This window comes from Panthera pardus, unplaced genomic scaffold, assembly GCF_024362965.1.
Source record: "Panthera pardus isolate Hobbes unplaced genomic scaffold, ASM2436296v1 HiC_scaffold_10, whole genome shotgun sequence".
Lineage (NCBI taxonomy): Eukaryota > Metazoa > Chordata > Mammalia > Carnivora > Felidae > Panthera > Panthera pardus.
The window spans coordinates 2,732,359-2,865,303 of NW_026526655.1; the positions used below are offsets into that span (position 1 = coordinate 2,732,359).

The 132,945-nt window shown below is 52.1% G+C and overlaps 2 protein-coding genes and 1 long non-coding RNA gene across 10 annotated transcripts; all 3 read right to left on the reverse strand.

Annotated features, from left to right (window-relative positions):
- Nucleotides 1–16,256: 16,256 nt before the first annotated feature.
- On the reverse strand, nucleotides 16,257–32,659 carry ASB1 (ankyrin repeat and SOCS box containing 1). Of its 2 annotated transcripts, none has more exons than XM_019445357.2 (5): nucleotides 32,489–32,659; nucleotides 28,459–28,600; nucleotides 25,926–26,228; nucleotides 17,891–18,276; nucleotides 16,257–16,625 (listed from the first exon to the last, which is right to left on the reverse strand). In XM_019445357.2, exons 1-5 carry the CDS (start codon nucleotides 32,535–32,537, stop codon nucleotides 16,498–16,500), a joined length of 1,008 nt encoding a protein of 335 aa, XP_019300902.1. In that variant the 5' UTR covers nucleotides 32,538–32,659; the 3' UTR covers nucleotides 16,257–16,497. The 2 variants fall into 2 exon arrangements, with proteins under 2 accessions (XP_019300902.1, XP_019300903.1); XM_019445358.2 differs by having other exon boundaries at nucleotides 25,926–26,311; nucleotides 28,459–28,605; nucleotides 32,489–32,654.
- Nucleotides 32,660–53,820: 21,161 nt separating this feature from the next.
- On the reverse strand, nucleotides 53,821–115,215 carry TRAF3IP1 (TRAF3 interacting protein 1). 7 transcript variants are annotated; one of them, XM_019445360.2, is made up of 18 exons: nucleotides 114,948–115,215; nucleotides 112,123–112,191; nucleotides 111,588–111,749; nucleotides 109,700–109,843; nucleotides 109,181–109,597; nucleotides 106,654–106,725; nucleotides 105,677–105,752; nucleotides 102,990–103,091; nucleotides 101,443–101,538; nucleotides 98,138–98,239; nucleotides 95,948–95,968; nucleotides 95,001–95,061; nucleotides 94,259–94,342; nucleotides 93,036–93,159; nucleotides 92,799–92,835; nucleotides 88,070–88,146; nucleotides 56,998–57,221; nucleotides 53,821–55,469 (listed from the first exon to the last, which is right to left on the reverse strand). In XM_019445360.2, exons 1-18 carry the CDS (start codon nucleotides 115,068–115,070, stop codon nucleotides 55,304–55,306), a joined length of 2,157 nt encoding a protein of 718 aa, XP_019300905.2. In that variant the 5' UTR covers nucleotides 115,071–115,215; the 3' UTR covers nucleotides 53,821–55,303. The 7 variants fall into 7 exon arrangements, with proteins under 7 accessions (XP_019300905.2, XP_019300904.2, XP_019300906.2 ...); XM_019445359.2 differs by having other exon boundaries at nucleotides 95,001–95,064; XM_019445361.2 differs by lacking the exon at nucleotides 102,990–103,091 and having other exon boundaries at nucleotides 95,001–95,064.
- Nucleotides 94,500–94,992, reverse strand: LOC128777221 (uncharacterized). The gene is made up of 2 exons (XR_008422394.1): nucleotides 94,874–94,992; nucleotides 94,500–94,622 (listed from the first exon to the last, which is right to left on the reverse strand). It is a non-coding gene; the product is annotated as an uncharacterized LOC128777221 (long non-coding RNA).
- Nucleotides 115,216–132,945: the final 17,730 nt, after the last annotated feature.

Consider the following 132,945-nt stretch of genomic DNA (forward strand, 5'->3'; position numbering starts at 1 on the left):
CCCAGCGACGAGGTATCAGGGGTTACCTGCTAAGGCAGGTTTTATTTGAAATAAAACTCCAAATACCCAAAATGTTCAGGATACAACCAAAAATCACTCACCATTCCAAGAAACAGAAAACTCTCAACTTGAATGAGAAAAGATGGTCAGCAGATGCCAACACCAAGCTGACACGCACAGGAAGTACCCGGCAAGGATTCTGAAGCAGCCATCATAATAATGCTTCAACAAGCAATTACAAACACACTGGAAATCAATGAAAAAACAGAAGCCTCAGCAAAGAAACAGAAGATGTGGAGAAGCTAATGCACATTTTATAACTGAAAAAATACCGTAACCAATGTTTTTTTTAAAAAACTCACTGGAAGGCTCCCCGGCAGAGCAGAGAAGGCAGAGGAGAGACTTGTAAACTGGAACAGCAGAAATTTCCAGTCTGAACATCACAGGAAAAGCAGGCTGGCAACAAAAATCCACAGAGTCTCAGGGACCTGTGGGGATGATGACGTGAGATCTGACACTCATGTCATCAGAATCCTGGGGAGAGGGAGACACACACACATACACACACAGAGACAAGAAGCGAAGCAAACGCCAGGAAGAGTAAAACGTAAAGACATCTGCACCGAGACATGTCATAAGACTCCTCGAAGCTAAGGACAAAGAAAACACCTTGAAAGGAACAAGAGAAAAACATCTTTTTATTTATTTATTTATTTATTTATTTATTTATTTATTTATTTATTATTGAAGTAATCTTTACACCCCAACGTGGGGCTCGAACTCACGACCCCAAGGTCAAGAGTCGCAGGCTCTTCCACCTGAGCCAGCCAAGTGCCCCCAGAAACATCGTACCTATATAAGAAAAGCAATTTAAATGACATGATTTGTCATCAAAAACCACGGAGACCAGAATGATGAGGCACAGTATTTGCCAAGTGCTGAAAGAAAAGAACCAGGCTGAGCCAGACTCCGGGGCCGCTCAGTTCCTTCTGTGAAACCGGCAAGGTCAGAGCCAGCCCGGCCTCACTACCCCTGCCACCCACTGAGCCTCCCAAGTGAGGCCCATTTTACCAGAAATCAAGCACAAGCATACACGTTGACCTGTTGAGGATTTTCTGTATTTATGTTGTCAAATAACAAGTTCTGCTTTCAACGTTCTGATTCTTATGCTATTTATTTATTTGTTTTTCTCGTGAATTGCCTCAGTGCACCCAACACGAAGCCCTACATTTGTCACCATTGCCAGAGTGCTCGTCATAGGTTTTCTCCGAGTACCCTGTGCCACAGCAGGGACACCTGCTTCCATTCCCAGTTGCCAAGCTTTTTTTAAAACACCTTTTCTACATCTACTAATACAATCATATGATCTCACCCCTTAATTTGTAAATATCAGATATATAATTTATTGTATAATGTAAACATTATTAAGGAAGGCCAAAACACAAACACACCCCCCAAAATGTGTACTGCCTCAAAAATGAGAAGTTTAGGGGCGTCTGGGGGACTCAGTCGCTTAGGCATCCAACTTCAGGTCATGATCTCGCGGTTCCAGAGTTCGAGCCCCGCGACAGGCTCTGTGCTGACAGCTCGGCCGGCTTTGGATTCTGTGTCTCCTCTCTCTGCCCCTCCCCCACTTGTTCTCTCTCTCTCTCTCTCTCTCTCTCTCTCTCTCTCTCTCTCTCTCTCTCTCAAGTATATAAACATTAACAGCAATTAGAAGTGTCACTTATGTAACAACCCCAGGTGGAGGTTCCTGATTGGCAGGAAGCACCCCCCCCCCCACTCCCGCGCTTGGCTATACTCTCCCCTCCCCGCCCCTTCCCGCCCCCAGCCCTCTGCTGTCCCCGCGGAGCCTGCCTCCGTCTGCGTCCAGGGAGCAGGCGCCTGGGGAGGGAGCCTGCAGGAGCCCCAGCCCGGGGACTGCGTTCCACTGGCCTCGGCCGCGCGCCTCCCTGAAACGAGTCGGTACTAACTCGGTCCTACGAAACAGGAGCACGGACTCTGGCGCAGAGCCAGCGGCTGCGGATACAAACCCAAGGGGGGCTTAACGCATCCTACTTTCTACGTCGCTGAGCCAGCTCGCCGGATTTCCTTTCGGATCTCGCCTCTGTGCCTGAGCTAGGCCAGGGTGCCTTTTCCCTCCCGCATCTGCTGGGTTCTGTCATCAAGGCCATGCGAACTTCGCAAAACGAGTTTAGTCGTGCAAGGGTTGTGCAAACGCACTGCCTCCCTCCCATCAGCTCGAACTCCCTTTCGCAGCCTGCCTCCGAGACCGCGGCGTCTCTCCGGCGCCGGCGGCCGCCGAGCCAGGCTCTGCCGGTAGAGGGAGCTGGAGGGACGCTGGAGGAGGGCTTGCCTTCCTCCCTGCTCCCCGGGCCCCGGCTGGAGTCGGCGCACCCGGGGAAGCCCGCCTCCCGGGAGGGTCGGGACACCCGAGACGGCTTCCCCGAGGACAGGTCAGCGGCACCCACCGCAGGCAGCTTCCTGCAGCTTCTGCAGGTGGCCCAGCCACCTTCTGGAGAGTTCAACGACACCCCCACGGAGGGCTTGCCAGCCGCGCCCCAGCAGGCTCCTCGGCAAGTCTGGTGGTACCTCCCTTCCCCAGGGGCAGTTTCCAGGTGATCGGTGTAGACCTCCCGAAGGTGGGGGCGAGGGGAGCGGGACCGGGAAGGCGGGGTCTAGCTCCTGCTTGCTCGGAGTTCTTGCCCACCAGTCTTCCCCAACAAACATGGACCGACTCCGGTCCAGATCAAGCCAACACACTCCTCTGCAGTCGGCTGAGCTGAACCAGCACCATCTCCAACAAGGTCTCGATCCCCACGCCTGAGGGAGGGAGTCCTCCCCTCCACATTCTTCCTTCCTCGTTACTCTCCCTCAGGGTATTCCTTGGAATCCTCTGGCACCTCCACATAGTAGTTAGATCCCCGGAAACAGTCACTATTCTTCACATCACACCTGCTTCGTTCAGATTGTGGTGTGGTTACTCTGGACTGGACTGGACCCTGACGGACACAACACTGGTACCGGGAGTTTCCCAAGGGATAGACGTGCATGGGCGGGGCCTGGGGATTAATTTGTACTCTTAATCTTAGATATACGTGGTTGAACTCACTACCTGTGGGAAATGCGATGCTAGTAACCCATGGCATGCACTGGTATAAGACAAAAGTGTAGATATAAAATATAATTTATAAAATGTATGATTATTTGATGGCAAAAAAAAATAAAATCAATCTTTTCATTAAGAGTAGTTTGTATTTGTTTTTAATTTTTTTAAGTTTATTTTTGAGAGAGAGAGACAGAGGATGAGCAGGGGAGGGGCAGAGAGAGAGGGAGACACAGAACCCGAAGCAGGCTCCAAGCTGTCAGCACAAAGCCCGACGCAGGGCTCGAACTCACAGACTGAGAGACCATGACCTGAGCCGAAGGCCAACGCTCAACTGACTGAGCCACCTAGGCATCTAAGAGTAGCTTGTGTTTTTTTAACAGTTAATCAAGCTCTGGCCTTCGGCTGATTGGAATTCTGACCAAAGCAAGTGCCTTGGAGCCCCAGTGGTTGCTGAATTTGTTGTTTTATGGAAGTAATGACGACTACAGAAACTTGATGTGGGACCGCCTCTTGAGTGCATGAGTGCTCACACAGAGAAGGTGACAAGTCATGGTGAGACCCAGAGAATTTCAAGGACAGCTGTAAAGGAAGCTTTCTCCTTGTAGTCACAGGGCTGATATTTCCCTTTCTCAAGGGAAAGCCAGGACACTGACTGGGAGAGGATCCCGAAACTCGGAGAGGGGACATCTGGTCAGACCCAGATGCAACTGCCCATCATAAACCCTGAGTCACTCTGTGCCTCTCTTATCAGTAGTAAGTTTGCCCCACGGTGTCTTAGAAGATTAATCTTCCTTTGCTTGAAAATCCTGTGACGACCTTGCCAAGGAAAAGGGATGCCTGGAAAGGGGATACTCATTCACCACAATACCCTCTGTTGCCACCAGACCCATAACTAGCCCCAAAGTGCAGAGCGCTTCAGAGGGACACGCGGGTCCACACTATGCCCCAGGAAGAACGGCTTGCACACCGAGGAAACAAGTAAGACTTTGCTAGTATGTATCAGCAGAAATATGGGGAACATGTGTGGATTCTAAGGGTGTCAGAACAAAGCGGATGGAATATAACACCAGGTCAGACCAAATTTATTGATGATGGTAAAGTCACTAGAGTCCAGATTTAAGGTTCTCACTTGGGCAGTGGGAGGTGGCTCTAAGAGCGTATTTGGTTGCTTAAACTGAAACCTAAACTCAAAAACGGCCTCCATTTAACAAGGTGATAGGAATGTCAGACTGGATTTATCGTGTGAGACCTGCACCTTTATCTCCTAACTACACACTTCAAGAAGGCCCAGGAGATACTCCCTTCACGAGGGCACTAAGAAATACATTCGTGAGAGGAGCACCCGCATCCTTGAAAAGCTCTGGGATTACTCTCCTTGGCAGGTAGGTGTGGTGGAGGGGATACTGCCACTGGGATGGGCTGATGGCTCACTTCAGCGGGGGTGATGGGATCTGGAGGAGCAGAGGCCACACGGCAGGACTTGACCGCCAAAGGCAGGGGGCTGCATCTGCCACGAAGGACGGCAGGTATGTAGCAGTCAGCAGAATGCCACAGTCCACAGGGATCTCTGACAGTGGTTAACTGAACGCGGTGCCTCTAGAAAAGAATACTGATGATAAGACATGGCAAAAAAAAAAACCAAAACACTTTAGATCCAGTAGCCCAAAACCTGACTTGGGTCTCATCTGTGGGTCGTGACTGCCTCTCAGCCAGTCCCTAGAACTAATTCAGTGTACAGGCCTCCAGCCCCTGGCTGAAGGGGAGGCTGGGTCCCCGGAAGAACACTGCCACCCGGCCTCAAGTACACCACCTGGATCCAAGCCTCCCCAAATCCATTCTCCACTTGTCAATAGAGGGCGCTGGGGGGGGGGGGGGGTCCTGCGAGGAGGAAGGGGCTTCTCTTCAAAGTTGCATTGCACTTCCTTCCTCCCTACGCCCAGGCACTGGGCAGGTACGAGACACGCTGGTTTCAGCAGCACCCAGCAGCTTCGCGGCGTTCCCAGGGAGCCCGGCCTGCCCCGGCTAGCTTCCCACCAAGTTCCATCTCGCCCCCTACACTTAGGCGGCTGCCCAGCAAATTTCTCTGGCACTCCAGCAGGTGGACCAGCCAGTGGCCTTCTCTGCCCTAGAGTGGGAGGCAACCACTACAGACCCCCCCTTCCCCTCCCCCACGATCTAAAAGTAAGGCATTCCTATGCAGCCTCCGGTAAGCCAGAACACCACAAAGCAAAGAAACTATGGCCATTCATTTATATGGAAAATTTGAGGGTTCCCAGACCCCAAAATCACCTTTTAGACTTTTCTGATTACCTCAGGACACAGCTCGCTAACAGATGCACAAAATAAATCGAGACACAACACAGATGCTCACACAGTTCAAAGCTACGGTCTCCTGGTGCTGAGATGCCGAGCGCGGGTTCCTGGGGAAGGAGCTTAGCGGGGCCGCCCTCACCGCTCGGGGTACGCGCTGCCTCCGTGATGGCTCACTGCACGATGGATGCTCAACACTACTTTTGCTTTTCACCTTTTTCACAGAAGTGAAAACGCCCTTCGGATTTCTTTCAGTCAGCAAAAATAGGCACTAATACGGGTCTATGGTAAAAGTGAAGAGGTGCTGATGCGAACTTTCAAAACGTGGAAGATACTTGTAGATGTGGACGGTGAGCATAGGTAGAGGAGATCCAGGCCTGAAGATCCTGAGAATTTCTGCACACTCTCCTCTGGCGAAGCTACAGTTACCAGAGCATCCAGAAATGCCCATTTGCAAGGGCACATCCCTCCTATCTGGGCCAGTCTTCCCCACTCCCTATTACACCTGGTGTTTCTGCACTAATTATGGCTCCTACATCGCCCCTACACGCCCCACAGTCAAGGACACCTGCCTCCTAGGTTCTGGACTTCAGGGGTCATGGCTCCTAGGTAGATCGTGGGAAGCTTTCTTCCCAGCTCAGCAGTGCTGGGAAATGTGGGGCATGCCCTGGGTACAACAGACCAAACTCAGGCCGCCTGAGATGCAGTGCTGGGGACTGGGGGACGGGCAGCCACACCAACCACCTCTTCAGGGTGACCTCCAGACCCCAAAATAATCCTGACATCCAGGCCACAGCACTGAGCCCACAAAGCCCTTCAGTCATTCCCCGAAGGTCTTGGGGGGCAATGCAAATCAAGCCAAAAGCGGACTGAGAGTTCTTCCCTGTCATCAACTCTTCCTCACCACGCATCCCCTCAATGCTGCAGACCCCAATTCTGCGCTCAACCCACCCCACAGTCAACAGAAACCCCCAGACCAAAAAAAGGTGGCTTAAACAATAAGGCTTTTATTTCCACACCCAGCAGATTAATGGGAGGAAGGCAGTTCCTTGGGAAGTTTGATCTGGAAGCTGGACGAAGCCAACAAAGAGCCCTATGAGGCCAATAATATCTCTGAAAAAAAGGTAAACGATCCCTATAAGCCACAAAACGAGCCCAGCTGAGGTCCTCCTCGCCAGAGCTGAGACACACATAGACCCTAACTAGTCAAGCAGAGAATAAAGTCCACCGGTGGCCTCAGGCTGCTTCTGAGTGTCCCCAGGGACTGGGAAGAGCAGTGAGATGAGTCCCTCCCAGCTGGCAGAGCTGGTGACGGGGCTTCTGTCGCAGGCACTGAGAAAGAACTTTGGCTGGGGTCCCCGCAGGTCAGAAAGTGATCGAAGCTTGGAAGAGCCTCCCACACACCTGGCACTCATTAGGAATATAGCCAGCGTGGGTGTGTAACCCTACGACGTTCAACTTCCGCCGATTGCATCCTCTCGGAGGCTATTCTCAGAGGTTCTCTCCTGCGCATTGGGTCATGCTCGACAAGGAGAACACATTCCCTGCACACTTAAAGCCTTTCTCCAGTGTGCTGCTGAACGAGGTAAGGCCCTTGGCTGAAGGTTGTCTCACACTGGCTGGCTACGCTCAGAAGGCCTTTGTGGAGACTTTTCTGGTGCTGAATGAGGAAGACTCTGGTGCAAGGCCTTCGTCCCCCTCTGCATTCATAAGGTCTTCCTCGAGTGTGAATTTGCTAGAGGTGAAGGCGGCCGGATCTGCAGCTTAACGCTTTCTCACACTAGTCATCCTTCCAAAGCTCTTGTGCAGCACAAATGTGGCCTTGGCAGAAGGTTTTCCCACATCCGCTGCACTCCTAACAGCTTTCTAGGCTGGGAACTGCCCAGCGCTGCATTATAGCAATTCATTCGGCGCCTTCAGAGGCAGTCTCTCCGGGGGCGAACATCCTGATGCTGGCTGCGTGAGCTCAGCTGTGGTAAGACGCCAGCACTACGGGGCTTCGGGGACCATTCTCTCGCGCACCTTCCCCGGATGCGGCCTTCCCACACTGGCTGCGCCCACGAGGCTGTTCTCCAGTGGGAACCGTGCTGCTGGCTGCGGGCGGCCCGCTCGCGTCTGCTGTGCCTTCCCGAGGGAAAGGCGGCCCCAGCCGCCCCGCTCCTGCGTGGAAGCCGGCGCGGACGGGGACGGTCCTCCCCGGCCCCCGGACTCGGCGGCCCCTCCGCAGGCTCTCTCCCCGCGGCTGCTTCGGAGCTGGTTCACGTGGAGGCCGAAGCCTCGCTCGCACGCCTCCGCACACGCAAGGTTCTGCCCGCGGCCACGCCTCGCCCGGACCCGCCCGGCCGCCCCGCCCCGAAGACACTGACAAAACACCCCGCCCGAGGGAGCCGGCCCCGTCGCATCACCGCGCGGCGGGCTCCCAGCCTCGTCCGGAGGGGCGGGGGGTGGGAGGTGGTCCCACTCCTCCCGGGGCCGGCACCGGGCCACGTCCGCGGGCAGCGGGTCCTGAAAGCTCCCGCCCCGCCCGCTCGCCCTCTCCGCGACGGCTCACCGGCACCGCGAGACCCCGCCCGACCGCCGAGAGTTCGGCACCAGAGGCCCCGCCCCCTCCTAGTCCGCGAGCACGGGAACACCCTCCCGGCTTTTCACTGGCCCGACGCTGTGTGACGTCACCAAAATGGGCGCCGGGAAATGACATTTCCACACGGGGCGGGGCTTCGCGTCCTCTTAAAGCAGACGCGCCAAGACTTATGGGGCAGGTGCTCCAATGACACTTCCTGCAGAGCGGTGGAGGCTGTGGTTACTGTCCGAGCACCTCCGCAGAAAGTTCTATTTTTCCAGAAATTTGTCCATGTTCTCTAAATTTTCACATTTCTTATCACAAAGTCGTTGATGATATCCGTATTAATGGATAGCAACATTATCTGTAACACTGCCCTTTTTAATAGGGATTTGTATGCCTTTTTGTCTTGACTAGCCTTTCCGAAGGTGTGTATATTTTACTTAGAAAGAAGCATATTTTGGCTTGGTTGCTGCCCTCTCGTTTTTGTTTTTTAATGAATTTCTGCTATTTCTTACTTTCCCCCCCTTCTCTCTCTGGGTTCATTTGGCTGTTACTTTCTTACCTCATACTATCAGCCTTTCTTTTAGGCTTCACCCCTCCACCTCTCCCCACAGAAAATGAGGATCGTATGTACAGCTTTCACTCACACACACTTCCCCACCCTCTGACCCTCTTCAGAGCTTTATGGCTGTATGGTTCAAACTCAGTGTTGATCCTATTAGGACCATGTCAATACTAACCCCTGCTGAGTCAGCTAGTATTACCGGGGTAACTTTTTCTTTCCCACCCACCCTTTTCTTTTCCTTGGAGTATGTCCCTTGGTTTCCTAGGAACTTGTCAATAACTGAATCCCAACTCCTGTACAAGTACGTTCAGAGGCGAGAAGCAGTCTTAATAACTAAGACATCTCTGGGGCTCGCTCACATCTAATCGAGACTGGATGCCTTCTCTTCTGACGTACAGCCGCCATCCTGGAAGCTTTCACTGTGCCAGCTTCCACCTTGCGCCTTGGCGTTGGGTCCGTTTCCTGTATACCGTGGTTTCTCCTTTCTTGGTTTACTTCATTTTGGAGGAGTAGTACATTAACTAGTGGTTTCTGCGGTGTATGTGAGACATAAATTTTTAAAGAAACTAAATCTTTAGCTTGACTTTTAAGCTAGCTCAAAATATTCCCTCCAGAATTATGAAAGTCAAGGTCCACATTCCTCTACGGTCCCATGTGGCAACTGAGGACCATGCAGTTATTTTGATACCTGATACTTCGTACGTGTCCTGTTGATTCTCTCCAAAAGCTGTAGCATCTTTTCTCTCCGGTATGGACATTTCAGTGATGTCCTGGCAAGAGTCTTCCGTTGTGTTAACACCACATTGGCTCTTGTAATCTGGAAAATTTGGCCTTTGTTCTCAGAATGCTCTTGATCTGTTGGAATCCACTGCAAGACACGTGACCATTTCTTTGCTCACATTCAGTACTGGTATGTTAGGTCTTTGTCAAAAACATACCTGCATATGAATTAAAACATAAAGACGAGGGGCACCTGGGTGGCTCAGTCGGTTAAATGTTTGATTTCGGCTCAGGTCACGATCTCACGGTTCCAGGGTTCAAGCCCCGCATCAGGCTCTCTGCTGTCAGCGCAGAGCCTGCTTCAGATCCTCTGTCCCCCCCTCTCTCTGCCCTTCCCCCACTTGCACTCTCTCTCAAAAATAAATAAACATTAAAAAAAACAAACAGAAAGACGAATTTATTGCAGGGCTTCCGGCCTGCAAACCAGGTAACTCAAGGCTCCAAAAGCAATCAGTTCCAAGTTGCTTACAGACTAAAGGACACTTACAAAAGTTGTTTTGCTTTTTCAGCTGATTGGTTACCTAGTGGTCTACTTTCTTATTTGGATCAGGGTAGTGGAGTCGGGGAGTTGGGGGGGGGGGGAGGGGAGAAGTCCAGAAAGAGAGTGAACAGACCCGGCGTTTGGGGGCTGGCTGGTGTCCTCTGCTGACTTCTAACAAGAGCTTTCAATTCCCGTAAGGTTAAGTTTCCTTTACGCGCCTGCGCTGATGGTGTACATTTTGTCCCTGACATAAGTGACTCCATTTTAGTCCGGTTCTACACCATCAGGCTGGTGAGATTCCCCAAGAAGTCTCTTTCTGCTCTGCTGCTGCCTACAGGATAGGAGCCCTTTTACCCAGCTGCAGACCTTACACACCGAAGGCTGAATGCGGCACACCTCCCTTCAGGGCCCACTGGGCTGGGGCAGGCACAAGCATCCCACCGTGTGTAGTGGGGGGTCCTGGCGATCCCGTGACCTGGCTCTCCGCCGGTCCTCACACTCTCACCCTCTTTCACGGCCACTTCTAAGGTCCCTGGAACTGCCGACTCCAGAGCCTTTGGGAGCTTGGCAGTAAAGTCAGATTCTCAGATACGCTCCCTTCTTACAAGGTCGTTTTCTCAGATGTGTCTGTATTAGTTACCATTCATGTATTTTCTTGAGGTTCCAAAATTTTGTTGCCATTCAGTCATCTTAAGGGATTTATACTTTTTTTAAAAAAGTGAAATTTCCTATCATTTTAACAGAATTTCAGAAAGGAGTTCTGGCAAACAGCCACACCTACCATACAGGAGACTGGAAAATGAAGACTATTCTTGGAATTTAAGTGTCCAGCTAAAACTGTGGGTTCTATTATCACAGATAAAAAATGGACAGTGAAGGAAAACTAGCAATTCTGCCACACAAACTGAGCTGGTTTTGAGACAGAGACAAGCCACCTTTTCAGTAGAGCAGGAGGGGTGTGGGGGGGGGGGTGGCTGGGGGTGAGGGGGTCGGGGTGAAGAATGAAGAAAATATCTGAAATCACACACACAGAGAACGTGCTAGAGCATCACTGAGATATGAATAAATGTCTTTATTTAGTTCATCCATTCCTGGGTTCATCCCTCCCGCTGTCAAAATAAGTCACGTATAACAAGGGCCCAGAGACCATGGTTTTTCCCACAGTTCTCCAGCACCTCCCCCCTGCAGAGCACTGTAGGGATGTCACCTTACTTGAAAGCCATGGGTTTCAAACACTTTAGGGGCACGGTCTCTTCAAACTGGAAACCCCACTAAGTAAAACAGGTTCCATCCAGCAGTATAAGCCTGTGCCACACTCTGGGAGCCTCCCTACAACACAGCAAGATCCTTCAGGGCAGCTCCCAAAAGTCCCTCCTTCCATATTGTTAGAAACTTTCCAGAGAGAAACTTTCCCGAAATGTGTATTCAAAGATTTCACAAGACCCATTTCTACCCATTGAGATAAACAGTCCCCCAAATTAAGGCATGGGCAGGGTGAATTAAAGGGTAATAAAGCATTTCTTAAAGTTACAACAACGTATCGAAGACGTTCATCACACTTAGAGAAACTCGTCACCAGGCACAAGGGCAGGCACAGTCACGGTCCCCGCTGCTGCGGGGGACACTCATTCATCACCAAAGCGGAAGGGAGAAGCAGGCCACGGTGAACACACCCTGCAGCACGCCTCCGGGCACACTGGCCCCCTGCCTGTCACACTCTTGTGCCCAACACCCAACAAGCACCGGGAGCCGTGCAAACGGAGCCGAGCAGGGACGCTGCTGTGGTGTCGTACGTACGGGAAAGCTGTGTGCACACCCACCATACTCCAAATGCATTTGTGCACACCTGGAAGCAAAACAACTTAAAAAAAAAAGATCCCCACGTATTCCAGACACTGAGCAATTACGTGTTAAGGCAACAGAAGTCACCCCTTCTCCCTGCCTCACTCCCCCATCTGATTGTCTGTCCAGAACTTATAGTACATGTCGTGTACGTCACTACCCTCCACTTCAAAACCCGCATGTCCCTCCGTGGACACGATCCCACAAACCATTAATGAGTGCACATCAGTTACTCTACTCCACACCAAGGGGGTCAGGCTGGGGGTGGAGGGGAGGATTAATGAGTAAGCCAGAGACAAAGAGGTCACACGGCCAAATGAGGCACTCCCAGCGAGCAGACACAAGCCGGAAGGGAATCCAGACCCCTCAGCACTGGTCGCTGAGTGCCCGGCAGGCACAAGACCCACCACTAGCGTCGTCACCAACATTCAGCCGTGCCACAGGCCCCCAGGGCCGGAGGTAAGGGCAGTCGTCGCTGAGAAGGCCCGAGAAGGCCTCGCGAAACTTCCCGGGGGTGCTTCTCACAGACCCAGGAAAAGGCCAGAGGCCTATCACCACAGGGAGCTTCCGTCACTGCCAGGACGTAAGCACGCACTTCCTAACGCCGCACGTGGTGATGGTGAGATCAGCGGGCAGCAGAAATGCTGTGATGCCCTCCCGTCAACAACGTATAGGCTGTTTGAAGAGTCCGAGAGGAACTTCTCATCACCATGTAAACACACACCATAGCTAGACTGCGGTTCCCTGACTTTGAGACCTAAGAGACTGGCAAACTTAGAAAGAAATTCTGGGGCTTGACAAAGAGCAGCCAATATATTATAACCAAGAGCATTTTAAAAAATAAAAATATTGCCTTCTATTATCTCCTTGATTACATAAAAGTACATTTTATCACCCAAATCAGGAAGGTCATTATCTCAGAATAAAATATCCTTTAGGTCGAATAAACTTGACTTTGTACGTTATTTAACACATGTCCTTATCCTTGTGACCTGCCCAGAGCCCCCTGTGCCAAGGCCTACGCTGTGGGCTCCCACGACCTTCGTTGCCCCATGGGACACAAAGGACAAGCCCGATCCCCAAGGTCACAGACTCTTCAGCACCATCATCACCTCTAACGCATATCCGCTGAGAAGAAGGACAAAAGTCACAGAGAGAGTTTACAGTCACAGGGACCGCTCACGCACAAAGTGCCGTCACACGCTCTCCCACGCGTCCTCACGAAGTCCCGTGGGAAGGCACAGTCGACCGGCTGCCAGTGTGAGAGCACAGCCTCCACGTCACCTGGGACCTGCCCGGGCCACACGGCAGGGAGCGGAAAAGCACAAAGCGCGTCTCTCTCAGGCCGACCTCCCTTTGCTCAGGCCCACGCTCGCGGCACGGCACGTTCCTCTCCTCCTTCTGCCCCAACCTGTATTTACAGAACCAATTTGTGGGAGAGGGAAAAAAGAAAATAGGACGGCACTTAAGCCTGAAAACGGAAACACACTCAACATGAGGAAACTGCTAACTGTCCTCTCTTTTCAAAATCACCTGACAGGTGAGTGTTGACGGAACCTTAGCAAAGATCAAAACAGAACATCAAAAGCCAAGCATCGCTGCCTTAATCCCTTTCCGTGAGCAAGGCAGGGCATAAATAAATAAATACATAAATAACATAAATAACATGAAAAGGCACGGCTGGGCGTGACATCGGTGGCTTTGGGAAATGTACTCAAAATCCCCACCCAGGATGCCAGAGCTGAGTTCTCAGATATCGACGCTGCCCCGGACCCTAATCCCTGCCCATCTGTCCACAGCAGCCAAGGCCCCTTGTGTGGGGACAGTAAGGACACTCCTGGGACCAGGCTGGCGGGACACCAGCTCCTTCCCATTGGTTCGCTGTGCCCCTCCCTGGGGACGACTCTGGGCCCAGCCAGGCAGCAGCCTCATCACCACATTTCCTTGCTACCCCGGACTCGGGTGCCCCATGCCACAGAAACGCGATTTTATGAAGTGTTCTGACAGTTACTCTCTCTTCTCCAGGATCCTATCCTTGCCAACAAAAGGAAAGGAGGCTTTAGTACAGTGTCACTCAAAACAGGTAAGAATGACCTTAAGCAACTATCCCTGTTTTCAGATTTGTGTTTGGCAGCAGAAGTTTCAAACTAGAGGCTGAACCTCAAAGTTGCTAGGATTCCGAAACAATCAGCAGAGTCTGGCTGATCAGACCTGTCCTCCTCAGAGGAAATGCTGAGGCCCCAGTCCCCTGCAGACTGCCCTGGGGCACAGCGACATTCTAGGGGCAGAGTGGGAGACACCCCCGCCACCCCACCCCACCCCCCACCCCCGACTCATGCTACCTCCCTGGCCAGGTCTGGGTGAGGCCCAACTATGAGGATCAACTCAGTCCATTCCTTTTAGAAAGACCCTGGGAAAATGGTTCCACCCCCCAGAAACCAGCCCTGCACCTGCTCCACTGGGCAATGGACGCTGACAACACTCTGTGCTGGGCCCCTGGCTCCGTGCAGCCTGAAGGTTGCGCCTACAGGTGCGAGACCTCTGCACTGGCCGCATGCCCAGGTGCTGCTTTCCAGAAGGTCCGAGAACACAGCTACCCTCCTACCCTGGGCAGGGCTGGAGAGGCCCTGCCCCTCACAGGCCTCCGCAGAAAGCACCCAGCGGGGCAGACCCCGTGCGTGCCCCGAGTCCGGACGCAACTCACCCAGAGAACCCGGGCCGCAAGGGGACCCAGAGCCGGAAGAGCTGAGAAGTGAGGTGAACTACCACCTACTCCGGACTCCTCTCTCAGGCCTACCAAGGTGACCAGCCACGGCTTTCACACCTCCAGTGACACGCTGCCCCTACCAGCATCCAGTCCACCCACGGGGCGCTCAAGCTCCCCTGTGCCCAGGCAGAGCCCTACCTCCCCGAGGGCCTGGCACAGCCCGTGGGCCTGCTCCCACCCCGAGTGCACAAGGAGCACCCCCAACCCTTCTCAGCGGAAACCCTGGCAGCGCTCGGCCGTGGCTCTAATGGCGCTGGTCCCCAGCTACCCGCACCCGCAGCTCCCGGCTCGGCACGCGCCAGCCATCCAGGGTCCCAGGTCTTTGGTGGCGGCACACAAGCCCAATCTCGGGCTCGGACAGCCATCCCACACGGACACCACGCACGGCCAGAGCTTGTGACAGGATCACTTCAGCCGCATAAAGCCTCCAGTGACTGCGTCTCCCCTCTGAACCATCCAGCGACTCCTCTGCCCTCAGACCTGACGCAGGCACCCGCAGGTCACGGCACGGCTTTCCGGTGGAGCCGTCCACCGCACACAAGGCGGGGCTTAGAATTCTCTCCCCGACCTCATACGACAATGACCGACACCGCCTGTCTGCTGGGCTACGACATACAACGCTGTTAGTCATTAAATAAACCTGTATCATTCATCAGTGCAACTGTTACAAACAAGGTATCTCTTCTTACAGAATATCTACATGCAGATTGGCAATCTGCCCATTTCTAAAGCCTTCTAAAGGTTAGAGTCGCCACGATTCCACACAATGGTCCTCGGAGGCTTCAAAGTGCCACATGTGGTTTCTCCAGAAGCAGCATCTCCTGGAGGGGCTCTGCAAGGGCAGCCGGTGGCCCGGCCCGCCCCACCCCTGTGGACACAGCCGAGCCGCACAGCCCAGGTGGGAGTGAGCCCTGCCCACAACCGCAGCCTTGGGGATGGTGACCCGGCTCATGTCACCTCCCGGCACCCCAGCAGGCCGGCGGAGGCCCTCTGACCTCACCGCTATCCCCGTCCTCGGGTTCTAGGAGCAATGACCAAGACATTCGGTCCCCAACGGTGAAGACCAATCAACCAAACGCCGCATGTTTTGTCCTCTGGACACCAAGCAACTGAGACTATGGAACCACCCGGAGGATGACCGAGTCTCCCCGGCCTGGTGCGCGCAAGGACTAGGAGGCAGCGCCGCGGGGACTCCCTCGTCGGAACTGGCAGTGAATGCTGTTGGAGCGGTCCTTGGTCCGAGTGTAGGCAGTCAGTTTACTGGCTACTTCTTCGGTGTGCGCCTCCCAAGATCAATCCCCGTCGGGAAGCTCCTCAAAGAGAAGCCGCGAGACCCGGTGGCACAGTGCCGGGCACGGTCAGTATCAGGACAGGGGCAGCGCTGCGGAAAGTACCTCTTTAGATGGTGAGCAAACGCAGCACTGAGACAACACAGCCGATCCGTGAGGCCAGGGGACCCTCGTGCAGTGAGGACAATTAACGGAGGACACCGCCACCACGAGAAGACAACGCTCCAGTGGCAAGGAAGGGCCGTGTGTAGACAGGTGCCACAGGCCACCCCGGGGGGCAGGGAAAACAACCCAGCACGTCCATGAACTGCGTTCCAGAGCTCTACTTTTCCACCAAACTCTCCTTGCCTTTAGGCATTAGAAGGCTTGAATCAAACAACTGAATGGAGAAGTACAAACATCGGCAGAAGTACAGTTCTGGAAAGTGCTAGCCGTCCTCCCTGCCGGAGCTAGCTATCCGCAGGCCTCCGACCTCAGCCCGTCCTTGCACACGCGGCACGGCCCATTTCGTTAATATGCGACTGTGAGAATCCAAAACAGAGATACTGAGGAAGAGCGAAATTAGGTTTTGTATGAACTTTTCAGCCGACAATGACCCAAGGACTGTCCGGTGCCCCAAGCACCCGAGATGGAGTTACAAGCCGTGGGAACAAGGCCGTTTCTGCTTTACCAACAGCCAAATGGGACTTGGTCAGAGGACAGGGGGTGGTTGGTTCACAGGGGCAGGACCCGGGGTCCGCTTTCACCGCAGTCACCTTCCTCTTCGCGCAGTCGACCGCTGCATCTGAGCTCTACTCGTAGAGCAGAAACTTTTTGATGGGGTCCGGCAGAGGCAGCGAGGGAATCAGATGGAGTCGGTATTTGCCAAGAGCTCTTCTCACAGCCACCCGGCACAGGTGCAGCAAGGTCCTGGGGACACCTGGAACGCCATGGGAGAGAGGGACGGAGAGGGAGGGAGGTTAATTCCTCTCCTAAGCCTGAAGACAGAAGGCTGGCTGCGACTGACAGAACGCACTGACGCTCACTGCCAACCACCCAGCTTCACGGGGGACAGGGCAGTCCCTGGCGAGGAAGGTTTTGTCACCTGCTCCTCCCCCGCCTGCCCAAGGGGCGAGAGCTTCGTTCCCCGGGGCCCCTGCTCACCGTGACGGCCCCTCCTTGACCGCGTTTCGTTTCCTAGGGAGAAACAAGGGCAGACTACACAAGGCCCCGCCAGGTGTCAGCAAGTGACCCACACGCGCTCAGTCAGCCTCCGTGCTCGGTCATGTCCAGAAACTCCAAGGGGGCCAGGACACACAGGCCAAGTAGTACGTGAGGCGTGCGGGCCCACAATGCTGCTCTGGGACAGGAGAGCCCAGCCACGGCTGTGCCCCGTGGAGCGGGCAGGACGCAGGAGGCTCCACTCCCCCAGGGCGGCTCCCGCTGGCCACCCACCAACTCTTCCGGGGAAGCCCCGGCAGGAGCGGGTTCTAATGACAGCCTTCGGAAACCCCAACGACAAAAACACAACAAACCAAAGTTCTGTGAGAGGTAAGGGTGGGGGCAAAGGTATTCAACCCAGATGCCCTCGAGACCCAGGCGAGAATGAGGCCGGGCGCGGGCAGGTCGCAGAGGGCACGCAGCAGCCTGCAGAGGCGCACAAGGTCAATTTCTGAGTCCCAGAGATGGACTCTGGCAACAAGACCAAGCCCCGGATCAACTGCAAACAACCTATCGATTTGTTAATTCGTTAGCAAAACCGTTCTTCCGAAACAAGCGCACGATGGGCTTTATCCTAACAAAAATCAGAGGTACCACACAATAAAAACAACATATTTGTGTGGAAGCGAAGAAGGGAGTGAGGACCCCTGGAGGAGGCAGGGCCGGCAGTCTGGTGTCAGGCCAACATTTAAAAACCGTGTGTCAGGGAGAGAACTGGGGGGCCACAGAGCAGAGCAAAGGGGCAAAGAGCACATAATTTCAGGCACTCTGAGAACACGCGCTTCCACGGATGTCTTTGTATCGACTCCTGGTGTCTAGGACTTTGAGAAGCAAAGACCCGTCTGGAAGCACTCGCGAAAATTCCTAGCCGTAACTGAAGACTCTGACTAAGTGCTCAGTTGGAGGCTTTTTTCGTCCCTGCCACTCGACTCCTTCAACCGACCCAAACAGCCTGCGAGTCAGAACGGAAGTCGGGCCACTTACTTCTGGCCTCTTTAAAGACCTGCAGTGCCTCGGGGTCCACCTTCCTTCTGCCTCTCGACTCCGGGCCCAAGGAGTCCCACGTCACCAGGCTCAGGTTGGCTCCAAACTCCACGAGCAGGCTCACGAAGGCGGCCTCGCAGCCGTGGCGCAGGACGGCGTCCATGACGCAGCCGGGGGAGCCCCTGTAGAAGCCCTGCGTGTTGACGGGGCCATTGCAGTTGAAGTCGGGGTTCGCCCCCGCCTGGAGAAGCAGCTTGAAGCACTGGAGGTTGTGGTAGGCCGCGCTGATGTACAAGGGGCAGACCACCAGGGAGGTGAGGCGCCGCGAGAAAGGGGGCCGGATGTCAGGAGTCAGGTGGTGGTTGACATCAACGTCAGCCCCGTACCTGCAGGGGAGGCACAGGGACAGTCAGACCCGGGTCGGCAGCTTCCCACGGCACCCTCGGGAGACAGCCCGACCTCCGTGAGCACCGGGGGGCTGCACAGGAGCCTCCGCAGATCACAAGGGTCTCGTGACTTCCAGCAAAGGTAAGACAGCGGTTAAGAACTTGGAATCCACTCACGCAAGAAATTTACAAGGGAACTCTCTAAACCCTCTGAAGAGCCAACAATCCCACAGCTATTTCAGCTACTTCAAAGCAAAGAAAAAAAAGGAAAAACTCCAAAGTCATCTGATGAAATTGGCCAAACAATCCCAAAACCCGACAAAGGCCCCACCACAAACTACCAACCGATTTCAATTGTGAATATCAATTTAACAACCCTCAATAAAATGTTAGCAAAGAGAATCCAAAAGTATATTAAAAAAGCAACGTACCATGACCTCATGAGGATTATTCCAAGAATGCAAGGGTAGTTCCAGTATTAGAAATTCCATTAACACAGTCCATCATATTCACAGAACTAAGGGGGAAATCACGATTATCTCTACAGGTGGGGAAAAAAACTTGAAGGCATGTGACAAAACTCAACACTAATGCAGGTTCGTAAATACTCAATAAAATTAAGAAGTGGTAGACATTTCCTTCTCCAGATAAGACCCAGATGTCGCAGTCTCACCTAATGGGGGGCAAACAGGGGCGGCTCTCCTCCTGGAGCCCACTCTCCTGCCTACCATCAGTCAGGCATTTTAAATAAAAGTATTAGTGCAACCAGACAAGAGAAAGCAATTAGCCAATTAAGATTAGAAAGAAAAGGAAAAACCTTCCCTATTTTCAGAAGGTATGATTATGTCTGGAAAGTCCTGAATAATTAATAAAAATACAATAAGCAAGGAGAGAATTTATTAAGTACGTTAATAAAGCTATAAAACCAATAGCCTTCATCTATACAAACAAAAACAAGTTCAAAAGCAAAACAGAAAAGACCTCATTTATGACAGCAAAATTAAAGTGAGATATCTAAGCATAAACCTAACGGTACGTGTCTAAAATGTGCATGAAGGAAGTTATAAAATACTACTGAAGGCATCACACAAGTAGCTCTCAGAAATGGAAACACCCACCACCGTTGCCTTGGCGAGGAAGGGTCTACATTAAGAGGTCAATTTTCCCTAAGTTTATTACATAAATGAAAATCCCATTCGAGAACTAAGTAAGTTCATTATAAATATAAACAAATAATAGTAACATCCCTGGAGTTATAGAAGTTGATTATAAAGGTCATTTGGAAGATCAAATAAGGAAAGATGTAAAAGCAAAGGTTTTTAACATGAAAATTAAAGAAAAACTTTTACATAGAAAAAAAAAAACCAGCATAAGCAAAGTAAAGCAGTATGTACAAAATTAGGGGAATGTTGCAAAGGATTAATATCCTTAATATATAAAGAGCTAATAAACGGAAAAGATCAACTGCTCTATTGGAAATGAGCTAGAGAGGCTTAGCCATGTAAAAGGATGCTCAGCCTCACTCATAACACAAATGCAAATTAAAACTACCTTTACACCTGAAATTAATACAACATTATGTCAACTATAGTTTAAAAAAAGAAAAACTAGGGGTGCCCGGGTGGCACAGTCGGTTAACTATCCGACTCCTGATCTTGGCTCAGGTCATGATCTCACGGTTTGTGAGTTCAAGCCCCACGTCGGACTCCGTGCTGATGGTGTGGAACCTGCTTGAGATTCTGTCTCTCCTTCTCTCTGCCCCTCCCCAGCTTGTGCTCACTCTCTCTCAAAGTAAATAAAAGAAACTTTAAAAATTTAAAAAAAAAAGAAAACAAGAGAAACTACCCTGAGATACCACTTCTCACCTATCAGACGGGGATAAACCCAAAACTTTATTGACCAGGCTCTAAAGAAGCAAGCAGTCTCGTTCAGTTCTGGCAGCAATACAAAATGGAACCGTCCCTACAGCAGGAAATTTGGCAACAGCTGGCAAAGTTACGTATGCATTTACCCTCTGACCCATCCATCACACTCTTGGAGTCTATTCCCAAGATACATCTGCACAATTCTGAAAAGAAGCATGCACACAATTCATTGAAACATCATCCACAATGGCTGAAGGCAGGAAACAACGCGCAGGTCCCTCAACAGGAGACCGGCTGAATACACTGTGCTCCGCCCGCATAAAGCCATGCTGTACCACAATGAAAAGGCGTGAGGACTGTCGCTAAAGACTGCTCTGGAATGACCTCCAGAATACGTTTCACAAGTGAGAAAGGCAGGACAAAGTGCGTAGTATGCTACTGTTTATCTGGGGGAAAGCGGTTGCAACATGTACGTGTATGACACTCCTAGACACATCCACGCTAGGCTTACAACTTAACAAGGGGGAATAAACCATAAAAGTTTTTAAATGGTCATCTACAGGGGAGTCGAAGGAGACCAGCATAGAAGTTGCTAGACTTTTTAAATATACTTTGTTTTATAGATTTGACTTTGGAACCAGCTAAATCTATGTCGTGAAACAAATTAAATAGAAAGCAATCCCCAAAAATTAAAAGCAAAAGAAACCACTTTAACCCAACTGTGTAGCCACCTGGTGCCATCACGTCCTGCCTGCAGGGTGGCTCCTCTCTGCAAAACAACCAGACGATCCAGACCACTCCCAGCATCAGATTCACCTAGAAGAACCCAAGACAGGAAGCACAGCTTGCCAGTAGGACAGCTTCATGCAACACCCCCCGCTCCCAGATGGGCATGCTCACGGCGGTCCCTGAGCTAACCCTATGGCTGTCCGCGAGCTCTTCTCTTCTGAGGCCCGGTGACAGCCCAGACGTGAGGAAATGCATCTCTCACGGGACGGGTGCATGGGCGGCCAGACCTAGAAGCCTCAATCTTCAGCAGGGCCCATCTCTAAACCATTCTACAAAGGCAGAGTCTTCAGGGTCCCCACAAGGGACCTGCCCTGGTCACTGCGCTCAGGGAAGTCCAAATACACACCTTACTGTCAGGATTTGGAGTTCCCCCAGCCCAAGTGCAAACTACCAACCCAGGTCACTTTAAGCAGAGGCCACTGATTAAAGCACAAAGGGTGGCCTGGCTCAGGTTATCAGTGTCCTGGCAAAGCTTAGAGGAGGTCTGCTAAAAAACACTGCCTGGCACAGGGTGTCAGAGCCCACGTGGGGTGAGGAGGCATGTGTGGGAGGGGGCAGCAACATTAAGACATCGGTTATAGATGGAGGGACTGGCAAAATAAATAAATATGTTAAGGATAAGTGGAACCAGGCTTCTGTCGCAAAAGCCAATAATAAATCTGGAAAGGGAGAAAAGTAAGATGACCCCTGTGGTACCAGATTGGATTAGAAGTATTGGGGTGAACTCAACTGTGACTGTATTTAGAGACAGAAATACAGATAGAAATGTGTATATGTATGGGGCACCTGGGTGGCTCAGTCGGTTAAGCTTCCGACTTCAGCTCAGGTCACGATCTCACGGTGAGTGTGAGCCCCGCATCGGGCTCTATGCTGACAGCTCAGAGCCTAGAGCCTGCTTTGGATTCTGTGTCTCCCTCTCTCTCTACCCCTCCTCTGCTCTGCTCAGTCTATCTCTGTCTCTCAAAAATGAATAAATGTTAAAAATAAAAATAAAATTAAAATAAAATAAAATAAAATATAAAAAATAAAATAAAATAAAAAATAAAATAAAATAAAATATAAAAAATAAAATAAAATAAAATAAAATAAAATAATAAAAATAAAATAAAATAAAATAGAAAAGAAAAGAAAAGAAAAGAAAAGAAAAGAAAAGAAAAGAAACGAAACGTGTATAAGTAACCTTAGCTCTGTCCAGTCCAAGAGCCCGAAAAGAACAGCCCATAAGCAATAAACACTCCCAGTAACCAGATCTTGGCTTCTAAACACCATTCTCCACTAAAAAGAAGCCAGGACTCCTTGGAGAAATCTCTAATCCCAGAGCTAAGACAGGCACAGTACTAGATGAGCTTAGAATATATTGTTATAGGAGAAAGTAAGGAATTGTTCAAAGGATGTTGGGGGACAGGTCATAAGGACAAAGCTGGGTTCCAGTTTGACAGGGCTCCCTGTAGCCAAATTTAAGACAATCTGAGCATCAAAATAATAAAGTAAGGGATTATTACTCACTGGGAAACCACAGGTCTAAGACAAATAAATGAATACAGTAAAAATCTGATAAGAAATAGGATAAACACGTGTTTCATGGTACCCCTCCACAAAACACTTACTAATTAAATAATTACAGAGGGGAAAAAGAATAGCTTTACAGTGGAGAAACGTGACAGACACCACCTTAATCAAAAGATCCAAGCGAACTCCAGCGGTAACGGGACAAGTGCCATCGGGTGCAACCTGACAGGGTGTGACGAGAAGAGCCCAGCCTCACCCCTGTGAGATTCCCGCCCAGCACGCACTCCCCGGCTCCCAGCGGAGTCAGCACCTGCCTCCCTGAGCTTCCCCCACACAGCCCTGCAATGCCACACGGGCTCTATCAGCACGTGTCACTGAAAATAGGGAATCGTGGAAAGCGGTGACGACGGGCCAGCGAGCAGGGGTCTAGGGCACGGGCAACAGCATCGTTCTCCACGGTCGGCCAGCAGTTGTGTTCTACCACCCGTCTCTTAAGCACTGTTCTGAGTGTCCGAAGGGACTCCTCCCTGAAACCGACACTTCTGCTCTCAGGCAGCACGGGCCTAAGGAAGAGGAAGGAGGGGCACACAGGCCGATGTGCTCACAAGACCATCCGCTGCCCCACGGATGCCACGTAGCATCGTCAGACACCACAAACGCAGACATCGCCTATCCTCTTAGACCACGGAAACATCCTAAAACACATACCAAACCAAGCAGAGACTGGTGTTTCGTTTCACACACTCAATCAATTAAGAAAAAGAGAGCTCGATTTTACACAGTGATTTTTTTTTCCCTCCTTTTCTTGGGGATAGGTGTTCCAAACTGTTTGTAATTTTGGGCAATAGGACAATCTGGTATTAGCTGAGCTACGGGAGAGACAGCCCCTCATAAAAACATACTGGATAAGATCCAGTTCATTTTAATCCTGAATATTTTCCAAAATTCCCCTCCTGCTTTTAATATTCTGGCAAGGCTCCACCGGGACAACTCAGTGAATCAGTATAACTTTTGCACATATAGAAACACCACTCCTTACCTTTTTTAAAAAAAAAAAAAAAAACCATCAGCAACATATATCAAGGGAATTTAAAAGCAACAAAATGGAATTTACTTGCAGAGAAACAGCAAATTACAACGTGACAGCAAAGGGCCCCGCATATAAGGGACGATGACTCAAGGCAGGAGCTGACACTGTATGTAGATTGTATTACTTGTTCAGTAACTGAACCACCCCGTCCCTATTTTCCAAGTCAATAAGTCAATTGCCTGGTAATTCAGAGAAAACTTTTTAGTATATGCTCTTGGTACCTCAGTGTAAAAGTAACGTCCTAGGCTCCAGTGAGGGAAGGAGAGGTCTACTAACAGTAACACTTTCTCAAACAGAGCATCTGTGTGTGGACTTCTGAAGGACGAGCCTGCAGCTAACCCAAAGCAGGTATGCATCGTGAACTGACTGAGATGCCTTCAAGGATTTCTGGAACCAAGATGAAATTTCACCGACCGATCCTACTCACGAATACTTCCAAATTAATGACTAACATTCTCCAAGATGCAAAGACAGGGGACTGAGGTGGCTTAGATCATCAAGCTAAAAATCCTTAAAAAGAAGGCAAAAAGCATCACAGCTTTATCACCTTCTAGCAAAACCCATATTACCCTCATTTGTCTCTCCAAAAGCCAATTCCTTGGTCACTTAAAAAAATTTTTTTTTGATGGAGTAAATATATTGTCAGTACCTGGTTCAAAACCCACATTCTGCACTGGGCATGGGGGACGGCAGACCTCCTGCTCCTCAGAACCACCCCCACTGGGGCCTGGCACGATGGGACCCTTATAATCCTTTCCACACTGCAAACTGGCTACCTCAACTACACTCTGTCCAACCGCAGAACAAAATGCCTCCAGAGCAAGGCACGGAAAAAGGCACCTCGGTAGAAAGAAGTCACTGGAGGCAGAATATGAAAACGTAATCTTGTTCAGATTTTTAAAAAGGTAACTATTAGTACAATTAAAATAAGACCAAAAATAAGTTAATTAAGCAAGTAAGTAAGCAAAAGTAAGTAAGTAAATAAGACCATAAACCATGTAAAGTAACAGAAAGCGGGGCGCCTGGGTGGCTCAGTTGGCTAAGTATCCGACTTCAGCTCAGGTCATGATCTTGTGGTTTGTGGGTTCAAGCCCCGCATCGGGCTCTGTGCTGACAGCTCAGAGCCTAGAACCTGCTTCAGATTCTGTGTCTCCCTCTCTCCCTCTCTCTCTGCCCCTCCCCTGCTCACTTTCTCCGTCGTTCTCCCTCTCAAAAATAAAATTTAAAATAAAATTTTAAAAATGTTAAGTAAAATAAAATACAGAGAAAGCAAAGAAAATACAGATCATGGAACATGATACAAACTAAGGAGCAGCTAAAAAACGAAAAGACAGACACAGACCTGACATCAACTATGGCAATAATGTTAACTCTATTAAAAAAACAAAGAATCCCATACATGCAAAGAAGAAAGGTGAGCACCCAAAGAACCACTTAAACCCAGAGTAAAACTAAATGGCAGAATGCTATATAAATGAGCCTTCAGTGAAACCTATAGTTACCTTTGGTTTCGATAATGTGCATACAACCCACAGGCAAGAACTTCTAGGGGCTCAATTAGCATCAAAACATAGGAAGCAAAAAATACTAGAAATAAAAGGGGACACTGACAAATCACAACAGTGATTAAAGACCAACAGACTTCTCTAAACTTGTGGCAGATCCAATGGCTAAAAATGTAAAAAAAGAGAGAGAGAGAGAGAGAGAGAGAGAGAAAGAGAAAAAAAGAAAAAAGAAAAAAGAGGGGCCATGAGACACAATTGAGGCTACCATACTGTACTACGCAAATAGAACACCCACGGTCATGTACTTTGTTCGAGCAACCACAACAATGTAGTTCGACATTAAAAAAATAATAAACTCAAAAGAATCCCCCAAATGCAAATTACACACTCTACATTACCTGTGCACAATACTATACAATTGGTTCATAAAAATTTGTATTCAACCCTTCTCCTCCATGGCCATAAGAACAAAGAGAAGAGCGACTTCAAAAATTTCCAATTTCAAAATGAGGAAAAAGCTTAGCAGATATGACCGAAGCTATAGGCAAAGACAAATTAATAATCTTGCAAGTTTACACTTCAAGAAAAAAAAAAATAATCATTCGATTGCAAAAGTTTGGGGAAAAATAAAGTAAGGCAAATGGGAAAAAATTAAAACAAATTAACCAGTAAGCACAAAAATAAGACAACTGATAGAGCTAAGAAGGAGCTGTTTAGAAAGACCTACAAGAGACAAATCTTTCAACAAGCCTAACGTGAGACAGAGAGGGGCAAATACAGACAACAAGGAATGAGAACACGGCCACAGGAACTAGCAGCCACGGCCCCCCCCCCCCCCCCCTCGCAGGGACCCGTGCGGGACAAGGGTGGCCGGGCCTCCGCAGTACTGACCTGATGAGGGCCTTCAGAATGTCAGCCCTGCCCACCCGCGAGGCGTGGTAGACTGGGGTGCTGCGGTGGTGCCGGCTTCCGTTGGGGTCGGCGCCGGCTTCCAGGAGGATCTGGGCGCTCTCCAGGTGCCCGTTCACCACAGCCACGTACAGGGCGGTCTGTCCCTTTACATCCACGAGGTCCACCTCGGCCCCTTTCCGGATAAGGAAGTCCACACAGTTGCCGTGGCCGGCGGTGGCCGCGATCCTCAGCGGTGTGCAGGGCAGCCAGCCGCAGCACCACACAGACTTCTCGTTGATGCGGCTAAGAAAGAACATAGGGGAGCCAGGCTGTGAGGGGCAGCCTGGAAAACTGACGAGCCGCTCGGCTTCCTCTCTTACTGGCACCTACATGAAACAGACAGCAGGAGGGCAACCTCTTCAGACGGACACTCCTGTGCTTTAAGAATGCCCCCACGTGCGTTGTTTTATGAAATGCTGGATCCGTGCACGTGGCAGAGCAGATCTGAAGGGCCCGTTCCACGGCAGAGGAAACTGAGGCACAGGCAGACAGATGGGCACTAGGGCTGAGATCTCAGATTTCCTGATTCTCGGTCCAGAGCTCTCTGCTCCACAAAGGGTAGACGGGTCTGCCCAGGGCGTCAGTGCAGGGTGGAGAGCAGGACACTCACCGGGAATGTGGGTCAGGGTCCCGAGGCCCCTTTTCACCCGCTACCAGCTGTGAAGGCCTGAGGTCGGGCCTCGGCATCGTCACTGGAGCCAGGCGACCACTGTGGTCCCTCTACCTGTGACACAGCACAAGTCACAGCCTGCAGGAATCACTAAGGCCACACGGGGCTACCCTCCTGGCCAACATCAGCAGAGGGAAACTGGCCAGACTCAGCTCTCATCAAAAGGGAAAATCAGGCCACGGTTCCCTGTCAAGGAGTGCCACGGCCATGCAGTCCACTGACCCACCACGTCCTCAGTCAAGACGCGGTTCACTTCACGCTCCCGAGGCAGCTGTGACCAGAGCCTGGCGATCCGGATCACTGAAGCAGTGACGCGGAAATACGTAGTGGGCCAGGGGCTCCTCCTTCGGCGCACTGGCTTCCACAAGCCAAGGAGACCGAGGAACGCTCCAAGGACTCCTCATCAGAGAAGTACACAGCATCAGGAAAATATCGTCGAGACAGATTTACTAAACCCCAATATAAAAAAAGAAAAAAAAGTACTTGGAAAGCAGTATGAAAAGTCTAAGACCCAGCTGAACTCCGTCTCATTCTGTTGTTTTTATTGTTACCTCTGCAAATTCAAGCGTTTCTTTGGGCTTGAGTCATTCATATTAAATATTCATGTGGAATCCATCTGATGTCTTTGTATGATAAGCCTTCCTAGATATTTACAGCTTTTTTTTTTAATACTGCTATCTGTTCTGAACAATAATGCTAAGACATTAGAAGTAGAAAAAGAAACCTACTCTTGTATTGTTAGAAATCCTTCTCTTGGGAGCTATTCATAAAATGTGGCATTAATTTCACCACTCATACGCAGGCTTTTCTTCTATCAACTTCCCTGAAGGGGAAACAGAAACACAGAGCATGAGGAGTTTCCGGTGGCAGGTCAGTTTCAAATCTAGCTGGGACTCCAGTCCTGGACACACAAAACAGAGAACCCCCGGAGGCAAGGAAGACTCTACGCTCTCCCACGTGTCCCCAGTGGGAAAAAGGTAACATCAACGCTCCCGCTGCTACGAAGAAAGAGTCTGACGGGTTGGAGAATCTGACGGGCAACACGCAGAGCTCTATGGACAGAGGGAATAAGAAGGTGAGCACAGAGCAGATCCCAGGAGGGTGAGACAGCTGACCTGAGACAGAGCCCCAGGCCCAGGAGGCAGACAACTGGGGACCAGAGAAGCTAGAGGAGAGCACATCAGGGGTGATGTATAAATGGGGTACATCAGGAAGTCCGCGCCCACCAAGGGGTAACCAAATGAAAATAACAAAGGGGAACTTATGTATACAGCTTAGGGTAAAAGGCCACGAAAGACTTGGGGGTGCCTGGGCGGCTCAGCTGGTTAAGCATCTAACTCCTGATCTCAGCTCAGGTCTTGATCTCAGGGTCGTGAGTTCAAGCCCCGCCTTGGGCTCCGTGCTGGGCGTGAAGCCTACTTTAAGAAAATTAAGAAAAATAAAAACTATTTAAAAAAAAAAAGAAAAAAAAAAGAGCCGCAAGAGACTTGGAAGGGGACAGGACCACTGTCGACGAGAGTAACAGTGCTGCCATCAGGATTACCATCAAGAAAACTGACACCAGAGAGGGCCAGAAGTTTCGAGGAAATAGAAAGGTCAATGACAGAGCGAGACTTGAACTCAGGTCTCCCTACAAGTCTGACCGTGCTTCCCCGGTCTCCTTTCTCCCCCTGGCCTGGAAAGCACCAGGGCCTTCACCTGCAGACCAGGGAGTCACACGGACCCCCGTGGATCACGCACTTCAGCTCCGCGCAGACCCACGGGGCCCAAGTACCGGGCCAGCCCCAGGACAGTGACGCTCACCTCCGGTAGCTGTCCTCCTGCAACAGGCTCCTGAGGGTCTGGAGGTCCCCCACGTAGGCTGCATCATGGAGCCTTGTGTCCTCACAGTGCTCCAACGGATGGTCACAAAACTGCTCCCTCAGCCACTCCTTCAGATTAGGACCTGCACTGAAGAGAGGGGCTCCTGTCAGCCAGGGGAAACCCTGCCAACACCAGCCAGGAGGGGGCGCCATCTGCAGCGAGCCCTTTGTCCTCTGGCTACGGGACCCCTCAAATGCTCAACAACAAATCATTCCCGTGCTCCAGAAAAACAGAGAAATACAGAAAGTTTCCCGTAATGAAAGAAGCACATTCCCGACACCAAACCTGGCAAGGGCAAGAATTTTAAAAACGCTGGTGGGGGGGGAGGTAAGGAGTCAACCGTACTGAAGGATACAGAAGATCCTACATAAAATATTAGCAAGGTTCAATTTAAAATACGTATCAAAAAATCCACCATAGGGGCGCCTGGGTGGCTCAGTCGGTTGAGCTTCCGACTTCAGCTCAAGTCATGATCTCGCGGTCTGTGAGTTCGACCCCCACGTCGGGCTCTGTGCTGACAGCTCAGAGCCTGGAGCCTGCTTCGGATTCTGTGTCCCTCTCTCTCTGCCCCTCCCCCACTCATGCTCTGTCTCTCTCTGTCTCAGAAATAAATAAACATTAAAAAAAAATGTTTTTTAAATCCACCATAATATCACTCTACCTATCCCAGGAATGTAGGAGCGTCTTAATATTGGAAAAAACCATACGATCACCTTCCGTATTACAGAAAGACACTTGCCCTTGGCAAAATTCAACAGCCAAACAAATGCGGCTGTTTGTAACAAGCTGACCTGGGTAATGACCTCAGAGGAGTCTACGTGAGTAACTCATCAGCCGGTAACCTAAGATGGGGGCACTTCACTAAATATAAGTTACACCTCGGTAAGAAGGAAAATTTAAAAATATGTGCATATAAATAGAAGGCCAGCCTCGCGTAATAGACTATAAACCCGGAAAATAACAAAGACTAGAAGCGGTGAGCACATACCATGCACCCGGGTTAAGAGTCGATGCTAGGAAACTTTTATTTTTTTTTTAATATTTTTTTTAACGTTTATTTATTTTTGAGACAGAGAGAGACAGAGCATGAACGGGAGAGGGTCAGAGAGAGGGAGGGAGACACAGAATCCAAAACAGGCTCCAGGCTCTGAGCGGTCAGCACAGAGCCCGACGCGGGGCTCGAACTCACAGACTGTGAGACTGTGACCTGAGCTGAAGTTGGACACTTAACCCACTGAGCCACCCAGGTGCCCCGATGCTAGGAAACTTTTAAATGGTACCACATAAATTAAGAGGTTTAACAAATCTCTTGGGGGGGGGTATTTATTCTTTTAATGTTTATTTACTTATTTTGAGAAAGAGAGCATGCCAGCGGGAGAGGGGTAGAGAATCCCAAGCAGGCTCACAAACCCGTGACATCATGACCTGAGCCGAAACAAGAGTCAGACGCTTAACCGGCTGAGCCACCCAGGTGCCCCATCTTCGGGGTTCTTATATGCAACACAAATATCATAAAAGTTTATCTGGAAATAGGAATGGGAATCATTTTTTTTCAGCACATATGACACGAAATCTACCCTACCAGTTAGTTAACAGAACTGATTATTTGTCATCAGAATAAAAACATAAACAGAATCCACTGCTCAGGAAAGACCTTAATATAAAGATAAATGGGTGTCGAAATCTGTAAGGGATAGAGAGAGTAGTTGCTATAGACTGAATGCTTGTGTCTCCCCCAAAATATGTTGGAATCTTAACCCCCAAGGTGATGGTTTGAAGAGGTAGTGACTTTGTAGGTGACTGGCTCATGAGAGCAGAACCTTCATGAATGAGGTTAATGCCATTATTAAGAGAGACCCCAGAGAGCTCCCGCTCACCCCCCCACCACGTGAGGACAAGGCACTGCTGCTGTCCATGAACCAAGAAGCAGGCCTCCCCCAAAGAATCCACTGGGGCCTTGGTCTTGGACTTCCCAACCATCAGAGCTAAGAAAAATAAATCTCTATTGCTTTTAAGCCACCCAGTAGTATATGGTATTCTGTTATAGCCTGAACGGACTATAAGTAGTCAACAAATTTGTAAAATCAGATACCTACTTGCAAATTCTCGAGTTTTTCACCTGACACTAGAGCTCAGAAATAATCTCCAGATAATCAAGAGTCCTGCATACAACATCACAGACAGGGAGGGGCGTAAGGAAAGCGCACGAACTCGGCTCCCTGCATTCAAGTTCCTGCCTTGCCACCCTGTTCCAGCACGCGACAGAAGGACACCCCTCCGCAGGTGCACTCCTTCCAACGATGAAGTCGGTTTTTATATTCAAACCGTATCTCTTCTGAATACCTACTGTATACAAGGCTTGGCCCTGGCACAGTGGGGGTGACGAATGTTTCCTTGCCCTTCAGGACTCAACGGATCACTGGCAGATGGGCAGGGCAGCAAGGGTTCACAAACACATGGGTCCCTCAAGCTGATCCCACAACACCTGTGGCAGATCAACAGGCAGGCCCCAAGGAACCCTTAGGGCCACCCCAAACTCTCCTCCACTGCAGTTACCCACAGTCTCACCCCACAGAGTGAAAGAGTTCAAAGCAGGAGGGGGTAAGATGCAGAAAACATAGAACAAAGCCTGACAGGTTAAGTGGGGGGCCATGGACTTTTGCTAGGTTCTTCTCCGGGCCTCCCCTCGCTGGCCGCTTTTCAACCCGCTCCCTGGCCCAGCTCAGTGCAGCCTCCTCTTCCCCAGCTCCAGATCCCCGCATAACTTCAAGTTTGTGCTTTTCCGATCAGCTTCTCCACTGTCAACGCAATTACTCCGCAGAGCACTTAGACCTTCACTGGACACGTCCGCGGCCCCTCCACTCCCGGGCCTGCAACACTCTAAATAACAAAACAGCACTGCACAGATACAAAAGAGCCCTGTATACAGGGGCAGAGCAGCCTTTCTTCCACACGGCTCCCGTCCCTACTGGGAAGGGGCCCTCAGGCCTCCTCTCAGCCCGTTCCTCTCCCTCAGGCCGAAATGACAGCCCAGGCACCAAAGTCCTGATACCTGCGGTCAAAGTCAGTATCAGCCGAATCTCAGGATGGAAGGCGCTTTGTCTGACCTGCCCCGGTTCGCTGGGCTGTCCCCGGCCCAGGCAAGGTCTGGCCTGCAGGAGTTCCTCAATAAACGTCTGGTGGAAGAATGGAGGGATGAAAAGGCCCACTTGAGCCAGTCTCCAGGTGTAAGAAACTCTCGGGAGACGAACCCGTAAAGTGCAGAGCACAGAGAAGCACTCGGTAGGCAGGGCAAACCCAGACAACTGACACGGAGGAAATCCCGCCACAGGTTAGGGCGAGCCTCTCCTCTCCTGTGCTTGGGAGGAGGGTCTCAAGCTGGAAACCCTAAGTCTGAGGGCTATTGTGGGAGGTCGCCGTGAGCCTTCCTAGCTGCCTCCTCTGCCGGTGGGCCCCTGGACATGCTGTGTCACGAAGAGCTCGCTGGGGACGGTGTTATCGCTGTCCCTTGCCTGTGCGTGTGATGTACCTCCCCAGGCAAGCCGTGGGTGGCGGGGCGGAGAAAAAGACACCTGCCCTCCGGAGGGGCTGGCCTCCGGGGGCTTTCCTGACCCGTGCGTTCGGAGCTGGGAGATGATCCATGTCCTACTGTTACAGTTGGGGTCCTATCACATCCCCACCGGCTCAGGAGCCGGCAGTTAGAAAAGCAAGTTCCACAGGACAGTAACTCCGGCGCGAGGACGTCCACGCGAGGCCGAGGAGCGGGCACACGCAGCGGCCGGGCCGCCCCGCACGGAGAGCCGCGCTGACCCGCCCCCGGCGGCAGGGCGCGGCTGCGTGGGCCCGGCCGGCGGGGGACGAGGAAGCACGGCCCGGGCGCGGCCGCCGCGTCCCCCCCCCCGCGGGGACGCCGGACCCTGCCCTCCGCTGCCCCACCGCCCCCGCGGCCCGGCGGCGGCGCGCACGTTACCTGCGGGCCCCGGCCCGGCCCGCCCGTGGGGGCCGCCGCCCTCCGCCATGGGCGCTCCCGACTTCCCCCGGTCAGCGGCCCCGGCCCGAGAGCGCCCCGCCGACCGGAAGCAGAGCGGCCACAGCCACTTCCGGCGCCGCGGGCAGGTGGGCCGCGTCGGGGGCGCGGCTTCCGGCGAGCGCGCACCTCCCTCGCGGGCTTCCGAGTGGGGCTCCGGCCTCCGGTCCCGACGCCTCCCGTCCCGACGCGAGGCCCAACGAGCGCCGGCAGCGGGGCGCTGGCTGTCCGGGGGCGCGGCCTGTCGGGGGTGCGCGCCGTTGGGCCCGGCGGTGCGGCGGTTTCTGCACGAAAGTGGAGCGGTCTGGAAAAACAACCTCACCTGGGGGCGGAGCTTAGCGCTCTCCCGCGAGCGCTGGTTGGGCGGCCCCATCCCCGCCCCCGGTAGGGGGCGCGGCCTTGTGCGCGCGGGTGTCTGCGAGACCACGGGCGGGTCGGGAGGCTGGTGGGAATCGGGTTTGTGCGGGGCTGACGGCGCGCTCCCGGGAGTGCGGGTTAAAGAAGGCCTGCGTGGGCAGCAGCGGCCCGCTCCGGAGCAGCCCCGGGAGAGCGTGGATGCGAAGGCGCCGGACTTCCAGCTCGGTTCCCCGCGGCCGGTTCTGTTGGCCGGGCGCCACTACGGGGTGCATGTATCAATGTGCTACTAGCAGAATGCACCCCCAGAATGCTTTCTATGAGGGCAGGGCTCTCGTCTATTAAATTATAGCATTTATTGACTGCCTGATACAAAGCATTTATTGAATAAGTGAACAAAGGAATAACTTCTGCGCTCTCGCTTCTTGCAACGTTGTCAGTACAATGTGTGTATTGAGCGTGGGTTCTGGAGCTCGGATTCCCTTGGCCGCAGACCTGGCAGGCCCGCGGGGGTGTTTGGTGGGGGAAGAGGGCTTCCTGCAATGCTGTTTGGACTTGATAACAGCAGACAGCATCCCTGGCAGAGGGTTGGGGGTGACGCCCTTGGTGCTGCACCGCCGGGAGCCAGGGGTGTGGCCAGCCCACTGGGTCCGGAATCACAGAAACAACCCAAGTGTCCATCAGCGCCGGAATAGATAGAGTGTGGTCTGGTCATACAATGGAATGATATGCATGTTAGGAAGGACATTCTACGACATGGATGAACCTTGAGGACCTCATGCTAAGTGAAATAAGCCATTCACAAAAGGACAAATGCTGTGTGATTCCACTTGTGTGAGGTCCCTGGAGGAGTCAAACTCTTTAGAGAAGGAAAACAGCACAGCGGAGCCAGCGGCTGGGGGCGGGGAGAATGGGGATTTGTTTAAAGGGCACAGTTTGAGTCTGTGAAGATGATAAAGTTCTGGAGATTGACCACAGATCAATCACACAACAGTGTGAATGCACATAACAGTGCTGAACTGTACGCTTCAAAAAGGTTAAATACGTGTGCCTGGGTGGCTCAGTTGGTTAAGCGTCTGACTCTTGATTTGGGCTCAGGTCATGATCTCACGGTTCGTAAGTTCGAGCCCCGAATAGGGGGCTCCATGCTGACAATGCTTGGGATTCTCTCTTCCTCCCTAGCTCTCTGCCCCTCCCCCGCTCACATGTGCATGCTTGCTCTCTCTTTCCCTCACAAGATAAACTTGGGGGGGGGGGGACATTTAAAATAATAAAGTCTATGATGTATAAGTTACCACAATTTATTTTTTTTTTTATTTTTTTAATGTTTATTTATTTTTGAGAGAGACAGAAACAGAATTGAAGTGTGTTAGGGGCAGAGAGAGAGGGAGACGCAGAATTGGAAGCAGGCTCCAGGCTCCAAGCTGTCAGCACAGAGCCCGACGCGGGGCTCAAACCCACGAGCCGTGAGATCATGACCTGAGCCGAAGTCGGAAGCTCAACCGACTGAGCCCCCCAGGCACCCCTAAATGTTACCACCATTTAAAAAAAAAAGGAAGGCTGGCCCCACTTACCCCCACCCCAGAGGTCCTGATGCAGATGGTCTGAAGTGTGGCCTGGGCCTTCAGGATTTTTGAGGCTCAGGTGATTCTAATATGCAGCCCTGTCCCAACCAGCTTCAGCAATGCTGCCTTCCCGGTCCCCAGGCATCAGTGCCTTTGTATCTAGGGGTTAAGTGGCCAGAGCAGAGCGTCACTCTGTGCCTAGGCCTGGCTTTGATGCTGCCCTCGGAATCCTGTCTCTTCTTGAGAAAGATCTGAGGCCCCACTCCATTCATGGCCTCCCACCCCTCCTCCTAAGCGCCCACCAGGCGAGGACAGTACCGTCAATGCCAGCAGGCGCCGGAAGAGGCATTAACCCTCCCGTTTTTCGGGAGCCTGAGGTTAAGGGGCCTGGTGCCATTCCCAAAGCACACAGCGGCTGAGACGGCGCTCGGCACCCCCGGGGCCACTCTCCTCGGGCCTCACCTCTCTCCAGGGCCCACTTCCTCCAGGTCCTTTAAGCCCCGAACACCCACCAACAAGAGGATGATCAGTGAATTCTGCAGATGGGAGTAATTCAGCTCGCGTAATCTATAACCAACAGAGTTTGCCAGTGCCAGCCCAGGCGTGGGCTCGCGGGGCATGCCAGCCCATGGACACGGGGCTGGTGCCACCCCGGGCACAGTGGGGGCTGTGTCTGCCCCCCTCCGAGTCCCGGCAGCACCCTCACATTCTCCCACACCCACTGCTTCCTCCCACCCTAAGATCACCCACGGCCTCCTGTTGCCATCTGACAGCTCAGGCCACCCCCACAGCAGCCCACCCATCTATGTCCCCAGAACAAAATGCCCACTGTCCCCAGGATGAGCCCTCCTCGAAGTCTAGCCCAGTCTTCCTGGAGGACACCTTGATCAGAAATTCCTCTTCTAGGCATTTATTCTAGGGAAGTAACCAGATGTGTGAGAGATTCAGCTATGGTGCTACTCATCAGGCATCATCTTTATAGCAAAAATGTCCAACGATAGCTTTCTGGCTCAGGAGGTCTGGGCTGGGGCCCCTCGTCCCCGCTCCTTTCCCTTCCCCTCCTCCCAAAACACTGCTAGTGCTCCCAGTGGCTAGAAGCCTGAGCCCCACAGCTGCATGTGGTGAGGACCCCGGCCCGGGCTCGGGGGTGCTGGCAGCTCGATCCCCACCACCCAGCTCTGGGAACAGGCAGTAAATCACCAAACGACAGGGTGGGAGAGGGCAGCTTTCCTGGTTCTGGGGACCCTTTGGGCCTGCGTTTGGGGCATCTCCTCCCAGGAGCCTCAGGCCAGGCCCCCCTTCTCCCACACTGCATCCCGGGTTGGGGACCCACCCTCCTTCTCTGCCCAGGCTGGGAGGGAAGCAAGGGTCAAAGCAAGTCAGAGGCAGTGTCCCAGCAGGCCTCCAGCCAGGCTGGGTCAGGGAAAGGCAGTGGAGAAGGGTGGGGAGCGGTCAGTGTGGCCCACAATGCCTCTTCACACACCCACTCTCCCGGGCCGGAGATGGCCGAGGACAGCGTGGAGCCCCGGGCTGACCTGCTGAGGCGTGTGTCCCCACAGGTGGCAGTGAGACCACGTGTCCTCCATCTTCTCCTTTCACCACCTGCCTAAGCACCTGCCGAGCTCCCGTCACAGGGAGGGGGAGGGAGATTCTGGGGCTTGGCGAGGAAATCTCAGCCCCGGGCCTCCAGACACAGGAAGGGCCTGTGCCTGAGTCTGCAGGGGGTAGTGACTCACGGCAGAGCCCACAGACTCAGGGACGGCTCGCCCAGTCCTAAGGGACCAACCCTCCCGCTGCGCCCCCGACCGAGGGGGTTCCCGAACGCAGGTCTCCCGGTTTTAAAACCAGAGTGAGTTGGGCCCCTCCCCCAGCCCTGGAATTGCTGTCCGTCGCCCGGCCCTGAACTGCCTCCCCCACTCGCCACCAGGTCAATTTTCCCTCCAGAGAAAGTAGCTGAGATTCCGGCTCTGTCATGTGGGCTGACAGTTCCTATGACATCCTGGGAACTCCCACGTGTTCCTTCGCTGGACGCGTGGGGCCCTTCACCCCAGCCTCCTCCCTCGGGCAGCTCCCAGGACACATCCAGAAGCCAGTGTCTGCACGACCCGGACCCTGCCGGCCCCCCACAAAGCAGCCCAGGGCGACGTGTTTCTCCGGCTCCCCAGATGCCTCCCTGCCCCCACCCGAGCCTCTCGGGGGCGCCTGGGCTCCCCGCCAGCCCCCACGCACACATCCGCCTCGTTTATCTCTTCCCACCTGGACTCAGAGCCGTGTTATCTCTGCTGGCGGCCACGGAGCTTCCTCGAAAGCTGCCTCTGGTCGGACAAATATTTTGATTCTCTCACGGGAGCTGCCCAGCACTTGTTATTGAACAAACGGATAAAGTCATTCATCGACCAGAGCTAACAAGCGTCCTCGTCCAGGCGCTGTGCGTGGTCCCGCGTGCAGGGGTGAGTGGACCCGGCCCCGGCCCACGGCACCTGTGGCCCAATGTGGCGGGGTGCGCGGTGGCCCCCCCCAGAAGCAGAAGCCCACCTCCCAACCTCTGAAACCGGACAGCGCGACTTTGTTCGGAAAAGGGGTTTTGCAGATGAAATCCGGGCAATGATCTCATGGCCCTGGACTCAGGCTAGGCCCTAAGCCCAATGACAAGTGTCTTGATAGGAGATGGGCAGAGGGAGATTGGAGACTCAGACACACAGGGAGAAGCCACATGAGAAGGAGGCAGAGATTGGAGGATGTGGCCACAAGCTAAGGAAGCCGGGGGCCATCAGGAGCCGGAAGAGACCGGAAGGACCTGGCCTGGAAGCCCCAGGAGGAATGCGGCCCTGCAGACACCTCGATTTCAGACCCCTGGCCTCCAAACTGTGCGAGAATACATTTCTGCGTTTTTAAGCCACTGAGTGTGTGGTGACTTATGGGGGCGGCTGCAAGCAATGAATACCCCCAGTAAATGGAGCCAGAATCACAAATCACCGGCTAAGCGAGGGCTGTGAGGGACAGAGCAGGGCTGGGGTGCGAGGAGGCTTCCGCAGGAGGCAGAGAAGGGCGGAAAGTTAACCACGAAGAGAAGTCCGGGGAACGGGCAGTTGGGCAGTCGGGTGAAGGCCAGGGAGGGGCCGGCTTACTGACCGGGCCTCCCCTGGTGTCACAGGGAAGGCTTCGGGGTACAGGGATCGGATCAGGTTTGACAAGGGGCACACTGGCTGCCGTGTGCAGAGGGACGAGGAGGAAACGCATGCAGGACTCCAAGGAGACCCGGGGTGACCCCACGCCACCCACACCAGCCCAGCCGGAGCCCAGAGGACAGAAAACACCTGTGTCCCGTGGGCTGGGCAGCGTGGGGCACGGGAAGGTTGCGTTCATTCCTGCGAGAGGCCTGGTGGCCAACAGACACAGACCAGGCCCACTGAAGCCGCTTTTGGTCCAAAGGAGTCTTCAGTTTGGTTTGGGGACACAAGGTGGCCTAGAAAGGCTGGCTGCACTGGACTCAGAAGCTTCTCTGACTCTTGCTGTGTTTCTCTCTTGCAGCCTGCTCCGATACGGGTCTCTGTATTTATCTCTGCCTGTCTCTTTCCCTTCGTGCCCCTTCTCTCTCTCCTCATCCATTACCAGGTAAGCGAGAACTTAGCGACTTCCAAGGACAGCGATCCTGGGTCATCTCCCAGGGTGTCCGCGGGCCAAGCACTTGGATGGGGCACAGCAGGAAAGGCTTGCCTCTGCCTCACGATGTCCGAGGCCTCAGCTGGGAGTTCAAAGGCTGGGGCTGGGGGCGTCTGAGGGGCGCCGGCTCCCGGGCTGGTGCCATCCGAGCACGACGCATGGCCTCCCTGTGGGCTTGGGCTCCTCACAATATGAGGGCTGGATTCCCAGGGGAGTGTCCAGAGAGAGGGAGAGAGTAGACCTTGCCCACCTCTCTATAAGGAATGTCAATGTCGTTTCCAAAGCAAGGATCGCAGTGGGGGAGGGACGTATATTGCTGCCGCTATTTTAGATAATTCAGTCGCTCTCTCTGCCTTTCCGTCGATCTCTCCCCATCACTCTGTCTCTCTGTCTCTGCCTCTCACTGTTTCCCTGAACCTTGGTCTTGCTCTGCCCCGATGTCTCACTCTCCCTGACTCTCTCCCTCTAGCACCCTGTGTGTCTCACCCTCCCTCTCTCAGCTTGCCAGCCTCTCCTCTACCCCTCTCCGCAGATGGGTTTCCTTGGTCCTCTCTGAGCTTCAGCCCCTCCCCCTGTGACTGGTCGTTGGTCTCAGAGACAGAAACTCCAGCCTGACCCTTCGCGACCATCAGCTCAGGCATTCACCTCCACCATGGGTCTCTCGGTTCACATTCTGCAGACAGAGCCCTGGACAGCCAGTGGGCCAGGGTCAGGCTCCTCTGGCCCCAGAGCCCCTGCTCCAAGCCTGTATCGACCAGCAGAGTCTGGCCACTTGGATGATTACGAGTTTCTGCCACGGTCTTTGGGAAGGCGGTTCGGTTCCCCTCATTCACGCAGCCCGTGGGTGACTTGTCAGGACTCCCCATTGCTAATGAGGGTCTCAACTCAAACCAGTAGGGACAGAAGCATCTACCCCGTTGTAGCAGACACTGTTCATGCCCGCAGCCACCATTCTGCAAAGAGGCAAGAGACAAAGAAGTACGTGGAAGTTACACCCCTTGCCGGAGGCAGGATTCCCACTCCGAGCCTCCCACGGTTTGGTTCCTGCCGATGCCTGAAATCACATTCCACCTGCGTCCCCCCTTCCCTGTCCCCTGCCACTGCCTGCTCCACTCCCCTGGGAGCCCATGCCTAATCTCCTGCACACACTTTAGGGTCTGCCCTGGGAAGCCCTCTGTATCAGTCAGGGTTCTCCAGAGACACAGAACCAATAGGATGTGTGTGTGTGTGTGTGTGTGTGTGTGTGTGTGTGTGTGTATGTGTGTATGTGCATTTATATGTGTCTATTATTACACACACACACACACACACACACACACAAAGAGGTTTGTTTTAAGGAACTGGCTCATGTGATTGTGAAGGCTGGCAAGTCTGAAATCTAGGCCAGCAGGCTGGAAACTCAGACGAGAGCTGATCTTGTAGTCTTGAGTCCAAAATCCATAGGGCAGCCTGACAGCCTGGAAACCCAGAGTCTGTATGCTGCAGTCTTGAGGCAGAACTGCTTTTTTTTTCAGAGAAACCTATTTTTTGCCATTAAGGCCTTCAACTGATTAGATGAGGCCCACCCGGATTATTAAGGATAATGTTAATTTAAAGTCACCTGATTGTGGATGTTAATTCCATTTGCAAAATACCTTCACCGCACATCCAGACTGCTGTTTGACCAAACAACTGGGCACCATGACCTAGCCAAGCTGACAAAACTGAATACCCCCTAAGACGTCTATAGAACAGGGGTGTCCAAGGTGGGATGGTCTTCAGGCACAGCTGGATCCTGGAACCCAAAGTCTGGCCCCAAGTGTCATCCATCTTTAGAGTTGTTTTGCTCTGTGTGCAGCCTCCCCTGTGACAGTTTCCTCTGCGTGGCGTCACCATTGACCTTCAAACACCTCGTTCAGCCACTGCGAGAAAACAGCCTCTCAGCCCTCATGCTCCCTCCATGCCAGGGAATACTCTGAGTGCCGTCCTGTGGCCCCGTGCCCACCACAGGGGCCGGTGCCGCTCCCAGAGCTGGGTCCCCCCCCCAGGGCCCGGGAGGTCCCCCAAAAGTAGATAAAGGGACAGAGCAAGAGGGCCACGGAAGACAACGCAGCACATAGCCCCTTTCTGCCACGTCACTCAAAAGCACGTTGCTTCGGTAACTGTCTTCCAGAGATTTTTTGATTTTGATTTTCAGAAACTTTTCCGATGTTTGAAGACGAGATGGCGATATTCTTTTCTCAAAGGTCACAGCCAGAAAGTACCTGCCATTCAACCTTCAGTTGCCTCTATCCGGTTGACCCAGAGCCACCCTTGCCCTGTCCCCTGCAGCTGTGGACACACTGCGGTCAGCACCGAGGGCACGTGCTGGCTGCTTCTGAATGCATAAAGTAACCCAAGAATGCCCTGGGCTACAATTAATAAAGATCATTGTTCCTAGACGTGAACAAAGCCAGCCTTTATTTCTTTATTTGGTGGCCCATTTGGTGAAGCACTTAGGAGGCGCCCAGGCCAACATACACATATAGTGGTTTTAATTACATCCTGTGAATTTGTTTTTCCAGAGAGAAATATTTCTTGGGGAAATGTCCATAAAAGCGACGTCAGCAGACGTGTGATTGTGTGTGTGTGTTTCCTATAGGAAGTCTGTTTAGTTTAAGTACCAGCTTGAGCACAACTCCTTGCAGAGGCAGGGGGCTGGCGAAGGCTGCCCGCAGCCCCAGAGATGGGGCATGGGGATGCCATGACCTGGGGCCTCAGGCTGAGCTGGGCGTGTGGCCCCTGCCACCGGAGGAAGGCAGGTTGGCCGAGGGCGGACGGTTTCCATAGACTCACTGTCCAGGCAAGCCTCACGGGTGCTCCCGCGGCTTTGTGCACACAAGTCTGCTGGCTGCTGCACGTGTTCCTTCGGGAGACTTCTGAGCGATCGATCAGTTTTAGAAAGAAGGAGAAGGATCCCGGGTGGGAGTCTGAGATGCACGACAGAATGATGAGCAGATACTGGTAAATAGGTGAATACATTCTGAGAGAGTTGGCTGCCCAGATAAGCAACAATAAAACTGTTTGCAAACTAAAAAAAAACAGGCAAAATCGAAACACAGGGTGGGGGCGGTGCCTGGGCGGCTCAGACGGTCAAGCATCCAACTCTTGGTTTGGGCTCAGGTCATGATCCCAGGGTGGTGGGATCAAGCCCCGAGTTGGGCTCTGTGCCGACAGCTCAGAGCCTGGAGCCTGCTTGGGATTCTGTGTCTCCTTCTCTCTCTCCGCCCCTCCCCTGCTCATGCTCTGTCTCTCTCTCTGTCTCAAAAATTAATAAACGTTAAAAAAAATTTTTTAGGGGTGCCTGGGTGGTTCAGTCGGTTGAGCATCGGACTTCTGCTCAGGTCATGATCTCGCAGTTCGTGAGTTCGAGCCCCATGTCGGGCTCTGGTGCTGACAGCTCAGAGCCTGGAGCCCGCTTCGGATTCTGTGTCCCCCTTTCTCTCTGCCCCACCCTTGCTTGTGCTCTGTCTCTCTCTGTCTTTCAAAAATGAATAAACATTTAAATAAATAAATAAATAAATAAATAAATAAAATGAAATTTAAAAAATTTAATTAAAAGAAACTTAAAACACGAGGTACTACATCATATTAGTCAGGGTTATCCTCGTATTGTTGGAAGGAAGCTAAAGATACGGATTAATCTTACACTTTGTAAACTCGAAGGAGTTTAAAGTAGCTAAAGTAACTATTAAAATAACGACCATAGTTTGAAAGCATAACTTTCAAACTAGACAGGTCTAGGAAAATGGAGTAAGAAAAATAAAAAATAGGACAAAAACTTTTCTTTTTCCAAAACAAGGCCAAAAAAAAAAAAACAAAAACAAAAAAAAACAGGTAGGGGGGAAGTGAGCAAGAACAAAAAAGTAGGAAAAACTGAGCCCACGTAATGAGAGAGTATAATACGTCCAAATGGAATAGATTCTCCGGGTGAAAACAAAGACTGCCTGACAGAATGTTTCAAGAGACACAAAATGTGAAAATTCAGAGAGATGTAAAGGCAAAGGATGAAAATACATATCAAGGGAAATAATGTTCCTAGTGGGCAGCACACTTTTCAATACCTCTCTCAGTAAGTGATGAAACAAGAAGGAGAAACATCTTCCAGGATGCAAATTTGGGTGAGACCATCAACGGGCTTGACCGAATGGGCCTGGATGGTATAACACGGTGCCCCAGGTCCTTTTCAAAATTACGCAGAACACAAAAATAAGTGCGGGCAGGGATGTGGGGGGGATGGGAACCCTGGGCGCTGCTGGTGGGGAAATACAACGGTGCCCCTGCTATGGGAAACAGACCGGGGATTCCTCAAACAATCAGAGAACCCTCAGGTGATCCCCGCAACCCCAGTTCCGCGCATCCACCCAAAAGAACGGGAAACGAGGACGCGAACGGGGATCTGGACAGCCGCGTTCACAACAGCATTACTCGCGATAGCCAAGCACTGAGAGCAACCTGTGTGTCCATCAGCGGACGAACAGATAAACCACATGTGGTCTCTCCATGGACTGAGATGTGTGTCAGCCTTGAAGCGAAAGGCTGCCGCTGCTACAACCTGGATGAAACGCAGCCGTCGTGCCTGGTGAGACGAGCCAGTCGCAGAAAGACAGCACTGTGTGGTTCCACTTCCGTGAGGTCCCCAGAGCCGTCACACCCACAGGGTCGGAGCAGAAGGGTGGGCGCCAGGGGCTGAGGTGGCTGGGGGGGCGGTGGGCAGGGTGTCCTGGGGACAGAGTTTCAGTTTGGGGAAGACGAGAAAGTTCCGGAGGCAGGTGGTGGTGATGATCGAGCCACCCGGGCTCCCCTGTAAAAACGGTTTGTAAAGATGGGAAAACGGACCCACGCCAGCGGCCAGCATGTGAATGGGGGTTCACTTAGGAAGGCGGGGCCGTGAGCCATGTTTATTTCCCTCTTGGCGCTGGTTTCTGGCCGAACAAATACTCGGCGAGCAGAAAGCTCAAACAACAAAGGTCTTTGAGCCAGAAGCAGCAGCAGCTGTGGGGGCAAAGGACCGGGAACCGCCACCCACCTACCTCTTGAGCCACTCAGTGCTGCTGCTGCTGGCCTGAGGCCTGCCCCACACAGGATCCACAGAGGCACCGGTGATCAGGGAAGGACACGGGGGACCCCGCCCCTCCCCTGCTTCCCAGGTCAGGACCCTGGCTGGGGCAGCCGATCTTCCCTGGGGTGGAGGAGGCAAGTTCTGCCCCATCTGCAATGCCCCCCACCACCACCCCCCGTGCTCCAGCTCTTCTCTGGTTCTGGAACCCCCCTGCCACGTGCCAGACCCCTAGGAGCGCCTCAGCAGCCTGGAGCCACTAAATTGACGGGGAGGTGGCCACCTCCAAAGCCCCCAAATGCGCCTGTTCCAGAAAACAGAGGCTGAAGGAGCTAGAACCTCAGGAGGCCGTTTTGTCTGCTGCGGGGCAGGTACGGTTGTTTGTAAAGCGATCAGCTCACCTTCCTTGCGCTCCTCCCGCGGCAGCCCCCCCAGATCCAGCGGACCCGCCTTTACAGGGGCCTGGGGACTCGGGAGGAATGCCACCTGATGAACCACTTCTGGAAGGAGATGGTCTTGGAAGGGAGGATCACCCCAGGCACCTAGGGGGGTTTGCAGGGGCTGCCCTCCGGTGGGCGGAGCCGGCAGGGGGGAGGCCCCGCACCACAAAGAGACCCTCCTGCCCCCCAATCCCAGCCAGAGGACCACACCTGAGACGTCTCCTCCCCTGGTCGGGGTGGGGCGGGGAGAGGTGAATTATAAATATTAACAGGGATATAATACATCTATTCTCATAGAAGATGTTGCTGATTTTGGCTGAACTCCTGTGTGCGTTGTGGCCGCGACTCACAAGTGTGGCTCTGACACGTGCGTCATTATTGGGGTCACTCTGTCACTGTGCCCGTTTCCATAGTGTCACTACTCCCAGCCTGGCTGAAGGGAATGAAACGAAACAGCAGCTGGGAAGAGACGAGCAGTCCAGATAAAAAATAACCTCAGGGGCACAGGAAGATAATCAAGTGATGAATTCTCCCTGCTGACTACTTCTGTTTTTACTATAAAGTGTGTGGGGCGCCTGGGGGGCTCAGTCGGTTGAGCGTCCGACTTCGGCTCAGGTCATGATCTCACGGTCCGTGAGTTCGAGCCCCACGTCGGGCTCTGTGCCGACAGCTCGGAGCCTGGAGTCTTCGGATTTTGTGTCTCCCTCTCTCTCTGCCCCTCCCCCTTGCCTCCTCTGGGTCTCTCTCTCTTTCTCTCAAAAACAAATATTAAAAACTTTTGAAATAAATAAACATTAAAAGCAATTCTTTACTGTAAAATCACGCACAGTTCCCGGAAGCGTGACATTCGTGGGGCACAGGCGGCTCCGGCCTGCCCGGCGCCCGGCGACCAGAGCTCAGGGCCTCGAGTGCCAGCATCTGGGGGTCGGCCAGGCAGGCAGCCAGGTGGCCGGGTGTGGACTGGAGGCGCCCCGCAGGCTGGGCCCCGCCAGGCCCCTCTGCAGGGCACGGGGAGGGGAAGCCTCATGACACATGGTCCACCTCACCCCCCGGGAGACCACCTTGCTCTTTACAAGCTGTGACCTTCCTCATTCCACTGCTGAGGGGTCCGAGAATCTAAACAGCACGCACGGTTGTTTGGGCAGGTGTACAGATGAGGGAGATACAGAAACGGGTGTGCAGCCTTGCAGGACAGGAGCCCCGTGGGGTCGGGGGGGGGGTGGGGACCGCCCTCGGCTGGGGCACGGGGGCCACTGTGGTGGGGGGGGGGCATCGGGGAGGAGCACACGGGCTGAGGGAACCAAGTCCACGGCCAAGGTTCTGATTTCACAACCATCCCCATAAGCTGAACGCTACAAATCCGGGGTTTAAGAGGGGTTTTTTTGGAACCTTCTATTTTTAAATGCATCCCAGTGTTTGTATTGAACGTGCCCCAAAGACAGTTCCCTTCAGACGCATAATCCCTGAAGCGGAAAACCCACCGGAAGAGCGCCAGCTCTGTGGGCCCCCTGGACGAGGCGCGGGGCGGAGAGCAGACAGAGGGCAGCTCCGAGGTGGGCCCAGCCGTGCGGGGGACGGGGTGGGACCCGGCACCCACTCAGGCTGCGGGCACTTGTGTCTTCGTGGGCCCTTCCTCCGCCAAAAGCATTAAAAATGACCTTTTACAACTGTGTTGATAGAAAGACGACTATGTTAATAGTATATATGAAAACTTCTACTCTGACCTAAAAGTTCCTTTTTATCTGATTATAAAAGAAATCAAAACACCTTCACGGGTCCCTAAGGTACCGGGGGCCCCACAGACCCACTCAGATTTAGCGGCTGCGGCCCGCAGGTGGCTGTGGGTCCAGCCCGGGTGCGGGGTTTGGAGCAGGGCCGGGGTCCCCCACGGCGCGCTGGGCTCCCTTAGAGCAAGGGCCTCCTTAGCGCTGCGCTCAGATGACAGGACAAAGCGGCCCCACCGCCAGCAGCAGCCTCCAGGGCTGCTCCCCTGGGCCACACGCTCTGCAACTCAGCCCCGGCCCCGTTTACCCCAAAGGTGCCTGGGATTTAGAGCTGGCGGAGGCCTGTGACTGCCCCTGCAGCCTTGGCTTTCTCATCTGTAAAATGGGTAGGAGGCCTGACTCCCAGCCCCGGAGAGGCTCACATGGGAAACTGGAAGCGAAGGATCCTTGTAAACGATTTCCCACCAAGAGGGTTCTTTTTCCCCGAGGCCCCAGCAGAACGGGAGAGGAGACTTCCCGGACAGGGAGCCCTGACTGAGGTTCAAAGCCCAGGGCGACTGCAGCCAATCCAGGCAGCCAGGCAGCCGGCCAGCGCCGGGCCTGTGATCGCAGAAGACAGCCTAGCCCCGGAGTGTAAATGACAATTTTGGAAAATCCCGGAAGGATCTCACACAGGGAATGCCCTCGTCCCAGTCAGTATCTGTTCCGAGAGGCACATCTCATCAGGAGCTGCCTGCAATGTTCCCCTGGTGTCCCCGGGGCCGTGGCGGAGGCGGTTTCCATGCAGAAGAGAAGGACGGAAGCTCCCTGGCTGGAGGAGGGCACTTGGGGCCCAGACAGGCCTCTCCAGGCAAACTTGAGCGGTGACAGGGGCCTTGAGGGGACCAGCAACCACAGCCAGGCTCAGCCTGCCGGGGTCCTGAAGATCTTCTCTGCTGAGGCCTGAAGCTCTAGACTTTGTGCACGAGGGGGTGTGCGTGTTAAGAGACAGCAGACAGGGCAGTAAGGGGCTGGGGTGGGGACCCGGGATGGTGGGCTGGTTTCTTCCTTACTGGGGGTGGGCAAGGACCGGGAGTAGCTGCAGGAGCATCCAGTGGAATCCTCAACAGCTTCCCTGAGAAGTGGTCACCAGTTCTGCCTGCATACCTCCTGTGACGGGCCTCTCACTATCTACCCGGACCAGCCACACCGTCTCTGAACCAATCTGTATGTGAGTGGAGACTCCTTCCTTATTCAGACCCAAAGTCTGTCACTGCACATTTGTCACCCAGGGGTCAGTCCTACAGCCACAGAGAACAGGTGCTACCCTGCTCCCACCCTCCAGACCTTTTATTTGTCGATGGCGGTCATGTGTCTGCTTCAGCTTTCTCCTGGGTCGGAAAAAGATTTCCCGTTTTTAGTTTTGAGAAGTACTTCCAAAACACCCTTTAAAAATAGTGAACAAGTTACACCACCACATCCTCGACCACACCACGTAGTATTGGGTCTTTTTAACTTTTGCCAGCTGAAAACTGTGCCCTATGATATTGACACAGATCGTGATGAATGGCCAATACTCGTAGAGAGCCTACTGTATGCCAATGACTGATATTTGTACTTCGTAACCAGGAATGCGATTTCTGACGATAACCCACAAAGTAGGTGCCATGTGGATTAACCCAAATACAGGGGAAAATGAGGCAGGAAGTTTCGGCCACTTGCCCAAAGTCACAAGCCAGTAAGGGAGCCCAGCACAGGCCGAAGGCAGGGCGCCCTGACCTGCTGGGATTCCAACCCAGGTTAACTCTGTCCTGTCTGGATTCTAGACTCTCGGCCACGTTATTTCTTGACAGGAAGGTTAAACGTCGGTCTCACGCGTTCTTCCCCACTGGCATCTTCTATGAATTGACTATATCTTTCATCCATCTTCCAATTGGGCCGTAAGTATTTTGCTTATTAATTAAAAGTCTTCATCTATTATGAATATTAACTCTGTTAGAGATGTTGTAAATATTCTTCCAAGGGGGCCATCTGATTTTTACTTTTGCTTGGCTAGACCCTGAGATATTTTCCCCACGACCCTGGGATCATGACCTGAGCCAAACTCAAGGCTCAGACACTGAACCGACTGAGCTACCCAGGTGCCCCAAAATAGAACTATTTAAATTTTTTAATGTTTATTTATTTTTGAGAGAGAGAAAGTGAGTGGGGGGGGGGGGGTAAGGAGAGAGGGAGACACAGAATCCAAAGCAGGCTCCAGGCTCCGAGCTGTCAGCACAGAGCCCGACGTGGGGCTCGAACTCACACACCGTGAGATCATGACCTGAGCTGAAGTCGGACGCTTAACTGACTGAGCCACCCAGGCGCCCCAAAATAGAACTATTTTAAATGACATAAATATATAAATAGTATGATAATAAATGTGCTAAGAAATAACAAAATCATCTATGAATATGATCAATGCAAAGTGTTCTTCAATTATTTTCTTCTAGCAGTCTCATATTTTTAAGTTAATTTTTTTGGAACTTAGTTTTGCATGTGGTCTGAGGCAAGGTTATAACTTTATTTTTGCCACGTGGATAACAGTAGGCTTCAATACCATTTACTCTCACAACAATCCGAACCGCCTGTTTTGAAATACCACATTTATCAGAAACGAAATCCCCGGGTTTACCTCTGTGGTCGGAAGTTCCTGTGCTGTTTTATTGATTAATTTATGTTTTCCTATACTTCGTTTTAATTACGATAGCTCTGTAGTATAGCATCGGCTTAAATTTCTTCCATATCCCCATGTGGACTTTTTTTTTCACTGCATTCAATTTACAGATTGGTTTGGGGCGGTGGAGGGCGTCTGCGCCTCAGTCCTCCAGGGTTGCTGGCGCTTGGGACCATGACAACGCCCAGGGCCCGGGGGACCCGCACCTGACCGGCCATCGGGTGGGGCGGGCAAGCAGCTCCTCTGCCTGGGGAAGCCCAGAGTCTCACTGGCTTCTCACTGCCAAGCCAGAAGGGCCTCACTCACTTTGGGAAGACAAAACAAATCTTCCTAGAAGTGCCGGCCCCTGTTAGCTCTAACGGGCCCTGTGCCCGGCTTCGAAGCCATGAACCTCTGGCAGGCGTCTCTGTTTTCAGTGCCACCACCCGGCAGGCGGGAGCCCCCACATGGGGGCCAGCCGGCCATGGCAGACCTGTGCCCTTCCCTGCCCTGTTTATCCTCAGGCTCGAGGACCAGGCAAGGCCTTCCTGCGAGACTTCAGCTCAGACCGCTGTCCTGTTCCCTCCCAGGAAAATGCTAGTCGTGGGCTCTCTAACCGCGCAAGACTGGACTTGTATCTGGACGTAACTGCGTGTCTGTGGCACATTTCAGTGGGCGGCTTCCCTCCGCTAGTAGAAAATCAGGTGTGAGAACCTCTGCCCACAAGGGGACGTGGGCCAACCAGCTGGGAACACCCCATGGCTCCTGCCAGGCCCCCGGAGCCTGAGGGGGCCATGACCACAGGCTCAGAGGTACAGGAGGGGGTGTCCAGGCCACACGGACCCCAAACCCCAAGCTCCACTCCCAGGCCACCGTGGCCTTCTTCCCACCAAGATCTTGTCTTTGCCTTGGGGGTTTCTTAAGGGAAAGGGAAGCCTCTGTCACCAGATGAGAACAGTTCATCAGGGCAAAAGGCACCTGGTGGGGCGCCCGCCCCCCAGGCCTCACCAGACTGTCCTTCTCTGCCAGCGGAGGCGAGGTGAGGCGAGGACCGACACAGGGCCCAGCCCGTGCGTGTCACCGGCTCCTGCCCCCCTCCCCACCCCGTCTCCTCCCCGTGGGCGAGGGGCACAGTCCCATGGATGACCCCAAGGCCCGTCGTAGGGAAAGCAGGCCTGTCGTGCCCCGCGGGCCAGCAGGCCGAGCTTCTGGCCTGGGCTCCCGCCTTGTTACGCTTGAAACCCACACCCGTCCACCGACCATCGCTGATACAAAACTGTCTGTGCTTCAGCAAAATTCGGTGACCCAGGAACACGGCACAGAAGCCGGCGATGAAAAGTCACTCGAGCGTCCGGGTCCCGGTTTTGATTTTCAAGTCTGCCAAGGGCCTTTCCAGGTATGGGTTGGATTAAGACCCAGGAGGGGACCATCCATCCGAAGTGACAGTGGGGAACACAGCCCGGCCGGGAACGCGGGCTCCCTGGGTGGCTGCCGGTGGGCAAGAACGTGAGTCCCGGGGGCCGTGGGCGGCGGGGGTCTGCACCCTCCTCCCAGGTGTCCTCCACACCGTCTCAGAAGGCACCGGAGAAAGCTTTCACCAGTGTCCCTCGTGGTGCAGAGGTGAGAAAGGGAGCGGCAGCCTCTGGCAGGGGACGCACAGCTCCCCGCACCGTCAGCCTGCGGCACTCCAGGAGCACTGGGGGACCACGCCCCAAGGACAGGGTACCCACAGAAGACTGGGGTAACTGACAACACGGCGGGGGGGGGGGGGCCCATCTCTCACAACCAGATGGCAAGCACTGGGCGACAAGAAACAGGGATGATGAATACGTAACAGAACTAATCGATGAGTCAGAATAACACATCCTGATCATGGGGAGTTGAATCTATGAGTGTAAGAGGAGTTTATTAAATTTTTTCAATGTTTATTTTTGAGAGAGAGAGAGAGAGCGCAAGCAGGGGTGGGGCAGAGAGAGAGAGAGAGACAGAGCATTAGAGGGCGAGGGGCAGAGAGAGAGGGAGACACAGAATCCGAAGCAGGCTCCAGGCTCTAAGCCGTCAGACCAGAGCCCGACGCGGGGCTCGAACTCACGGACCGCGAGATCATGACCTGAGCCGACGTCGGACGCTTAACCGACTGAGCCCCCCAGGCGCCCCAGAGCACACTTGAAAAGCAAGGTGTGCAACAGTGTATACGGCATGCTACCCTTCGTGACTCTGTGTGTTGTGGGGAGTAGAAGAGTGTGTACTCAGTCTGCTTGCTTTTCCCTAAAGAAACAGCGAGGCCAACGGGATGGCTGCCTGCAGGGGCAGGGACGGGAGGGAGGGAGGTCTCCGTGTGGTCTCCTTCCTGCCACTTACGTTACTGATCCGTGTCAACAGATCACCTCTTCAAAAATAAAAAGACCACCTTAAATGAAACTGTAGAGCCGTGTTTTAAAAATTATAATGATGCCGTACAGAAATACACAAAAAACTGGAATGATTAAGGATAATGATACATAAAAGAAAGGGTAAGTTTCTTTTTAAAAAAAATCATCTTCGGGCACCTGGGAGGCTCAGTCGGTTAAGTGTCTGACTCTGGATTTTGGCTCATGTCATGATCTCGTGGTCACGAGATCGAGCCCTACAGAGGGCTCTGTGCTGACACTGTGGAGCCTACATGGGACTCTCTCTCTCCCTCTCCCTCTGCTTGCGCTCTCTCTCTCTCTCTCTCTCAAAATAAATATTAAAAAAAAATTGAACGTTTATTCATTTTTGAGAGAGAGAGAGACAGAGCGTGAGCAGGGGAGGGGCAGAGAGAGAGGGAGACCCAGAATCGAAGCAGGCTCCAGGCTCCGAGCTGTCGGCACAGAGCCCGACGTGGGGCTCAAACCCACAAAGAGTGAAATCGTGACCTGATCCAAAGTCCAACGCTCAACTGACTGAGCCACCCAGGTGCCCCTCAAAATAAATATTGAAAAAATAAAGTAAAGTACATTTAAAAATATTAAAAACTCATTTTCACACAGCACAGTCACAGGGTGCCCTGCTGGGCTCTGGTGGGAGCCACGATCAGGCCGTGGCCCAGGGCCAGCCGGGCCTCGTCTCCTCCAACGCCTCCCAAGGTCGCAGAGTCCGGCTTCATGAGACAACACGGGGCTCTCCACGGTGCTTCCAAGGCCACGCAGCCCCCGTCACGTCCTGATGCTTCCTGCCATCCTTCCCCGCGGCAGGGCTGGTCCCGATTCACGTTCCCACGTGCGGAGTCGGTTCTCCAGTGTGTGGGTCCGGCCCACGCACTCAGGCCGGGTGTGTCACACAGACCCGCCTGCCACAGCTCCCCCCAGACAGTGGTCGGGAAGGATGTCCAGGAGGCAGGCCCACCGGCAATTCCCTCCAGGGCAACACCATTCACAGACGCGGCCTCTTTGGCGAGGTCCTTCCGCCGATGACGAATCTGGACATTCCCACATCTGTCCCCAGGGGAGCGGACACCTCGCCAGATGCCTGAGGTCTAGACAGCACAGCCGCGATCTGGCTTAACAACCCCGCCCCGTGGGCTGCAGAGCGCCTGACGGCCCTCGACGCCCCGAAGGCCAAGGGCCACCACGCACGTCCTGGGCCGTCCCTACCGGGAGGGACCCTGGAGAAAAGCCAGAGCCCGTCGGGGCGGGACCACGCCCCCGCGGGAGAGCAGCAGCGCCCGCGTTCACACCAGTGTCCCCCGGGGAGGGAGCCCCGCGCACGCCAGCTGGTAGCGTCCAGCCGGGGTACTGGCTTCGAGGAAGGTTCTGAAGGGCAAACTTAAGTGCTTTCTGATCGTTACGGTCGTGGCGATGGTGGCGCTAAAAGGCTTTTTCTGAGACCCAAGTGGGAGACGTGAGAGCACAGTGAAGGACCAAACAGACGACGTGAGGGTGACTGATGAGCCCGGAGGCCCTCCGTCCTGCGTGCCCTTGTGACTGCCTGGCAGGTGACAAGGGGGCGGGGGCCCGAGGGCGCCCCGCTGGCAGCTCTGGCCCGGGGAGGGCAGCGTAGGTTTTGATCACACTGTGGTCTACAACGCCCGGACCCCTCCCCGGCTAACCGGGCACAGCCTCCGTGTCATTTACGGACTTCACGTTTTGAACCCCGTTTTCTTACCAGAAAGATCTCCTTGCTTGGTTGAAGAAGCCATCAATTCGGAACTCAGCTCTAAATATGGATTTAAAATTTTTTATAGTTTCAAAGCCATTTAAATGTCTTTTCTCTAGCTGAATTTTAAAAAAGTCCTTCCCTGGGGCACCTGGGTGGCTCAGTCAGTTAAGCACCGGCTTCGGCTCAGGTCACGAGCTCACGGTTTGTGAGTTCAAGCCCCGCATCGGGCTCTGTGCAGACAGCTCGGAGCCTGGAGCCTGGTTTGGATTCTGTGTCTCCCTCTCTGCTCCTCTCCCGCTAGCACTCTGTCTCTCACTGTCTTGCAAAAATAAATTAAAAAAAAAAAAAAAGTTAAAAAAAATGTCCTTCCCAATCTCCCTTTATGAAGATGCTCGTTAACGAACAAAAAAGGGAGTCTTGCAGGGTCTCACTTCTGCCTTACTGTAAGGCTTGTATAAACTATACTTATCAAAACACCTCTTAGAAAAATATAAAAGCTTTTTATTTATAAAGCGCATCGCAGGACAGCTAACCTCAGAGCCCAAGTGCAGGCCCCAGCTCGGCTCCGGAGCCGGACAGGAGTTCCGGCCTCTGCCGCTAGGGGGCCTCCGCGACTCCCGTTCTCACTTCCACCCTCTGCTGCGGACCGCGCGGAAGCCTGCTCGAAGGAGGCGGTGCTTGGCTCCTCGGAGGCGTGGCCACGGAGGCGAGGAGGCGAGCGGCTCTCTGCATCGCCGGCGTGGGTGGAAGATTCCGGAGCTGGGCTCAGAGTCCAGCTCTGAGCGGAATGTCTTCCCCATCGGCGGGAACCGCTGAGCACATGGTCTTGCTGTGCGCGGCCTCGTTTGAGCCGGATTCTTACGGAAGCTCGAGCGAACGGGTCACCCTCGGCCTGTGACCTTTGACATCTACCTGTTCCTTCGGATGCGGGTCCCGGCCCTGCTGGCCCTGCTTTCGCTCTACGCCCTGACACTGCGCACGGACGGAAGATGCGTCTCAGCGAGGCGGGCGCAGCTTAGCGATCAAGTCCAAGTACACTTCAGGGGACCTGTCAGCACGAATGCAATTCCAGGCCACCCCAGATCCCAACCCGCACTTCGTGCCACTGAATGACATCATCTTCACAGATTTCAGTCGTTACTATTTTTTTAAGTTGCTTACTGAAAAGAAAAATAAGCGTGAATACGGGAGCAGAAAGCTCAAATTTTAGTCCCGAATTAATTTTTCCAAAGCTTTACGCATTCTCTTCGAAGAGCTCAACTTTTAAATTAAAATTCCTGCAGTGTGACTTCAGTACTTCCTGGAAATGTCTCAGCCGAAGTAGAGGAAAACACTTAATGATCGCCTTTGTGTATTTTCTCAAAGTAATGAATAACCTGAGGACTGACTGTGCCTATGATGAGATACGGTCATAATCACATGCAGAGACTTTCTACAACTTCATGAATGATCCTGAAATTTCTGATAAGTGCTTACCTGGCTTATAAAACCTCAATTTACACAGAAGAGGTGTAGGTGTCATGCTATGAATGAAAAGATAAATTTCCCTGAACTTTCTTCACCAGAAAAAGCAAAATACGCACATTTGAAAATAAAAAAACTCCCAAACGCTTATAAATGTTTTTTCCAGGTGCGAACTGAATTGCACAACCCATACGCTTCTAGCAAAAATATGTGATCGTTTTTAATGATTTATGTATAAAATAAAAATAAATTTTATGATACAATTTGATAAACTACTTCATACAAAATCTGACTCACATAAAATGTATGCAATTTTTTTGCAACACAAAAACTCTCTTCAGATACACAAATTCATAAAAGGCAGACATCTTGAAGCAAAACAGTCCCTGTAGGGCTAAGTCGTTCAACTCAGTAGGAGAGAGAGAAGTGTACAAAGGACAGTTAACTCGCCGGCCGCCCGCCTCCCACAACATACTCCGCACAATCTGATCACACAATTTAACGGTGCGCTGTAGAAACGAGGAGATGGCCCGGGTGTGGAAACGGCGGAACTTAATCATCGGATGTCGAGCGTATTCAGCTTGGAAGATCACGTAACGACCTTAGAAAAGGACGTATTTTGGAAATGCCAGGAAGAAAACCTACCCATGCCGCTCGTGCGAATCCTTAAAGAAGCAAAACTCCTCAGGCAATTCTAGCGTTTCAATGGCACTGCGTGGGTCACACAACAAGTATCTAGAAATAACGGTATCGGGACCCAGAACCCAAGACCTGTGAGTATGTCTCTGACCGGGGGAAATCCTTTACATACAAGGTTAAGACTTTCGTAAGTGTTGACGATATCGTATGTGAAAAACTAAATATAAACCATGTTTTTAAAAAGCCTTGCTTTAAAAAACAATTTCCAAAAAAAAATGGTAACATCAAAAAAACGGGGTCAACTGGTGCATCCTTCGAAGTCTTCCTGCCTCCCAGGGACGCACGACTGAGCGCGGAAGAGGGAAGAGGGAAGAGGCCGAAGCCGCGGGCGCAGGACAGCGAGGCCCCCCACCCGGGCTCACTGCTGCCTCCGTGGGGAGAACCCGGGGGCCAGACGCCCGCCAAGGACATACTGAAACCTCCTCAAATCTCTGAACTTTAAGGCTGTAAACACAAGCCAGAGGCAACAGGGACGCATGGGAAAATGACCTCGAGCAGCGCGGGCCGTGGGTAAGAGGTTTAAAAACCTCCCGCGTGCCTCCTAGAGATACAGGCTCAAATGACCCCTCTGCAAGGGGGGATGAACTCAAAGTGAACCTCGCTCATCTTGGGGCCCCGTTCTGCGTGTAAGTGCCGGTGCCCGACTCGAGGCCCGAGACCCGAAGACGAGGGACGCGGGTCTCCCTCGGCGCGCCAGCACCGCTCGCCTGCTGGAGGGTTCTGGCACGGAGCTGAGCACACAGGCCGCGGCCGAGACACGGAGAACACGCGTGCGGGGGTCCCCTCCACGGGCCACACGCCCGCGGGAGGAAGGTACGAGAACACGGCCCTGCCGGGCGGGAGCGTGCCTGCGCGTCGGTCGGAGGACACCGAAAACTTCATTTTTTTCGGGAAACTGAGCTTAGAGAGGAGCGAGGCTCACTCTCCCTTTTTATTCTCGGCCCGAGGAGGACTGGCGGCTTCCGAGGCGTCCGAGCGTTCACCTTCTGGAACTCAGAGTGATGCTGCACACCATTTTCTGGATCTTCTCGTCGTTCCGCAGGATGTTGGCCTTCACGGCGCAGATCTTGTCCTGCTGGTCTCTGATCAGCTGCTCCAGCTCTGCCAGCTCGGCCTTCAGGGGCTCCACGGCACAGTCCGTGATGCTGGCGGGAAACAACACAGGGGCTCGTGAGGACCACGCGGCCCCGCGGACGCGCGCTTCTTGACCAAAACGACGCAAGAAGACAAACGGAGGTTATTCACGGCATCCACAGAAAAGGGCTAGGAGTACGAACACGCTCGGGTGATGACACGGAGGGACGAAAGCCTCACGCCTGGGAACGACGGGGGTCACAGCCTCACCGCGACCCGAAGTGGAGTCAAACGTGAAATTATACACAGGAGCCTAATGTGTCTGAAGTCCTTACGTGACATATGCTGCAGAGAGCCCTGGGGACGGCGCGGCCACCAAGACCGCCGCCCCGGGCAGCCCTCCGCCTCCCTCACCTTCCTCCAGGGGGAGGCTCACCCAGCTGCAAGGGCTTCCCCCCAGAGACCCTCCCTCCGGACTCCCTTGCCCAAGGCATGAGGCCTTTCAGTGCTGGGTTACATGCCCGGAAAAATCTAGAACATACTTGGGAAGGCAGAGGTCAGATCAGCCTCTCCCTTTAGTTTTTTTTAAGCATATCAATACAGAATAAATACAAAAAGAGTGATGGTGTCCAACCACCCTGCCATAAAGCAACATCAGTTTTGCGAAGGAAGAACCATCTGGGTGCTACTTTTTAGTACGTTCAACGAAACGTAAGACGTGCTAACAAGTAACCACGCTGGACCCGGCACCAAAAAGTTCTCGGTGATTTCCTAACTCCTGTCGTGCTGGAATTTAAAATCTTAAGGAAATTTTTAAGAATAAGCAGACTAATAAAAGAGTATAGCTTCGTTATAACACAGCTTATTATATGGGCTTAGAGATATATCACTGAGTCCAATCAGATACTTTTCTGAAAAAAAAAAAAAAAAAAAAAAACATTAACAATTGATATAGTTTCATGCTGGGACGATTATAAATACAGACTGTCAAACATTTCCCCAAGATAAATCTCTCTTTAGCGGTTCCATTTCCTTCACGGTAGCAATTTCAAAATGGGTTCACCTGCATTTATTTCTTCCGGAGTAAAAAGTGAAAACACTGTCAAACTACAAACAGTTACAAAATTGGGGGGATTGTGGCAAGACACATAAAAAAATAATACCCCTACTGCACAGTTCCCCATAGTTTTTACTGCCTACGTCTAATCACGTGCGAAAGGTAACTCCAAATCTTTCCTACTTGTTACAAAGTGCATGTTGCGGTATGAATGCAGAAGATGCTGCTTTTGGGGAGGGTGGTGGTTTCCTGGGAGATGTCCCCCCGGCCCTGGGCAGATGTGGGGCCCCCCTCCCCAGCCCCATGCCCCCACTGACCGCTGTTCCTCCTGCAGGGGAGATGTCCCCCAGGCCCTGGGCAGAGGTGAAGGCTCCCCATCCCCCCCGGGGCCCTGGGCAGATGTGGGGGCTCCCCATCCCCCCGGGCCTTGGGCAGATGTGAGACCCCTCGCCCCTGCCAACCTCTATTCCTCCTTCAGGGGAGATGTCCCCCGGGGCCCTGGGCAGATGTGGGGGCCCCTCGCCCCCCTCGCCCCTGCCGACCTCTGTTCCTCCCGCAGGGCCTCGGCGTGCTGCTTGTTCTCACTGTGCCACAGCTGCAGCTCGTTCTGCATGGCGTCCACGTCCTCCTGGATGTAGTCCATGATCTTCCCCAGGGGAAGCGCGCTCTTGCACAGGGTCTGGATGGACACACGCAGCTTCTCTATCTCCTTGGAAACGATGTCCTTCTCCTTCTTCCACGCTGACTCAGAGACAAGCAATTTCTCCTGTGGTCAGTGGGGGAAACAGGAAGAGAAGGAAACATCCTCATTTCTGAGGGCCGGCCGAGGGCGGAAAGACACGGGAGTGGGGACAGCACTGGCTCGGGACCCACTGTCCCTCCTGTGAACGTGACACTTGGGCCAGCCGCAACCCCGAGCCGTGGGAGCAGGTACACTGTGCCCACCGGGGGTCCGTGCCTTCCCTTCTCAAGGGTAGAGGGGTCTTGACCCGGAAGGCTGTCTGAAGGGCAAATTTCTATCAAGTAAGATTTATTCCCCAACTGACCAGAAACTTATTGTAGTTACTGTTACCAAGGCTTAGGGACACTGATGATTTTCCCAGACAGACTGGCAGAAAAGGGATCTGACCCTGCACCTCACTCCTTAAACGGACCTCTTTTCCATCTCAAATGACACCGCAACCCAGCTCGCCAGGCGAAAGGAGGAAGGGAACCCTCCAGAGAGGAGGAAACATGGCAACGTGGAAGGGAAGGAGAGGAAGTCTGCAAGCAGGGCATGGCCAGCAGCACCAAGCCAAGCAGAGGGTCAGCTGGAGAGGGCTGGACTGAGCTGGCTGGTACAGAGGTCAAGGAGCCTGGGGCCTCGGTGGGAATCACTGGTGCAGAGGGTAGGGGGGAGGTCTCACACAGTAGCAGGCAAAGGAGGGAAGGAGACAGAGGCAACTGGAAAACTTCATTCAGTTTTGGCCAGGAGTTGCTGGGCTCTTTGGCAACCAACGTTTACAATTCTCTTCATATGAGCTTTTATCACAGACATCTCTGAATTTCAGAAATTGATGTAAGTGACAAGAACCAATGAATAGTTTGGCTTCTTGGAAAACCGTTCCCAAGATAATGGATACTGTTTAGGAAGCCCTCCCTGGATGTTCCCGCTCCACAAGGCTGGCTAAGGTGTCACTGCTTTACTGACTTAGAGTATGAGTCAAATGCTGTTAATTAAATTATAACTAATTAACTTGTTTTTTATCATATAACCATTTGTGTTACTTCTAATGCCAGTTTCAGACTGTAGGATCCAGGAGGGTAGGAGCCCTGTGTCTGCATCCACTGTGGCCCATATAGGTTCTCCTTAAATATCTGTCAAAGTAACAAATGAAGTGACCAAATAGTCTGCCTCTCAAGATTCTGGCTCTACTACCTACTGAACCTGGACAAGCACGTGGAAAGTCTTAACATAATGCCTGGCACACAGAAAATGTTAAATAAACGTGAGTAGAAACAAAAGGTAAAACTCATAGAACTAGTAAGAGTTAGGCAAGGCTGCAGGATATAAGATAAATATACAAAAATAAATTATATGCCTATATATTGTCATCACATGAACACTGAAATTAAAAATACAGTGTCATTTACAATCGTATACGTAAACAAAAGAGAAAAGTATCTAGGTGTAAATCTAACAAAATATGTGTGGAACTTGCATACGAAAATTACATAACGTGGATGAAAGAAATCAAAACAGATCTAAATAAATGGGGAGACATACCATGTTCCTCAACTGCAAGATTCAAACATCGTGAAGATGTCAATTCTCCCCAAATTGATATACAAGTTTAATAAAATTCCTATCAAAATCCAAACTAAATTTTTTGGAGACACAGAAAAGATTGTCCTGAAATTTATCCAGAAAGACAAAGGATCTAGAATAGCTAAAATATTTTTTAAAAAAGAAATAAAGAGGGAGCAATCAGTCTATCTAATTTCAGGACTTATTATGTAGCTACAGCAATCAAGACTGTGTGGTATTGGCAGGATAGACACATAGACCAATGGAACAGAATGAAGAATCTAGAAATAGACCCTCAACCAAGTATGCCCATCTGGTTTTTGACAAGAGTGCAGAAGCAATTCAATGAAAGAAATAGAGCCTTTCAACGTGTGGCACTGGATAACTGGATATCCAGAGGGGAAAAAGGAACCTTGACCTAAGTCTCATTTCTTGTACAAAAATTAACTCAAAGTGGGTAATGGACTTACATATAAAATGTACAAGTACAAAACTTTTAGGAGAAAACCTTTGGAATTTACGGCCAAGCAAAGAGTTCTCCCACTTGACCCCAAAAGCATGACTCATTAAAGGAAGAGGTGACAAAGCCGACTCTGTCACAGTCAAAAACTTTTGAAGACCCTGTCGAGAGGCTGAAAGACAAGTTGGAGAGAGAACATACTTCCAAACCGTGTATCTGACAAAGGACTAGTATCTAAAAAATATAAACTCTCGAAACTCAGTAGTAAAAAAGCAAACAGGAAATCCAATTAGAAATGAGAAAAGACACAGACAGACATTTCACCAAAGAGGATACACGGATGGCCAATAAGCTCATGAAAAGATGTTCAAAATCATTACTTATCAGGGAAATTCAAACTGAAGCCACAATGTGGTATCACCCTACACCTACCAGGGTAGCTTTAAAAAAAAGGAGTGACGATACCAAAGGCCGCTGAGGATGCAGAGAAACTTGATTACTTGGACATGGCTGGTAGCAATGTAAACTGTACAGGTTTTGCAAACAGGTTTTGGAAAACAGTTGGGCAGTTTCTTGAAAACTAACATGCAACCAGCAGACGACCTAGCAACTGTACTCCTGGACACTTATTCCAGAGGAACGAAAAGTTATGTTCACACAAAGTCTGTACGTGAATGTTTACAGCAGCTTTATTCAGAGTAGCCAAAAATTAGAAACAACCCAGATGCCCTTCAACAAGTGAGCAGTTAAAGAAACGGCGCTACACTCACACGTGGGACAACACTCAGCAATAAAAAGGAACGAACCGCTGATTCACGCAGCCACCTGGATGGTTCTCCAGTTATGCTGCATGCAAGCGGCCAATCTCCAAAGACTACACGCTCTCTGACTGCATTCACAGAACATTCTTGAAATGACAACATTGTGAAAGTGGAGAACAGGTGGTGGTTGCCACGGGCTGAGGAGGGGGTGAGGTGGGAGGGGAGGGAATAGGCGTGGCTGTAAAAGGGCAACAGGAAGGATCCTTGTGGTGATGCATCAAGGTCAATATCCTGGTGTGATATTGAACATGGCTTTGCACGACGTATCGGTGGGGAAAACGGAGTATACGGGAAGTCTCCAAAGGCCGGTGAGGATGCGGCAAAACTCGATTACTTGGACGTGGCTGGTGGGAATGTCAAATGTACGTTATTTCTTGCAACTGCACGCTGAGTCTACAGTTATGTAAAAATAAGCTTCGCTGACGAAAAAAGTTAGTGGCCACACAAATGCCTTTCAAGTAAAATGCTAAATGACCAAAATGAACTCAAGACAATAAAAAACTACTTCTCAAGGGAAAAAAAAAAATGTTGTCTTTATTATATCCAGATTAGCAAAACTCTGACTTAGTTGAGCAATTTAAAATTCTACTAAAACCCATTCATAACGCTTAGTAAATAATTCCCACGTACTTGGCATCGCGTCGAGTCTGATACAAAACTGTTCAGGGTGCAGAGCTTAGCATGGCTAATATGTGTAAATGTGCGATGAAACAGGTGAGTTGCAAGGGAGACAAAGACACTACGGGGTTATCTGGCCAAGCTCCCTATTTTGGGTCACCGTGTCAAACTCCCTCATAGCTCTGAATCACAGCGCCAAGCAGAATTGGGAACACTAATCTTACGTTTATAACTTTATTTTTAAGGGGTTAAGAATTCAAAACAAAATGCATTTGGGCTGGGATTATGAGTCGGGAGAAACTTTCATCATTGCTGCAAACACGCTGTGGCAAAACATCAAAATTCTGGCATTAAAACAAAAAAAACCCAACAAACAACTTCCATCTAAACGAACATGGCAGGGTGGGGTGGGTAAGCCAGTGATTATTTGCTTTAAAAGCACACCCCTCTGACGACAGACTGATTTATATACAGCCCGTATAGCTGTGTCAGCAAACTTCCAGACAAACGTAACCATTATAAACCCTTGTTTTATAGACTTTTAATACGTATAGTGAAATATGAGAATCTAGCACCGTATCCACCACCCAGGAATCAGTCACACGAGCCACGCTTAATTTCTGGAAACACAAGAGCAAGATACAGTGAAACTCCACCATTATACGTCCACTACCGAAACGACGGGGAACACAGGGAGCCTTTGGGGAAACGCGCGGGCCAGCGGTCGGAACACGTGCTCTGCACGTACGAAGCCTCGCCACCTCCTCACTTTATGGCCCCGGGAGCCTCGCTTGACCTGCCTGTAGCTCAATGTCCTCACCATAAAATGGAAATAATAATATTTACCCTGTAGGTAAGATTAAATGGGATCATATAAAATAGGCAGCCCGGAGCCTCGCACGTAGTAAACCTTCAATGGGCGTTAACCGTTGCCATAAACTTCTCGGACAGAAAGAACGGAAGCACGAGCCCCTGCGGGACGAGGCCCGCGTGCTCTGCCTCCAGTGCGGCGACGTGGCCCTTCTCTCTCGGGTGGACTCGTCAGCTACACAAGACTCGAAGTCGGGCCTGCTCCGAGCACTCCGGCACGTACCGGAAAACACGTGTGGGTGGAGCGGCGGCACCAACTGACCAGCTTCAGAGAGACAGGACCGTTCATCGAGAATACACCCTCCTCCCCGACACGGTCCCGTCCCCAGCTCTACTTTGTAAACATGTAAATGCCCCGCTGTCACGAAATCAGATCTCGAAACTCTTTGCCGGGAGAGCACATCTCCGGGCCGCACTTTTCCGCGGCACTCCGGCCACGGCCTCGCTCTCCACGGGCGACGCGCACGGAGGTGGCAGCGGTGGGTCTCGCGGGGACACAAACCCACCGGCCTGTGGCCTCCGGCTCCTCGTGCAGGCTGCACACTGTTTACTCAGCTGCTTCTCCGGCAGGAAGGGCCTCTGACAAAGCGTTTCGGCGTCTGGCTGCCCCCTTCGCACATGTGCTTCGGAAAGCGTGAGTTCCCAAGACTATCCAGGTGAACGGCTACTTGCTTCTGGGACTTCATACGATTTGCATTTACCGCACGCACACTTGTCCCCAGAAATGTAAGCGTTTGTGCTTATGGTGACTTTTTAAGTTTATGGTGATTTATTCTAAGTCAAATAAATAAGAACCACTGACGTGAAAGATTTGTTCCTTTAAATTTCAATCGCGATGCTTCACCAGAAGAAAATGCTGTTTTTAAAAGAATGCCTTAGAAGCCTGACCCTTAGGCACCGCCAGAAGTGTCTCAGGAGCAGGATTTAGGGTGCAACACGAGGGCTGTGGCATGTGCACACTGCCTTCCACTCTGTCTCTGGATCCGAGGGGTCACGAACGCTGCCGGGCAGAGCTCTACCCTACATTAAGCAAACCCAATAAACAAAGGCCTGAGTAATGTCGGGTGGGGAGAGGGAATAATAAATCAAAGAGTGTGAGTATTTGCTTTAAATAATATACTCTCCCATGACCTCAGGAACTGATTTATGTACAACCTGCCAAAAGTTCATTTTCTTCGTAAGCCGAGAGTGCCTGCATCCGAGTTACAAGAGAAAGGCAGAGATCGACAGAGTAACTATTCAGAGTGTCCTGTTCATCCAGAGATATTCTACCGCCAAGCTTCTCTGTCAACCAAACATGTGTCCCTAGCGTGGGTCAAACCCGATCCCTTGAACGCACAGTAAAATAAAACAGTCTGCCATCAAATGCTTTAACCTTTTTGCACACATACAAAAAAGCGCATAAAACATACATGGTACAACAAAATGCTAAAGTGACTCCAGCAGCCTTCGCCTGGGTCAAGAAAACCAACCTTCCCAGGGTCCCCAAAGCCCAAGGCTACGACCACACCGCCCTCCACGTGGTCCACTACTGGGGTCTGTGTGCACCTGCGTGTTTCCCTGTGTGCCCGTCTCCCTCGTAGGGTGCAGACGGAACCACACAGTACATTTCCACACGTGTCTGCCTCTTCTGCTCAGCGTTGTATTTAAGAATCAACCATGTAGCTACAAGCACCTGTATACTGTTCATTTGCATTGCTGAACGGTAGGTATTTCATCACACAAATATACCACGATTTTATTCACCCGCTCTACTGCTGATGGACATTTGGGTTGTTTTTGGTCTGGGGCTCTGACAATAACTATTTAGGAAAAGTGATTACTCTGAACAGCTAAGTAATGAGTCGCTACAACTGTTAGACCACTGTGGACAATCTTATATATGTCCCAATACACACGTGCACAGGAGTCTCTGGGATGTGCAATGACCAAGGGCATTGCTGGGCCAAAGGGTGTGTGGGTCTTCACCTTCGTGACATAACGTCAAAGAGTTTTCCATTTAATGGTTGTACCAACTGACAGCAAACATTTTTCATGAACCGGCATTTTGTTTGTGTGCATATAAAGGAACATCAACTCCTATGGCATTTCCACAATCTGACAGCTGCGGGTAATATCTACTCAATTATTTCACGGGCAGCGGAGAGAAAACCACCGGCACGTCAGGAAGATGCTGTTAAGAGAAACCTTCCAGGAGAAGCCGCGTGCCCAGACAGGGCCACACAGCCACGAGGGTGATGACCCGCCTCTGCCACTTAACGGTCTAACAACCTCAGACACAATAACTCTGTGACTCTGTTTCCAGGCCTAGGAAACGGGGATGGCGCTTATCTAATAAATTACGGTCAAGTTAAATGACGCGATGTCTGTAGCTCCTTAGTCGTAACAAGTACTCTAGAAACGGCAGCTGTTGTTCTAGTGGTCTCTGAGAACTGGTTGGTAAACTTCCACGGGAGGAAAACGCACGCCACAGCATACCTCGTAGCACCCGGCACAGAACCAGAACTCGCTACACGTTAGCTCCTTCCACAGACACTGGCGGCCGTGGACGGCGGGGGGCGGGGGAGGAACCGTCGTGGAAGTCTGTGGAAAGTACGAGTGAGGAGGCTCGGCCTGAGGCCCAGCGGGGTCACCACAGCGGCTCTTAGGGCACAGAAGAGACGGCTCTTCAGATTGGCCTTTCTGACTTCCTTGAAAATTGGAAATAGTTTTAAAGCCATCTTTTATCCCACAGGGAGCCGATTGACTGACAAAGCCAGCAGGCAACAGGGAAATGCAGAGCTCCAGTTCTCAGCCCCGACAATCTCTCCTCTGCTTAAAGTAACCAGAGTCATACTGGCCTAAAACTGGTCCTTTCAAACATTTTTATGAAAAGCTATTCTCACATATTTATTCTCAGACGAACCTGAGAACATTCTTTGCCAAGCTCCAGAACATCCACTGAATACTTACTGTAATTCCATTAAATTTATACAGTAAGCCGAGGGAAATAACATCCCTATCGTATTGATTTTCCCACCCAGAAACACTCTCTTGACTTTTTCCAGGCCCTTTGCATCTCTTGGTAAAATTCTGCGGCTTCTCAAAATAGTTACTGTAAACTTCTTGTTAAATGCATGGCTTGGTAAGTTACATTTTCGTTCCCAGTTCTGAAGAGGAACTTCAGGCACATTATTTTCAATGGGTTATTGCTGACTTGCAGGAAAAACATGGACTTGGGATATTTATTTTGTCACTGGCCACCCTATGCATTTTTTCTCTAATAGTTAACCTTCTGGGGATCAATTTCCTTGGCAGACTGCTGTCATTTCAATTAATGATGACCCCGTCTCCCCCCGTTAAAGAACTCCACGCCTCGCCTCTTTCTGTGCTGGCTAGAGCCCCCAGAATAGTCGGACAGGGTTGTGTTTCGCAGCCCTGTTCCCGAGTCTGGTGGGAACACACACAGTCGCTCGCTGCCACGTAGGGTGCTGATGGGGACACGCGCTCTCCTACGGAGGCACCTTCCCATTCCCAGGTCACTGCACGCTCTAGTTGCAAAGGATGCTGAAGTTTGTAAGCGTCATGTCTTCTTAAGAGGCAACACACTCACGGGGCGCCTGGATGGCTCAGTCGGTTGAGCGTCCGACTTCAGCTCAGGTCATGATCTCATGGTTTATGGGTTGGAGCCCTACGTCAGCTCTGTGCTGACAGCTCAGAGTCTGGAGCCTGCTTCGGATTCTGTGTCTCCCTCTCTCTCTGCCCCTCCCCTGCTCACAGTGTCTCTCTCTCTCTCTCAAAAATAAACATTAAAAGAAGATAAAAAAAAAAAGAGAGAGAGAGAGAGAAATAACACACTTACTAGTGACTTTTTTTGGTTCAAGAATAGTTTCTTGGGAGGTAAGCCATGGTCAAAGGGTGCTGCAACCACTGACCTCCACCTGGTTTTAGCTGAAAGGCTGCCTCTTCCCTGGATGTGGCGGCAGAGATGAAAAGGAAATGCTATTCATGGAAACAGAACTATATTTATCTGATAGAGGTGGATCTTCAGTCCTAGAACATATTCTAGCTCACTCTTAATTATATAAAATACATGATTTAGGAACAAAATATTAGTTCCTAACCATGATTTCTAGGGTTCTGTAATTCTGTTAAAATATCCCAAGGAGACTCTGGCCAGAATGGAAAGGCTGGAGCCGAAGTAGGAAACAACTAGAAAACAACAAAACATCGGGTGCAGCTGTTTCCAGCCCACATCTGACTGAGAGCCCGAAGAGGGACGGGGGCCAGCCCGCCCTCACCCTCGCTCGCTGTGTGGGGACAATCTCCCGGCTCTGGCTCAGAGCGTGAGGGTGTCGGTGAGCCGAGGAGGCAGAGAGCCCTCCGTGAGGCAGCAGACGGGGAGGGCCAGCCTCCAGGAGGGGCCGGGAACCGTCTTAGACAATTACCCATGGACGAAGAGAGCCTGTGTGGAAACCCCGGTTTCCAGAGAAGTTCCAGCACACCGATGGAGGAAAAAACAAACAAAAAACAAAATACACACACACACACACACACGAGTTTGGAAGCATTGAGAAGGGTAAGAGGAACGGTCTGACTCTACCCCCATCACCTCTCCAAGGGGGCAGGGTGGAGGGCCAGGAGAGACCTCAGCTCATGATCTCTCCCATGGGGGAAAGTGACAGGGTGACAGGGGGTGAGGGAGCACCTGGCCTCCTCAGCCATGCAGGACGCTGCCGAAGAGGCCCAACATCTCTCTCACCCTCGCCAGACCACTGCATCTTGAGCCGTATGACTAGGGAGTCGTATGCAGGGAGCAGCTGGGAGAAGGCAGACAGGACTCTCGCAGGGCATCAGAGGGACCCAGGTCCTACTGCACTGCGGACCCCGCCAGAAAATCCACCCTGCCCGTGGATCCCCACCCCCCACGGGCCCACACCCACACACCCCCACCCTGCTGCTGGCTCCCTGTGTGCACTCCCGATGGCAACACAAGCAAGCTTTGACAGCCAGCCAGGGAGAACTGCAAAGCCAGTGCGAATCTGCGGGCCAGGGAGCGGCCACAAACAACAGCTGTAGTCGGCCCCTGGGGAAGCAAAAGGGAGCTGTCAGCGCCTGCCCGCCTGCCCTGGGGCACTGCAGCGTGGAGAGAAGGCACAGAAACTCAAGAATTCTGCCCCAAGAGGGAGCAAGAGACACAGGGCAGGTGGGTCCACACCAGGTCTGAAAAAGCATCTGAATCCCCAGCAGGGCTGACAGAGGTTACGTGTCTCCTGAAGTCGGTGAGGCAAGATGAAAGCGATCACTGCTACCTCAAGGGGAACACAGCAACACAGGACTCCGTGGAACATGACAGGGAAACATCGACACCACCACGTATCCCCGTAACTGTTCGGTAACTGACCCCAAAACGGGGAGATCTGCGATCTACCTGGTGAGGAATTCAGAACGGGTCTTTTAAGGGAGCTCAGTGAGCTACAAGAAGACACAGAAAGACAGTTCAATCAATCAGGAAGATTATACATGAAAAGAATGAGTGGTTTAACAGAGAGAGAGAAATCATAAAAAAGAACCGCACGGAAATTCTGGAGCGGAAGATCCTATGAACAAAATGAAAACAACACGACGGAGAATGCACCAACGTCATGATGCATCAGGAGGAAAGAATGTGTGAATTACAGGACAGACCTCTGAGGACAACAGAACAGGACAAAAAGAGTGAAGGGGGTAAAGAAAGGCCACGTGATCGTGGGATACCATCAAATGAGGCAATCTGAGCATTACTGGAGCCCAGAAGGAGGAGGGGGAAGGAGGGGCAGAAGGCTTCTTCAAGGAAACAATGGCTGAAACGTCCCAAGTCTGGAGAGAGGTCTGGGTATTCCAAGTTCACGAAGCTCACGAGGTTCACCAAACAAACTCACCTTCAGGAGATCCTCTCCAGACACCTTATAACAGAACAGGACCACACACAAAGAGGGAATCTTCAAGGCAGCAAGAGAAGAGCTTGCACCTCGCGAGGAACCCCATAAGGCCGCAGATCTCCGGCCAGGAGGGCGCAAGAGGATACGTTTAGAGGCCGAGAGACACCAAGTGCCCATGAGAACACGACCCCACAGAGCTGTCCTTCAGAAATGAAGGCGAGGAGACAAACATATTCCCAGACAGAGAGGAGGAGATTGCCAGCAGCAGGCCCACCTCACAGGAAATCCCGAGAAGAGTCACCAAGCCGCAGTGAAAGGCGCAGATGAGAACGTGAGCGGGGCCGAGGAAACACTGGCGGGGACGAGCAGCCAGACTCAGGCCCCTCACGCTGCCGGGAGGAGGGGTGTCAGCCACTTAACTCTGCATAAAGGTGAAAGAACAGAGTACTAAAAATACAGTCATAACCATTTGTTAATGAACACACAATATAAAGAGCTGAGCTGTGACACTGAAAACATAAAAAGGGGGAAGTCAAAGGGTTTTAAAAAGAGTTTTTGTGTGCTTTTGAAGTTAGCTTATGACCAGTGCAAAGTAGAACCTTACCTATAAGATGTTTTATGGAAGCTTTGTGGTAACCACGAAGTAAAGACCTGCAGCGGATTCCCAAAACACAGAGAGAAAGGAATCAGAGCATACCATGTGGGAAACCGTTAATTCACAACAGACATCGCAAGAGAAGAACAGAACAAGAGAACTACAAAACAGTCGGGAAATAAGATGGCATTAGTACATCCTTACCTATCAGCAATTACTCTAAATATAAGTGGATTAGATTCTCCAATCAAAAGGCATAGAGCTGCCGGACGGATTAAAAAAACGAGACCCAGCCATATGCTTCCGACAAGACGCACTGTAGCTTTAGGGACACACGAATTGGCTCAAAAGGATGGAAAAAGATCCTCTACAAATGGAAACCAAAAGAGAGGAGAGGCCACATGTATTACAGCGGACAAAACAGACTTTTAGCCAAAACCTGTGACGAGAGACAAAGAAGGTCATGTCACTATTTGCTGAGGAGGGCCAGCTCATCCAGAGGACATGAACACTGTAAACACACATGCACCCCAGGTCAGAGCACCCACGCGCCACGCAAATGCCGACCAGGGGAGGAAGATCGCTTCTGGACCCCAGCTGCTTAGCCCCAGAAGCTCCATGCACACAGCCCCGAAAGACACCAGGCACCATCTTGCATGCCGTCTGTGGCGAGAAAACCGGTGGCATTTTGTGAACAGGACGGCGGGCTCCAGGAGAACCCTCGGAAAACCAAACCAGAGGAGCAGACTTAACAGACTGGGAAGAACTGAGATCATCGCAGAAGTCGCTCCCAGGAAGGTCCTTGCGGACCTTTCCTGCCGCCGCACTAGCGTTTACGCACCCCCCACACATGTGCACGCAATCGAAGTCACGGACACGCGTCTCTCCCACGTTCATCCCACCACACACTCCCCTGGTCTCTTTACGCCTGTGTGTTACGTAGGTTTCGGGGCTCAGAGATCACCAGGTGTGTGCAGGCCTCTCACAGCAGTGCTACCTGGAGGGCAGAGCGCCATGAGATCAGCGAATGTGCTCAGGGAGGGATGGGCTCATCCCTGGTGCTCACACAGCAACCTGGGCACATGGGGCATCCAGGGATCCATCCAGGTCCCCATCCACTCATGGGAGCAAAGGGAAGACGTATAACTGGCCCACACCCAGGCCACCGGGCAAGGGCAGCGGGGCACGCTTTCTATTGGTTACGAAGAAGCTTCAATATCGGCCTCACCTCCATAGCTTCCCGCTCAAATGAGCCAGATCCAGTTACCGCCACCACCCAGGGACCCAGGCAGGGACAGGCTCTGTCCTCTCCTAGCATTAAGACTTCTGGGGGGGGTCTTTGGAGGGGCTGAGGTGATTAGCCTTGTGCACAGGAACCAGAGGCCGGCACAGGCAGCTTCCCACCTTGTTCCTCCAGGGCCCGGCACCATCTGGACCAGAAGCCGCCGTAGAACTTCTGGGCCCTGGCTGTGCATTAGAATCACCTGGGGAACTCTGTAAGCTACCGATGCCAGGACCGTGCCCAAAGATTGATCCAACGGGTCTGAGGAGGGGCCCTGGCACCAGTATTTAATAATACGGTCCTAATGCACCAATGGCTCTAAGCAGACGTACCCGTAAGTACCTTTCAAAGGACGTAAGATTCCAAGTTCACTTGCTTTACATTTTACAATCACTTTCCATGCTACAGGCAGGGGCCACAAAAAATCTAAGTTTAAAAATACACTTTAGGGGCGTCTGGGGGGCTCAGTCGGTTAAGTGTCCAACTTCAGCTCAGGTCATGACCTCACAGTTCGTGAGTTCAAGCCTTGCATTGGGTTCTCTGCTGTCAGCACAGAGCCTGTTCTGAATCCTCTGTCCCACCCCTCTCTCTCTGCCACTCCCTTGCTCGCACTCTCTCTCTCAAAAATAAATAAACTTAAAAAAAATACACTTTAGTGTTTATTTATTTTTGTGAGAGAGAGAGCTCACGTGAGTCAGGGACTGGGGGAAGGGGGAAGGGGGGAGGAGGAGGAGGAGGAGGAGGAGGAGGAGGAGGAGGAGGAGGAGGAGGAGGAGGGAGAGAGACAGAGACACCCAACCAGGCTTAGAGACCGATATGGGCCTTGAACTCACAAACTGTGAGACCATGACCAGAGCCAAAATCAAGAGTCGGATGCTTAACCGACTGAGCCACCCAGGTGTCCCTAAAAATACACTTTAAAAGTATTTTTCCCAGAGTGCCTGGGTGGCTCAGTCAAACATCTGACTTCAGCTCAGGTCATGATCTCATGGGTCTGTGAGTTCGAGCCCCACGTCGGGCTCTGTGCCGACAGCTCAGAGCCTGGAACCTGCCTCGGATTCTGTGTCTCCCTCTTTCTCTCTGCCCCTCCCCCACTCACGCTCTCTCTGTCTCTCAAAAACAAATAAACATCAAAAAAAAATTTTTTTAAGTATTTTTCCCTTTTCCCTATCATCTCTGGAAATGACCACCAAGATTATTAAATTATTTTGCTTTTTATTTCCATCCCTTTATTAACTAATTGGATTTGCTATTTTAGATTTCATCATTTTTTGCCAGGCCTACTGCGATAATCTTTCTTACAGTTCTGGTTCCAGTTCTGCTTTTACATATTTAGCCTCCTAAATTCTGACTGTATTTCCTAGCCCCGAAGTACCAGATCGAATTCACCATCAATCATACCCGGCAGTCTCCGGGCAACGTGAAGGCCACGCGTGTCAACGGTCGGCACGTGAACTGGCAAAGAAACGAGAAGTCAGGCTATCCGAGGTCTTCGGCGGAAAATGAACGTCACAGGGTTAGTGGAGACTGTACGGAGTGAGTCGAAACACTAGAAGAGCAAAGGCAAATTCAAATACAGGAGGTCAGGTCCCGGGTACCCCTGCAAGTGGCGAGGCCACGCTGGCAACCACGTGCGGCAGGTGCCCTGACCCACTGGCGCAGACGAGGCGGTGAGCTCTGGCTTGTGCTCGCCACGCCCGACTCCTCCAGCCGCCAGAGGTCAATCCAAAACCACAGCCACAGTCTCAGTGGGCGGTGGACGCCGGGGAAGGAGGTCAAGCAGGGCCAGAGACTGGTGGGCGATGGGGTGGGGGGAGGACTAATGGAGCCGCTGGACAGGGAAGGCCCCTCTGAAGGGCGGCCTGTGCGCAGGGACTTGCGTGGTGACGGCAAGGGTCTCTAAGCGAAATGGGAGTTTTCTCCGACAGGTCCTCCTACAGTCCAGCAGGCCCGAGATACCAGCAGCCTGCCTCCAGAAAACTCTGGACCGGCAGCACAGACGAGGGCAGGGAGAGACCCGGGCCTCAGGAAAACAGGCCCCCGATTATGTAGAGACACCTGCTCCTCCCTACTTCCCAAGGACAGCAGGAGTACCCGCGAGGAACAAACCGCGTAACTCTGGGATCCTGCTGAGCCCCTGCCACAGGGCAGCTGGACTCTGTTCATCCCAGGGCTCCTGGGGCCAGGACGGAAGGGGGACAACACGAGGAGTCACTGGGACCACACCGGAGAAGGACTCTCCCAGGCCCCCAGGCCTCACACCCACGTGCCCCGCAGGCAAGAGCAAAGGAACCCGGGCCGTGTCGGCAACGGCTGCCCACAGAACCACGCGGGCTCCGAGCCGCTGGACCTCAAGTCGTCATCGAACAGGAAGCGAGCTCCTGCTTCTAAGCAGCAGCCCTGGGGAGACGCACCCCCAGAGAGGACGGAAGGGCACACAGCCCCACAGTTCCACGACCTCCGTGAACCAGATCACTCCTCTGACTTACACTATTCTAGGGCATGGGGAAAACTTTTATAAAAATTAATTACATAGGGGCACCGGGGGGGCCCAGTCAGTGAAGTGTCCGACTCTTGGTTTCGGATCAGGTCACGATCTCACGGTTCGTGCGTTCAAGCCCCACATCGGGCTCTGCGCTGCCTGGGATTCTCTCTCTCCCTCTCTCTCTTTCTGCCCCTCCTCTGCTCACTCACTCTCTCTCAAAACAAATAAACTTAAAAAAATTACATAAAATGAACATAATCGTGTTCCTAACTACTAACAACAACAGCACACACATGTGTGAAAACTTCAGGCCAATGTCACTTGAATATAGGCTTCCATTTAAAAATATTAGTAAACTGAGGGGCCTAGCTGGCTCTGTGAGAAGAGCATGTGACTCCTGATCTTGGAATTGTGAGTTTGAGACCCACTGGGTGTAGAGATTACTTAAGTAAATAAATAAAATGTAAACAAACAAAAATAAATTAAATATTAGTGAATTGAATATGGTTTTGCATTGGACAATTAACAGACTATGACCAGGCAAAGGTTATTTTAGGGACGTAAGAACTACTCAGCTTTAGGAATCTATTAATAGATGATAATCTCAACAGCTGCCAAAAAGACATTTGGTAACGTTACACATCCACTTCTGATTACAAGCCTGGGAGATCGCCCAACAATCAGCAGGTGATAAATAAATGGCTGGTGAGGGAATACGGACTCACAAAACACCGTAACTTGTAATCATAAAACAAGTTCATTTTAAGGTTTAAAAGAAGGCTAAACAAATATTAGTAATGTGAGTGTCCGACTTAGAAATCAAAAGGACAACAGAATAAACACAAAGAGAGAAAAGGAAGGAAATTAAGAAAACGGGAGAAATCAGTGAAAAGAACAAAGATACAAAACAGAAGGTCAATGGAACCAAAAACTATTGGTTTAAAAAGACTAACAGACAAACTTCTGGAAGCACTGCCTCAAAAGAAGAAGAAAAAATACAAATTAGCAGCATTATTAATAAAAACAGAACAAAACTGAATTTCAAATAAAGCAGATGTTAAAAGAATTCTATCAAGAGCTTCTTTCCAATAAACTTGAGGACTTAAAAGAAATTAATAACCAAAACTGACTCAAGAAGAAAGAGAAAGCCTGAATGCTCCCATAATTAATATAAAAATAACAGCAGGAGCCTAAAATTTTCCTATAAAGGAAACATCACACTCAGATGGTTCTATGGACAAGTCCCACCAAAATGTCAAGAAACATACCTTTCTTTCCATCATCTACTGTATCATCTAGAACACAGACAAGAACTCTCCCTGGTTCACTCTTAACCTTGGGACTAACACAAGCTAAGGATCATATGAGAAAAAGAAAATCATGGGCCCATCCCATCCGCGAATATAAATAGAAAAATATGAATTAGCAACCAGAATCTACCAATGGATGAAAAAGAGAAGACAATGTAGCAATGTTGGTTTCATCTCAGAAATGGAACGATCACTTAATATCAGAAAGCTATAAATGCCATTTAGCGAACTAAAGAAATAAACGGAATTACCTCAATGCAGAAAAAGCGTTCAATAAAATTCAACGCCCATTCATGAGAAAGCCCCATAGGAGAAAAAATCAGACTTTGTCAGTCTGTTAGGTTGCTCGATGCTACATTAAGTCAGTCGGAAACGGGTGAATTCCAGAACTGTTACTAAAAATCAGAAAGGAAGAAGGTGTTACTATCGCTGTTATCGCTCCTCTCGAACTGGAGGTCCAGTGGGAGTAACTGGCCAGTGGTGAGGACGGCGTTAGGACCGGAGAGGAGGAACAAGGCCACTGGGTCTCGGGGCAACGGCGACACGGGCACAGCGCAGGGGAGGAGCTCGGACGCGGGCCACACGCCTGCACCTGCGCCCGGGCTCTGGTTCTCAGCAGTCCCATGGCCCCAGACAAGTCCCCGCTGATGCCCCCGCCTCAAACCGGGGGTGACAACAGTACCTGTCTGTACCTCACTCCTCTCTGGGTTAGTACCCAGCTGCTCCCATGGCACAGGAAACACAGAAGGATCAACAGACGTCTTTTTCAAACAACAGTTTTATCGAGGAAGTGATCGTAAGCACTCAACAGCTTGTACCCACCAATGACCAGGAAAAAAACCTAAAGCAGAGTCTTTCCAAGAGCAGAACAACCTCTAGAGTGCCCAGATACAAATCTACCAAATGATGGGCACAAGCGCCACAGAAAAAAGTCACAGATGTTCACTGAGAGGCATCAGAGGCGGCCAAATACACAGAGCGATCGTGTTCACCAACACTCCTGCTGAGTTCCCAAGAGGGTTTTTTGTGGCATTCACGAAGCTGCTTACATGGGGCGCCTGGGTGGCTCAGTCGGTTGAGCGTCTGACTTCGGCTCAGGTCGTGATCTCGAGGTCTGTGAGTTCGAGCCCCGCATCGGGCTCTGTGCTGACGGCTCGGAGCCTGGAGCCTGCTTCCGATTCTGGGTCTCCCTCTCTCTCTGATCCTCCCCCCGTTCATGCTCTGTCTCTCTCTGTCTCAAAAATAAATAAACGTTAAAAAAAAAAAAATTAAAAAAAAAAAAAAAGAAGTTGCTTATAGTACCTCTACGGGAGGTAAGGACCGGGAAGAGGCACATCATCAGACACAAGGCCTGTTCATAAAGCTGATCGAAGCTGTGTGGAATCGGGCAGGGCCAGGGAGAACAGACCATAGCCTGCAGCCGGGCCCACGGCCTCTTCTTTTGGTTCAGCCCACAAGCGAAGAGCGGCTTTCACAAAACAAATAGTTGAAAGCAATATCGAAAGGGTAGTATTTTGGGACACAAGAAAATTCTAGACGATTTGCCTTTCAGCATCCGTAAATAAAGTTTTACCGGAGCCCAGCCACACTCGCCCGTCTGCATGCTGTTTATGGCTGCGAAGCTGAAGACCGGTGACAGAGCGGGCGTGGTTCTCGCAGCTGCAAATGCGTGCGTGCCTACCCTTTCTAGAAAAAGCCTGCTAAGCTCTGGGGTCCAGGATCCAGAGAGCGCCGCAGGCACACGTAACTTTCGCATACAGCAGAGGTAACATCACGGAGCCATGTGGGGAGGATGAAAAGCTGGTTATTCCTACTGGGAAAAAAACCAACGGCACCTCTGTCTCAACACAACACAGGAAATTCAGCTCCAGGTGGATTAAGGACTGAAGTGTCAAAACAAAGTTTTCATCTTTTAAAGAGAATAAGTATCGGGGGCGCCTGGGTGACGCAGTCGGTTAAGCGTCCGACTTCAGCCAGGTCACAATCTCGCCGTCCATGAGTTCGAGCCCCGCGTCAGGCTCTGGGCTGATGGCTCAGAGCCTGGAGCCTGTTTCCGATTCTGTCTCCCTCTCTCTCTGCCCCTCCCCCGTTCATGCTCTGTCTCTCTCTGTCCCAAAAATAAATAAAAAACGTTGAAAAAAAAAATTAAAAAAAAAAAAGAGAATAAGTATCTTTCTGGCCTTAGGACAGAGGAGGATTTCTTCACTAAGACACCAAAAACATGAAATGTAAGCGCGAAGGCCGAGCAATTTAATTACATTAAAATTAAGAACTCAGCCATCAAAAAACACCTAAAAGAAAGTGAAGGGGGCAAGTTCTGAATGATGATTTTAATGTGACTTTACCTCCCTTGGCCCTCTACCGTCGATTCTTACGTTATTCTTCCATAAAACTGTGTTTCAGGCCAGGCTGGCTGCTTTTCTTCTCTTTGCAAAACTTACTCCTGAGAGAGCACTCGCTAGCAGAGGAGGGGAAGAGAGAGAGGGAGACAGAATCCCAAGCAGGCTCCATGCTGCCAGCGCAGAGCCTGACGCGGGGCTTGAACTCATGAACTGTGAGATCATGACCTGAGCCGCGACCAATGGTCAGATGCTTAACCGACTGAGCCAGCCAGGCGCCCCCCCCCCCCCCCACTGCGAATTTTATACTATGTGTTTCAGGTCGGACTGGAGCTTTTCAGGTGCTTACACACCCCAGGGGACAGGTGGCCCCTGCACCCGTCGGCACAGGTCTGCACGCTGCTTCTGCAGAGGTGTGGGTTTTTCACGTTTGCTTTTCCTAGTTCTCTGGGTGAACTGGGTCTTAGGCAATTTATTTTTTCGAGAATCCAAGAGCAATGTTTTTTGAGCCCCTCCGACATCTGGGTAGATCTTTCCTGACTCTACATCTGTAATGCCAACGTGACTAAATAGTAACAATCCCGAGTCCACCTGTTTCCCTACAAATCCTGCAGCCCCAGCTCCCTCTTCTTCCAGCAGTCAGGGCTGCAGAGCAAATCTAAAAGCAACTTTGACTTTGGTTTTTTTTGAAAAGAACCTATTGTTTCTTACAATATGTTCTCTCCTGGAACATAAAAGCCCTTTTAAGGGCAGACCCACAGCAGGCTAAGTGCTCGCTCTCTGTGAAAGGACCCAAGTGCCTCTAAAAAACCATACTTTGTTCAACATCCCATCTAGGTCAGAAACTTCTCATCACACTTTACTTTGAAATCTGTATTACTGTCCAAACTACAACGTCCACGTTGGGGCAGAAAACCACAGGGCAAGACAGCCGTGCCTGCTTCCCAGGCCTGGGGCCAGGCCATGCAGGGCTCCGCACCAGGACACAGGGTGAGGGGTCAGTGTGGGGCTCCCCGAGGCTACGGCACCTGCTTACCAGGTCCCCTTTTCCTCCAGAAGCACCGTGAAAACTTCCACTATCTTTCCGCACAGGGTTTTAGTTCATTCTGCCAGGTGCCGCCTCATACGTGATCATTTGTTCCCGTCCACTTACCCGCCTCTTGTAACTTGTGTTTAATTCATTCGCTGAAATTCATCTAGTCAACAAGTTAAGGGTAACTTTCGTCTAGCACCTTGCCAGCCACAGAAGAGACATAGGTCTCCACCTGACGAGATTCCACTCCAGGGGAAAGTCGGTGGTGGTTCTTTCCTCCTGAACCATTCAGTTCCGAAGCCCGTTAGGTGGGCCAATCAAGGGAGCACCTGCACCAGGGTGGGGGAGTGGAGAGCCACAGGGCCCAGAGTGAGGACATCCGCGTGGGGGAGGGGGGGAGCCACAGGCCCGGAGTCAGGACATCCACGTGGGGGAGGGGTGCAGCAGCCAGCACAGGGTGGAGGGAGTCCTATCCGGGGAAAATGGCTACCCCAGCAGCAATGAGGCGCCTGCCCACGGGGCAGGGGTTGCTGGAGCCCAAGGTGGGTGTAGACGACATGCACCCTGGACAGCGGTGACAGCAGCAACAGGAGACACGGGATGCATTCACCAACTCGATCTATTAAGGACAACAACATGTTCCTCATGACCGGACAAGGGAATTATAAACAAAGGGAAGGAACTAGCCCGATGCCCATGGTGCACGCACACACACACACACACACACACACACTCAGTTCCTGTGGCTCGGACACTGAGCGGGCCTGGGAGCTGACACACCACAAAGGCAGTGGGCACACAGACAGCAGATCTGGCTTCCGCCAAGAGGGAGCAGGAGAAATGGCGGCTCCGGGGGCAGGGAGAGTAGAGGAGGTGCTGGACACCCCAGTGAGCTAAGAAGGCAGCCAGAGCCGCCGGCAAGGGCGCAGACACCCACCTGAAGGGGCCCCCACTGGACAAAGCGGACACACCGTGAGCACCGACACAGGAGGCAGAGCGTCTACGCCCTCGAGGAACCCCGCCCACGTGAGCCCGCGATGATACGAACAAGAGGTGACACTGAGAGTAAGAGCAGGACACTCACGCTTCACGGTACTTTCCAGAAAACACGAGTCATCACAGGGGGAAAAGGAGGCAGACAGTGGAGCAGCCTGGCAGGGTCCTCCACGTGGGGAGACCCGGGCGAGCACCGCAGTCACGGGGTGGCGGGAAACGCGCCCTGGGACGGATGCTGGGCCATCAGCCGCCTCCTTTCTGGGAGATTCCTGCCCCGGAGGCACTACCTGCATCTAACTGTGAGCAACCCCCGCCACCCCCACCCCCAGGGCCCCTCCACAAAACAGCTGACCCTCTTCAAGGTCGACAAGGTCACGGAAGTGCAGAGGGCGCACTGTTTCCAGGCTGGGCGCTTCTATGCAGGGCGCGCTGGGAGGCCCGGGCTCCTGCGGTGCTGATGCAGAAGGTCCCAGTCTGCAGCAATCGGCCAAGCACTCAGGGATGAGGTCGGCCATTGGTTCTTGCGCAGTTTGCGGGTGGGGGTGAGGGGCCCTTCTCTGAGCCACAGCACACCCAAGCGAAGCTGGCCGAGCGTTGGGACATTATGGTGGCCGCTACCACGCACGGGGACACGCAGTCGGAGGAGCCCTTCCTTCCCAGACCGGGGGCCGCTCCACCTGCTGGAGGCTGAGCACAACCCACAAGGCCCCAAATGGGCCCAGCAGGGCAGACCCCGCGAGGACAACGCGACATGCTCTGCCAGGACCTTCAACACGGTGATCAGATCTCGGGAGGATCTGAAAGTTCCCAAAAGTGCCCCTCACAACTTAAAATGTTTGACCTGCTTCTAAATCTGCTTCTCTTCAAAAGTTGCTTTTAACGCTGTGTAAAATGATTAACTCCATTTGGCTTATTTGTTACAATTACAACATAATTTTGTATCATCTTTCAATGCAAATGAACTCTATTTGTAGTACAACAAAGCTTTCACAGGCTACCTGGAAACCTAGTGAGTACCAAAAATATGCGTATTTGGAAATTACTCCTGAGTTTCAAAACCTAATGAAGAAAACATTTAGAATGCATCGTGTTTGTAACAGGAAGCACACCTATAAGAGTGAACTTCAGACCATGCGTTAACATGCGGTGTATTTTATTCATAATTTACAGAAAACCAAATGTCTGAAATAAACACATTTCTGTTTTATCTTAATTTTTTTCTTGTAAGGGATTTAAGAATATTCTGTGAAATCAGAAATTTTTAATGTTCATTCTTATTTTTGGGAGAGAGAGAGAGAGCGTGAGGGCCTGAGTGGGGGAGGGACAGAGAGGGAGACACAGGATCAGAAGCAGGCTCCAGGCTCTGAGCTGTCAGCGCAGAGCCCGAACTCGTTAGCCCTGAGATCATGACCTGAGCCGAAGTCAGACACTTAACCGACTGAGCCCCCCAGGCGCCCCAAGAATTTTCTGTGAAGTTTAAGGCTTATGTAGAGCAAAACCCTGACATAATGCAAGCTCTTCACTAAGTGGCTGTCAGTCCTGGCCTCGGTGAGAAGGCTTTCCAAGAGGCTCTGTTAGTTATTTAAGGGGTCCCGGCTGGTGGGGAGGGGTCTTTGGCCAGAAAGAAAGGTTTGGAGGATTCAATCAGAAAACCTTGATAATGCTCCAATATGAAAAATTATACGTGCATCACTGCTACAAGTAGGAAATCAAAGTATGTATTGTGATGTCAAGCATTTCAGTTTTTTACCCTAAAAATTGCCTTGAAACCCATCTCCCAGAGAAAAGGGATAAAGCCATGTCACTGGTTGGCCATGTCGGCCCCTTCTGAGCCCATGTCGCCCGGGTTAACGGGTCATTTATCCGCCAAGCCTGTCCCTCGGGCAGCAGAGTGCTTCACGGGAAGCTGCTTCTCAAGTCAGAAGCAAACAGGCAGGAACAACACAGATGGGAACTCAGAAAATAAAACAAATGCATTTCTCACTTAAAACAATGAGCACAAATGTGTACGTTTTAGAAAGGACAAAAATAAGAATAAGGAAAAAAGTCACCAAGAAATAAATTTGTCTAAAGTGAAGCCAAGAAACATGGAATTTCGGGATGAAAATAACTCTGGAAACAACTGCTCCACCTACAGCCGAGAGCTCCACGCACGACAGGGCCTGTGTCCCAACACGTGCGGGGCTTCCTGGAAATCTGAGACCCGCCTGCTGTGGCCAAGGAGCCCGTGTGCCTTCCTGAGTTAAGACCCTGTGTCCAGGAGCCAGATGACAGATGGGACATAGGCCTGGAGCACAAGGCCTGGGGCCGGGTGCTGGGGCGCCCCGACCCTGTGGGTGCCGGGCGCCAGGGTGACACTGGAGGTGGTCACGTGTGGGGACGAGACCCAAGAGGGGAGAGCTGCCGTGGCTCTCCTCACCGCTGTCACTTGAGGAACCCCCCCCTCGCCCCCCGGCAAGCAGAGACCCCAGGGCCCCCGCCCAGCAACATGGCTCCCAGCCAAGAATGAAGCCAGACCACGCCAACGGCTCGCCCAGGCTCAGCCCGATCGCGGGTAAGCCTCTCCTCTCCAAGGGTCTTTTTCCCTTTAACACCTTCGTGAGGTCTCACCGGGTACTTCTGAAAGTCTTCACGGCTCTGCAAACCGGAGAGAACACTCCAGCAGGGCCGGGGCCTCACCAGTCTCCCCCGCGGCAGGCCCACACTCGCTGGGCGGCCGTAGCTTCTAGAACTGCTCCCCGACTGCTCTCCGCACAAGCGCACTGGGGTCCGCTGAGCTTCGCCCGCCTTTTACAGTCACTGTGACTGACCTCGATCTGCATTCTAATCCTTACTAACTGATTTTCTTCCCGAGGCTAGAACTCGATCCCTCATTAACGTGCTGCAGGGACCATGTGTAAACACTGGCACCTGCACTGAGCCCCCAACTCCACAGACTCAGGCTGTGAAAGTCAAACTCAAGACTTGTTTACACAAAGCAGACAGGATATCGATGGACACGAGGCCACAATGACTGGTCAGGCCAAAACTGACTAAATCTAGAAAAGTGACAAACATAATGATACGGATTTCAAGTTGACGTTCTGAGTAAAAATAAAATCTTTATTTGTGTTACCATTCCCTGAGTGAACGTACGAAACAGAAGACGATGGGTATTTGAGTTGGAAACGTTTTTAAGACTACAGCTGGTCACAGTTTTGCAATCCAATTTTAAGCCACACATATGTATTTTCAGGAAAAGGACTCTGATACTTTATCCACATTATGACCTTTGTTTACACAAAGAAGGCCTATTTACTCGTAATGATCTTCACAAAGTTCACATACATGTGATATTTTGATGGTTTCCAAACCATTTTCACAGTCTAGGATATATCCACGGCATGTATCTGTAAATATTTTTAAGTGATATTGTTGATAATCTGCTGGTGACAATCTAGTTTTACATCCAAAATCTAAAATCCGCAGCCTGCATACTGGAAGAAACTGCACTTCTTGGGAACATGAAGCGATGGCCTTATTTCCTGAAATAAACAAAAACTCACCCTTTCTGACTAAAGTCAGGGTCAGTGGTTCCCCGTTTGGCCACCGAAGTCTCATCAGTGAAGAACATCGTAGTATGTGTCCCCTGTTTCCTTCATAGCAATTTAAATGGAAACAGTATTTCTATTTTCCCAATAATACTGGGACCACAAACGTCCAAACTAAACATACTTTTTATCAGGTGCAGAATTTCAGTTAAGGGGGGATTCTGAAGAGCATTTTTCAGACAGGGTTCAAGTATTTGTGATGAAACTGCACCACCTAGTGGCCAAAATGAGACATAACTTAAAGATGTATTCAGATCGCCAAGCTAAGGGAATAAAATAGAAATCCCCGACGTTCATGTAAGAATTTAGCTAACAAATTGTTCACTATATACGACTGACTGTAACTAAAATACAACATGTGCGTGATAAGGTCATTTCATCCGTCAAGAGTCATTTCAAGGGGTGCCTGGGTGGCTCAGTAGGTTGAGCGTCCAACTTTGGCTCGGGTCATGATCTCACGATTCCCCACCCAGTTCATGGGTTCAAGCCCCACATCGGGCTCTGTGCGGTCGGTGTGGAGCCTGCTTGGGATTCTTGGTCTCCCTCTCTCTCTGTCCCTCCCCCGCTCTCTCTCTCTCTCTCTCAAAAATAAACATTAAAAAAAAGGTCATGTCAAGAGTCAAGATACACATTCCCAAAGAAATGCTTCTTTCAGATGACTGTCCATAATCTCTATAGACAGCTGATAGCTACATTAGTCCCTCGTTACAACTTTCACCGAGAAGGGCAGTAAAATACATACATTCACGTCAAATTAAACACACACACCAACTTCACATGTGAAAAGATGTACAACCTCCAGAAGATGCAGTTTACGTGGCCAAGAAAGAAGGTGAAGAGAGTAGGGGAGGGTGGCTCAGTCAGTTAAGTGTCCAACTTTGGCTCAGGTCATGATTTCACGGGTCGTGAATTTGAGGCCCGCATCGGGCTCTGTGCTGACAGCTCGGAGCCTGGAGCCTGCTTTGGATTCTGTGTCTCCCTCTCTCTCTCTCTGCCCCTCCCCCACTCACTCTTGGTCTCTCTCTCTCTCAAAAACAAACATTAAAAAAATTTTTTTAAAAAGGTGAAGAGAGTAAAATCACAAAAACTTTAAATAAACTAAAAAAGAATCCACTAAGAGAAATACTCTATTTCAAAATAAAGAATTTTAATCAGGGGCGCCTGGGTGGCTCAGTCAGTTAAGTGTCTGACTCTTGATTTCAGCTCAGGTCATGGTCTCATGGATCATGAGTTCAAGCACCACACTGGGCTCTGGGCTGGTGGCAGGGAGCCTGCTTGGGATTCTCATTCTCTCTCTCTCTCTCTCTCTCCCCACCCCAACTCACACCATCACTCTCAAAATAAATAAATTTAAAAAAATAATCTGAATGAAAAGAAAAAGGATCTAAAATTTACATTCGATTAGAACGGACACGATGTGGAGAAACCCGAAAGAGAATGTAGGAGGAGACAGAAGCAGGCCCGAGAAACCCCGAGCAGCACTTCCCGGTGAGGGAACCATCTCTGAATTGCCCCCTATCACTCTCAAGCATCTTATTTATGACGTTCAAAAAGCAAGTATTTTTAAAGCATAAGAAACACTAATAAAACTGCTCTTCTGGCTGGTTTTCAAAAACTCCTTCATAGATGTGAAGGAAAAAAAATGCTGGCATGGGCTTCGTATCTTACTCTTAGCAGAGTTTATATTTCCTCTTGAAAAGAGAGCAAGTTGGTCAGGACAATGAAGAAAATGCCCAAAGCGGCCTGATTCACATATTTATTCTATAATGTGTTATTCAAGTCCATTAGTGCAATAAGAAATAGCTTTTCTTCCAACACAACTTCAAAGACCGGCTGGAGAGACAGCTGGGCTACAGGCATGCTGAAAACACACGCTGCCTCCAAAGAAAATACAAAGTACCGAGACTAAAGGCAACTACGATTTATGTGAAAAGCAGAGGAAACCTCTACCGTTTGAGTTTTAAGTGAGAGACAGAGAAGGCAAGCAATTGCTATTACGACGGGTATGTATAAACCAATAACGGCAACAGGCAGACGCGGCCGACGCAGCTCGAAGAGATTCTCACAGCCGCCTCTCAGCAAACCAGGCGCGTCGGAGTCTGGATCCGAAGTACAGAAGGTACACACACCTTGCGAGCTTTCCGGAACACCTGTGAAAACTGCCCTCAGACTAGGCCTCAGAGAAAGCTCGACTCCAAATAATCGATCTTATATAGACCATATTCTTTGAACGTGAGATTGTATTAGAAATCGCCAGTAAAAAGACTTTTTAAAAACCCTTACGTTTCAAAGCTATGGAACAGACTCCTTAATACCCCACGTGATAAAAAGAAATAAAGTATTTCATCTTAAAGTTCAAGGAACTGTTAATATTCATATTAAAAATTCAAAGATAAAGCATGCTTAAAGAGAAATGTATGGCCTTACATATATTTGTTTAAAATGACAAGAACTCAGGGGGCGCCGGGGTGGCTCAGTTGGTTAAGTGCCCGACTTTGGCTCAGGTTATGATCTCGCGATTCACGAGCTCAAGCCCCACACTGGGCTACACACTGACAGAACGAAGCCTGCTTGGGATTCTCTCGCCCTCTCTCTCTGCCCCAACCCTGCTCTTGCACTCTTGTTCTCTCTCTCTCTCTCTCTCTCTCTCTCTCTCAAAATAAATAAATAAACTTAAAATAGATAGATTAATTAATTAATTTTTAAAAATGCCAAAGACTCAGGCACCTGGGTGGCTCAGTCGGTGGAGCGTCCGACTCTCGATTTCAGCTCAGGTCATGATCCCAGGGTCGTGGGGTTGAGCCCCGAGGCAGGCTCTGCACTGAGCGTGGAGCCTGCTTACAATTCGGTCTCCCTCTCCCTCTGCCCCTCTCCCTGACTCATGCTCTCTCTCCCTCTCAAAAAAAATAAATAAATAAAATAAAATAAAATAAAATGATAAAGGCTAAAAATAAAAGAGCTAAGTATTTTACACAAGGACTAAAAACATAAATAACCAAGGAAATTAAAAGGAAAAATAAAGAATAGAAATCAATGAAATGAAAACAAAAGTTGTCTATCTACAAAACCAAAAGTTGATCCTTTGCTAGAGGGTGTCTATTTCAACTGTTTCTTTAAAGTCTCAAGGTAAAAAGACACAAAATTTTGGGAAGAAAAGGAAAACTGGAACTGTAGGCGTATTTTTAAAATCATAAAGGCACAGCTGAAACATGTTTATGTCACGACTTTGGAAAACGTGGACGCAACAGTTGCCTGGAGAAAGGCTGGAGAAGGCACAGCCAGGGGACGCCGATTTCCGCTCTCGCCTCTACAGCAAAGCTTCTTTGCCCCATGTGCAGCCCGCATGTGGGAGATGCTGGTTCCAGAAACCCTCGGGCCCTAGCCAGGCAGCCAGCCTCCTCCACTCACCCATGTGCCTTGCAAATATCATCTTCTGAGCACTCCAGGCAGTGAGGAATTTTGGCAAATTCTCGTCTATGTGAAAACCTTGATTTTTAACTGAGCACGCTGACTCCTGGAATAAAGATTTCACTTCATGGCCCCTTAGTGACAAAGACCTGGCCACTATCGCGGAAGTGGAAGCGGTAGGCACAGCTTCCAAGAAAGAGTCTGGAAGGAAAGGGGCATGCTTTTCTCCTTCTCCCCTTCCTGCTGGCTGGCAGGCAGTCCTGGCTGGACCTGGGACAGCTACCTTGGCCCATGAGGTGCCCTGAGGCACGGGGGTCACACGGGCGCCACCTCCAGACTCTGACTCAGGAGCTAAAGCACTTTCCACGTCATTTAAGCCACTAATGTTTTCGATCTCTCCTTCACTCATAGGTGAACCTAATCCTAACTGATTCAAATATGAATTACTCAAAGAGACTCAAAAAGGAAATAGGAAAACAGAATATACTCACTCGAGAAATTGACTTGGCAAAACAAAAAGAAAGGATTCGTTCAAGAGAACAGAAAAGCTCGCAACATTAAGACTTCAATACGAAGAAAAGAGCAAGAGGGGGAACCAGCAGTGAAGGGAGAATAATCATCAGCCATTAAGGAAATGCAAATTAAAACACAAAATATTAGAAAGACTGACCGTTCCGAGTGCTGACGACGACGTGGGGAAGCTGGAATTCTCCTCTGCTGTGGTGGAAATGTAAATGGTACAACCACTTTGGAAAACAGCCCGGCAGTTTCCCGGAAAAGATAAATATACGTTTACCACGTGAGCCAGCAATCTTACTCTTAGGTGTTCACCCAAAGGAACGAAAGGGTTTGTCCTCACAAGGGCTCGTAAGGGAATGTAACTGGCCGAAACTGGAAACAACCCGACGGCTCGTCAACTGACAAATGGATACACCCACTACAGAGGACGATAAATCCTTACAACCGCAGTGGGTGTATCTTACAACGTGCTCACGACTCAGCAAGCAAAAGGACACATGCTGAAAAATGGATACATCTCAAAGTAACACGATGACTGAAAGAAGCCAGACCGAAAAGGAGCACACGCCATGTGACTCCACCATCTGCGATTCTGGGAAACAAACAAGAGCGACCAGGAGCAGAGGAGCAGCTGGCGGGTCCTGGCGGGAGCGGGGCGTGGGGAGAGGTGGCCGGAAGGGATTACGAAGGGCACAGGCCACTGTGGAGGGCGACGCACACGTTCACCGTCCTGACTGTGGATGGCACAGACGTGTGGAAACAGAGTCTCACTCCACTGGGAGAGTAAATCAGCGCAGCCACTCGGGGAGTAATTTGGCAGTATGGGGTGAAATCAAAGCTCTGTGCACGCTCAGGAGCTCTGGGTCTGGGCACAGACGCTAAAGCAAGGTCGCAAACCCCAGCCCCAGGCTGGGTCCCCGCTGCTGTGAATAAAGTTTTATTGGAACACTGCCACGCATACCGTTTCCTGTTGTCCTCCCTAGGGCTGCTTTCAGGCTATCAGCAGAGCTGAGAAGTTGCAATAGATTGTATGGCCCGTAAGCCTAAAATATTTACCGCGTGGCCCTTTGCAGAAAATGTTTGCTGACTACTGTTCCCGGAGACACTGGCTCCCATCTGCCTGGAGACGTGGAGGCGTGTTCACAACAGTGGAAGGCGGAGTCAACACGACATCCATCAATAAAACAATTAATAAACCACGGAATACTAGTTACCAGTTAAGAGGAACAAGCTAGATCCACAGGTATCCAAACGGGGGAGGTCTCAGAAGCACACTGCGGCCTGAAGAAAGCGACCAGCAAACATACCAGCACTGGGGGGAAGCACCGAAAACCCCCGAAGCAGTAGGAACTGCTTATCAAGTAAGGCTCACACCAGCTCCTCCCTGTGACTGCCCTGGGGACAATGGGCCTGGGGCGAAGGCAGAAAAGACATCAACTTTTCCGGTGTGTTTTAATTTCTTTTATTTAAAAAACTCTAAGAGGTTTTTAGAAGACCAGTCAGTGAAATGTAAACCTGACATTTACCAACACACTAAAGAAAACACAGCAGCATGCGTTTCCCCTGCCTGTAATACACAGACCTTGAAACACTTACTAAACCGTACTTTTTTGGGGTGCCTGGGTGGCTCAGTGGGTTGAGCGACCGACTTCAGTTCAGGTCATATCTTGCAGTTCTTCAGTTCAAGCCCCGCGTCAGATTCTGTGCTGACAGCTCGGAGCCTGCAGCCTGCTTCCGATCTTGTGTCTCCCTCTCTCTCTGCCCTTCCCCCACTTGCGCTCTTTCAAAAATAAATGTTAAAAATAATGAGAAAAAAAATAAACTGTACTTTTTTATTTTTCTGAGAGAGAGAGCGCGCGAGCGAGCGCTCCTGCGCACACAGCAGAAGGGGCAGGGCAGAGAAAGAGTCCGAAGCAGGCTTCATGCCCAGCGCGGAGCCCAACAGGGGCTCGATCCCACAACCGTGAGATCAGGACCTGAGCCGAAATCAAGAGTTGCACACTCTACCGCCTGAGTCACCCAGGCACCCCCATACTAACTGTCCTTTTTTTAAAGCAGCAAATTGTTCGCCAAACAAGGACATTTTTTTCCTTGTATCTTTAAAGTCAAAATACCTACTCTGAAGTGGACTCTTCCGAGGAAGTCTGAAGCACAGACCTAGCGTGCTGTGCATAAAAAGCAAGGCTATAAAATTTAAACCAAGCGAAGCCTCAAAGGTTACCTCCAGGAACAGCCTGGAGGGACACATTCAAGTGCCAGGAACACGGCCAGGGACACCAGGCCAGCTCCGCAGGCCTGAACGGGAGCAGGACACATTAAAATTCCACAGCAACAGACAACAGGCCGCAGAGGAGCCAGCGCGGCGGGGGCTGTCCAGCGAGGCCTCAGCAGCATTACCCCCCCGCCCCTCCCCCTCCCCGTGACACTACAGGGGCCCTTCGAATGTCACTCTCACCAGTCTTCTCACTGGCGGCTTCGGGCCACATCTTCATGACAAACTAGGATGTTTTAGGCAGAATTATCCACGTGTGCATGTGTGTGTGTAAAACTTATTGGAATTATTGGCTGCCAGCAAAACTATCCAAAAAACATCTTTCTGTTAAAAAACCAGTAAGTGAAGATACACTCTTATTTTTTAAAGTGGCTGTAACAGAAACCTGGCCGTGACGTTGGAGGCACCTGGCCTGCAAGCAGGCACCCCAGGGTCACACGCCCAGGGGTGGCGGCTGGCGGGAAGCCCGTGGGTCCCGACAAAAGGACGTCCCACACCGGTAAGAAAGACCGCTGGAGGCCACATACTAACAGCAGGTAGACTGAAAAGCCAGACCGGGAGCTGCCCAGGCTCTTCTCCCGCCATCGGCCAGGGCCAGGCGGCCAGCCTCCCGACCCTGCAAGCAGGGAGACGGGATGCACCAGGCAGGAAGGGGACGGCCACGGGGTCAGAGCAGAACAGGCCTCTGGCCTTGACTCCCAAGCCCCCAGGCGAGGCCGCGGCCCCACCCGGGACACACTGGAGGAGCCCTGAGTTTTCTATCCTCCCGGCCGAGAAGGTGGGGGGAACCTTCCAAGTGTGTGCAGCCTTTGCAGAAAGCCCTCCTTACCTTCTCTCCAGGTCTGGGCGGCTGCTGAAGCTTCTCATAGTCTTTCTTGGTCTCCAGAATCTTCTTCACAAGCCCTCCTGTTGAGAATCAGCGGTTTTATGTTATTGTCCGCCCTGAGGAGCCCTTCCATTCTAAATGGGGAGGGGGTGGGGAGGACACTAATTTCTTGTTCTTCCTCTTTCTATACTGAAAACAGCTTCAAATAATCTTTATTTGGTGCAAGAGAGTCTGCAATACACTGATAAGTAGCTGGTGGTGGAAATTAAGGATAAAATTTCAGTGTTTCACTACTAGGTATCCAAAGGATACAAAAATGCAGATTCGCAGGGGAACATGCACCCAATGTTTACAGCAGCAGTATCGACAAGAGCCAAAGTATGGAAAGAGCCCAAACGTCCATCAATGGATGAATGGATAAAGAAGATGTGGTTTATATATATAATGGAGTATTACTTGGCAATCAAAAAGAATGAAATCTTGGTACTTGCAATGACGTGGATGGAACTGGAGGGTATTATGCTACGTGAAACTAGTCAGAGAAAGACAAACATCATATGACTCCACTCACATGAGGACTTTAAGACACAGAACAGATGAACATAAGGGAAGGGAAGCAAAAACAAGATAAAAACAGGGAGAGGGACAAAACCTAAGAGACTCTTAAATATGGAAAACAAACAGAGGGTTACTGGAGGGGTTGTGGGAGGGGGGATGGGTAAAGGGGTGAGGGGCACCGAGGAGGGCACTTCTTGGGATGAGCACTGGGTGTTGTACGTAAGGGATGAGTCACTAAATTCTATTCCTGAAATCATTATTACACGGTATATTAAATAACTTGGATTTAAATTTTAAAAAATTTCAGCGTTTCAAAGAAATGAGCTCCTCAAAGGTGAAAAAAACAACTTTGTAAATGGAAAAGGATGAAGAGGAAGAGTAAATTAAACAGGTAAGTGTTGCAAACACGTGTGACAATTCTGAGCTGGTTCTAAGCACAAGATACTCCTTTTATATTAAGTCAAGAGTCTTCAGCTTCCTTAGAAAAAAAGAATTACCCATGGGGTAAATACCATAAAAAAAAAACACCATTTTCTTTAAAACACCATCTCACCCAAATGTACATCAACATGAAACTGGCTGAGTAAACCCCAAGCACCTGGTCGGTGAGGGAGGCCGGGGCTGGGGGCAGGGGTGAAGCCACTTCCCCGCACCGCTGCAGAGCAAATGCCAGCACACGCTGCCCAGTGACAAAAGCCAGATGGAGAAGCATAGATCCCGGTGAACAGACAGACACACACACACACACACACACACACACACACACGTATTCACGTATACTTTTTAAAGGAAAGTATAAGCCGTATTTCTCACTGTTTCCTACCGGGGGAGGGAGAGGACAGGGCAGAAGCCCCGAATCTCTGAATCTATCTTGCTTGGTACATTTGACCTTGGAAACAAGTGACTACTTTACATACATAAAACAAAATCAAATCCAATTTTTCAATGCCTAAAAACTGAAACCAAAATGAAACTAAGAAACTTAACATCAAAGTGGCAAGCGTAGCCTAACAAAAAACTGTTCCGTTAACTGGTTGTCCGTCCCCGATGGGACGCACCCTGAGAACAGACAGACCTACCAAGAAAACTCCTAGTGTTTTCAGTCATCTGTTGCGGCTCATTACCGGTGGTGGCGTTCTCCAAGTGCTGTGCGTGCCGTAGGGGACAGCAATCGGACGGCTGACGGCGCTAGGAGCCAGGATGCGGGGCATGAGACAGATATGCATGTATAAAATCAAAGATTTAGGAAAAACTCTAAAGAGTAAAGCTGCGTTAGAAATGCCAACGTGAACTTGGATACATTTTTCTCGTCTTAAAAAAGGTAAGAAAACCCCTAGACACAATGGCCAATCCAGAGGCAACATGCAGCCAGGCTCCGTGGAGAGATGGAAGGTTCCAGATATGGGGCGGGAAACACGCAGAGCGAGCCTGAAACATCTTCCCCATATCAGAAGACGAGGAAGCTGCAAAGTCTCCCGGGATGTGTCAAAAGGTCCCAGACAGCCACTCGAACAGGCTCCACTGAGTCAACACTGGACAGTCGGAACACTGATGAGAAAGACTGACTTGGCTTGAAATGAAGCACATTACGTGTATTAAAAGGAAACCCGTGATTTCATACAGGTGTCAACACCAACCCTCAACAGTCAGCTTGGATGGCGACAGGAAACAAACTCAGGAAAACCCATCAACAAAGGGAGAGCATGAATCATGCCGCCCACCTTTCCCATAGGGACTGAGCCCTGGGGCCACGGCTGGGGAGGCAAAGCTGTGCACGATGGCGTCCTCCGGCTAACCTTGAGGAAGGGCAGGTCCGTCCTGCCACCAGGCTAACATCACAAGCAGAGAGAGACGCAGACGTCAGGAAGAAGCACCACCACCTACTAAGTATTCTGGCACCTGATTGGGTCTCTAGAACCAAGTTACAAGCACAGAAGAGCATGTGAAAAACCACAGGCATATCACAGGCAACACCCAACTGTGGGAAACTCTTACGGACAACCAACCAGCTTCTTCAACAAATACGTTATGAGGGAAAAGGGGAGGGAGGTTAAGAGAGACCTAAGAGTTAATATCAATCAGCTGCAACGCAGGGACCTTATTTGGATTCTGACTCAAAGTAGAAAAAATATACAAAACAACTAGGAAAACAGTATTTGATGACATTAAGAAATTGTTTTGTTACCACAGTAGAATTATAGTTATATATATATTTTTAAAGAGCCCTTCTCTTTTAGAGGGACACGTGACATGTTAACAGAAGAAATGATCTTCTCCAGGACTTGAAAACAATCTGGGGGAGACAGGAAACCATCAAAACCCTAGAGGAGAACAAAGACAGCAACCCCTTTGACCTCGGCCACAGCAACTTCTTACTAGACACATGGCCGGAGGCAAAAGAAACAAAAGCAAGCATGAACCACTGGGGCTTTATCAAGACAAAAAGCTTTTGCACACCAAAGGGAACAACCAACAAAACTAAAAGCAGCCAAAGGAATAGGAGAGGATCTTTGCAAACAACATATTGGATAAAAGGTTAGTATTCAAAATCTATAAGAACTTATCAAACTCAACACCCAAAAAACAAATAACCCAGTGAAGAAATGGGCAGAAGACATGAATAGATACTTTTCCCAAGAAGACATCCAGATGGCCAACAGACACATGAAAAGATGCTCAATGTCACTCATCATCAGGGAAACACAAATCAAAGCCACACTGAGATACCACCTCACATCTATCAGAGTGGCTAAAATTAACAACATAAGAAATAACAGGTGTTGGCAGGGATGCGGAGAGAGGGGAAATCTTTTGCACTGTTGGTGGGAATGCAAACTGGTGTAGCCACTCTGGAAAACAATATGGAGGTTCCTCAAAAAGTTAAAAATAGAACTACCCTATGACCCAGCAATTGGATAATTTGGATAAATATGAATAGGTATTCACCCAAAGGATAGAAACATACAGAATTGATGGGGGCACATGCACCCCAATATTTATAGCAGCACTATCAACAATAGCCAAACTATGGAGAGAACCCAAATGTCCATCGACTAACGAATGGATAAAGAAGATGTGGTACACACACACACACACACACACACACACTGGAATACTACTCAGCCATCAAAAAGAAGGTAAACTTGCCATTTGCAACAACATGGATGGAACTAGAGTATATTATGCTAAGTGAAATAAATCAGAGAAAAACAAATATATGATTTCACTCATACATGGAATTTAAGAAACAAAACAAACATGGGAGGGGGGACAAAAGGGAAACAAACCATGACTCTTAACGAAAGAGAACAAACTGAGGGTGATGGAGGGAGGCGGGTGGGGGATGGGTCAGAGGGGTGATGGGCATTGAGGAGGGCGCCTGTCAGGATTGAGCACTGGGTCTTTATGCAAGGGATGAACCACCGAATGCTATTACTCCTTTTGAAGAATTGTTTTTTAATGTTTATTTTTGAAAGAGAGAGAGACAGAGCATGAGCAGGGGAGGGGCCGAGAGAGAGAGAGGGAGACGCAGAATCCGAAGCAGGCTCCAGGCTCTGAGCTGTCAGCACGCAGCCCGATGCGGGGCTCGAACCCACGAACCGCGAGATCATGACCTGAGCCAAAATCGGACACTCAAGTGACTGAGCCACCCAGGTGCCCCACTGAATGCTACTCCTGATGCTGATATTACAATATATGTTGACCAAGTGGAATATAAATAAAAACTTAAAAACAAAACAAAGAAAACACCGTGGGGGAATGGGGGTCTGCAGCAGGCAGAGGCTTAGAGAAAACGAGATGAGCCGATCACGGCTGAAGCCATGTGATGGGTACAAGGGGGTTCATTAGGAGACTCTTCCTGCTTTTGCAACCGTTTGAAGTCAAAGACATTTGGGAAGAGAACAAATATTACAAATATTGTCGATTTGGAAACAACCCCAGAGGTCGAACCTCTACCCTAACCCCACGCCACGCTGGAAGCTACTGACCGAGCCCCAGGGTCCCGGGGCGCTGTGCCCCTCGAATCCGGGACTACGAGCCACCAGCCGAGGAGGAGCCCATCCGTGCTGCGGTGTCTCACTGATGCTGCTCAGAACCCTGGCCGACACGGGGCGCTCAGAGCTCCAGGGCACGGGACCCCTCCCGCGCACAGCTGTGCGCACCCCACACTCACCGTGTTTCTCCTCTTCCTCCACGTCTACCGCTGGCACCTGGGCAGGAAAGGAAGGAGGAAAAAGCTGATTCTCGAAATCCTGCCTCTGCGGAGGTCCCCAAAGCAACGACAAAATTAAAGAAGGCGGACACGTAACTGAAAGGTTAGAGGAACGTTCGCCTCCGGAACCTGAATGCGGGAGTGTGGATTCCAGAGTCGTCCAAGCGCAACTACAAAAACACGCTGCCGTTAACTCACCACTTCAAGTTCGGACATCTCAGGGAGCTGGGGGGCGGCCTCCACCACAAACTGGTCGTCTTCCTCACCGTCGGAGTTCTGTGCATCCACAATTACACTGGCCACGGCTTTGCCACTCCCTGTCCTGGAGCACCAGAAATCACATCACACAGGAATGTGCTGGCCACACGTCTGCATCAATCCCATGCACCCCGGGCGCCAGGGGAGGAGTTCAACCACCAACCACCTCCAGAACATCACAGAATGCAGGCCTGGGTCCCTGTGAGTCCTGCCCTCTGTGCCCCCACTAATGTTGGCCTCTGGTCCTCACCCAGCCCCCTCCCTGTGCCCCTATCTCACAAGGGCCCCCAGAGCCTCCCCCACCCAGAGCCTTGCCCCTCCCCTGGCCGCACTCTCTGGACACCAGCCCTCCGCCAGCAGCCCCTCACCTGGAGGGCCCTGTTCTTCCAAGTTGCAACACCAGGGCAGGGGTGGCAATGTGGCCACAGACCCCTGCTTCTGGGTCTCTGCCAGGAACACAGCAGCCTCCCCCGGTCCCACTTTTCTGGGTCCGGCTCCCTGCCCAGCACCTCCTCTCCCCCGAGTCCTACCACCGGTCTGAGTCAGCCTAACACCCAGCTGCCCAGCCCGCAGGCCTGGCCCTGTCTCCCCAGGTGACCGCTTCCATCCTAGGGCTCTCTCAGGCCTCCCGTGGCCACTCTCAGGAACTGCCCCGCCCACTGCCACCCCCACTGCAGGCCGCTGTCAGCTCCCCTCTGCTCGCACACTAACTCCTGCTGCACCTGTGCCTGGACCACAAGCCTCCAGACCAAACGCACTGCGGCTCCCACCTGCCTTCTCCTCCTCCCGACCTGCCTAACACAATCACGCTTCACCGAGCACCCGTAACTCCCTCCCCACGATCACAGCACAGCCAAGTGCACGCACACACATGCAGGCTCGCATGCACACGTGCACACCCTCTTCCTGGCTTCGGGGACCTTGTACAAGGTCAGGAGGGAACCTGTGCTTGGGCGTGAGCTCTTGAAACAGTACACGTTTCTCCGGCACCAGGCCCTTCAACCCTCAAAAGCATCATCCTGCCCCCGGCGGGGCCCAGCCTCGCTTCGCCCCGTGCTCTCCCCCCCCCCACCGCCCCCGGCGTGCCCCGAACCCCTCCCACACACACTCCCCCATCAGGAAGCCCTCTCCACCCTCACCCCGCCTCGCAGCAGAGGCCTCACCTGTCCGCCGTGAGCGCCTCCGCCCCGTCTTGACGCTTCACCCGGGGAGGCGCTGGTCTCGCACTCCCAGGCCGAGGTGGTTTTCTAAACCCAGATATTGGAAAACCAGAGAGGGAATGTGACACACTTGCACATTTCAAAGGGGACGACAGAAAACCCAGGTCAATGTCATCGCTAATCTCCCACCGTCAACTGGTCAGGACGCAGTCTGCAGAGCATTAAGAACATTCCAGTAACCTGACAAGTTGGAAGTATCCGTCTTTTAATCCTATATTTTCATTAAATTTAAGATCCAAAAAGTAATCAAAACATTACCATAATTATGAATTTCCCTAAATCTTTAAAATGCCCTATGTGGGGGCGCCTGGGTGGCGCAGTCGGTTAAGCGTCCGACTTCAGCCAGGTCACGATCTCGCGGTCTGTGAGTTCGAGCCCCGCATCAGGCTCTGGGCTGATGGCTCGGAGCCTGGAGCCTGTTTCCGATTCTGTGTCTCCCTCTCTCTCTCTGCCCCTCCCCCGTTCATGCTCTGTCTCTCTCTGTCCCAAAAATAAATAAAAAACGTTGAAAAAAAAAATTTAAAAAAAAATAAAATAAAATGCCCTATGTGTAGTTACTTATACCCAGCATGTGAAAATTAAGCAAACGGTTTTTGCGTTCTTTGTACAGGTATTTCCTCATAATTAAGCTCAAGCACCGGACAAACGGCAGAAGGTGCAAAGAGAGAGCACGTTGGCCGCAGACCTGATGTTGGCCGGAAGCTCGCTCGGCAGCTCGGATTTCTCCTGGACAGAAGGTCCGACTTCTTCTGAAGCGTGACAATCCCATCAGCAATTCACAAAGGAAGAAACACAAATAGGTAAGTGCTTGAAAAGACAGCCATCAGGTAAGTGCAAATGCAAACGAGCTTTATTCATCCATCATTTTAATGAAGACAGAACAGTCGTTTCTAGAGGTGGTGAAGATCTGGGAGACGGCGTTCAAACCCTGGAAGTACAAACCGATTAAGTTTCTTTCAAAAGGTGGGTGGATCCTGTCAGCTACAACCTGAGAAGGATGGACGTGTGTAATCAGCGGTGTCAAGAGGGTCACCTGCCACCATGTATTAGTGACGGGTGGTGGGTAACTCCAGCCGCACACCGGGCCCTCTGCACAAAACGTCATCACTCCAACATGTAACAGTAACGGGCGTATCTCATCACCACACACACACACACACACACACACACACACACATATGACAGGGGTCCTAGAAGGATGGTCATTTCCATGAGAAACAGTGCTTTTCATCTCCTTCTTCATGTTTTTCTGCATTTAAACAGATTCTACTTTGGGTATGGACCAAATTGTTTTTATAATCTGAATAAAGCTTCTTCATTTTGGTGAAAAGACTTAATCAGTAAGTAACAAACTCTACTAAGGCAATTAAATTCACCCCACTATTTAAAGTAAGAAGCCTTTATATTTTAGAGAATAGAATGAATCAAAATTTGAATTTAGAAATGTACTTTTTACTCTGGAAAGAGTCCTAAGATGCATTCTTCTGGAACATAAGGTGTGTAGATTAAATCTTAAAGTGGTGCACATATGGTTCCTTAACAAATCTGAGAGTATATGTTCATATTGACACACACACACACACACACACACACAATTTATAGCAAACACATTTAGTTCAGGCCATTCCTTACCTGTATCACTAGGGGAGTCACCTAAAAAATTAAAAAAAAAAAAAGGCACATCAGAAAACCAACTTTTGTTTTAGTGAAGCTCAGAATATGAAACGAGCAGGACTAGGGAAAAACACAAACTAAGTAACACAAACGCCTGTCGGGAAAACACGGCCCTTTCCTCGGAGCCTTTTCCAGTGTCCCACTGTGATCACTTCGTTTTCAAAGATGGAAAGACAAAGAAGAAAGGAAACTATGACCCATAAAATGCCATTAGTGAAAAGACAAAAGGGATACGAAGAGAGGGGATCACACACACAGATGAAAGATACACGGCAACAGCTGATACGCCCAGGGAGCCGCCAGCAGACCGACGGGGACACGAGGGACGAGAGGGGTGACCTGGCAAACAAGGCTCTGGGCACTCTGACGACTGGACAAGAGCGACGGGGCCCTCCCCGCAGAGCTGGCCAGCAGGGCTCTGCCACGGCCTAGCTCCCTATGGGCTACCTTTGCTCTTTTCACCCAGGACCCTTCTTCAAGGGCTGCTTTTTGGGGACAAAGCTTTTTGTGGACCTACGTGGCCACAAGCACACGAGTGGAAGCACGGCAGGGGTGGGGTGGACCCCAAGTCACAGGAGGACAATCTCTGTGTGACACGACCACGTTTGCAGAAGCACTGAAGCTGCACGGGTCCGAGTCAGCGCCAGGGACCCGGGGTCGCCCCGAGGGCACACACGCACCCACAGGGGGAAGAGTGCTCCTCGGACACCTCGGGCCTGCCCGCTGAGGCGCACTTGAGAACGTTCTGGTCACCGGTCATAGAGCCACGTGAATGGTGCCCCAAAGAAGGTGGCTCTAGGGACAGGAGAGACCACGCCTCCGGGGCGACGGGAACCGGGAGGCCCTACAGGGCCCATATGTAGGGAACACAGGAGCCCCCCGGAGGTCACGCTGCACAGAGTGACACGGCAGGGGCCAGGCCCAGTGCAACTGTGGGTTGGTGGTTAGGAAGCACCCGGAAATGGCGCTTCCAGACAGCACCACTGGAAGGACGGGGTGATGGCAACGGGGGGCTTGGGCTCAACCCCGGGACGGGCCTGCCCTGGGGCCAAAGCAGGTAGCAGCAGACCCTCTCCTCGACACCGTGCTGCCTGGCCCTGGACCCCAGACTCCTAAGCTCTCGTCGAAACTCACGCCATCGGGTTGGGGACACACCGCGGCTGCTGGAGCTCAAGGCCGACACCCGGATGGTGAGCTCACAGCGGCCTCACCCCTTCACAGGCGGGGTCCCCCGCCCTTTGGTGAGGGCTCCAGCCTCAGGGGCGCAGGTCTCGTCCGGACCCTTCACCAGCTCTGCCTCTTTCCCCGCCCACACACACCCCCTCCCTGGGCAGACCCTGCCCGGAGCACCCCGGAACCTGCCCACACGGCCCAGGCCGCCCCCGCCTGGACCAAACTGACGCGACCCACATGCGATTCAGCTGCTCAGCCAGCACGCACCCGGCCCCATGCGGCCCCGTGGCCCCCACGCTCCCGGCCAGCACCCCTCACCACACGGCGCCCCCCAGGCCGGGTCCCCGCGCCCACCGCCTCGGGCCTGCCACGCACCCGGCCTGCGGCGTGCACGAGCCGACAAGTGTCACCCGGCCCGCAGACGCTGGCTGCAGGACGTCCCCTCAGAGCCCGACACGTGCCCGACAAACGCCGGACGCAACTTTCACCACAATGTTTTCTCGATGCAGAGAAAAGCCAGGCCCAGAGCAGAATGTCACCAAGGTGCGACTTAGGACACCCCGAGGACATGACAGAAACGTCGGGTCAGGGCAATGTCCCGAGCTGTTTAAAAGTCCTCTTTGAACACGAAACGTGGGAGGTGTGCGGCTGGGCCGACGGGACTCCAGCAGTGACTCTGAAGCTCGGTTCGGGTCGTTCCCGAGTCCACCTGGGCTCCGCCCGCCACCCCAGAAAGGACACTGGGGTCACCACGCAGTGACCAGCCTGCCCTAGCCCAGCTGATGTGAAACGGCGACAGTGGGCCACCCACCACATCCAGTCCCGATGAAGAACCAGGGACTGGACTCCGTGTGGGTCAGAAAGCCAAGGGGACCTGGCCGCCGCCCTCTGGGGAGAGAGGAGCCCCCCGGGGTTACATCTGGGGGGACCCCTCTCCCTCCCGAGAAAGGAGTGAGGAGACGGTGTCCCGCTTACCTTTCCGCTTCACTGCTGGTTCTGGCTCGACGTGCTCACGCCTCAGACTAGCTGAATTATCGTCTGAAACGCTAGCTGAGTTAGTATTAGCTTCTTTCGTGCCTGACGTAAAACAGTTTAAAATGGGTCATGAAGACGCACGCACAGGCGGGTCCCCTCCGGCTCCAGCACTTACCCGGCTCTCCCACCCCACAAACTCCCAGAACACCCACCGAAGGCAGCTTTGGAGAACTCACACCCAGAACGTTCCTCTCAGCGTGGCTGTGGGATCAGGAGAGGGAAGGGGTGCCCAGACTGTGAGCAGACCCCAGGCCCACTCAGCCCAGGCGGAGGCGTGGAGTCCCCACGGCCGAAGCCAACTAGCCCCTCCACCGCCATTTCCAGAACCTTCTCCACCCGCCTCCCCACCACGGCCAGGCCCAACTGAGAAGCCGCAAATAGGTGGCCGTGTCAGGAAAGCAGGGTGAAGAGAAAAATCCTTCCAGCACGGTGCACAGTCCTAGAGATTGAAAGTTCCCAAATAACTTGTGTACTGATGGCTGACTAATGTGCCAATGTCTATGAAAATAGAAAAAATATCAAACACCTAATAAAACATTTTTTATACTAAAAATAAGGGGCGGGAGGTGCTAGAGGAACAGATTTTAAACTGTGGCAGGACCCAGGGTAGAAAGCTAAGCCATCACCACAGGACCTCACTCTCTAAAATGAAATCAGGAGACAAAAATAAAATTAGAAAAATTGTTCCCTTTCCTGAAACACAACCTTACAATTTCTTCAAAGTATTCAAATGAACAGTTTATATCAGAATCAAACTCTCATTGACTATCAAAGACCTGATTTTATGTAATAGAACTACATACAACAGAAGACACGCAATTTTCTAAGGAAATTTTGTTTGATCTATAAAAATGCTTTAAACAGCCTGATTCCAATAATTATTTATGATCTATAAGACAACCAAAGAATCAATATGATATACTAACCTCAAAAATAAATCTAAACTTAAACATCAGCTTGGCGACTGTAGATTATCAATTTTAAAAGAAAACCCTAGAACTATAGGTTGTTACACTTTATTTAAAAGTGTCAAAACTTTCCTACACTATACAAACCCACCACACGGTAAGTGATTTCCAAATGCATCGCCTCTGCCTATATCTCAAGGGGACCAATGACACTTTGCACCATTTCACCTCTGCCAAGGTCTTGTGGCATTCTTTCTTTCTTTCTTTTTAATGTTTATTTTTGAGAGAGAGAAAGAGAGACAGAGTGCAAGCAGGGGAGGAGCAGAGAGAAGGAGACAGAATCCGAAGCAGGCTCCAGGCTCCGAGCCGTCAGCACGGAGCCCGACACGGGGCTAGAACCCACAGACTGTGAGATCGTGACCTGAGCTGAAGTCAGACACTTGACCCTGAGCTACCCAGGTGCCCCAACTCTGCATTTTTATAATAAAAATTTGTACACAACAAAGCAACAGGACATGGGTGAGAGCACCCGAGCACAACGCAGCTCTAAGGATGTCCCCATGTCCCGTCAAACAGCGGCGGAGAGACCGGGCCCATCACGCAGCTGGCGCTCCGATACGGAGCAGGGAAGAAGCGGACAGCTTCCCTGTGGGGTGGCTCGGGGCGCCTGGGAGAGCAAGAGGGAGGACACAGCAAAACGCAGGAAAGCTCCTGTGACGCCCCGGTCCCGCGGGCGGGCCACTGTGGCCGAAGTCAGGCCAGGGCTCCGGGGAGCAGGCACAACAGGGGCCAGCATAGCTTAGCAGCACCAGCTCAGGGTGAGGGGACCCGGGACGAAAGGCTCAGTGAGCAGACCCAGCACTGGATCTGGAAATCACGCCCAACTGGAAAATCAGCCACGGTGAGGCAGCTGAGGAAGCGGAGTCCCGACAGCACGAGATGACCCCTGTGACAGGCATGCTGGTGACCTGCAGGGGCGGGACGTAGGGGCAGGGGGCGGAGGGAGGGGACCGCCCAGGGACGGGGTGCAGGGCTCCACTCGTGGCCGCCAGGGGGCACCGGGCTCCATTCCAATCTCTGCGAAGCTCTCAACTGAGAACTGCGTGCCACAGGTTTCCAGAGAGAACACCCACCAAGTGAGGGCACAGGTCTAAACAGCCACTCGGGTGTACTTCCATCCCATCAGACCATCTCAGCACGAGACCGACAGTAACTAATGGGGTATCTGCAAAGCAGGTGCCGTGTGGCCCCCATGCGACAAGCTGGCCACTTTGTGGGCGGAGCTCATTTAGCCTCCAGGCAGGTGCTTCTACACCCACTGAGCGCAGAGGGGCCTGCGGCTCGGACCACGCACCCAGGAAGCTTGCTCGAGGCCAAGAGGTGGCAACGGCAGGAAAGGGGTCTTCCCTCTGGTCTGGGACACGGGCAGACGGTCACCGCCCGGCCGGCTGCCCCAGGTGGCGGTCTCCGCTCACACGACCGGCACCACCCACCCCTCTCCCGTGCTACGGGGGCTGCCCGGGGCTCCCCTCCTCAGAGCTGCCCGCAGCTGAGCCTCCGCAGAAAGGAGATCCGTATACTTTGAGAGGATGTGGCCGAACGGCAACACGCCCCCCCGCCGTCAAGTTCGTCGGTGAGAACCCCCTCTGCCCCACCCCCACTCGTGCTCACGCTGTCTCTCTCTCTCTCAAAAATAAATTTAAAAAAAACATAAAAAAAAGATTTACGCTATATTTTCTCTTAAATGTCACTCAAGCTGCTTAATATCTCTGAAGAATTTAACGTCACAAATACTGACACTCATCAAGGATCACCCCATCTGAAATCCCGAATTCATGCACCTAATGGCCCCACAGCAGCAGGGCGGGGACGCGACGCACATGTCCCACTGCCGCCTCAGGGTAAGAGCGCAAGCCACGGGCAACAACGTCCCCTCGTGCCGCAGCAAGCACCCTAAAACCTTTATCGGGGGCATTCCCTTAATACAACACAGCAGAGCAGGACCGGAAAGCTGAATAATTTCTCTATCCACCCGTCCACGTCGTTTTTCTAAATCCCAACAGCAAGATGAAGAAAGCATCTTGATCTAGATGCGAAAATGAGTCACGTGTAAAAAGGCACGTAAAAGTTAACTAAAACTGAGTTAATATTCTTTATCATAACTTAGCAAATTAAAGCAAGTGGAGTATCAATGTCATTGATATTGTATCAATATTTGGTATCATTTCTGATCTTCAGTATATCATGATTAGAATAATAAAAAACATAACTACACCGAGATAAATACTTTACGTCAAGGTGGTAAAGAATTTAAACTAAAGAATACCTTTTTCTTACCTATATCCGAGGTCGTAGTTTCCTGATCTGGTTCATCATTTAATCCACACACTATGGAGCCTAAAATTTTAGCTGACATACTATCTTCCTTTCTTCCTGACACAAAATAGTTAACAACAGATTAAAACATTGCAGAGGACTCTGCGTGTGGGGCAGGTCCTCCCGTTGGGACGGACAGGGCTTTACGCCAGGCTCATGCTCGCTCGTCCCCTCCAGAGTCACAGGACACACGCCTCCCCCCCTCTTCCCGCCGCCCCTCCGGCCCCCGGCTCTCAGGACACCCTCTCTCCGGACTGTGGGACCCCCAGCAGTACCGCCTCCGCCCTGCAGGTCCTGGCGGGCTCCAGAGCCCGCCCTCTTCATCTCCACGGTCCCCTACTTGAATTTCACACGAGTTTCCATGTCGGGGAAAGACCACCGTGCGAAAGACCCCCGCCTCCTTCGACGTCACCTTCAGTGGCTCCTGCCCCTCCCTGAACCCCGGGCCTACGCCTCCGACTGCTGTCTCCACACGCCACCGGGCTGTTCGCAGGCACTTGAACCTCGTGCGCGGGAAGCAGAATTCCTCGTGCTGCCACCCATCCCCCCAACCGTTTCCTCCCAAAGCCCCGTCGCTTCAGTGAATGGGCCACACAGGTGCCCAGCCCCCTCCCCACTGACCTTACCTCCGTGCCCTCTCCTTTCTAGCAAGTGCCCCGCGGTCACCCCGCATATCTGTCATCCTTCTATAAATGTGTCCTACACCCAGTCTGCTCTCACCAGTGACACTCGGGTCCCTGCCATCACGGTCTCACCCGGACACCTACCTGCCGTCCAGACTCCATACTTGTACCTCTCTAGTTTCAAAAGGAGATGCTTCTAAAACCTGAGTCTGATCAGGCCTCTGTCCGGCCTCATGTCCTCCCAGGGCTTCTGCTCACACTCGCTACAAACACTTGACCAACGTGGCCCACACCTCGGGCCTCCCTCCTCAGGGGCCCCTCCCCCTTCCCCTCCCCGCCCGCCTCGCTGCTGGGCCTCCCGTCACTCACACAGGCAAGGCTGTCCCCCGCCCAGGGCCTCTGCCTATTCCCGGACGCCCGCACGTCACCTTGTCAACTCTCTGTCCAGATGGCCCGTCCTCGGAGCCTCTCTGCCTACGCACCCTGCCCCTACCGCACCCACCCCTCTCGGCTACAGTTTCCATCAAAAGTCTCGTCATTAACGTGAAGGCAGTACCCTCGTTCTCTTTATTATCTGCCTTGTCCCCCTACGTTACACTCCCCGGGGGGGCAGGTACTCCAGAAATATCTGCAGAACACTCAAATGGACAATTTCAGCCCGTCACTGACTTATGGTAGGAGACCCACTCACGGCTGGGGCAGCTCTGGCGGGCAGGGCTTCACACCCCGAGCCTGCACCACCCTGGCCAGAGCTACCCCTCCAGAGCCCCAGCCCGGCTCAAGCAGGGCTCCACCCACAGAGCTGCACCTGTCCCCTGGTCAAAGAGAAGCAGCGGCGTCACTCTCCAACATTCACAGCCCCCACGAGGGCTTGCTTCGTCTTACCGAGCTGTTTCACGGTATGTTCCTTCTTAGCTTTACTGTAGGAAGGGTTATGTTGTTTTTCAGGGGAGGCACTATTTTCACTGCTTCTAGAGTCCCTTCTTCCTGATGTGAAATTGCACAATGAAAGTATGTGTTAACCTTAACTTGTAAGGCTTCATTGTACAGTCACTCGTAGTATATTTTTCTGCTATAAGACACTACTTAATCATAAGCAAAAATCATCGTGTTGTTACGAAGAATGTTTTTTGGGTTCTGTGGGGATTCTAGAAGAGCTTTAAGAGTCTGTGTGTCTAACAAACCTGGGACCCCACACTCCAGTAAACGCAGGCTCATCTCCTTGAGTAGAACATAGATGTCCTGTGCCTCATGCACCTTGCGGATGCTGGACATTTGCCCGAGTGCCCTGTGCCGTACCCATTTGAGCACGGCAGCTCTGGTGGGGGAGGCTGGGCGCTGATGTCCGCGCCTGACTGGCAGGCAGGGGAGAGTCCACCAGCTGGTTGACACCTCGGTAAAGCTCAGCATCACAAAGCCTGGAATCTCTGGTAATCGGATCTCAGGGAGACCACGGGAAAGGAGCCCTAAGGCACAAGCTCCCCAGTCAACTCAGACGTACACGCCCTGAGCTATTAGAAAAGCAGACAGTAACAACCGTCAGCTTGAAACAACACGAAACCAACAGAACTATGGGCTGAGATGAACACGGGCCAGGTTTGGGGTGCAGTGACAACAGTCAGCGACACGCACACGTTCTGACACTCATCGCTAACAACAGGGGGGAGAGAAGACACCATCGCTGAACAAAGTGACCACGAACGAGCGCAATCCTGACCGCCGACACCGCCCAGCACGGGCACACGCGTCCTCTTGGGGGAGGCGGAGACATGCGTCCTGACTCGAAACCACAGGTGTCCAGTCTTCCCCAGTGAGGGCACAGGCAACCTAATCCTGACAAACTAATTAGTTCTGTTCGAGGGACGTGAGACTCTTTGATGCAATGTTGTAAAATAACCTGGAAGAATAAGCGCATAAAATGCCTTAATATCAGTAATTGTGGAACACCTGGTGAGCTATTCCGAAAAAATAAACTGAGAGCCTCACCTTACAGAGTCACTAAAAAGATTAAATATAAAAATGCGGGATAAAGCACAAATCTTCGTCTCTTGAATCTCTAGACAAACTACAAAAAAAAACAAAAAACAAAACACGACTGGCCGCTTCCAGTGCAGAAAAATCAAGCACTCAGGCAAGTGAGGAACGAAACACAGCGAGTAGAGATGAACTTGGGGGGGGGGGGGGTGGTGGAGAACAAACACGTATCTAAAAATCGGCAGACATGCTTCACAGACAGCGAGCTTGCGCAAATTAAGGACAACACGGAAACTCCATCGCGGCGGTGACGAGCCCACAAAGGAGAGGACAGGCCCGAGAGGTCAATACACATGATTAACACACGTTAAAAATGCACAATTTCACTAGCAATTAAAAAGAGCCAGCACTGTTCATTTTTCACGGACCCGAGTCGGCAAGCCTCAAAGACACCGGAAAAGGCGTCGGGCGCGGGGAACTGGTGTGCACCTCGGCTGACACCCGAAAGCCTGCCTGCCCCGGGCACCAGGGGCCCCTCCTGGGAGCCTCGCCCACAGAGATCGCCCACAAGAGGCCAGGTGCCGGCACAGAGACGCTCCAGGGCACCGCATACCATTATGAGGAGAGGACTCGGCCTCATCTCCGTGCCACTTCTCACGTCCAACTAGGGCACGCTGCCACGCTACCTGGACCTCTACGATGTAGGAAAAGGATGCCTTCTCGGACACGACCGCTGCTCAAAGTAATGTGACACTTCCCTGGAAAGCCTGCAGGGGCGCTCGCCGGCACCGGCCTGACCCTCGCTCCCACCTACCGGTCCATCAGAACCGGGTACTGCCCGGGGCGCCTGGGTGGCTCAGTCGGTTAAGCGTCCGACTTCAGCTCAGGTCATGATCTCACGGTCTGTGGGTTCGAGCCCCGCATCGGGCTCTGGGCTGACGGCTCAGAGCCTGGAGCCTGCTTCCGATTCTGTGTCTCCCTCTCTCTCTGCCCCTCCCCCGTTCATGCTCTGTCTCTCTCTGTCTCAAAAATAAATGAAACGTTAAAAAAAAAAAAAAAATTTAAAAAGAACCGGGTACTGCCCATAGGCTAAGCCCCGGCCGGGCCTGCCCACTTGAGCTCCAGCTCTTAGCTTTTGGCATGATTCCTGGGGACCATTTCTGCTGATCTTTAAATGGTAAACATCACCTAAGAGCAGGGTGCTTTCGTCGGCCACTCTGCATCAGGATTAAATTGAGCCTACCGATTCACACGACCAGAGTCAAGGAAACACGGGCGACTGGCAACCATTTCTGGAAGATTAAAATTTGAGCACATCTTCCAGACTGCAACAGATCTCCAGCAAAGAGGCGCTCCCCCGCCCCTGGTGCCATGGGCTCACACACACACATGCATGGGAGACAGAGGGAGAGGAAGGGAAAGAGGGAGGGAGAGAGGGAGAAAGAGACAGACAGACAGACATATCTTCACCCCTTTCACATAGTCTTTGTTCATTCCCCCAATGGTACATCTGCCTTCTAGCCACAGGACTTTTTTCTACCAGATACGGTGACCCATTTCCATATTTTCAGTTACTTATAATGATAAATTTGCAGTACCTTCCATTGAATTTTTGGATCGCCGTTTTGACATCTTTGCTGTCATGGACCCAGACGCTCTAGTGGAAACCTCAGTCTTAAAGAAAAGAGAAGGAGAAGGAACGAATCAGGGCGTGTGTCACAGCAACACATTGAGCAGACTTCCTATTCAAGCTCTGCTTAACGAAGAACGGAGAGCAAACCGAACACCGCCATCCAGACGCCCGAGAGCGGGACGGGGCTGCTCCAGACCCGAGGCTGAACTGAACACACGGAGGCCCCTTCACTCTCCAGTCAGAAACTAATCTTCTGCAAAGGCCTAAAAAGGCCAGCAGGCCACCAGCCACACTGAGAAACACTATCTTAGCAGCTGTGCTCCCGAGGACTCACTCTCGGCGGCGATACGCTATTCACTCACACGCGTCCGTCCGTAACAATTCACAGTGCGAGCGTTCACGTTTAAAGACAGCACAAAGCAGCCACTGTGGTTTTGCTGCACCTGCCAGGATGACTCCTAACCGGCCCCCAGCCTCCATTGCACACCTCGTCCATCTTCCCTGAAGCTGCCTGGATACACTTTCTGAAATGCAAACTGGACTGTGAAAGTCGGGATGAGTCTAACCTCTGGGGCCCAGAGGCGCAGAGATGACATGGCCCAGCCTCGGCTGTCCCCCAGCCGTAGGATACGCACCGCAGGGTCCCACATAGGCCGGACACAGCTTGGAGGGGTCCCTCCAGTGCCCCTGCTTTCCCTGTCTGCCTGGAGATTGGACCCTCTCCCGGATGACGCCCCCATCTCTTTGTACCCCATACATCGTACTTGTCAAATAAACGAATAAGGAAAGCCCACAGCCCACCATGGACATCCGGACTCCTGCGTGAGCCTGGCCATGTCCCGCGCCCGGGTCTCCGTGGGCTGGAAAAGGCCACAGTGCTGCGGTCACCACATCGACACAGCTACCCGTTTACGTCTCTTGAGATTATTTTTTAAAGTTTACCTCTGTTTCAGCTTTGGAGTCTTTCACAGATCCATCTGACAACTTTTTAGACACCTCCCCTGAGTTCGAGGACTGTTAAAAAAAACAACAACAATAATTCATCATATTCTGTTGGTATTCAAATCTGTGACATCTACAAACACATCAAGATGCGAGACGTTTCTTGCTGACCAGCAGCAAGATCACTTTCCCTTAAGAGCATCGGTCACACTCCAGGCCTGACGCCACCCATGTTTCCAAAGGGCCTTCCGGGACCTTTCTCCACGGGGCAGACCGGGCAGGGCCACGGGGTCAGGGCGGTGCCTCTTGGGAAACTACGGAACGGCATCTCCTAGACACGCGGGATCCCCACACCAGGCCAAACTTCTCAGCGAGACGCAGGAATCTGGAAACGGGGTAAGGAGTGAACAGAAACGGACACACAGCCACAGTCCATGCTTCCGAGAGTGGGGCAACGTCCGAATGGACGCTTCTTTGTAAGCAAAGGCTTCGGGCTGTGCATCGGGAAAGTTCTTCCAGAGCAAATTACGCGCAAACTGCACACGCCAACTCAGTCCTACAGTCAGGTCTCTAACAGACGCATCTTGATGCGAGGAGGAGAAAGCAGGAGAGACTACACAGAGATCGTCCTCCTCGAGGACTGAAAAGCAAAGGACAACGCTTCAAGTCAACGACTACGTGTCCTCCTAACTCCCTGCAGAAGGCACCAGGCTGTCCTCCTGATTCCCTGCGGAAGGCATCAGGCTCCGTGCGCAGCCCCTCGCCCGCCCCCGCTGTCCCCTGAGGGTGAGGAGTCACCGTACCCCCAGCCCTGACACCTGGCCCTCCACCCCCCCGCACCCCCACACTCTAGACACACCAACCACCCGCCTCATCTTCACAAAAAGCCTGAGGGGGACTGAGAAGGTCTGAGCATCGTCTCTTCCAGACAGAAATCGAGTGGAAGAGAGTCAAGGGAGCTGACAGAGGGTGAGGACGGGAGCCTCCCCAGAGCCGCCTGTACCAAAGTCCCGGAGCCTGGTTCCCTGGGAGGTGTCCACACGGGGTGACCTCACCACCAGCGAGCACTGCCCTGCAGACCCCGCAGAGGAACCCCAGATTTACACGGGAGCAGCTGGCCCCGCAAAACCACCCCGACGGCCGGCTTTGGGGGCCTGGAGGACCAGCTCTGAGCAGAAGCACAGGCCCAGGGCGCCCGGCTGGCTCAGTCGGTAGAGCAGGCGGCTCTTGATCTTAGGGTCGTGAGTTCAAGCCCCACGTTGGGCAAGGAGCCTACTTAAAATTAAAAAACAAATAAGTAAATAAAAATAAATTAAAAAAAAAAAAAGGCAGCAGCAGCACAGGCCCCTCGCCCTGGTCTCACCCGCGAAGAAGTCAAGCCGTCACTCCCACCAGGCTCCAGGGTCCCACAGACCCGCCTATAAAAACTCGTCTTTGGAATTAGCCTTCTATTTATAACACCGGTCACAGAACCAGCAGTTTCAGTGAACATACAGTATGGGAAACTTCGTAAGACCTGGACAGCTGAGAAGGTCATCCCGTTCCGGGGGCTGCCCAACTCGGGCACAGAAAAAAACGAGAGAACGTGCTAGCGCCTCAGAAAAATTAGGTTAGTGAAAAATACTTTTTCTTAGATCTCTAAAAAGAGGCAAAAGGTGCAGAATGCCTTTGTTATTTCTAAAGCCTTTCTCTAAGGGAAGCCTGGTTTTCAGGACACATACCACAGGGCCCATCATTCCAGGGGGCTCCTGGGAGACCCTGAGGCTCCCCCAGGGTCATGCCCACCGGGCCCGTCATCGCCCAGTACAGTACATCCCAGAGATGCCACAGGGCCGGGAGGCACAACCCCGAGTGCCAGCACTGGCCCTGCTCCTCACTACCCAACCACCTCACCTGGGCAGACCCTGAACCTTTCCCGACCTCGGCCCCTCCTTCCTAGTAGCTGGAAACCAGCAGATCTCCACATTCCGCCTCTGGGACGCCAAAGTGTCCCCGTGAGAACAGGCACCTGCAAAGCCAGTCCTGACGGAGGCCTCCCCACCTCTATGAGCCCAAAAGTCACCTGCACGTTTAGAAAACACCGTCTGAAACCAAACAAATTTTCTGGTCTGTCGTAAATGTACCTGAAAACTTAATCAAATGAGAATTACAGCAATCAGAGGTCTCGTGCTCCTCCACTAATGTGCACAGGACTTAGAGCGTGGCCGTAATCCTGCCAGAAGTCAGCCGTGCCCACAAGCCAGCCGGTGCGTAAGAGCCTGCACATGGCTGAGGCACACGTAGGAACTGCGCGCACAGCGACGGCGTGAAGCTCCGTCTTCCAAAACGCCCACGTGCACGCCCACGGTGCAGAGGTGAGGGGAGCACCTCGTAAAACACCTGGCAACGCCTGGGGTCGGTCTGGGGTTCCCCTGGGAACCCAAGCCTGCCGTAGGTGGTGCTGGAGAGAAGCGGTTTCCTAATCATGCCACGACGATGACAGAAATCGCTGCAGGTTAAAGGCAGAGGGCTGCAACCAGGACTTTACCTTCCTCTCCGGTTTGTCGTGCTCTCTGCTCTTCTCCCTGTCGGGGTTCCTGGAGTGGTCCCCGTCCTTGCCCCTCCGCCTGTCGCGGTCCCTGTCCCGGCCCTTGTCTCGCTCCCGCTCTCGCTCTCGCTCCTTCCGTCTCTCCTTCTCCTTCCCGGCCTCACTCCGTCGCTCTCTCTCGCGCTCCACGTCCTTGTCCCGCTCTCGGGTGCCTCTGTCCCTGTCCTGCTTGGCCCGGTTCCTGGCTCGCTCTCTCTCTCCTTCTCGGTACTTGTCCCTCTCGGGCTCCTTGTGTCTCTCACGGTCGTTCTCCATCGTCTTGTCCTTGTCCCGTGCTTTGCTTTCTGCTTTCACTTCTTCCTTCTGTTTCCGGTCTCTGCTTGCACTTTCCTCATTGATCTCAGAGTATCTTTTATCCTGAAGAAAAGGTCAAATAACAGCATCACTTATAAACGCCTTTACCTGGGCTACAAAAAGACTCATTATCTCCCTTCCGGATACGCACAACTTGCAATTCACCTCTTTATCTTCACGAACTCCGGGCCCTTCCTCTCGCGCGTTCCTATTGTCCAATTCCTGAGACTTGGACGTCAGGGAGGTCCTTGCCTTCGCGTCCCCCCTCTCTCCAGCCAACACTCGTTTCACCGCATCGTCACTGGAGAGCTTGTCATCAGAGCGGGAGGAAACAAAAGGCAAGGTGAAAGTGACATCAGCACAAGTGACAAATGCGAGTGGCGGCATTCAGGGACACCTCGTTAAACGCGTTCTGCGTCTCCCCAGGAAGGTCCTGGGAGAAAATACTAGAAGGAAATGCTGTTAGCACAAAGCACGGCCTCTCCTGGTAACTGTCGCCTCTGGTGCGTCAGCACGGACAACAAAGGCGACCCACACAGTTCCACAAGTGCCTGAACTCTGCCCAGGATCAACGGGGCCCCGCACAGAAAGGGCCTCACGGAATGATCTAACTCGAGCTCTGTGAAACACAAAAACCCTCCTGCAGCGTCCCTGCCACCACGCAGAGGCTTCGAACACCTCCACTCAGGAATCCCGCCTGTTCATTCCACAAGGATGCCCTGAGCGACTGTCACACGCCAGGCGCTAGACCACAGGTCAAGGACGCTTGTGCGTACTGGGCTGGAGAGACCAAATGCAACAATTACATGACTGGGAGGGAGGAGAGGCCAGGGCTCTGGGACAGCCGATCCCACACCTGCTGCCAGACAAAGAAACAGGAAGCATGACCATGCAGGGGACCTCAGGGTTCAGGCACGGGCGTGAGAGCTGAGAGGGAGCCGGGGGACAGGAAGTAGACGAGATCTCCAGAAGCCTTGTGAGCCAGGCCATGGAGAGGCTGTGCCCAGACACAACAGGAAGCTGGCAAAGGATTCAGCAGGGAAGGCAGGAGTCAAATGTGTTTTGAAAGAGAAGGAACATGAAGGATGCAGGGGTGGGGACTGGGGACAGAGCCGGGGCACTGGCGGAATGAGCTCCTCGTTTCCAAGCCTGAGAGTTGGATGCAGACCAGGGCGAGAGTCTCTGGAGGCCTCCTCGGGGCCCTGCTCCCCACCCCCACCACCGCTGTGTGGGCTGAAGGCCACCCTTTCCCACTTTGGCAACGTAGAAGGTCAGCCCCGCCCACGATCCATAGGGTCCACGAAGGGCTGTATCAGCTCTCCCTCTCCCCAGGCCTTAGAGACACCTGCTGCCATCACCAAGCTGAGATGTCCTTAACGTCCTTGGCAAGAATGACCCGGGCTGGGTCCAAGCAGAGACCCCAGCTTCAAACCCACAGTGATCCCAGGAAGTAACCAAGCGGCCCCTGTACAAGTGACACAAGGTGTCTCTGAAGGCAGCACAGCTCTGCAGCCAACAGCCAGGAGGGGAGGAGGAGTGGAGGGACAGTGCAGGGTGGGGGGGGGGGGGGGGAGGGAAGGAAGGGATGGAGAGAAGCAGAAAACAGAGGCTGGAAAGGTAGGCAGAGGACAGGAACATCCCACGAGCCCCAGAGAAGAAGAAAAGCAGGTCCTCCGCCCTGCCCACCCCCTGCCCCTGCCCCCGCCCCCGCCCCTGCGCTGCCAGGAGGCCCAAAAGCAGAAGGCAGGCAGGGCTGGGTGCACGGGCACGCAGCCTCCAGCCACCCGCCCCGAGAGCAAGCGCCTGTGAGGTCCCCTGGTTCACAGTGAAGCCTGGAGAAGGTGTGCGTGGCATCCCCTTACTTGTTTCACGGTACAGTTTTAAATCGCTTCTCCTGCGACTCGGAGGCTGCGAAGCATAGCCTTTGACAGACGCCACCAGACCCTCTCCCCACGCTTCCGACCCTGCCGTCCCCATCTTGCTTTCTGGTCCTGCCAGCTCTGCACCCCTGCACTACCTTGCTGAGACACACTTTGCGATTCGCCAGCATTACCTTGCTGAGGCAGCACTTTGCAATTCTCTGCAGCAGCTCGTTAGTTCTCTCAGGCTCGTGCCCGGCCACGATCCGCACTGGTTTCGCCGACAGCGGCTCTCCTGAAACCATCACCACCACGTCTATGGCCTTCTGAAGGAAGCTAATTTTTGCATCTTTATCCTGAAAGATTTCCATTCAAAACACAAACAAAAAAGTACTTCCAAAGAACTCTGCACCCTCTTCGGTATGTTCAACAGGCACGCTTACTGTTGGTAGATGTCAAATCTGGAAATACGAACCCTCTGTCACGAAACAAAACGACTCGCTGACGCTTTTAATTCTAGCGGAGAGGCCGGAAGAAACCTTGAAACCCTGACCCCGTTTGTTAACGGATAAAATCAGCACGATGCGCAGTTGGCGGAAAAAAGGAAACGGAACGGGAAGGGCGAACCGCAGCCCACGGAGTAACCGACCCCTCGAGCCGACACACACCCGGCACGCCGCTGACAAAACACCCATTTGTTAAGGTGAGGGTGTGACGCCCCCAGCCTACCTTAACGTTGTCGGACTTCATCTCGGCATCCGTGTAGAGGCCCTTCATGAAACCAGTCACCCTGATCACCTTCAAAAGATCAAGGCCATGGTCAGCACCTCACGGGACAGCCCCTTCATCAGCCTCACCCCCTGAGCCCCCACGGTCAGGAGCCGTCAGAGCCTGTCCACATGCAGGACTTAATTCCTTCACTTGCTCAACAAGCTTTTGAGTATCTACCACATGCACGGTCTTTTACCAGGCAGGACCCAGTCTGGAAGTGGGGACAGGTGAACGTTACAAAGACTTGCGGGGCACTAGGGAGCACAAGATCGGTCCCCAACCCAAATGCAGGAGGGGCAAGGGTGTCACGGAAAGCTTCCCAGAGGAAATCGAATCTAAACTGAGGCCACCGCTACCAGGAAACGAGAGTGGGGGGCGGGGGTGTTTAGGAAACACGTGTCAGGCTGAACGGTCCTTGCAAGGCCCCGGGGCCAAGAGGGTCCCGTTCAAGGGAGCAAAAGAGTTCAGTACAGGGGTGCCTGGGTGGTTCAGTCGGTTAAGTGACCGACTTCGGCTCAGGTCATGATCTCACAGTTCGTGGGTTCGAGCCCCGCGTCGGGCTCTGTGCTGACAGCTCACAGCCTGGAGCCTGCTTCCGATTCTGTGTCTCCTCTCTCTGCCCCTCCCCCACTCACACTCTGTTTCTCTCCCACTCTCTCTCTCTCTCTCTCTCTCTCTCAAAAATAAATAAACATAAAAAGAGAGAGAAAGAGAGAGAGAATCCTTAATATTCCTGGAACCTTTTCATTTTGTCTCTTTTGACGTTTTCCTAGTTTGCGGCAGTAAAATTGTGAATAATAATTTTAAGGGACACAAAACATTAACCTTACAAGATCAATGCTTTGATTTATGAAAGAGGCTGAGTTAGTTGAGCCGTAGCTAAGATACCAACGGTGATTTGAACACCATACTCAGAGGCAGTGAAGAATTTTCAGAGGACACTCTTCACCCCCTACCTGAAAATGCTTTCCGATAGGTCAATCATCCTAATATCCTTCACAAGTAGGTGCCAATTAATGAATTTACCTTTACACAGGGCAGAGAAATTAATTTCAGCATTAGATTAGGAAAGAAAACCCATGAAAGAAAAGCAGACCGTTGGTTCCCAATGGAGAACATGTAACTCCTTCCACACAGTCTGGCTGCCTGGTCAATCGAGTCAATTCCTGCTAGAATGTCCCTCCTCCTCCACTTCAATGTGCTCTGACCTTCCAGGAGCCCAGCACCACACCAAGACCCACAGGATGAGGCATATGCCCCCTGCCTCCCCACTTCAGTGGCCAGACAGAACTAACACAGAAGATAAAGGTGTCATGTCGGGCCACGGTGGCCAGCACTGGGGTCAGGCAACCTCACCTCCTGGCTTAGAGGTCACTACCTGCCTACTTCGCAAGATAACACAGCACACAGCCCAGCTCCCACCAGGCTCTCCACACGGCCCTGTCCCCTCCCAAACACTGGCCGGGACAGGTGGAAGGAGGTAGAGGCTAGGCAAGACAGCCCTGGGATGTGGCTGGGATTCCAGAGTCTCAAGCACAGTTAGGGTGTTTAACACAGAGGTGCACATTATAAACTAAGTTGAGAGAGCGGATAAGTAAAGCAGTTTGTGGAGAGGAAGGCACCCACCTGTCAGAAAGAGAAGTGAAGACGAGCACCAATTCGGGGAGCCCTCAGAAGCCTGCAAGTTCAACCTGATTCCTAACTCCCAGAGGCCACGCCCAAGTTGCTGGGTTCAATACCCTTCTTAGCTGCACCACGGAACGCGCCGTGGCCTGAGTTACCAGGAGCCTTGACAGCACAACGACGAAGGCTGGCTGTGCACCTTCTGTGTACCTTACTCAGTTCAGCTCACCCAGGATATGGCAACAAACATACACGGTCTCCACCATTTGGTAATTCACCATCCACTGGGGAAAAGTTACAATCTCCATGGAGGCCAGGCTGTGCCCTTCAGCAGCAAATATCAACCTCCTCTTCTAGAGTTTTCCCTTTGGGGTCCCACTACAACCACCTTCAACAAATTCACCCCAAGGTATTTATCAAACATCTAAAACATGGGGACCACGGTGCAGAGTAGTGTGGAGAATGCTTGGGAAACATGAGGATAGAAAAGAATAACTTCAATATCCCACAATGTCTGGTCACCTTTCACGAGCCAGGCCCTGAAAGGGGGGAGGAGGGGAGGTCACAAAAACGGCCCTGCCAGGCTAAATGGAAGATGAGCTCTAACAGATACATAGGAAAAAAATAAGGCTCCCTGAGGGGCGGAGGGAGGCAGCCCAGTGGGGGTGGATGAGAGGGCAGAGCAGGGGTGAAGGCAAGGAACTCGGTGCACAGGCACCGCGGGGTTGGGCCCAGCGGGCCCGGGGAAGCGGCTGTGCTCGGCTAGGCGAGGCCGACTCTAACGCCAACCCTGATTCTGGCCTCGACCCCTACCTGGGCCCCGATCCCCGGCTCCGACCCGGCCCGTCCGCACCTGGGCCCTGACCACCCCCCAACCCCCGGGCCCCGCACCTGGGACCCTGACTCCCGGCACTGACCCTGACCCGGGTCCCGACCCTGGCTCGTCCGCACCTGGGCCCCGGCCCGCACCTGGCACCCCAACTCCGGCTGCACCTGGGGCCTGACTCCTAGCGCCGGCGCCCACCCGGGTCCCGACCCGCACCAGGGCCCCAGCCCCCACCTGGGACCCTGACTCCGGCCCTCACCTGGGTCCTGACCCCCACCTGCGTCCCGACCCGCACCAGGGCCCCCCGACCCTCGGCCCCCGGCCCGGCCCGCACCTCCGTGATGATGTCGTGCAGGTAGCGGAACGGGGGCTTGTTCAGCAGCTTCTCCGTCAGCGGCGGCCTCCGGATCACCTTCCCCAGGGCCTCCTGCGTCCGCTTCACCACGGCCGCGTTCATGGCGGCGCCGCCCGAGCCCGCGCCCCCGCCGCCCCCGCCAACCCGCCGAGCCTAAGCCGCGCTCCCGGGCCGCCGCCGGCCCCGCCGCCGCCGCCGTCCGCTCCGGCCTGGACGCAGCGCCCGGGCTCCCATCCCACAGTGCACCGGAGTCGGCTACGGCGCGTGCGCGGGGCCGCAGGAGCCCGTCGCCAGGGCGGCGCGGCCTTAGCAACGGACGCGCCGCGGCGCCCCGCCCCGCCCCGCCCGCAGCGCCTGCTGGGAGAAGTCTGCCCCAGAAGTCGCGCCCGCGCTTCGCAACTTGGACGAAGCCACGCCCTTGGTGTTCTAGCAGGTGTCGGTGATTGTGTCCCACCCGTCTGCGGGCCGCCGCGCGCAAGTTCACTGCAGAAGTCCTTCCAGCAGTTTGGAGGCTTTGTGATCTGTTTTTAGTTCTTTTTTATTAAAAGATGCTGATTGTAGCCCCATTTTTAAATCCTTTTATTTATTGAGATATAATTGACATATATGGCATCAGTTTCAAGTGTAGGACATAATGATTTGGTATTTGTGTACGTCGCAAAATAATCACCACAGTAAGTCTAGTTCACATCCACCACCATAGTTTCAAAAGCTGTTTATTGTAATGAGCAACTTTCAAATCAAGTATGTAACACAATATTAACTAAAGTCACCATGCCGTCCATTATATCCCCATAACTTAGTTATTTTATAACTGGAAATTTGTACCTTTGACCCCCTTTATCTGTTTCTTTCTTCTAATCGTACTTTTTAAAATTTTGTTTACATTTATTGTTACCATGTTCAATGTTCTTCATTCTTTGGGTAGATTCAAATTTCCATGTGGTATCATGTTCCTCCTGTCTAAAGAACTTCCTTTACCATTTCTTTTAGCAAAGATCAGCAGGCAAAGAGTGCTCCCACGGTTCCTTTATTTGAAAGTGTTTATTTCACCTTCACATTTGAAAGATTGTTTCACAGAGCATGCAAAGCTGGGTTAACCAGTTCTTTTTCTTTGAATACATTATACATTTTACTCCATTGGCTTCTTGTTTACATAGTTTCTGAAGAGAAGTCTGCTGTAGTCCTTCGTTCTATGTATCTGGCTGCCTTCAAGATTTTCTTTTATCATTGGTTTTTAAAAATGTGCCCATGATGTTTCTAGGTGTGGGAGTTTTTTTAACTTAAAATTTATATTTGATTATTATTCATATGCAATAAGCTTTATCTATTTTGAGTATACTTACTGGTCAATGCATTTTGGTCACTATATACAATTATGTTACCACCACCACAATCAAGATATTTCCTCTCACTCCCATGCAGTCTATCTCCTCTCTCTGCCAGCAGGAGGCAACAACTGATCCACTTTCTGTCATGATAATTATGCCTTTTCTAGAGTTTCATATAAATGGAATCATAAGGTACATAGTCTGTTGTGCTTAATTCTTTCTTTTACAATTTTGAAATCCATCCATGTTGCAACATACATTAATATGTCATTCTTTTTTGTGGCTGAGTAGTATCCCATAGTACATTTTGTTTATCCATTCACCAGTTTATCAACATTTGGGTTGCTTTTGGGTTTTGATTATTTATAAGTAATGCTGCTAGGGGCACCTGGGTGGCTCAGTTGGTTGAGCATCTGGCTCTTGATTTCAGCTTGGGTTGTGGTCTCACAGTCATGGGATCAAGCCCTGCATCAGGCTCTGAGCTGAGCGTGCAGCCTGCTTGGGATTCTCTCTCTTTCTCTCCCTCTCTGTCTGTTCCTGTCCCCACTCCCTTCTCTTCATAATAAGTAAATAAGCTATAAAATCTTTTTTAAAAAAATAATGCTGCTAAGAACGTTTACATACAAGTCGGGGCAAACATAGTTTTCCTTTCTCTTGGATAAATACCTAGGAGTGGAATTCCTGGGTTGTATGGTAAGAATATGTTTAACTTTACAAGATGCCACCAAGTTTTCAAAGTGACGGCATCATTTTTCATTCCCACCAGCCACGTGTGTGATTTCTACTTGCTCCATATCCCTGCCAAGACCTGACAGGTCAGTCCTTTTTTTCTTTTTTTAGGTCACTCTTTTTTTTTTTTTAACATTTATTTATTTTTGAGAGAGCACGAGTGGGGGAGGGGCAGAGAGATGGGAGACACAGAATCCGAAGCAGGCTCCAGGCTCTGAGCTGTCAGCACAGAGCCCGACTCGGGGCTCAAACCCACGAACCGTGAGATCGTGACCTGAGCCGAAGTCGGACGCTCAACCGACTGAGCCACCCAAGTGCCCCCTAGGTCACTCTTTTTAACTGGAGTCATTCCTGGGGCACCTGCGTGGCTCAGTCAGTTAAGCGTCCAACTTCGGCTCAGGTCATGATCTCACGGTTCGTGGGTTTGAGCCCCGCGTCGGGCTCTGTGCTGACAGCTCAGAGCCTGGAGCCTGCTTCGGATTCTGTGTCTCCCTTACTCTCTGCCCCTCCCCGGATTGATCTCTCTCTCTCTCTCTCTCTCTCTCTCTCTCAAAAATAAATAAACATTTAAAAAATTAACTTCAGTCATTCTAGTGGTGCTGTGATGGCATCTTATTATGATTATAACTTGCATTTTTCTAGTGATTTGTGATTTTGAGCCTCTTTTCATGTACTAATTGGGTATTCATATGTATTTGGTGAGGATAACTCATAAAGTGTCCAGGTGTTCATGGGATCAGTGCTATGTGCTGTGAAAATTAATAAAAGAAAAGAGTGTTGAGCATAGTCAGAAGGCCAGCAGGCTGAGCTCTCATTCCTACAATTGCAGATCCGACAGGAAGAGAGGGAACTTGCACATGGATATTATTTTACCATCCCAGCAGCAGGAGGGAAGATTTCCTCCTGGCCAGGCGACAGCCCAGCCAATGAGAGACAGTCACAGCTCAGCCAATGAGAAGCCACTGTACTTCCAACTCTCGCTTTACTTCAATGGACTCTGTTTGTAACAGCCCTCTGAACTCACCCTTTCCTCTATTGGAGAGAATTTCTCTCCTTTGTCCTAGGGACTTGCCTATGGTTTTGCTGTAGGTTGCTTGTCCCTGATTGCAATTCTCTGCTATTCCAGAATAAACCTATTTTGGCTGGCAAAATAACCAACAGCTTTATTTGTAAGGTTAACAGGGGCTGGGGACTTCTTGGAGAACCATGTACCTTCCAGTAAGCAATACCCATCCCATCCTCTGATATCCGCACATCACTCACCCTGCTGCTAATGGCACCCAGGACAGCATTTGGTCACCCACACAGAGGCCAGGTGAGCCACCAGGGCTCATTTCCCTCCAACAGTGCCAACCTCGCCTCTTTCTGCACTTCACCAGGCAGGCAGACTGGCTGTCTGAGACTTCACTGAGAAGTTAGGGGCCACCTAAGAGAATGACAACCTAGGAGGGAAGGAATTAGACAAGCTTCATTATATAGAGCTGTCCCGTGCCCCGTGGGGAAAAAACACGCGGCAAATTGCACCCTCAGAGGTGTTCCCTCCTGGGTGGCCCTCAGTTAGCAACCCTCCCCCCAACTTTCAGGTCTTACCCCCTTGGCCAGAACACTTCCATCCTCTGCCCCCTGCCTCGTCAAATTGCGCTGACTTTCTAGAAACCCCACCATCTACATACGTATCTTCTCATCCACCCCCTTTCTTTCAGCACTGGGTTCTCCATTCCAGACTTAGCCCAAGGCAGGGGCAGGACTGCCTAGCAGTTCAGTCCCTTGGAACAGTCCAGCGTGATGGTGGACGCTGTGAATCAGGTCCTTCCGGGGTTCCAGATCTTCACTGTCCTCGTGTTTGTCCACATATTTGTCTTTATCACACACATGTCCCGCCTTCCTAGAACGAGCGTTAAATCGAACTCCATAAAGAAGAAGAAGAAGAAAAGAGTTCCCCAACCACTTCACCATTTCTGAACGTCCTTGCCCACGTTGAAACACTTCTTATTCAAATGGAGAACAAGGTTAGCCCCTCTCTTCCCCTTCCCTGCCACCCCCCCTCTGACGGCGCTGAAAGTCTTCTAAATGGCGGGGTGGGCCAGAGTGAGACCGTGTCCTTCTTCACGGCTGTGCCCTTCGTTCCCGAAAGCTGGCCCAAAGCTCTGAAGCGATTAAGCCTTCAGACAAAGACCACCAGCTTCCTGCCCTCCAGGTGCTGGGGAGAGAAGGGTGGTATGTCATTCTCACAGGATGGCCGGATGGAGCCCTTCGGGGCTGCACCAGATACAGAGGATGTCATAGTGTCTGAGAGCTGGAAGGTCCTGACGTCTTCCCTGATCTCACCGTGGCCGAGCTGGGAGCCCAGAGGCTCCTATGAGGAACGCCCACCTCTGAACTCTGAACATCGGCTGGGGTTGGCCTGAGTAAGGGTAGAGGGGGCACTCAGGGAGGTCACTGCCTGGCCTCTGACCCCAAGTGCCCTCCCTTCCCCAAAGACACTGCCTAGACCCTTTCCTTGGAAGTTCATGCTGGGCAGAATCATCTGGGCCCGGAGCCATGGGACATCATGGCCAACAATGGCTGGTCTATGAGTGGTCGGACAGAGCAGTGGGGCCAGGGGGCGTGGCCACAGAGGGCCCCTGAGGGTCCACTGAGGAGCCCAGCCAGAGCCACACGAGGGGGAAGCCTGATTCCAGTTTCTCCCACAGCCTGTGGAGAGCAGGGGAGCCATCTAGGCCGAGGAGGCCCCATGCAGGCCTGCGGGTACAGGCCTCGCTGCTCTCTTTGGGACCACAGGGCCACGAGAGAGGGTCTCTGAGAGGCTCTGGGACAAGGAAGCTGAGCCACCAGATCCCACTGAGGGCCTGTCTGGGGGAAGCAGGCCACAGAGTGTGGGAACATGCTCCAGCCATCCGCTGCATCATCCTGAGGCCTCCACACGGAGACCCGGGGCAGGAGCGCTGGGCCCCGGGCAAGCGGGGCCGGCAAGACGCAGCGAAGGGTCCCAGACGCCGAGAAAGAGACACGGATCCACCTGAGGACAGTGGGGAGGCAGAGGGGCCCAGGGACCAGCCGGCGGCCTCCAGTTCCGGGGGCCGGCGTCATGGGGGCCCTGCAGCCTGAATTACCCCTCAGCACCTCAGAGTCATGTAAGGATCAGAGAAAAAGAGAACGTAAAAAAGAGCCATTCATGAAAGTGGCAAGTGGTTAAAGAAGCACAGGAAATCACGGCACAGGAAGTGTTTGAGGAATAAAGAGCCAGCAGGATGCTTTGCAACAAGCAGTTTCTGAATGAGTGAAGATGTCAGTGGCCGTGACTCATCCCAGGAGAGAGAGCTCCGCAAAGCAAAGGGCATCCAGACCCTGCCTCTCCTCCCCCGAGACAAAGGCCAGGGGAGGCCAGGAGCCCAGGATGTGGGTCAGCCTGCGGGAAGGACTGGGGAGGTGAGCCCAGGTGAAAGAGGAGTGACCCAGAGCCTGGAGACAGCCTCACCAGCCCTGGATCTGAGACTGGACTCCCTGGCAGGCTCAGAAAGGAAGGCATCAGCTTGTGCGGCCAGTCAAGCACCTTGCTGTGTGCTCCCCATCTAAGCTGGGAGGTGACCGACACCATTTTGTGAATCCCGAGGGGCCTGCATAGAAGACTTTGTCCTGTCCTCTCCAGCTGAGCTTCGAGAAAAAGAAGACAAGACCTTCTTCCTACACTGGCTAAGATCATTTCTGCCTCAGGACCTTTGCACTTGCTGGTCCCGCTAACTGAATAGCACTCATCCCCCAGATCTTCATACAGCTGGATCCTTGCCATTATTTGGGTCTCAGCTCACATGTGACATCTCAGAGATATCAAAAATAGATCACATCTGAATTCTCCAGCCTGTTATTTTAACTATTTCCTTCAAAGTACTTATCACTCTGTGAAAGTATTTTTTTATTCCTATCTGCGCTTTTGTTGTCTATCTCTTCCCCCACCCCATTCACCCCCTAGAAAGTGAGTTCAATTAGTAGAGGGGCCCGGTTGATTTGCCTACCCCTGAACCCCCTAAACCTTTAACATTGCCAGACACTCGATAACTGTTTGCTGGATGTTGAATAGACTATGCTCTTACTAAAACTGCTCTTTCAAAGGGCTCCTAATAATATGATTTGTTTATACCACAATTTTAAATAAAAAAATTAAACTGCAATGTTATGTAAACGATGGGATCTCAGTGACGTTGAACGCCTATGTGTGCGAGTGGGAGTATGTGTGTGTGTAAATACGTCCAGCGATTTCAAGGTTTCAGAGACTATCTGGGAGTTGGAATAATGGGACATTTCTTCTGCTTCTTTATACCTCCTTGTAATTTAGATTTATTTCTCAATATGTGAGAACTTTTTAATCAAAAACAAAAGCTAAAAGTTGTCAGAGGAGGAAATCATGGTATTGATAAACTGTGTTGGTAAACTGAGTCCCAGGTCCCATTTGTAGCCTCATTTATGTCTAACTGCTTCTAACAGGGTCATTTACAAGACTTAAGTTGACCCGTGAAGGTTCTGTGGCAAGCATCCCAAACTAGCGGTGAGGGTAGCTGTCACCTGGGGCGGCCTTTACCTGTAACCAGGTGTCCCAATCGGGTGGGTTCCGACCTCGTCAGTCGTCAGGAAAGTGAAGGATGTGAAGTACATAAGCTCAAACATCTCTCCCAATAACTATCTGTGACAGCAGGCACTCAGAGCATGCCCCGGGAACCATCAGGGCAGAGCCCCCATCCCACACGGTCCCTTATTTATTTTTTTAAATTGTTTTAATGTGTATTTGTTTTTGAGAGAGAGACAGAGAGACACAGAGCAGGAGCAGGGGAGGGGTAGAGAGAGAGCGGGACACAGAATCCGAAGCAGGCTCCAGGCTCTGAGCTGTCAGCACAGAGCCCGATGCGGGGCTCGAACCCACGGACCGTGAGATCATGACCTGAGCCAAAGTCAGATGCTTCACCGACTGAGCCACCCAGGTGCCCCCCCACATGTTCCCTTAAACCGGGTCTCCTAGAGCCTGGGGGCCTGACGGATGGCCCTTGGATCCCTGACAACACACACAGATGAATGCTTAAGGGTCCTGGAGCAGGGACCACGGCTCTCATGCTCTTTGCACAGGAGGCTGGTTCTCCAACAAAGGGCAAGAGTCTTCTGCTGCCAGAGTCCCAAGCAAGCCCCTTCCCCAAAGGTCTGGTTAACTAGTATCTAGACTCGGTCACTATTTGCTCCTTCCAGAAGTACATGAGGACGAGGCACGTGTGCGGACCCAGAGCTTTCCGCCAGAGTGGGTGTCAGCAAGAGGGCAGGGAATCGAGGGACCTCACCCGGGGACTCCCTCCACCTCCCTGTGCCCAGCCCTTCCCGTGTGTGCGTCCTTCTCACGCAAGCCAGGCTGGAGTTCAAGAGCACAGCTTCCTTTCGAATCACCCAAAAGCGGAGTCTCCCACCTGAGCTCTCCCCAGCTGCCACCCTGCAGTGGACTCCCACCAACACGTGGGCCCCTTCTCAGGGGCCACCTGACCTGTGCCTCATGGCGCCCCTGTCTCGGGGCCATGACTGAAGAATTGTGTGGCTGGCTGCACAGTGTCCCCGCCCCAGGAGAACGTAGGCTCCAAGAGAGGGAACCGATTCTGCGGTCTCTCGGGGCACACCATGAACCTCGGCCACCTAAACCCGAAGGAGAAGGCTTACACCACCTTAGTGCCCCCAGGTGCCCCCTCCATGAGGAGTATCGGTCCTTGTCAGCTCCCGGCTAAGCTCCTCTCTGGGACACCACTAGAGGGGTCTACTCACCTCCTGCTCCCCAGAGGCAGCCCCCATTAGAGGGCTGATCGAGTTGGGGGCACAAACCCACATTCCCAGGGACCTCCAGCTGAGATCGCTGCTTTCGGGAGCAGTCCGAGGAGGCAGCCCCTAACGGGAGAATTTGGGGCGACATCCCCCACTGGCAGCTGACCTGAAGTCCCCAGGATGGGGGTTAGAGGGAGACCAGAGCCCCTGGTGCTGCAGTCACACAGCCGTCCGGCAGGGGGCGCCACCGCAGGGCTGCGAGAGGACCCAGGACTCGGGTGGGGGTTGCCTGGAGAGAGCAGGAAGACAGGGGAGGCCCGGGAGAGGCAGCCGGGTTGGGCCCGCTCCCTGGCAGCCCGCAGGTCAGAAATGGCTGAGGACCAGGCCCACCATGAATCACGAGGGTGGTGGGGCTCCAAAGGAGGTTTAACTCTCAAGTCCGGGGAGTTCGAGGGGATCAGAGACCAACCTGACAGGCAAAGGGAAGGGAAAAGGAGGGGACAGGTAGTACGGGCCAGGGGTGCAGCCTATGGGCTGCGGTGGGGAGGAGGCCCAGCCCACACCTTGTGCTACAACGTGGATGAGCCTCCAGGATGTGAGGCCCAGCGCAACGCACCAGCCGGTCACTAAAAGGCAAAAACTGTAAGATTCCACTTACATGAGGTTCCTAGAGTCGTGGAAGCCCAATGACGGAACAATGGTGGCTGGAGGCTGCCGGGGAGCTGGGGGGAGGTGGGGCAGGGCGAGGAGAGTTTTGGGTTTGCAGGATGAGAACGGTTCTGGAAACTGGCTGCACAGCAAGGTGAATGCACTTGGCACCCCAGAGCTGCGCTTAAAAATAAGGAGGATGGGCGCCTGGGTGGTGCAGTCGGTTAAGCGTCCGACTTCAGCCAGGTCACGATCTCGCGGTCCGTGAGTTCGAGCCCCGCGTCAGGCTCTGGGCTGATGGCTCAGAGCCTGGAGCCTGTTTCCGATTCTGTGTCTCCCTCTCTCTCTGCCCCTCCCCCGTTCATGCTATGTCTCTCTCTGTCCCAAAAAAAAAAAAAAAAAAAAAAACGTTGAAAAAAAAAATAAGGAGGATGATGGGGCGCCTGGGTGGCTCAGTCGGTTAAGCGTCCGACTTCAGCTCAGGTCACGATCTCACGGTCCGTGGGTTCGAGCCCCGCGTCGGGCTCTGGGCTGATGGCTCAGAGCCTGGAGCCTGCTTCTGATTCTGTGTTTCCCTCTCTGTCTGCCCCTCCCCCGTTCATGCTCTGTCTCTCTCTGTCCCAAAAATAAATAAACGTTAAAAAAATAAATAAATAAGGAGGATGGCAACTTTATGTTACGTGTATTTCACCACAATGTAATTTTTTTTTAATGTTTTATTTATTTTTGAGAGGGAGAGAGACAGAGCATGAGCAGGGGACGGTCAGAGAGAGAGCGAGACACAGAATCTGAAACAGGTTCCAGGCTCTGAGCCGTCAGCCCAGAGCCCGACGCGGGGCTCGAACTTACGGACCGTGAGATCACGACCTGAGCCGAAGTCGGACGCTTAACCGACGGAGCCACCCAGGCGCCCCTAAACGTCGATTTTTAAAACAAAACCGGGATAGGTCCTGCCGTTCACTCTACTTTACAGAAGAGACACTGAGGCTCAGGAATATATCCAGCATCGTGCACCAGGTCGACGGCAGGACAGGACAGGGACTGGGGCTCCCTGCAGGGCCTGCTCTCTGCAACCGTACAGGGCTCCTGATGGATGAGAAGGTTTCCCCTTAGATGACCCCGCAAGGGGGAGAATGTCCCATTGCTGGTTTCTTACTGACACAAAAGCCCAGGCATGATGTGCTTCTTCAGAATGGCAATATTTAGCCAACAATTCACATTTTCTACAGTTTTGGGGCGCCTGGGTGGCTCAGTCGGTTAAACCTCCGACCTCGGCTCAGGTCGTGATCTCACGGTCCGTGAGTTTGAGCCCCACGTCGGGCTCTGTGCTGATGGCTCAGAGCCTGGAACCTGTTTCAGATTCTGTGTCTTGCTCTCTCTGTGCCCCTCCCCCACTCATACTCCCCCTCCCCCCCTCTCTCTCACCTCTTCAAAAATAAATGAGCAGTAAAATTTTTTAATTTTTAAAGTTTATTAATTTATTTTGAGGGACAGAGAGAGAGAGAGAGAGTGCACACACGTGCGCCTGTGCGGGAGAAGGGCAGAGAGAATTCCAAGCAGGTTCCTGCTGTCGACACAGCTGGACATGAACCTTGATCTCAGTAACCATGAGATCATGACCTGAGCCAAAATCAAGACTGGAACGCTTAACCAACTGAGTCACCAGGCGCCCCTAGCTAACAATTTAGACATTTGTTCTCTCAGGGTGACTTTGTTCAATCCGAATAGGTCAACTTGATACGTGCCCAACGATGATTGTAAGTGTCAGACAGGTAATACTAGGCACAACTCCAGCGTCTAGAAGAAAGGAGGGCTACATCGTTGAATGCAGCCACTGGATGAGACAGCGCCCCCCCCCCCCCACCTGGCGACTCAGGGGTCCGCAGGCAATAGGAGCATGGAGTATTTTAAGATGAAAGCAATTGTTTTTGTTCTAAGTGCAATGCCATTTTACAAACAAACCAAAAACAATTCAACTTGCTGGGACCCAATGGGCTCTGGACAAACGCTGAGCGCACTAGGGCTTGTCTTAGCCCGGACCTTTCTCTGCAAACACGAGGTCGGCTGGGTGCAAGACCTGAGCCCCGGGGGGGTGGGGGCCCCCCTAACAGCCGGCTCTGTGTCCCAGTTACCAACCGCGGGCTATGCTTTCGGGGTGTTCCCACTGTCCGCCGTCGGCTTCGTGTCTGAAGGCAGGTTTCAGCTACGACCGAGGAAAAGGAAACGAGAGTCTTCGAAATTTTCCGGGAGGAAAGAAGCTGAACTTTCACAGGAGAGCCAGGCCTGCGCCTCCTCGGCCGCCTGCGAGGCCCACACCCCTGCTCTTAAACACGACCCGGCTCCAGTTCAGGTCTGCTATACAAACCCAACAAAGGCTCCGCTGGCCGCGGGGAGGCGGTGACGGAAAATGGGTCAGTCTTTTGAGGCTGATGAAAGATGCGGGTCCCCGGCGACGGGCACCCTCACACATACACACACCCACGGCACACTCACACTGCGCCGTGGAGCTGGAGGCCCAGAGCCGCCGGGGACGACAGGGCTGTGGCAGGGGTCATGTGGCCTGGGCCTGTGCACCCTGCGAAGACCTGGAGGGACAACTCTCCATCATAGACGCTCCGCCCGCAAGTCAGCGTCAGTCCCTTTATTGCCGGCGAAGGGCATCCGTGAGGGCAGTTCATCCCTGGAGTTACCTAAATGTGGCCTGAAACCCCGATGGCCTGAATACTGAGCAGAGGGAAAAGTGGGGATAAAAGGGTTAAAACAACAACAACAACAAACCCCTTGGAGAGGATGAGGCAAAGCTCCTCCTTGGAAAAAGGGGAAATAATTTTTTTTGAATGTTTATTTATTTTTGAGACAGAGAGACGGAGCATCAACGGGGGGAGGGGCAGAGAGAGGGAGACACAGAATCGGAAGCAGGCTCCAGGCTCCGAGCCAGCAGCGCAGAGCCCCACGCAGGGCTTGAACTCACGGACCGCGAGATCATGACCAGAGCCGAAGTCGGACGCCCAGCCGACTGAGCCACCCGGGGGCCCCGGGAGATAATTCTTATTTTGAGTGCGTTTCAAACAGATTTGGAGAACGCTCGTCAACCTCCAGCCCAAGGTTTAGCCCCTAAGAATTAAAAAGCCTCCATTATCCTGGCATGGGTGCCATCGAAAGTTGCCTCAAAGGAGCCATTGGCTGATGAGTTCTGAGTTTTAGAAGAAGTCCGGAGTCCTGAGTGGAGGACAGAGGGGAGAGCGAGAATGGAAGTTGGGAACAAGGTGGGGGGCCAGGGTACACAGTGTCCCCGTCCCAGGCACCTGGGACGGGTGGAGACTTTCCTCATCAGGTGACTGCCAGGACCCCAAGCAGCTCCCACCCAGTGCTGACCGGCAGCGCTGTTCAGGGGCCCCGTGTCCTCACCCAGACGACACGCAGGGATCCGCCCGGTCCTCACTGTTGGAAGAGCATGGGTAGTCCCACGTTCCAGCCCCGGGGCCTGTGGGGCGTCAGACGAGGAAGCGTCTGCAGAGGGACCAGGCCCAGGCAGGGCAGAGTGAGCCCACCGGCCCCCCAGGGCCTCCTCCCCACTGGCCACGCTAAGTCTCTGCCTCGGCTGCCTGAAATCCCGCTCACGACACATGCAGGGCCTCTAAGCAAACACCCTTTGAAGGCTGTTTGTGTTTAAATCAACGTGAGAACGAGAGCACAGGAATTAGCAACCCAAACCCTGGATTCTTTGTACAAGCAAAACAGGAAGGCCACGTACAGAGCTTGGACGATCCTTTCACTGCATCCACCCAACAGAACGGGATCACTGTTCTGTATTCCCTCCAGTGCCCTCCATCAGCATATGTTTCGCTCCATCACGCGCATAAGACCCTCGGAAAAACACGAATTCTGCTGCGCCTTTCGGCAATGTCGCCGCGTCGACTTTGCCTTGGCTTCGCGGGTACACCCACGCCCATCGCTTTATCTTTCTACCTCTCTGTGGCATCTGTGTCTTGCCGTGACGCTTAAAAGCCTCTGCGTGTTCCGTATGTCCAATACCACAGTGTGTCCTCTATCCCTGAGAGCTCACGGCTCTCGCCGCCGCTGGCGGTTCGCTGGGCTCCCACCCGCACCTGGTCTCCATCGTCAGATTGTTTTCTGCAGTTTGTTTATTGTTTCCCTGACCTCTGTAGACTATTTTCGTTATTTACCTGTTGGCAGATTTGCACGATAAATGTAAGGTTGGTAAATTTCCGGCCGTGGCTGCTCAAAATAGCATGGAGCTAATATTTATCTGATTATTGAAGACAAAATCCGAGAAATGAATAGAAGCCAGACAAAAATAGTAAATTTGCAATGAGAAAAAAATCCAGGGCTCTGGCTGTTTTACTGCACTGGTCCTTATTCTCTGTCTCTGTGAATACAGCCCCGGTCACAGAACAAGCCACTTAATCGGATACTAAACATCCTGTTCAAAATTAATTTTTTACTTTATATTTAGTAGTTTATAACATTTAAAACCATAGTTTTGTAATTATGAAATGTTTATAAGAGGGGCGCCTGGGTGGCTCAGTCGGTTAAGCATGCTACGTCGGCTCAGGTCATGATCTCATGGTTTGTGGGTTCGAGCCCCACATCAGGGTCTGTGCTGACAGCTCAGAGCCTGGAGCCTGCTTCAGATTCTGTGTCTCCCTTTCCTTCTGCCCCGATCCTCCCCCCACCCCCGTCTTTCTCTCTCAAAAATAAATAAACATTAAAACAATTAAAAAAGAAATGCTTATAATCCATAAATGCAGATTAGATAGAACTTACAATTTACATATACAAGTATATATAACATAAGAAGTACCCATTAAGGAATACATGAAGGGCACTGAAAAATACAAAGAATAAAACTAATGTCATTCATGTTCCACAACCCAGAGAAAACCCACTGAAGTTTTGACATTTCTCTTTGATTCTCTCTTGTGTACACGTGCATACAAACATCCTCCCCTAAAAACAGAGACTGTCACGCTCATGTACAAGAGAAGTCCATTTTCTTTTCCTAAACCGCAAGTCTGGATCTCTCAAGCCGATGTTCCACATCAAGGGCAGGGGGACTCGGGCACAGCCACTGGCCAAGCCCACCCTCCCTATCACTTTGGAACAATCTGTCCAGCGCTGAGACTTTCAGTGACCTCTTCCTGGCCTTTGAGCCTGAGGGCTAGAAATGGTTCGGGCCAAGGTCCACCCAATCGTCTGGCTCTCCAGGCTCAGATGGTGAGAGGTGGGCTGACAGGAAAGGTCTCGAGGGCCAGATCATTCCGGAAGGGTGAAACAGGGATGCCTGGCAGTCATCTCTCCTTCCCCGGAACCCTAATGACTTAACACCAGCACTTGAGGGAGCGGGGGCCCTCACCCGGAGGCCAGAAGCCTGAGTAGCCTCCTTTCTGCTGACAGTACATTTTATGGCCACAAAGAGCAGGAGTGGCTTGACTGAGCCCTGGCCTGTCCCTGCCACAAACAATGTCCTGAGGGCCACTGTTATAAATCCCGCACGAACTGGCTCACAACAGACTCCTCATGCCAGAAACCAAGGGTCTCACCGACTTTGAGAGCTGTTTTTACAACAACAGAAACCTGAATGAGATTCTTTTGTGACAACAGCCCCTTTTAAAATCGCCTAAACCGTTTGGAAAAATAGCCTTGTAGGTGCTGAACTTTGGGAGACCCGCTTCTCCTTGTAACCGAGCAAACCCAGACTATTTCCACAAAAAAATTTTTTTAAATCTTTATTTATCTTTGAGAGACAGACAGAGCATGAGCAGGGGAGGGGCAGAGAGAAAAAGGAAGACACAGAATCCAAAGCAGGCTCCAGGCTCCGAGCTGTCAGCACAGAGCCCGACACGGGGCTCGAACTCATGGACCGCGAGATCGTGACCTGAGCCGAAGTCGGATACTCAACTGACTGAGCCACCCGGGCACCCCAAACCCAGGCTATTTCTAAGGCAATGCTGGGTGGGGCGTGGTGACAGCCCTAGGTGAGGAGAGGTGGGCCCCTTCTCTTCCCGCATTTGGCCTTTGGAGGCATTGCCTCTTTCATAACCGACTCACGCTGGTAGCTTGAAATTGGCCACAGTGTGGTTATTTACACCAGAAAAACTGGCAAACGCTACAAAAATTTTCCCTTCAGAGAGCCAGCTGTTAAACGTTTACTAGCAGGCTGCCGGAGTCATCCCGGGAAATGATTAGAACGAGTTCTGGGGTACTTGCCAAAACGCTGTGTTCTAAATCACAGATGAGTGCCCCTGGGCCAGTGATTTCTCCTGCAGTTCAGCTGACACGGGACCTTCGTTCCAGGCCTGGAATCAAAGGGGGGCGGGGTGCTGAGGGCAGGCCTTGAGAACAAGCATCATTATGCAAGGCACCTGCTCCAGGTGAGAAGCTAGCAAGGACAGTCTGTTCCCTGGCAAGGTCAGAGGCACTACCTCTGTCAATGGGGAGGCTCCTGGGAACCTGGGGCTCTGAAATTCTCAGCTCATCTGTCCGGCGGCCCACATCCATGGCCCAAGATCATCCCCTGTCTGACTCCTGACCTTGTACAAGGGACTGTCAAGGCCGTGGCTTTGGTCTCTTCTGTAGCTCTGTGAACCTTATAATCAGAGTCCAGGGCTGAGTTCCGACAGTCTACCCAGAGACTGCAGAAGATGGGGATCTGCCGGGCTGCCATGGAGGCCTTCGGGCTTGTACGCTTGGTCTGAGGTTGGCCGTGAACTGTCCTAAGCCTATCATTTGCTTGCCAAGGTCTCCGCACCAACATAGGGAACCACCCTTCTCCATCATCAGCAACATTCCCATGGTGGCCTCGCTGATGAAGGCCTGCATCTCTTCGCTCCCTCAGGGCCTTGGTCTCTGTGGTCCCCCATCGTAATGGACCGCTGGTGGAAACTTCCAGAAATGCAATGCCACTGCATGATGGGTTATTACCCAGGTCAGCAAATTTTTTTCTGTAAAGGGCTAGAGAGTAAATAATGTCCATTTTGTGGGTCTTGTCCGATCTCTGCAGCATATTCTTTGGCTTTCTTTTCTCCTCTTTTCCTTTAAATAATGTAAAAGGCATTCTTAGCTCAAGGGCCATGTCCCACTCACCACTAGGAATGGGGTCCCTATGGCTTTGAGACAGGTAGGCAGTTCAATCCCAAAATGAACCCCCAAGAGTCTGCTTTCTAGAACCTTTTGCAGTATCCAATGTCTTAGTGTAGATTCCCTAGAAAACAGAGCCTCGGGATAGGCATAAGAACCAACACTTTAGGGGTGCCTGGGTGGCTCAGTCGGTTACACACCCAACTCTTGGATTACGGCTCAAAGTTTGTGAGTTCGAGCCCTGCATCGGGAGAATCCCTGCTTGGGATTCTCTTTCTCCCTTTCTCTGCCCCTCCCCTGCTCATTCATGCACGCGCGCTCTCTCTCTCTCTCAAAATAATTAAATAAAAAAAATTAAAAAAAGAAAGAACGAATGCTTTAATCTGGAAGTACAATTCCAGGGAAGCAAGAGTGAAGGACAGGGGGAGAGGCAAGAGGAGGAATTGTCACACGGCCACTGCTTGCTGATGGCCACACGGGACAAACCAGACATTCAGCAGGTGCCCGTGCTCAGTCTACGGGGCTTCTCTGGACTGGCTGAGCAAAAAGCCACGCCTAGGGTCTCTGCCCCCGTGAGGGCAACAGGCGAGGAACAGGTGGGCTGGTGCCTTCCTGCCTCTCACTAGTTAAGTGTAAGGCCTGCCCTGCGGTGCCCATGGAGGAAATACGGGAAGAACCCAATAGCATGTATGACGGTGACTTTTCTGGGTGACGGAGACAGCTACCTGGGCTCTGAGGTCTAGCCGGCCCCAGACTATGTGGGACCCCGCCCCTCTCTGGCACGTACAGACTGGAGCACACGGTCCGCGATCTCCCAGAAGGGAGCACAGAGGAGCCGGCCTCATCCCTCATTCTCTTTCGCTTTGAAGGATTCACACAGGGTGCAGGGAGGCCGGACCAGGAATGGCCTCACGGGGGGCCCTAGAGCCACACGTGCTCTGCCCACAGGAATCCCGGGCTGAGACTGTCAGACTGTGGTGCGTTCGCTCTTCCGTTTCACCTGCTGAGCCTTCCTTCAGGGGGGCTAGAAGCTCTGCCAGGTGGCCCTCCCAGGTGAGAATGACAGGCTCTGATCTCCCAGGGGCCCCGGCCTTCCACTTTTGTCTTCCTTCACCACCGCCCCACAGCCCCTTACCTACTGTTGCCACAGGCCCCCTTTCGTCCCCCTCGGTCGTCTCCCTCTGTGGTCCAGGGCTTGGCAGGCCATCCTTTTCCCTCTGGGTGTCCTTTGTTCCCAAGCCATAGCTACACAGCTTGGGAGAAGGGCAGGTCCTCCCTGCCCCAGACAGGGATCTGGGAGGACTGTCCCATCCCTAAGCCTGCCTCCCAAGGGGCAAAGCCCCCACCTCCCCTCTCTGGAGGGCCCGCCCACATGAAACCGCCCACTGCCTTCTGAGTCCAGAGAGTGTTGTCAGGGGGGCTCTCTGGATTCCCACCGGTTCTCTCAGGGGCTCCTGGCCTCCGTGGGGTGCCCTAGTTTACGCCCCGGGTCTGAGGGAGCTCCCCCCCCCGACAGGTCTGCTGAATTCCCTCGAGCTCGCATTCCAAGACGCAGGCAGGGATGCCCTGTGGACCAGACTGCTGGCTCTGCAGCAGGGCCCTGGGCTGGTCCCCACCGCCTGCCATCTGCTTTGCTCAGCAGCACTGATGTCACCTCTCATTGTGCAGACAGACCACGCGGGCTTTCTGGGAGCTCCCGGCTCTCCCCTGAGCACCTGTGTACTCCCACCCGTAAGGTCTCCCCACTGCAGCCTGGGGCCCAGCAGCTTCTATGGTGCCAGGGGGTGGGCGTATCCTGTTTCCCTCCTCCTGCCTCGTGGGACCTGTTGAGGAGGAGCCGGGAGATGGGCACACGACAGCCTTTCTCCTCCAGCTCCCTTCCACGTGGGACCGCTGTGTGCCCCAAGGCTACTGCAGTCCACAGTCACCTGCGCTCAGTCAGGTGACCCACCACCGCCCCTAGAGGGGGTGGCTCCCACTCTGAGAGCGGTCCAAGAAGCTCTGCTCTGGGGACAAGTGTATTTTTTCCATGTTGGGCAGCAAGGAGAAGCCGGTGAACGAGGGCAAACACTGCGACTGATGCGCTGTGAGGCCCAGGGCAGAATTCACCGGAGGAAAACCGGAGGCAGAGACTGAGGCAGAATTCAGAGGGCCCTTTCATGCCAGGACAGGCACTGTGGGCCCACATGGCTGCATGGACAGACACACGGTATGTGTTGGGACATGTGGAGGACCTGTGTTCCTGCTGTCTACACCTCTGAGCCTCTACGGATCTGAAAAGGAGTTACGAGGATTCAGGGGGCACCTGCCAGCCATGTCATAGAGGGAGATTTAGGGTGGGGAGGATGTTTAGGGGACAAGAGGGACACCGGAGCTTGGAC

Coding starts and splice junctions, on each gene's coding strand:
- ASB1 (XM_019445357.2), bottom strand. CDS start 32,537: ATGGCGGAGGGCGGCGGCCCCCACGGGCGGGCCGGGCCGGGGCCCGCA. Junction 28,601..32,488: donor GGCCGGGCCGGGGCCCGCAG/GTAACGTGCGCG, acceptor TCTTCAGTGCAG/GTCCTAATCTGAAGGAGTGG. Junction 18,277..25,925: donor ATTCTGAAGGCCCTCATCAG/GTCAGTACTGCG, acceptor CCTCCCCTGCAG/GTACGGGGCTGACGTTGATG.
- TRAF3IP1 (XM_019445359.2), bottom strand. CDS start 115,070: ATGAACGCGGCCGTGGTGAAGCGGACGCAGGAGGCCCTGGGGAAGGTG. Junction 109,844..111,587: donor CAAAGTGCTGCCTCAGCAAG/GTAATGCTGGCG, acceptor TCTGATGACAAG/CTCTCCAGTGACGATGCGGT. Junction 95,969..98,137: donor ACCAGCAGTGAAGCGGAAAG/GTAAGCGGGACA, acceptor TTAATTTTTTAG/GTGACTCCCCTAGTGATACA.